Source organism: Stegostoma tigrinum, chromosome 13, assembly GCF_030684315.1.
Source record: "Stegostoma tigrinum isolate sSteTig4 chromosome 13, sSteTig4.hap1, whole genome shotgun sequence".
In the NCBI taxonomy this organism is placed as follows: domain Eukaryota; kingdom Metazoa; phylum Chordata; class Chondrichthyes; order Orectolobiformes; family Stegostomatidae; genus Stegostoma; species Stegostoma tigrinum.
This window is the reverse complement of record NC_081366.1, coordinates 60,370,921-60,515,099: the sequence shown is the minus strand read 5'-3', so window position 1 is coordinate 60,515,099 and position 144,179 is coordinate 60,370,921.

Sequence of the window (144,179 nt, the reverse complement as noted above, 5' to 3'; positions counted from 1 at the left end):
TATAGGACTTTGGTTCGACCACATTTGGAATACTGTGTACAGTTCTGGTCGCCACATTACCAAAAGGATGTGGATGCTTTGGAGACGGTGCAGAGGAGGTTCACCAGGATGTTGCCTGGTATGGAGGGTGCTAGCTATGAAATGAGGTTGAGTAGATTTGGATTATTTACATTAGAAAGATGGAGGTTGAGGGGGACCTGATAGAGTTCTATAAAATCATGAGAAAAGAGAGACAGGGTGGATAGCAAGAAGCTTTTTCCCAGAGTGGGGGACTCAATTACTAGGGGTCATCATTTCAAGGTGAGAGGGGAAAAGTTTAAAGGAGATATGCATGGAAATTTCTTTACGCAGAGGGTGGTAGGTGCCTGGAATGCATTGCCAGCGGAGGTGGTAGAGGCGGGCACAATAGTGTCATTTAAGATGTATCTAGACAGATACATGAATGGGCAGGGAGAAGAGGGTTACAGGTAAATAGGTGACAGGTTTAGATTGATGATCTGGATCAGCGCAGGCCTAGAGGGCCAAAGTGCTTGTTCCTGTGTTACAATTGCCTTTGTTCTTTGTTCTTAATGCAAAGCAGTCATTACAGGGTTTGTATTACTTCTGTAGTGGTCAGAATAAAATTTGTTTCATGTACTGTTTTGGACATTTGTCTGTAGCAAAGGATGTAGCACAATGTTATTGTGAAGGATGAAGTAATGTATATGGTTGCCACTTGTTGCAAGAGCAAAACTATATAGGAAGTAAAACAGGAGCAAGGAGTTGTGACACTTTGAACATTATGAATAAAGCTTCATTTCACCCTTTAATGGCCTTGTTAATTAATTGTTGAACAATAGGAAAGGCGTCAGTGACTGAGTGATAAAGTTGATATTACTATTGAACAAAACTAGATTTTAGGTTGGGGATAACACACTGTGGAGCTGGAGGAGCACAGGCAGGCCAGCCAGCATCAGAGGAGCAGGCTGGAATCAAACCCGGGTCCCTGGCGCTGTGAGGCTGCAGTGCTAACCACTGAGCCACTGTGCCGCCGGTATAAGGATAGGCAAATTATGCCGCAGTTTTACAGAACTTTAGTTAGGCCACACTTGGAATATTGTGCACCGTCCTGGTCACCACACTGCCAGAAGGATGTAGATGCTTTGGAGAGTATACAGAAAATGTTTAACAGGATGTTGCCTGGTATGAGGGATTTTAGCTATGAAGAAAGGTTGGACACACTTTTTTTTTCACTGAATGTAGGAGGTTGAGGGGTGACCAAATATTTTATGCTTATAAATGTAAAAAAAGGTAGTCAGTTACAAGGTGTTTCTAGTTGAACACGCTTAATTTCAATGTTTATTTCACTCCTACCAAGGCTCAGTAGTGGCAATTTGCCAATTTATCAAACACTTCCTGTAAGTCCATGTACACCAATATCATTACATCAATCAAAAAAAATCAAATTAATTGAACATAATTTCCCTTTAATGAATTTATGCTGCATCCCTAAACAACGCACTTTTGTTCAAGTGACTTTCAACTTTGTTATTTCTAAAACCTAGCTGCTGGGTTTATCTATCATTTTGGACAGGGGAGCAACATTTGCAATTTCCAAACCTCTAGCATCATCCTCTCTTTTGAAAATGGGTTGGAAGATCAAGGTCAGTAGTCTCCACAATTTCTAACCTTCATTACAACCATTCCTTGGAAACATCCCATCTTGTAATGGTGATAATCAACAAAATTACAATTAACTTCTCTAAAAGCTACTATTTTTTTTTAGTCCATCTTAAATACCAATCTTCAAGGGTTCACTGTCTAAGGCTGTATGTTCTTCCTTGGTAAGGATGGATACAGGGTATAATTCAGCACACTGCAATATAGCTTACTTTTTAGTCCTTAGCTCACACCTACTCCTCCTTTTACCCACTTTATACTATGTATATACCTTTAGAAAACATTCAATTCACTTTTATGTTGGCTGGTGGTCTCTTCTCGCATTTCTTCTTTGTTTCTCTTCCTTTCCACTTCTGAATTTTCTATATTCAATTTAGTTCTCAATTGCACTAGCTTGCTGATACCTTTCATACGCTCTTTTCATCCTCCAACCTTTTCTGTATCTCTTCTATCATCCAGAAAACACTGGCTTTGGGTTGACCTTTATTCCGCTGGTGATGGATTAGTGTTGGTTAGCTTCGTTGACTGAATAACTAATTTGTGATGCAATGTCATTATCAGTAACATGAGCTCAATTTCTGCACTGGCATGAAGGAGTCTCCTTCTCAACCGCTCTTATTCCTTGTTTAAAACACAGCCGGCCATCTTTCTCTAATGAGAGAGCAGCCCTATAGTCTGGTAGTACAATTATGATTTTACCTTTTAATTGGTTGCAAACTATGATCTCTTTAAAGGTTCCTTTACTATTTGACTGCCAATCTTGGATTTCAGATTACATGAGATAGATCCATTGTCCCCGCAATGAAACTGTCCTTCCTCCATTTTGCTGGGTTCTTTCCCCTAAATGGACTCCAAACGTTATAATACTGTGTTCACCATTCTTTCCTGTATCTACCAGTTCCCATTATATTCTGTGCCAGTTATAATTTTGTTGAACTTTTAGAATTATTTCTTTATGTGTTTCCCATGTTTATTTACTTCCATATCTTTTGGTCCATTCATCCAATGAGCTTTAGCCAGCTTTCCCGTCAAATCTATGTAATTGGCTTTCTTTAAGTTTAAGATTTCTTCTTTGTGATTGGAGTACATTATTTTCAAAGTTAATGTGGAATTCACTTGTTTGTCCCAATCATTATGAACTTCCAGCATACTTTGAAAAAGAATCAATAGACAGAATATTAAAGCATGTCCACTGCAAATCACGTGAGCTTTGGCATTTTTCAACTTCAGAGAATCCCAAGACTTGAGCAAACAATAACATGTAGTGTGGAAACAGGCCCTTCGGCCCAACATGTCCACACCTCCCCTTAGAGCATCCCACCCAGACCCATCCCCCTATAACCCACACACCCCTGAACACTACGGGCAATTTAGCATGGCCGATCCACCTAGCCTGCACATCCTTCGACTGTGGGAGGAAGGAGAAGATTCTTTTTCATGATAAATTTATTTTGCCTTTTGTTACTAGAGCTTCCCCTTCCAATTTTGCATTTGCATATCTTTTTGAAATATTGAATATTATTTCCAAATCTTGATTACCTTGCAGTAATGCCTCTCTAGTAATGATTTGATCAAAATGATTTATCTTTCTTTGTGTCCTGAGTTCATTCATCGTACGGCAGGTGCTTTCTCTATTCAAATAATGTGAATTCATGTTTTTACAACTCCAGCTTGCATGGACCTTGTGTTATTACTTTTAATATTATGATTGTCTACCTCTTCTGACCCCAATATAATGCATCAATATAATACTATTGCCTCAACTTAAATCTTTGGATCTCTTAATCTCGCTTCACCTGTTCACTCCTTCTCTGTTAGCTTAAAGCCATTTTTCTACTTTGACCATTTCTTTGATATATTCTTATATCTGTAACTTCCTGTCATCATTACCTGCATTGCTATGCAGCCCTATTGCTTTCTCCTTTCTCTTTAAATTTCCAAATCTTTCCTCATATGAACCAATTAGCATGTAGTTCTTTTTACAACGATGGTTATACAACTCACCAGGTCCTGGCATGTTCAGCTGAAGACTGTCCCATTGATTAAGCTCGCATACATCTTCAGTACTGGTGCTAGTGCCCGTGAATTAAAATCTAATCTTTTGAACCACTCAATTGTTAGCACTGCATTAATTAGCAATTTTTGACAGATTGCAACTACTAGCTTATGATTTATCTCAATGCTGAATAGGTATGCATGAAACAGCATGATGATGAAGACCATGACTAACGTTTCAAGCTCCATATCAGAATAGTTGGTTTACGTAGTTGATGATAGTTTTCAAACTAAAAGCAAAGTGTTTTATCTTGCAGAAGTCATGTGCATAGGCTTTTTTGTGATACATCGACTTTGGAAATCATGTCTTTCCTGGGTTTGTCATATTGCTGCAGGAGAATGTTGTTGAGAAAATCATCTTGCCATATGAAAGGGACATTCTTTTTCAGTAGGTCCCTGAGCAGGATTGATTTATCTGTGGATTTTGGAGTGTATGGTGAGAAGAACCTGAAAATTTGAAGCAAAATTTGATCTGACAGATCTTCTTTATTTTATGGAGTTGACATATGTTTAATGTTTTTGATCCTATCTGCATCAGGACAGACTTCATGGGTAGAGAAAATAGACCCACAGAATTTATCTGGCTGATATTGACCTGGCACGTTGTGCTGTTAAATAATAATTATTGTTATCGCAACACTGTCATCAGTCAGTGAAGATTGTGGTCATGCTCTGTCTTTGTCTCAATGACCACGATATCAAGAGCAGTGCAGATGCAACCAGCTACATTCTTCATCATCCTATTCATATGCAACTGGACTAGGTCTTGGGTTTTTGAGAGCCAAAATGATGGCCGATGGAAATAGTACCATCCAAATTGTGTCCTAAATGTTGCGAACTCTTGGGATTCTTCTGCTAAATGAACAAACCAGTAACCGTACTTTGCATCTAGCTTGGAGAATAAGCATGACCTAGACAATTTAGGATTTAGTTCTTGCAGCATTAATTTGTGTCAACAACTATTAAGTAAAGTTTTGAGTCAAATTATATCATTTCACTCTATCTTAACATCAAAGGCAGTATAGCACAGGAACAGGCCCTTCGGCTGTCCAAGCTGCGCTGACACGTTTTGATCTTTCGTACTAAAACTAACTTCATTACAGGATCTATATCCCTCTAATCCCTACATGTATTTTTCCAGGTTCTTCTTGAATGTATTGTTGTGCCGGCTTCCACCACCACCTTTGACAGTGCGTTCCAGGCTTTCACACTGCCCTTCATGTGAAAAATTTGCCTCGCACATTTTTTTAAACTCCTCCTGCACCCTACCCCCCCTGCCCAGTTCTTATTCAATTCTCCTGAATATGCACACTGAATTTCCTTGGACAATCATTGGAAAGGTTGCACAATCCTTATGATGATATCTTGCATCACTATTGACATTTCAGATTGCGTCAAATCGATCTGAGTACAGATGTTTGAGATTGTTGATGGATTTAACTGCGTCATGTGTTGACTAGTTTTCCTTAGTGAGTGTGGTTTGTGTCTCATGCATTGTGGCTTTGACAGCTATGCCTACTGGTAATCCTACTACCAGTCTTGCAGACTGCTGGTATCTGCTAGGTAGAAGATTTTGGGAAGCCAATATGAGTTTATATATAATTCTGTAACATGACTTGGAGATGCACAGAATTGGGTTCCATTACATGCTGTGAGACTGTCTGTTCTAGATATTTTCTAAACAACCTGTTACAGAGATGCTGTCATGCATTAATAATTGTCCCAAGGAGAACCATTTGCTGAGGTACATATTAGTGGTAACAAATTGTTACTAGCTCCCTTGTTGATTTTAGCTTTTCGTGTATGTTGTCCTAACTTTTCAAGAGCTACAATAGTATTGGTTGGTTTTGGGGGAGGTCATTGGTGATTGATTCTGCCTCAGTTGCTCTGAATGCTGGAAGTGAGACTCTCTTCATTGGCCTGTATTTGTTCAACACAGTAAAGTTAAATATAATTTCTGCGAGTCAGCAGTTCATATAAAATCAAGTACAGATTAAAAAGTTATCAACCCCAATATGCAGCTAACTTGATTTGTGAGTAAATCACAATACATTCTTAAATAAGAATCGTAATGAATGGATAAGGAAGATGAGTTTGAAAATGACAAACGACTTCACACACGAAGCACCAAGTGGAGACTAAGGCACACTATATATAATAAGACTCAATTGCAAGCAATCCTCAGACTTTTGAACAGCAACAAATTTTGACAGCCAAATAAATTAAAAGATAGATTGATGTGTAGAGCTATAACTATTATAAATTTTTATGTTTGTTTTGCATTTCATAAATGTACACATTTTAAAAGAACATTGTATCTGACAGATATACTTAACCTTGAGTTCTTAGCGTTTAAAACCTCTGAAAACACATTTTTTCTCTCAATTATCATCTTTGTGAATACTTCTACAAATTGTTCTAAACATCAAAATATTAAATTGTAGAGAGGTAAGGAGCATTAAATGTGCTGTAGCTCTCTTCTTCATATCTTGCATCGGGTTTGTTTCTATCTCTTGTCTGCACCTACATGGTACAGCACAGCCAGTATAGCTCTCCAAATGTTCTCTGTTTCCATGTCTGTATAAGTATATATAATGTGATGCATGCTGCCATACTTTTCCACACTGTCTTTTTAACTTACATGAGCCTTGGACATTGTTGGCAAGGTTGTCATTTGTTGGCCATTGCTAATTAGAGTCATAGTGTCATACAGCATGGAAACAGACCAACTAGTCCATACCGACCATATTCCCAAACTAAACTAGTCCCATCTATCTGTGTTTATCCCATGTCCATCCAAACCTTTTCTATTCATGTACCTATGCAAACATCTTTTAAACATAACTATATGTGATCCACCACTTGCACTGGCAGTTCATTCCACACACTAACCATTCTCTGTAAAAAAAGTTGCCCGTCATGACTTTTTAAGATCTTTCTCCATAAAAATATGCCCCCTAGTTTTGAATTCCCCCAATACAGGAAAAAGACCTTTGCTATTCACCTTATGTCTTATAGGGTTCTGGTTTGCAAATGCAATGAAACACAATTATACAGAGGACAATATTTAAATATTATACAGACGTTAAAATGCTATTAGGAGAAGGCAGTTTTAATCACTAAGAAACTTTCATCAGTCTTCCTACCCTTGGGGGCCGCTACTCTGTCACCCACCCACCCTCCCCTCCCTGCTAGCTAGTTTGGATGATTGGGTGTATCAGGAGTTTAAGCTCACCACTGGGTGAGTACACAAGTACAGCTGACTGTTACTGTTTGCTGTATTTGGTGCTTCAATGAATACTTTGGATGGTGTAGGCCTTCAGTCTGGATTGACACTGCTGATGCAGAAGGATGTGTTTTGGATTTATCAGATGAGTGCTCAGTTTTTCTCAATTTGTGGTGGCTTTTGTGAGCCACTTTTCATGTCAGGATGCACCTGACATATTGTGGTGTCAGTTGGGTCAGTGGCTTTTGGAGGAAGTTGGTTGTCAGGTCTGCAGGCCTTGGTCAAAGCCAAAAGAATTGTGGATGCTGTAATTCAGAAACAAAAACAGAATTTGCTGTAAAAGCTCAGCAGGTCTGACGGCATCTGTGAAGAGAAATCAGCATTAATGTTTTGGTCCAGTGACCCTTTCACAGAGCCCTGAGGAAATGTTAATGCTGATTTCTCTTCACAGATGCCGTCAGACCTGCTGAGCTTTTACAGCAAATTCTGTTTTTGTTTCTGCAGATTGTGGTTGGTTGCCATTGGTTCTCTTGACTCAGACAGGCCTGTAACTACATCTCCCAGTCGCGAACCATTTCAACTCCCCCTCCCATTCCTTAGACGACATGTCCATCCTGGGCCTCCTGCAGTGCCATAATGATGCCACCCATAGGTTGCAGAAACAGCAACTCATATTCCGCTTGGGAATCCTGCAGCCCAATGGTATCAATGTGGATTTCACCAGCTTCAAAATCTCCCCTCCCCCCACTGCATCCCAAAACCAGCCCAGCTCATCCCTGCCTGCCTAACCTGTTCTTCCTCTCACCCATCCCCTCCTCCCACCTCAAGCCGCACCTCCATTTCCTACCTACTAACCTCATCCCGCCCCCTTGACCTGTCCGTCCTCCCCGGACTGACCTATCCCCTCCCTACCTCCCCAGCCATACTCTCCTCTCCACCTATCTTCTCCTCTATCCATCTTCAGTCCGCCTCCCCCTCTCTCCCTATTTATTTCAGAATCCTCTCCCCATCCCCCTTTTCGGATGAAGGATCTAGGCCTGAAACGTCAGCTTTTGTGCTCCTAAGATGCTGCTTGGCCTGCTGTGTTCATCCAGCCCTACACTTTGTTATCTTCTATTGGTACAGGCTTGCTTTTGGGATCCCCCTTCCGGAGATAGCTCGGGGAAATAGCTGCTGGAATCAGCTGTTGGAAACCTTCTTCTGAAGATTGCTGCTTGGACTCCCTCTCCTGGGGATAGCAGTGGGTATAACTCCTGGGGTGATAGGGTCACTGGACCTGAAATTTTAACTCTGTTTTTCCTTCACAGATGCTGCCAGACATGCTGAGCTTTTCCAGCAACTTTGCTTTTGTTCCTGATTCACAGCATCCACAGTTTTTTTGGCTTTTTGATAGTTCCTTGAGGTGAGATCGGGCCCTGTAATTGTGGTAATAGTGGGCCTGCTGTGTTCTTGCTAAATCTGCACTTGCCATTTGTGTTACTGGTGTTTCCTTTGAGATCAATGAGCTTCCTGACAGTGAAGTGTGAATGTATTTTGATGGAAGTTGAATGCCACATAACTGTGTGAATGAGTACTGATTTAAGTTAAATGTCTGGTATCTGTAGAAATCCCACTCAGTTGATGTTGGATGGTGTGGGTCTGGTTGATTGTTCTCTTAGAGTGATGTGTAACTTCAAATTTCAGGGTCGAGAAATGGTCCGAAGCTGTACAGACTAGGTGTCCAGGAATGTTTGGGTTGGACGTGGGAAATACATGTGTAGGGGAATGAATTAGGGTGGGATGCAAGGGACTGTGTTGGGCTGAATGGTCTGTTTCCACACTGACGGATTCTATGACTACTGAGGGCCCCAATTGTGTAAGTCCTGCCCTTGCTTGTTTTACCAAATGCAGGACCTCACATTTATCCAGATTAAACACCATCTACTACTCCTCAGCCCATTGACCCAATTGATCAAGATCTCTTTTTAATCATAGAACATAGAAAAGTATAGCGTAGTACAGGCCCTTCGGCCCACGATGTTGTGCCATGGAATAATCCGAATCCAAAACTAAAATAACCTAGCCTACGTTCCCCTCAATTCACTGCTGTCCATGTGCATGTCCAGCAGTCGCTTAAATGTCACTAATGACTCTGCTTCCACGACTACCACTGGTAAACTATTCCATGCGCTCACAACTCTCTGGGTGAAGAACCTCCCTCTGACGTCTCCTCTATACCTTCCTCCTAACACCTTAGTGGTAGTCAATTCTGCCCTGGGGAAAAGACTCTGGCTATCGATTCTATCCATGCCTCTCATTACCTTGTACACCTCGATCAGGTCATCTCTTTTCCTCCTTCTCTCCAGAGAGAAATGTCCGAGCTCAGTCAACCTCTCCTCGTAAGACAAGCCCTCCAGTCCAGGCAGCACCCTGGTAAACCTCCTTTGCACCTTCTCCAAAGCCCGCCACATCTTTCCTATAATAGGGCGACCAGAACTGGACACAATATTCCAAGTGTGGTCTCACCAGGGTTTTTAGAGCTGCAGCATAACCTAGCGGCACTTAAACTCGATCCCCCTGTTAATGAAAGCCAAAATGCCATATGCTTTCTTAACAACCTTATCGATTTGGGGGGCAACTTTGAGGGAGCTATGCACTTGAACACCAAGAGCCCGCTATTCCTCCACATTGCCAAGAATCCTGCCTTTAATCCTATATTCAGCATTTAAGTTTGACCTTCCAAAATGCATCACTTCGCATTTGTCCAGGTTGAACTCCATCTGCCGTTTCTCAGCCCAGCTCTGCATTCTGTCAATGTCTTGCTGAAGCCTGCAATAGCCCTCGATACTATCAACGGCACCTCCAACCTTTGTGTCATCAGCAAACATACTAACCCACCCCTCAACCTCCGCATCCAAGTCATTCATTAAAAATTCCAAAGAGCAGAGGCCCAAGAACAGAGCCCTGCGGGACACCACTCAGCACTGACCTCCAGGCAGAATACTGACCATCTACAACCACTCTCTGCCTCCTGTCAGCCAACCAATTCTGAATCCAGACAGCCAAATCACCCTGTATCCTATACCTCCTGACTTTATGAATGAGCCTGCCGTGGGGAACCTTATCAAATGCCTTGCTAAGTCCATGTACACCACATCCACTGCTCGACCCTCGTCAACCCGTCTCGTGACTTGCTCAAAGAACTCAATAAGATTTGTGAGGCATGACCTGCCCCTCATAAAGCCATACTGACTCCCTTTAATCACGCTATGCTTTTCCAAATAGTCATAAATCCTATCTCTTAGAATTCTTTCCAAAACCTTGCTGACCACAGAAGTAAGACTGACTGGTCTGTAATTTCCAGGGATTTCCCTATTCCCTTTCTTGAAAAGAGCAACAACATTTGCCTCCCTCCAATCTTCCGTTACAACTCCCGTGGAGAGTGAGGAAGCAAAGATCTTCGCCAGCGGCTTAGCAACCTCCTTTCTCGCTTCCTGGAGTAACCTAGGATAAATCTGGTCTAGCCCTGGGGACTTAACAATCTTAATGTTTGCCAAAATTTCCAGCACATCAACTTCCTCAATCTTGATCTGTTCAAGCCTGTTTTCCTGCTCCTCAAAATTCTCATTCACAACAAGGTCCCTTTCCTTAGTGAAAACCGAAGCCAAAAACTCATTTAGGGTTTCCCCTATCTGCTCAGACTCCACGCACAAGTTCCCTACGCTATGCCTGATCGGCCCTACTTTCTCCCTAATCGTTCTCTTATTCCTCACGTGTGAGTAAAATGCCTTCGGGTTCTCCCTAATCCTTCCTGCCAAGCCTTTCTCGTGCCCCCTCCTCAGTCCACTTTTGAGCACCTTCCGAGCAAGCCTGTAATCCTTGAAAGCTGTGCTAGACCCTTGCTTCCTCCACCTTACGTACACTTCCTTTTTCTTTTTGACAAGAAGCACCTCTGTACCCATCATCCAAGGCTCCTTAATCTTACCCCTTCTTACCTGTCTCAGTGGAACAAATTTATACATCACTCGCAACAACTGCTCCTTAAACAGCCTCCACATGTCTGCTGTGCCCTTTCTGTGGAACAACTGCTCCCAATCTGTACTTCCCAACTCCTGTCTGATAACGTCAGTTTCCTTTACCCCCAATTAAATATCTTCCCCTGGTAACTGCTCCTTTTCCTTTCCATGGCTGTGGTAAATGTGAGGCTGTTGTGGTCACTGTCGCCAAAGTGTTCTCCCACCACGAGATCTGACACCTGTCCTGGCTCATTGCCGAGCACCAAATCCAAAATGGCCTCCCCCCTCATCGGCCTGTCCACATACTGTGTAAGGAAACCCTCCTGAACACACCTGACCAAAACGGCTCTATCCAAACCATCTGCACTAAGGAGGTTCCAATCTATATTGGGAAAGTTGAAGTAACCCATAACAACAACCCTGCTACGTTTGTACTTCTCAACAGTCTGCCAGCCAATGAGGTCTTCAATCTCCCTACTGCTATTTGGGGGTCTGTAGAAAACTTCCAGTGAGGTGACTGTTCCCTTGCTGTTCCTAACTCCCATCCATACTGACTCAGTCAACAAACCTTCCTCGGCAACCTCAGCCCATACCACCGCTGTAGACGACTCCTCATCAAAGGTTCTTTCAGCTGCCGTTATACTGTCCTTGACCAACAAAGCCACACCTCCCCGTCTTTTACCACCTTCCCTGACCTTAATGAAAGATCTAAACCCTGGAACCTGTAACATCCATTCCTGACCCTGCTCTATCCATGTCTCTGAAATGGCTACAACATCGAAGTCCCAGGTACCTATCCAAGCTGCAAGCTCACCTACCTTATTCCGGATACTCCTGGCATTAAAGTAGACAACACTTCAATCCAGCTTGCTGTCTGCCAGCACACTCCTGTGACAGTGAGGTCCTGACCATGTCCTCCCTACGCTCATCGTCCTGTGTACTAGGACTGCACCTCAGTTTCCCATCCCCCTTCTGAGCTAGTTTAAATCCACCTGAATAGCACTTGCGAATTTCCTACCCAGGATATTAGTGCCCCTCTGGTTCAAGTGGAGACCGTCCTGTTTGTAGAGGTCTCACCCTCCCCAGAATGAGCCCCGATTGTCCATGTACCTGAAGCCCTCCCACCTGCACCATCCCTGTAGCCACGTGTTAGCTGAAATCTCTCCCTGTTCTTTGCCTCGCTATCACGTGGCATGGGTAACAAACCAGAGATGACCACTCTGTTTGTTCTAGCTCTCAACTTCCACGCTAGCTCCCTGAAATCCTGCCTGACATCCCTATCCCTCTTTCTACCTATATTGTTGGTGCCTATGTGGACCTATGTAGATTACTTTCTTCACAATCCACTATACCACTGATTTTGGTGTCATCTATAAACTTACTAACCATATATCCTGTATACTCATTCAAATCTTTTATATAAATGAAAAACAAAAATAGACTCAGTACCAAGCCCTGTGGAACACTGTTGGTCACAGGCCTCCAGTCTGAAAAGCAACCCTCTGTCTCCTACTGTAAAGCCAGTTTTGTATCCAATTTGCATGCTCCATATGTATCTCATGTAATCTAACTTTATCAATTAGCCTCCCATGCAGAGCCTTATAAGAACATAAGGACCAGGAACAGGAGTCGGCAATCTGGCCCTTTGAACCCGCTGCACCATTCCACAGGATCGTGGCTAAGCTTTTCATAACTTCAGCTCCACTTACCCTCCCTCTCACCATGACCCTTAATTCCTTTAATAGAACATAGAACATTACAGCACAGTACAGACCCTTCAGCCCTCGATGTTGTGCCGACCTGTCATACCGATCTGAAGCCCATCTAACCTACACTATTCCATGTACGTCCATATGCTTATCCAATGCCGACTTAAATGTACCCAAAGTTGGCGAATCTACTACCGTTGCAGGCAAAGCATTCCATTCCCTTACTACTCTCTGAGGAAAGAAACTACTTCTGACATCTGTCCTATTATCTTCCACCCCTCAATTTAAAGCTATGCCCCCTCGTGCTCGCCGTCACCATCCTAGGAAAAAGGATCTCCCTATCCACCCTATCTAACCCTCTGCTTATTTTATACGTTTCAATTAAGTCACCTCTCAACCTTCTTCTCTCTAATGAAAACAGCCTCAAGTCCCTCAGCCTTCCCTTGTAAGACCTTACTCCATACCAGGCAACATCCTAGTAAATCTCCTCTGCACCCTTTCCAAAGCATCCACATCCTTCTTATAATGTGGTGAGCAGAACTGTACATAATACTCCAAGTGCGGCCACACCAGAGTTTTGTGCAGCTGCAGCATAACCTCTTGGTTCCGGAACTTGATCCCTCTATTAATAAAAGCTAAAACACTGTATGCCTTCTTAACAGCCCTGTCAACCTGGGTGGCAACTTTCAAGGATCTGTGTACATGGACACCGAGATCTCTCTGCTCATTTACACTAATAAGAATCTTACCATTAGCCCTGTACTTTGCCTTCCGGTTACTCCTACCAAAGTGCATCACCTCACATTTGTCTGTATTAAACTTCATTTGCCACCTCTCAGCCCAGCTCTGCAGCTTATCTATGTCTCTCTACAACCTATAGCATCCTTCGTCACTATCCACAACTTCACCGACCTTAGTGTCGTCTGCAAATTTACTAACTCATCCTTCTACGCCCTCATCCAGATCATTTATAAAAATGACAAACAGCAGTGGACCCAACACCGACCCTTGCGGTACACCACTAGTAACTGGCCTCCAGGATTAACATTTCCTATCAACTACCACCCTCTGTCATCTTTCAGCAAGCCAATTTCCGATCCAAACTGCTATATCTCCCACAATTCCATTCCTCCGCATTTTGTACAATAGCCGATTGTGGGGAACCTTATCGAACGCCTTGCTGAAATCCATATACACCACATCAACCAGTTTACTCTCATCTACCTGTTTGGTCACCTTCTCAAAGAACTCAATGAGGTTTGTGAGGCACGACCTTCCCTTCACAAAACCGTGCTGACTATCCCTAATCAATTTATTCTTTTCTAGATGATTATAAATCCTATCCCTTATAACCTTTTCCAACACTTTACCAACAACTGAGGTAAGGCTCACTGGTGTATAATAATTACCAGGGTTGTCCCTACTCCCCTTCTTGAACAGTGGAACCACATTTGCTATCCTCCAGTCATCTGGCACTATTCCTGTAGACAATGACGAGTTAAAGATCAATGCCAAAGGCTCGGCAATCTCCTCCCTGGCTTCCCAGAGGATCCGAGGATAAATCCCATCCGGCCCAGGGGACTTATCTATCTTCACCCTCTGAAGGATTTCTAATACCTCTTCCTTGTGAACCTCAATCCCACCTAGTCTAGTAGCCTGTATCTCAGTATTCTCCTCGACAACATTGTTGTTTTCTAAAGTGAATACTGTTGAAAAATATTCATTTAGCGCTTCCCCTATCTCATCTGACTCCACACACAACTTACCACTACTATCCTTGATTGGGCCTAATCTTAATTTTGTCATTCTTTTATTCCTTAAATACCAATTGAAAGCCTTAGGGTTTACCCTGATCCTATCCGCCAACAACTTCTCATGTCTCCTCCTGGCTCTTCTGAGCTCTCTCTTTAGGTCTTTCCTGGCTACCTCGTGGCCCTCAAGTGCCCTAACTGAGCCTTCACATCTCATCCTAACATAAGCCTTCTTCTTCCTGTTGACCAGAGATTCCACCTCCTTTATAAACCACGGCTCCCGCACTCTACAGCTTCCTCCCTGCCTGACAGGTACATACTTATCTAGGACACACAGGAGCTTTTCTTTGAATAAGCTCCACATTATTCTCCTATTCAAAAACTTATCTGTCTTAGCTTTAAGCACATTCGATGAGGAAGCCTCAACTACTTAACTAGGCAGGGAATTCCACAGAATCACATCCCTTTGGGTGAACAAGTTCTTCCTCAATTCAGTGCTAAATCTGCTCTCCCTAATTTTGAGGCGATGCCCTCTTGTTCTAATTTCACCTGCCAGTGGAAACATGCTCCCTGCTTCTAACTTATCTATTCCCTTCATAATTTCATATGTTTCTTAAAGATGCCCCCTCATTCTCCTAAATTCCAATGAATATAATCCCAGTATACTCAGCCTCTCCTTATAAGCCAACCCTCTCAACACTGGAATCAATCTCGTGAATCTCCTCTGCACCCCCTCCAGTGCCAGTACATCCTTTCTCAAGTAAGGACGCCCAAACTACATGCAGTACTCCTAGTGTGGTCACCAGCACCTTATACAGTTGTAATATAATCTCAGAGACAGTAGGAACTGCCAATGCTGGAGAATCTGAGATAATAAGGTGTAGAGCTGGATGAACACAGCAGGCCAAAGAGTATGAGAGGAACAGGAAAGCTGATGTCTCAGGTCTGGACCCTTCTTCAGAATTTTCTTTTTCTGAAGAAGGGTCCAGACCTGAAACATCAGCTTTTCTGCTCCCCTGATGCTGCTTGGCCTGCTGTGTTCATCCAACTCTATACCTTGTTATCTATATAACATAACCTCCCTGCTTTTAAATCGAAACCCTCTAACGATGAAGGACAAAATCCCATTTGTCTTCTTAATTACTTGTTGCACCTGCAAACCAACCTTCTGTGATTCATGCACAAGGACAGCCAGATCCCTCTGCAAAGCAGCATGCTGCAATTTTTTACTGTTCAAATAATAGTCCCTTTTATTGTTATTCCTACCAAAATGGAGGACTTCACATACTTCTGCTGAGCACTTTGAAAAATTGCTTTGAAAGTCCTCCACTGTTCCTCAACTGCCCTACCAAAATTTTGCTTCCAGTCTACTATAGCCAACTCTTCCATCATCCTATTCTAATCTCCTTTGTTTAAGCACACTATCCTGTATTGGGTTTTATCTTCTCACTTTCCATCTGTATTCTAAATATAACCATACTGTGATTGCTCCTTCCAAGAGGAGCCCTGACTATGAGATCATTAATTATTCCTGTTTCATTGCACAAGACCAGATCTAGAATAGCATGCTCCCTGGTCAGTTCCATTACATACTGTTCAAGGAATCTATCACGGATACATTAAATAAACTTTCCTCAAGACTGCTTTGACCAACCTGGTTTGACCAATCGACATGTAGATTAAAATCCTCCATGATAATTTTTACAGGCATTAGTTATTTTATTTTTGTCTGCCCCAATGCAGTGGTATGATTTGGTGGCCTACAAACTATGCCCATCAGTGACTTTCTCTAATTAGAATTTCTAATTTCCACCCAAATGGATTCAATCATATTTTCCATAGAGTTCATATCATCGCTCTCTACTGCTCTGATGTCATCCTTAAATCACAGAGCTACACCACTCCTCTTATCTTCCTGTCTGTCTTTCTGAACAGTTTGATACCCCTGGATATTTAATTCCCAGTTGTGACAATCCTGCAACCATCTCCATAGTGTCTACTAAATCATAACCATTCATCAGAGCTCTCTGATGAAGGGTCTAGGCCCGAAACGTCAGCTTTTGTGCTCCTGAGATGCTGCTTGGCCTGCTGTGTTCATCCAGCTCCACACTTTGTTATCTTGGATTCTCCAGCATCTGCAGTTCCCATTGTCACTGATACAATTTTAACCACTCTATTTATCCTTTTTGCCAAAATACTGACTCCAGATTGGTTCAGGTGGAGACTATCCCAACGGTACAGATCCCACCATCCTTTTGAAAACTGATGCCAATGCCCCATGAAATGGAACCCCTCTTTTCCATACCACTCCTTTAACGATGTGTTTACTTCCCTAATTATCTTACCCCAAGCCAATTTGCACAATGCTTGGTTAGTAATCTGGAGGTTATAACCCTTGAAGACCTGTTCCTTAATTTTGTTCCTAGTGCTTGATAGTCCCCAAACAGGTCCTCCTTCCTAGCCTTGCCTATGTTGTTTGTCCCAATGTGGACCACAACAACTAGATCCTTGCCCTCATGTTCCAAAACCCTTTCAAGCTGGTCAGAGATGAGGTTGTAGACTTGCTCACCGAGCTGGTTGCAAACGTTTTGTCACCTGTCAGTGTGCCTCCGGTGAAGCATTTATATTCTGTCCCACTTGTTATTTATATGCTTTGGTTTGTTGGAGTGGTTGATATTACTTCCGGATCTATTTTTCAGTGGTTTATATTTGTTCAATGTGTTTGTTGATAGAGTTCTGGTTAGAATCCAGGCCTCCAGGAATTCCCTAGCCTGTCTCTGTTTGGCTCATGCTATTATGGATGTGTTTCCCCAGTCGAATTTGTGTCCTACTTTGTCCATATGTATTGAGACCAGTGAAAATTGGTCGGGTCTCTTGGTGGCTGGTTGGTGTTCATGTATCTTTATTGTCAGTTTCCTTCCAGTTTGGCCTATGTAGTGTTTTTCACTGTCCTTGCATAGTATTTTGCATATTATGTTACTTTTATTAGTTGTGGGTAAGGAATCCTTTATGTTCGTCAGTAGCTGTTGCAAAGTGGTTGTCGGTTTGTGGTCTACCCTGAACTGTCCTAATCAGAGATGTCCCTCACCCTGGCATGAGGCAGGCAAAACACCATGCTGGACTTTCAATCCTGCTTACAAAGAATGCTCTCAAGCCCCCTTATTATACAGTCCTCTACAACTACCACTTGCCTTTTGCTCCCCCTCTTGAACAGCCTCATGTATCACAGTGCAGTGGTCAGCTAGCTCATCCTCCCTATAGCCATTTTCCTCTTCCTCAGAAGAAGCAAGTACCTCATACTTGTTGAACAAGGTCAAGAGCTAAAGCTGCTCCGTTCCTGAATTCAGGATCCCCTTACCTGCCTCACTTGCAATCACACACTGCTGTCCCTGATCACTCACTGAATTTGAAGTACTTAACCTATCAGGTGTGGCTGCCACCTTAAAGAAAGTGTCCAGGTATTTGTCCCCGTCCCGGATATGCAGCAGTGTTTGAAGCTCAAATTCCAGCTCATCAACTCTGAACCGAAGATCTTTGAGCAGATGCTGTCACTGCAACTCGCAATGGGGACTGCCAGCTCCCACACTGTACATTTACAGCACATCACCTGCCCATCCATCTCTACTTAGTTCATTACATAATTAATTCATATAAATTTCTGACTGCTCCCTGAAAACTAGCAAAGGCTTCACCAAAGTCCAAGTAAACAATGATTACCACCCTACCCTCATCAATCTTTTTAGTCACTTCTTTAAAAACTTAAGTTTGTGAAACTTGGTTTCCCTTGCACAAAATCATTTTGACTATCCCTAATCATTGTCTTTCAGCTGAGCGGTCCACTGACTGCACCAGAAACCAGGTAAGGTTGGTTTTTTATCTCTGTCTCCAGTTTAATAAATTATGTCATGCAGCAAAGGCCCTCTTGTTTTTCAGCAGCAGCAGCACGAGCCAGACTGTCGACGGGAAGGTAAGGTTTTTTTTCCTCTCTCTCCAGTATATATATTTGGGCGGTTGCTTTACCTGAAACACTGTTTAGTTAGAGTCTCCCACCCATCCTTGTCCTCTACCCAAAAGAAAAGGTTCTGAGCGCCGATTTGGTAAGGTTACTAGTTTTTTCTTTCAATAATCTGTTTGGGAATTCAGAACAGTGGGAATGGATGTTCGGGCAGTTGCATGCTCCTCCTGTAGAATGTGGGGGGGTAAGGGTCACCACTAGTGTCCCCACTGACTTCATCTGCAGGAAGTGTACGCAACTCCAGCTCCTCGGAAACTGCGTGAGGGAACTGGAGCTGGAGCTGTATGAACTTCGGATCATTCGGGAGGCTAAGGAGGTGATAGAGAGGAGTTATAAGGAGGTGGTCACACGTAAGGCACAGGAGAAATGTATCTGGGTGACTGTCAGGAAGGGGAAAGGGAATAGGCAGATAGTGCAGGGATTCCTTGTGGCTGTTCTCCTCAATAACAGTTTACTGTTTTGGATGCTGTTGGGGGGGGGGGGGGGAGAACTTACCAGGGGTAAGCCATGGGGTACAGGTCTCTGGCACAGAGTCTGTCCCTGTTGCTCAGAAGGGAAGGAGGGAGAGGAGGAGAGCATTCGTCATTGGGAACTGCAAAATTAGGGGGACAGATAGGAGATTCTGTGGGAACGAAAGAGACTCACTGTTGGTGTGTTGCCTCCCGGGTGCCAGGGTCCGTAATGTCTCGGATCATGTTTTCGGGATCCTTAACGGGGAGCAGCCCCAAGTCGTGGTCTACATAGGCACCACGACATAGGTAAAAGGGATGGGGATGTAAGGCAGAAATTCAAGGAGCTAGGGTGGAAGCTTAGAGCTAGAACAAACAGAGTTGTTATCTCTGGTTTGGGTGGAAGCTTAGAGCTAGAACAAACAGAGTTGTTATCTCTGGTTTGTTACCCATGCCACGTGCTAGCAAGGCCAGGAATAGGGAGAGACAGCAGTTGTACACGTATCTACAGGGATGGTGCAGGAGGGAGTTGATTCAGATACCTGGATAATTGGTGCTCATTCTGGGGTAGGTGGGACCTCTGCAAATGGGATGGCCTACACCTGAACCAGAGGGGTACCAATATCCTGGGGGGAAATTTGCTAGTGCTGTTTGGGAAGGTTTAAACTAATTTAGCAGAGGGGTGGGAACCTGAATTGTAGCTCCAGTGTACAGGAGGTTTAGAATAGTGAGGTCATGAATAATGTTTCAAGGTCGCAGGAGTGTACTGACAGGCAGGAATGTGGTTTGAAGTGTGCCTACTTCAATGCTAGGAGCATCTGGAATAAGGTGGGTGAACTTGCAGCATGGGTTGGTACCTGGGACTTCGATGTTGTGGCTATTTCTGAGACATGGATAGAGCAGGGACAGGAATGGTTGTTGCAGGTTCTGGAGTTTAGATGTTTCAGTAAGATCAGGGAAGGTGGGAAATGAGGGGGAGGTGTGGCATTGTTAGTCAAGAACAGTATTACGGTGGCAGAAAGGATGTTTGATGAGGACTCGTCTACTGAGGTAGTATGGGCTGAGGTTAGAAACAGGAAAAGAGAGGTCACCCCCTGTTGGGAGTTTTCTATAAGCCTCTGAAAAGTTCCAGAGATGATGAAGAGAAAATGATTACAAGGCTGATTCTGGATAGCAGAGAAAGTAACAGGTAGTTGTTAATGGAGGACTTCAACTTTCCAAATATTGACTGGAAACACTATTGTGGGAGGAAGTGGTCGAGCGAGGGAACCGTGGTTTACTAAAAAAGTTGAATCTCTTGTCAAGAGGAAGAAGGAGGTTTATGTAAAGGTGAGACGTGAAAAAAAAGACTCAGTTAGGGCGCTTGAGAGTTACAAGTTACCCAGGTACAACCTAAGAAGCGAGCTAAGAAGAGCCAGGAAGGGACAAGACAAGTCTTTGGCAGGTAGAATCAAGGAAAACCTAAAGCTTTCTGTAGGTATGTCAAGAATAGAAGAATGACTAGAGTAAGATTAGGGCCAGTCAAGGACAGTAGTGGGAAGTTGAGTGTGGAGTGAGAAGAGATTTTGTTGTGGCATCTGTCAGTCTTGAGAGACCATGGATCTGCGCCTGCAGAGTTTTGATTTAGCTGCTGATGATAGCGCAGCGTCTGTTGTGTCTGCGCAGGCCCACACGGGAGTAACAGTCTTGGTTGCAGCCACTGCATTTGAAGACACTCTCCTCCAGTGTTGCCATGTTGCTGTCTTTCCGTCGAGCACGCTTTTCCTCAGCAGCAAGCCTCAGTTTCTCCTGTCCTCGCTCCAGTCCTCTGCGTAGTTTCCGTCTCCAATGTGAGCGATCGTTTGTGACGTCACCCCATCTCTCGACGTCCAGATCCATTGACTTCATGTCCTTTTTGCAGACAGCTTTGAAACGAAGATGAGGTCGTCCTCGTGCTCTCTTGCCAATGGCCAATTCCCCATACAGCACATCTTTCGGGATCCTCCTGTCTGGCATATGATGTACGTGACCCAACCAGCGGAGGCGGCGTTGTTGGAGTAGGGTGAAGAGGCTGGGTACCTGGGTGCAGGTGAGGACTTCAGTGTTGGTGACTCAGTCGGTCCACTTGATGTCCAGAATGCGTCTCAGGCTGCAAAGGTGGAAAGCGTTGAGACACCGCTCTTGTCTGGAGTAGAATCTCCAGGTCTCGTTGCCGTAAAGCAGTGTGCTGAAGACGCACACCCTGTAGACTGCAGTCTTGGTGCTCGTAGTCAACTTTTTGTTCTCCCAGACTCTCTTGGTCAGCCTGGCCAATGTGGAGGCTGCTCGTCCGATGCACCTGTTGATCTCAGAGTCCAGGGAGAGGCTGTCTGTGATGGTGGAGCCGAGGTATGTGAATTCGTGGACTACCTCCAGCTCGTAGTTGTTGATGGTAGTGACAGGGGTTGCTCAATGCCTTGACTCAGCACATTGGTCTTCTTCAGGCTAATGGTCAGGCTGAATTCCTGGCAGGCTCTTGAGAGGTTGCCCTTAAGGCGCTGCAGTTGCTCTTCAGAGTGTGCTGCCAACGCTGCGTCGTCTGAAGACAAGATGTCTCTAATGAGTACTTCATGTACCTTAGACTTTTGCCCTCAGCTGGGACAGACTAACAGCCTTCAGTCCAATCTGGTGTGGAGGTAGACACCATTAGTTGATGTTCCAAACGTGTGTTTCAGCTGGACTGCGAAGAAGATGCCGAACAGGGTGGGGGCAAGCACACAGCTCTGCTTCACACTGCCACGGATGTTGAAAGTCTCTGACGAAGAGCCGTCAAATTGAACGATGCCTTTCATATCCGCGTGAAACAATTGGACTATTCTGAGGAGTCTCGGAGGACAACCAATCCTGGCGAGGATTTTGAACAAGCCGTCTCTGCTCACAAGGTCGAATGCCTTCGTGAGGGCAATGAAAGCGACACAGAGTGGTTGTCTTTGCTCTTGGCAGTTCTCTTGTAGCTGTCGAAGGAGAAGACCATGTCGATTGTGGAACGTTCTGACCTGAAACCGCATTTGGGGTATACCCTTTTGGCGATTTTCTGTAGTCTGTTCAGGACCATGCGGACGAAGACCTTCCCAACGATGCTCAGCAGCGAGATTCCTCTGTAGTTGTTACAGTCGCTTCTGTCCGCTTTGTTTTTATAGAGGGTGGCAATGTTGCAGTCTCTCATGTCTTGCAGCACCGTTCCTTCCTCCCAGCACTGGCACAGTAGTTCTAGCAGGTGGCTAAGCAGAACTCACTTTGCACACTTGATGACCTCTGGTGGGATGCCATCCAACCCCGGTGCCTTCCCAGTGGGTAAGTTGTCGATGGCTCTGCTCAGCTCGTCAGCAGTCAGCAATTTGTCCAGCTCCTCCATGACCAGTAGGCATTCCACGGTGTCTAATGTGTTGTCTGAGATGCTGTTTTCACTGCAGTCGAGTTCGGAGTAAAGCTCCACCCATCTCTCCATCTGCTTGCTTTTGTCTTTGATGATCCCGCCTGTCCTGGATTTTAGTGGAGCTGTCTTGCTCTAGGTTGGACCAATAGCTTTCTTGATCCCCTCATACATTCCACATATGTTGCCTGTGTCAAATGATAACAGGATGCTTTCTCATAGTTGTAACTAGTAGCCATTTGCACAGCGTCTGGCTGACTTTTATGCGGTTTCTTGCTGTCCTCAGCACTTGCAGTGTTACCTGGGTAGGTTGGAGTTTGTGTTTCAACAGTGCAGCATGCTTTGCCTCAATGGCCGCATTGTGCTCATTTACGTTTGCTTCGAACCAGTCCTGTGTCTTGCTCCGCTTCTTCCCGAAGGTCTTCAATGCAGTGCTGTGGATAGTGTCCCTTAGAGAGTCCCATCCCTGCTGAGCAGCTCCTTCTGGTGGGTCTGCAAGGAGGGCATCCTCCAGTGAGTTGATGAATACTGCCACTTTGTCTGACTGTTGGGTCGTAGTAGCATTGATATGCTGCTTGCCTGCAGGCTTGGCATAGTGCATCTTCTTTGGTTGGAGTCTGAGTTTGCAGCAAACCAAGGAGTGATCCATGTCACAGTTGGCACTCTGAAAGGACCGAGCCATGAGCACGTTCTTCAGGTGGCTGCGCCTTGTGAGGATCAGGTCTAGCTGGTGCCAGTGTTTGGAGCAGGGATGTTTCCATGAAACTTTCTGTAGAGCTTTGGCCTGGAAGTAGGTGTTGGTGACACATAGTTTGTGGAGCATGCAAAGCTCGAGCAGTCGTTGTCCATTGTCATTCATGTTGTCGATTCCATACCGTCCCAGATAGCCTGGCCAGGAGTCGTGGTTGGCACCCACGCTGGTGTTGAAGTCGCCAAGTAGCAGCAACTGTTTTCGGGATCGCCTGTACTTTCCTTGAAAGCTGGTCGTAAAACTCGTCCTTTGCATCTTGTATGGAATAGAGGGTTGGGGCATAAGCGCTGACAAGATTGACAGGCCCATCGAGGGTGTGCAGTCAAAGTGAGAAGATCCACTCTGATCCATCCTTGCTGGGTTCCACTATTTTCAGCAGTGAGTTCTTCACGGCAAAGCTGACACCATACTCTCTGGTCTCGTCAATGCCTTTCCCCTGCCAGAAGAAGGTATAGTCTCTCTCACGTAAGGTCCCCGATTCTGGGAGCCTTGCCTCTTGAAGCACTGCAATGTCCACTTGGAGTCGTAGCAGTTCGTTGTTAATCACTGCTGTCTTGCAGATGTCACTGATCTCTTGAAGGTCGTCTGATAGACCAATTGTCATGGTCCATACATTCCAGCATCCAAGTCTGAATGCTGGCTTCTTTCCTTGTTGTATTGCTTGGTGCAGTGTTTACAGTCTGCAATTCAGGATACTTGTATCCCTAAGCCCCATGCACCCAGTGGAGTGGGTGGACTGTGGCGGGACAGCACCTAATTGGCTGGGGGCTGCCTAGCTTGAGGCGGGCGGTAGCTGTCCAGTGAGGCATGATGGCCTCTCCCTCCGTCGAAAGCAACCCCTGGCACCTTGCTGTTCGCCAGTCGAGCATGGCTTATATCCGGTAGACTGCTGCTTTCCGTGTTTTGCTGCCACGGTGAGGCGATGCTGGAGTGTCCTCTCCAGAGCACAGGCCTGGGCAGGGTTTTATGAGAGATCGGCAGTTGCCCGTGCAGCATGTCTCCCCTCTCCATGCCACCAGTGTTGTTCAAGGGCAGGGCAGGGGCCGATACAACTTGGCACCGGCGTCGTCACAGGAGTTGCCAGAACGAGGTTGGATATAACATCGGACTGCCTTAGGGACTCGAGCTCCGGATTTATCCTCATGGTTTATTCCCAAAGCCTTTCCCATGATTGGGTATGGCCACAAAGCAGCGGAAGTTTAAAATCAGAGTTTTCCTTCTCTTAGATGGACTGCCCTCCCAGGCTTACGAGTTCCATCTACCCGTAAGTCCGAAGAGATAGGAGAGGCACTAAATGAATATTTTTCGTCAGTATTCTCATATGAAAAAGACAGACGGGATTGAGGTTCATAAGGAGGAGGTGTTAGCAATTCTGGAAAGTGTAAAAGTAGATAAGATCGCTGGGCCAGATGGGATATATTTCTAGGATTCTCTGGGAAGTGAGAGAGCCTTTGGTTTTGATCTTTATGTCGTCATTGTCTACAGGAATAGTGCCAGAAGACTGGAGGATGGCAAATGTTGTCCCTTGTTCAAGAAGGGGAAATAGAGCCAACCCTGGTAATTATAGACCAGTGAGCCTTACTTCGATTGTGGGTAACGTGTTGGAAAGGATAATAAGAGATAGGATTTATAATCATCTAGAAAAGAATAATTTGATTAGGGATAGTAAACATGATTTTGTGAAGGGTGGGTCGTGCCTCACAAAACTTATTGAGTTCTTTGAGAAGGTGATCAAGCAGGTGGATGAGGATAAAGTGATTGATGTGGTGTATATGGATTTCAGTAAAGCATGTGATAAGATTTCCCACAGTAGGTTATTGTAGAAAATAGATGCATGGGATTGAGGGTGATTTAGTGGTTTGGATCAGAAATTGGCTAGCTGTAAGAAGACAGACCGTGGTGGTTGATGGGAAATGTTCATTCTGGAGTTCAGTTACCACAAGGATCTGTTTTGGGGCCACTGCTGTTTGTCATTTTTATAAATGACCTGGATGAGGGCACAGAAGGATGGGTTAGTAAATTTGCAGATGACATTAAAGTCAGTGGAGTTGTGGATAGTGCGGAAGGATGTTGCAGGTTACAGAGGGACATAGATAAGCTGCAGAGCTGGGCTGAGAGGTGGCAAATGAAGCTTAATGCGGAGAAGTGTGAGGTGATTCACTTTGGAAGGAGTAACAGGAATACGGAGTACTGGGCTAATGGTAAGAATCTTGGTAGTGTGGATGAGCAGAGAGAGCTCGGTGTTCATGTGCATAGATCCCTGAAAGGTGCCACCCAGGTTGGTAGAGTTGTTAAGAAGACATACGGTGTGTTAGGTTTTATTGGTAGAGGGATTGAGTTTCGGAGCCATGATGTTGCAGCTGTACAAAACTCTGGTGCAGCCACACTTTGAGTATGGCGTACGTTTCTGGTCACCGCAATATAGGAAGGATGTGGCAGCTTTGGAAAGGGTGCAGAGGAGATTTGCCAGGATATTGCCCAGTATGGAGGGAAGATCTTATGAGGAAAGGCTGAGGGACTTTGAGGCTGTTTTCATGAGAAAGAAGGCTAAGAGGGGACTTGATAGAGACATAGAAGATGATTAGAGGATTTGACAGGGTGGACACTGAGAGCCTTTTTCCTCAGATGGTGATGGCTAGCATGAGGGGACATAACTTTAAATTTAGGGATGATAGATATAGGACAGAAGTCAGAGGTAGCTTCTTTACTCAGAACATTACAGCACGGTACAGGCCCTTCGGCCCTCGATGTTGCGCCGACCTGTGAAACCAATCCAAAGCACACCTAACCTTACTATTCCGTTATCATCCATATGTTTATCCAGTGACCATTTAAATGCCCTCATAGTTGGCGAGTTTACTACTGTTGCAGGCAAGGCATTCCACGCCCTTACTACTCTCTATGTTCTATGTAAAAATTTGCAATTCCAGATTTTGAATTGAATTTATTTAATTTCCTGTGGCTACTGTGGTGTGATGTGAACTTCTGTGCATGGAACATTAAGTTGGGTTTCTATATTACGAGTTCATTGACATTACCACGATACACCATTTCCTCCAAAAAATATCCATTGTTTATCTGTTGCATGATTGATACAGTCACCTGTAAACATGGGGTTCACAGTTCATTACCATTTGCTGACTTTGGAGAATTGGTGCTGATTCCAGAGCTGTCCCAGTCCTAAAGTAAAAACAGAAATACAACATCTTGATCAGGTTGTATTTGCAGAATGAAAGAGTTTTGATGTTTCGAATTTGTGACTTGACTTCAACCTGAAATTCCCACATACTTGTGACAGTTTTTGTCTTGATTTCAAATTTCCAACATCTGCAGTATTTTGCTTTTGTTGCTTAGAATGTAGAATAGTACGGCATAGTACAGGCCCTTCAGCCCATGATCTTGTGCTGAACTTTTACTCTAAACCTAAGGTCTATCTAATCTCCACCCCTACCAAATACTATCATCTATATGCCCATCTTATAGCCACTTCAATGCCCCTAATGAGGCTGACTCCAGTACCCTCTCCAGCAATGCATTCCACGCCCCTATCACTCTCTGAATAAAGACCCTACCTCTGACGTCTTTCCAATATCTACTTCCACTCACTTTAAGACTTATGCCCCCTCATAATAGCTAATTCCACCCTAGGAAAAAGTCTCTGGCTGTCTACTCTATCTATACGTCATTTTGTGCACCTCTATCAAGGCTCCGCTCATCCTTTGTCAAACTAAAAAGAAAAGCCCTAGCTCTCTCAACCTTTCCTCCTAAGAACTTCCCTCCATTCCAGGCAACATCCTGGTAAATCTCCTCTGCACGTTTTCCAACGCTTCCACGTTTCCTGTAATGAGGCGACTAGAACTGGACACAATACTCCAGATGTGGCTGAACCAGGTTTTTGAACAGCTGGAATATAACTTCATGGCTCTTGAACTCAACTCCTCTATTAATGAAAGCAAACACACTGTACACCTTCTTCACAAATCTGTCCACCTGGGTGGCAACTTTCAGAGAACTGTGGACATGAACTCCATTTTCCGTCTACTCCTCCACACTGCCACGAATCTTTCCATTAACTCCGTATTCTGCTTTCAAGTTCGTCCTAACAGAATGAATCACCTCACACTTTTCAGGGTTAAACTCCATCTGCCACTTCTCAGCCCAGCTCTGCTTCCGACTAATGTCCAACCGAGAACAGCCCTCCACACTATCCACAACTTGACTGATCTTCGTATCGCCTTCAAGCTTACTAATCCACCCTTCCAATCCTTCGTCCAAATCAGTTACAGTCATCACAAATAATAGAGGACCCAGAACAGATCCTGGTGGTACACTATTCGTAACTTAGCACCTTGTTGGATATTTTCGGTCTTCTGCCACACTTTACAAAGGGTCAACCAGTTCTGAATCCAATATGCCACATTTCTCCCTATCCCATGCCTCCTTATCTTGTGCATGAGCCTACGATGGGAACCTTATCAAACGCCTTACTTAAATCCATGTATACTATATCCACTGCTCTAATTTCATCCACGTGTTTGGCCACCTCATCAAGGAATTCAGTAATGTTTGTGTGGCATGATCCACCCCGCACAAATCCACGCTGACTATCACAAATCAAACTGTGCCTTTCCAAGTGATCAGAAATCCTGTCTCTCAGAGCCCTTTCCAATAATTTGCCCGCCACTGACATAAGACTTCCTGGCCTATAATTTATGGGGTTACCCCATTCTCTTTTTTGAACAAGAAAATGACATTTACCTCTCTCCAATCTTCTGGCACTATACCCGTGGACCGTGAGGATGAAAAGATCATTGCCAAAGGCCCTGCGATCTCTTCCCTCGCTTCCCATAGAATCCTTGGATAAAATTCATCTGGCCTGGGGGACTTATCTATCTTCCAGTTCCTCCAAATTCCGAGTAAATCTTCCTTACTAACATGGACCTCCTCTAGCCTACCAATCTGTTTCACACTGTCCTCTTCTACAACTAGGTCCCTCTCAGTTGTGAATACCGAAGAAAAGTATTCATTAAGGACCTCTCCTATCTCTTCAGGCACCATGCACAAATTCCCATTACAATCCTTGATCGGCCCTCCCCTTTATCTGGTCATTCTCTTTTTCCCCACATATGTATAAAAAGCTTTGGAGTCTTCCTTGATCTTATCTGCCAAGGTTTTCTCATGCCCCTTTATAGCTCTCCTCAGCCCTTTCTTCAGCTTCTTCCTGGATAACCTGTATCCCCCTAAGGCCTTTTCTGTTCCTTGTTTCTGCAATCTTATATAAGCATCCTTCTTCCTCTTAACCATTCATTCAACCTCTCTTGAAAACCAAGGCTCCCTTACTCAACCGCATCTTCTCTGTCTGCAAGGGACAAACATATTGAGCACATGCAGTATGCATTCCTTAAACAATCTCAATAGTGTTCTTTCCTGGCAGCATCAGTTCCCATTTTATGTTACCTAGTTCTTGCCGAACAGGACTGTAATTACCCCCCCCCCCCATTATAAAACTTACCCTGTTGTATGTACCTATCCTTTTCCATGACTATTGTAAAAGTAACAGAGTTATGATCGCTCCCACCAAAATACTCTCCTACCAACAGGTCTAACACTTGGCCCGGTTCATTGCCAAATACCAAGTCCAAATTGGCCTCTCCTCATGTTGGTCTATCTATGTACTGTGTCAGGAATCCTTCCTGAATGCACTGGACAAAATCTGCTCCATCTAAACTATTACAACTAAAAAGTTTCCAATCAATATTTGGAAAGTTGAAGTCACCCATGACTACAACCCTGTTACATCTGCACCTTTCCAGTATCTGCCTCCCAATCTGCTCCTCCACTTCTGTGCAACTATTAGGGTGTCTGTAAAAAAAAACTAACAAAGTGACTGTTCCGTTCTTGTTCCTGACCTCAACCAAAACTGACTCTGTAGACACATGATATTCAAACTGCCTTTCAGTAGCTGCTGTTCTAGTCCTGACTAGCAATGCCACTCCTCTGCCTTTTTATCAAGCCTCCCTGTTTCTTTTAAAGCATCTAAATCCTGGAACTTCCGACAACTATTCTTGTCCCTGAGTTACCCAAATTTCTGTAATGACTACAACATTGTAGTTCCAAGTACTGACCCATGCTCTAAGTTCACCTTATTTGTGATACTTCTAGCATTGAAGTAAACAGACCTCAAACCATCCCTGGGTCCACAATTACGCTCCATCAACCACACTTGTTTATTAACAACCTCACTATCTGTTGTGTCTGTTGGAAGGCTGAATACCTCACCCTCTGATATACAAATCCGGTTCCCCACCCCCTGCCAATCTCGTTTAAACCATCCTGTATAGCTCAAGCAAACCTCCCTCCCAGGATGTTTGTGCCCTTCCAGTTTAGTTACAACCCATCCTTACTGCACAGGATCCACCTTCCCCAGAATGTACTCCAATTATTCACATAATGGAAGCCCTCCCTCCTTCACCAGCCCTGTAGCCACGTGTTTCGATGCATTCTCTCCCTATTTCTAACCTCGTTTTCACATGGCACTGGTAGTAATCCAGAGATAATTATCATAGAACATAGAACATTACAGAACAGTACAGGCCCTTCCGCCCTCAATGTTGTGCCCACCTGTCATACCGATCTCAAGCCTATCTAACCTACACTATTCCATGTACGTCCATATGCTTGTCCAATGACGACTTAAATGTACCTAAAGATGGCAAATCTACTACCGTTGCAGGCAAGTGTTCCATTCCCTTACTACTCTCTGACTAAAGAAACTACCTCTGACATCTGTCCTATATCTTTCACCCCTCAATTTAAAGCTATCCCCCCTCATGCTTGCCGTCACCATCCTAGGAAAAAGGCTCTCCCTAGCCACCCTATCTAGCCCTCTGATTATCTTATGTCTCAATTAAGTCACCTCTCAACCTTTTTCTCTCTAGCGAAAACAGCCTCAAGTCCCTCAGCCTTTCCTCGTAAGACCTTCCCTCCATACCAGGCAACATCATAGTAAATCTCCTCTGCACCCTTTCCAAAGCTTCCACATCCTTCTTATAATGCGGTGACCAGAACTGTACACAATACTCCAAGTGCGGCTGCACCAGAGTTTTGTACAGCTTCATCATAACCTCTTGGTTCCGGAACTCGATCCCTCTATTAATAAAAGCTAAAACACTGTATGCCTTCTTAACATACAGCATGCATATCCTGGACGTCAACTTCCAACCTAATTTCCTATACTTGTTTTTCACACTCTGTCCTTTTTCTACCCATGTCATTGGTAGTGATGTGTACCATGACTGCTGGTTGCTCACCCTCCCCTTCAGGATCCTGAACACACAGTCCAAGACATCATGGACCTGGGCCCCCAGGGGCAACATGCTATCTGTTCATCTCATTCACCTCCACAGAACCACCTGTCTGTGCCTCTTACTATTCAATCGCCCACAAAAGCTGCTTCCCCATTTCTCCCCACTTCCCTTCTGTGCCACACAGCCAGGCTCAGTGCCAGAGACCTGTCCGCTATAGCCTTCCCTGGCAGGTTGTACCCCCCCAACAGTATCCAAAATGGTATACTTATTATTGAGGGGAACGGCCATAGGGGATCCCTGCACTGTCTGCCTATCCCCTTTCCTCGTCCTGACAGTCACCCAGCTACCTTCTTCCTGTACCTTGGGTGTGACCATCTCCTTATAACTCCTCTCTATCACCCCTCAGCCTCCTGAATGATCTGGAGTTCATCCAGCTCCAGCTCCAGTTCCCTAATGTGGTTTGTGAGGAGCTGGAGTTGGGTGCATTTCTTACAGGTGAAGTCAGAGTGGACACCAGCCTTATTGCCCATATCCTGCAAGAAGAGCATGCAAGTGCCCTAGCTTCCACTCCCTCTGCTCTAGGTATCCAGAAGATTTTTTTTAAAAGCCTCATCTTACTGACCCTCCACACAGTCTTTTTTTTGGGTCAGAGGAGAAGGATGGGTGGGAGACTCTAGACGTGTAGTGTTTCGGGTTTAGCCAAAGCCTGAATATATTAGTTCCTTCCTAGCTCGCATCATCTCTGAGCTCCTGCTGCTCCAAACAAGAAGTCCGCTGCTGCAAGAGGTAAGTTTTTATACAGGAAAAAAAAACCTTACCTTCCCGTCCAGACCCTGGCTTGCACCTCTGCTACTCCAAACAAGACGTCCCCTGCTGCACGAGGTAAATTTTTGCATGGGGGAAAAAAATCTTCCCATCAACACCCTGGCTTGCGCTGCCGCTGCTCTAAACAAGAAGGCCGCTGCTGCACGAGGAACGTTTCTATACGGAAAAAAACCTTATCTTCGCATCGGGACGCTGGCTCGTGCTACAGCTGCTCCAAACAAGAGGGCTCCTGTTGCACGTAGTAAGTTTTTTTTGGAAAAGAAGCCTTACCTTCGCATTGGCACCCTTTTTCACATTCCTGCTGTTCCAAATAAGAAGGCCACTGCTGCAAGAGGAAACTTTCTATATGGAAAAAAAAGTCATTACTTTGCCGCCAGCACCCCGGCTCGCGCTCCTGTTGCTCCAAACAAGAAAGCCACTGCTGCATGAAGAACATTTTTATATGGAAAAGAAGCCTTACCTTCCCCTCTGTACCCTGGGTTGCACTCCCGCTGCTCCAAACCTGAAAGCCTGTGTTGCGAGGAGAACGTTTTTATATGGAACCAGAAAACTTTACCTTCGCATTCGTACCCTGGCTATGTCTCCCGCTGCTACAAACAAGAAGGCTGCTGCTGCACACAATAATTTTTAATACAGAAAAAATTACCTTATCTTCCTGTCGGCACCCTGGCTCAAGCTCCTGCTCCTCCAAACAAAAAGCGTGCACAGGTCATTTTATGTCCGGAAGGAGAAACCTTACATTTCAGCCACATAAAAGCTTGGTTGGGCCATGTCTGGAGTGTTGTGTCCAGTTCTGATCACTTCATTTCAGGAAAGATGTAGTAGCGTTAGAAAAGATGCAGAGGAGATTTACCGAGGTGCTGCCTGGGATGGAGGGGAAATCTTACGAGGAAAGGGTGAGAGAGCTAGGGCTTTTCTCTTGAGAGTGACGAAGGATGAGAGGTGAGTTGATAGAGGTGTACAAAATGGTCAGAAGTATAGACAGAGACTTTTTCCTAGGGAGGAGGTAGCTTTTAGGAGGGGACATAGTTTTAAAGTGAAAGGAGGTAGCTATCGGAGAGACGTCATAGGTAGGTTCTTTACGCAGTGCGTGGTAGGGGTGTGGAATGCATTGCCAGAGAGGGTAGTGGAGTCGGCCTGGTTAGGCGCATTTAAGCGGCTATTAGATAGGCATACGTAAGGTAGTACAAGGTAGCATTGGCAGTTGGATAGACCTTAGATTTAGGGTAAAAGTTTGGCACTGTTCTGTGTATGTTCTATGTTTTCCATGGGCTGCTCCAAACAAAAAGGCCGCCGCGCACAAGGTAAGTTTTTATACAGGAAAAAAAAATCACCTTGCCGTCAGCACCCTCGCTATGCACTCGTGCTGCTCCAAACAAGAATGTCACTGCTGCATGAGGTACGTTTTTGTCCGGAAAAATAAATATTTACCTTGCTGTTGGCACCCTGGCTCGCCCTCCCGCTGCTCCAAAGAAGAATCCACTGCTGCACGACGTAAGCTTTTGTGCGGAAAAAAGAACCTTACCCTTCCTTCGGGACCCTGGCTCCCGCTGTCACTGTTCCAAACAAGAAGGCCACTGCAGCACGAGAAATGTTTTTATATGGAAAAAGAAGCTTTGCCTTTGTGTCGGGAGTCTGCCTTGTGGTGCCACTGCTCCAAACAAGAAGGCTGCTGCTGCTCATGTTGAGTTTTTGTACAGGAAAGAAAATCTTCCAGTCGGCACCCTGGATCGTGCCCCCGCTGCTGCTCCAAACAAAAAGGCTGCTGTACAAGGAACGCGCTTCTCTGGGACAAAAGCTAAAAAATCACCTTGCCGTCAGCACCCTCGCTATGCGCTCGCGCTGCTCCAAACAAGAACGTCACTGCTGCATGAGGTACGTTTTTGTCCGGAAAAATATTTACCTTGCTGTCGGCACCCTGGCTCATACTCCGGCTGCTCCAAAGAACCATCCGCTGCCGCATGGGATAAGTTTTAATATAGGAAACAAAACTTACCTTCTCATCGGTACCCTGGCTCACACTCCTGATGCTCCAAACAAGAAGGCCACTGCCGCACTATGAACGTTCTTATACAGAAAAAGGAACCTTACTTTCCTGTCGACTACCTGGCTTGTGATCTCACTGCTCCAAACAAAAATACCACTGCTGCACGAGGAACACTCTTCTCCAGAAAAACAGTTTGTCACTTTCCCTTCAGCACCCTGGCTCGTGTCCCTGCTGCTTTAAACAAGACCACTGCTGCACGAATAAAGTTTTTATACGGAAACTCAGACCTTATCTTCCCATCGGCACCCTTGCTTGCGTTCCCGCTGCTCCAAACAAGAAGGCTGCTGCTGCATGAGGTAAGGTTTTATATGGAAAAAAAACCTTACCTTTCCATCAGTACCCATGCTTGTGATCCAGCTGCTTCAAACAAGAAGGCCACTGCTACATGGGGTATGTTTTTGTACCGAAAAAGAAACCTTACCTTCCCGTAGGCACCCTGGTTCGCGATTCCACCGCTCCACACGAGAATGTCGCTGATGCACGAGAAACACTTTTCTCTGGGAAAATAGTTTGTTACTTTACCTTCAGCACCCTACCTCACACTTCCGCTGTTCCAAACAAGAAGGCTGCTGCTGCACGTGGTAAGCTTTTGTGCAGAAAAAGAACCTTACCTTCCCGTCGGCATGCTGGCTCACACTCCAGTTTCTCCAAACAAGAAGGCCGCTGCTGCACGGCAAATGTTTTTATTAAAAAAAAACTTAGCTTCGCATCGCGAACCTGGCTTGCGATCCCACCGCTACAAACAAGAAGGCCGCTGCTGCATGAGGAACACTTTTCTCTGGGATAAAAGTTTGTTACTTTCCCTTCAGCACTCTAGCTCACGGTTCCGCTGTTCCAAACAAGAAGACCGATGCAACACGAGCTAAGTTTTTATACGGAAAACATACCTTCCCTTCAGCATTCTGGCTCGTACTCCTGCTGCTCCAAACACGAAGGCCACTGCTGCACGAGGTAAGATGTTGTCCGGAAGAATAAACACCTTACCATCCCATCGCCATTCCTGGCTCATGCTCCCGCTGCTCCAAACAAGAAGGCCACTGCAGCATGAGCTAAGTTTTTGTACAGAAAAAAATAATCCTTAGCTTGCCGTCAGCACCCTGGCTCGTGCTCCCACTGCTCCAAGGCCGCTGGGAAAAAATGTCCGTTACTTTACCTTCAGCACCCTAGCTCGCGCTCCCGCTGTTCCAAACCAGAAGGCTGCTGCTGTGCGTGTTAAGCTTTCGTGCAGAAAAAAAGAACCCTACGTTCCCATCAGTACCCTGGCTCGCACTCCCACTGCTACAAACAAGAAGGCCGCTGCTGCACGAGGTAACTTTTTGTATGGAAAAAAGAACCTTAACTTGCCAGCAGCACCCTGCCTCATGCTCCTGCTGCTCCAAACAAGAAGGCCGCTGCTGCACATGGTAAGTTTTTATATGGAAAAGAAACCTTACCTTCCCACTGGCACCGTGGCTGACGTTCCCGCTGCTCCAAACAAGAAGGCCACTGCTGCACGAGGTAAGTTTTTGCCCGGAACAAAAACCCTTACCTTTCAGGTATACAAAAGCTTGGTTCGGCCATGTTTGGAGTGTTGTGTCAAGTTCTGGTCCGTTCATTACAGGAAGGATGTGGAAGCATTAGAAGAGGTGCATTGGAGATTTACCAGGATGTTGCGTGGGATGGAGGGAATGTTTTATGAGGTAAGTTTGAGAGAGCTAGGGCTTTTCTCTTGAGAGTGATGAAGAGGTGACTTGATAGAGGTGTACAAAATATTCAGAGGTATAGATAGAGTAGACAGCCAGATACTTTTTTTTCTAGGGTGGAGGTATCTTTTATGAGTGGACGTAGTTGTAAGGTGAAAGGAGGTAGATATCGGGGAGACGTCAGAGGTAGGTTCTTTACTCAGAGAGTGATAGGCGTGTGGAATGCATTGCCGGAGAGGGTATTGGAGTCCGCCTGGTTAGACACATTTAAGCGGCTATTAGATAACGTAAGGTAGTGGTGGAGGTTGGATAGACCTTAGGTTTAGGGTAAAAGTTCGGCACAACATTGTGGGCCGAAGGGCCTGTATTGTGCTGTACAGTTCTAGATTCTCCGTTCTTGGTTTTCCATCGGCACGCGTTCCACTGCTCCGAACAAGAAGGCCGCCACGCACAAGGTAAGTTTTTATACAGAAAAAAAAATCACCTTGCCATCAGCACCCTCGATATGCCCTCCGGCTGCTCTAACAAGAAGGCTGCTGCTGCACGGCAAACGTTTTTATTCAAAAAACTTACCTTTGCGTCGGGACCCTGGCTCGCGCTCCCGCTACTCGAAACAAGAAGGCTGCTGCTGCACGAGGAACATTTTTATACGGAAGAAAAAACCTTACCTTTGCATCGGGACTTTGGCTTGCGAACCTGCTGCTGCAAATAAAAGGTCACTGCTACACAAGGTAAGTTTTTATACAGAAGAGAAAACTTACCTTTCCATCCGTGCTTGTGCTCCCAATGCTCCAAACAAGAAGGCCGCTGCTGCATGAGGTATGTTTTTGTACGGGAAATAAAATCCTTACCTTCCTGTCGGCACCCTGTCTCGCAGTCCCACCGCTCCAAACAAAAAGGTGACTGCTGCACTAGGAACGCTTTTATACGGAAAAAAACCCCTTAACTTTCCGTCGGCATCCCAGCTCACGCTCTTGCTGTTCCAAACAACAAAGGGTGCTGCTGCACAAGGTAAGATTTTGTCTGAAAAAAAACACCATCCCATTGACATCCCTGGCTCGTGCTGCCGCTGCTCCAATCATGAAGGCCACTGCAGTACAAGCGTAAGTTTTTGGAATAGAATGAAAAATGCTTACTGGCCGTCAGCACGCTGTCTCGCTCTCCCGCTGCTCCAAACAAGAAGGCTGCTGCTGCACGGGGCAACTTTTTATGGAGAAAAAACAATTCCTTACTTTCCCGTTGGCACCCTAGTTCACGTTCCCGCTGTTCCAAAGAAGAACAGCACTGCTAAACGAGGTAAGTTTTCATCCGGAAAAAAAAATTCTTACCTTCCCTTCGGCACCCTTGTTCGCACTCCCACTGTTCCAAACAAGGCGGCGACTGCTGCACGCGGTAAGCTTTTATACTGAAAAAAAAACATACATTCCTGTTGTCACTCCGGCTTGCGCTCTCGCTGCACCAAACAAGAAGGCTGCTTCTTCGCGAGGTAAGTTTTTATACGGAAAAAAGAACCTTACCTTGCCATCAGCACCGCGGCTGCCACTCCTGCTGCTCCAAACAAGAAGACCCCTGCTGCCCGCGGGAAGTTTTTATACGGGAAAAAACACTGATCTTGCGGTCGGCACCCTGGCTTGCGCTTCCACTGCTCCAAACAGGAAGGCCACTGCTGCACTAGGTAAGTTTTCAAACGGATAAAAAATCCTTGCCTTCCCTTCGGCACCCTGGCGCGTGCTCCCGCTGCTCCAAACAAGAAGGCCGCTGCTGCACGATGTAAGTTTTTGTATGGAGAAAAAATAACACCTTCCTATTGGCACATTGGCTCGCGCTCCCGCTGCACCAAACAAGAAGGCCACTACTTAACGCAGTAAGTTTTTATACTTAGAATTAAAAAGACCTTACCTTGCCGTCAGCACCCTGGCTTGCGCTCCTGCTGCTCCAAACAAGAAGGTTACTGCTGCAAGCGCTAAGTTTTAATACGGAAAAGAATACCCTTATCTTCCCGTTGGCATCCTGGCTCACACTCCCACTGTTCCAAACAAGAAGGCTGCTGCTGCGCGAGGAACGTTTTTATGTGGAAAGAAAAAACCTTACCTTTGCGTTGGGACTCTGCCTCATGCTCCTGCTGCTCCAAACAAGAAGGCCGCTGCTGCACGTGTTAAGTTTTTATAAGGAAAAGACACCTTACCTTTCCGTCAGCATCCTCGTTTGTGCTCCTGCTACTCCAAACAAGAAGGCCGCTGCTGCACGTGCTAAGTTTTTGTCAGAGAAAAGGCTTAGCTTCATGTCCAGACCCTGGTTCACACTCCTGCTGCTCCAAACAAGAAGGCTGCTTCGAAAAAGACATAGGAGTGGAAGCAAGGCCATTTGGCCCATCGAGTCCACTCCGCCATTTAATCATGGCTGATGGTCATTTCAATTCCACTTACGCACATTCTACCGGTAGCCCTTAATTCCTTGTGAGATCGAGAATTTATCAATCTCTGCCTTGAACTCACTGCGCTCCGTGGCAATGAATTCCACAGGCCCACCACACTCTAGCTGAAGAGATGTCTCCTCATTCTGTTCTAAGTTGACCCCCTCTAATTCTAAGGCTGTGCCCACGGGTCCAAGTCTCCCTGTCTAACGGAAACAACTTCCCAGCATCCAGCCTTTCTAAGCCATGCATTATCTTGTAAGTTTCTATTAGATCTCCCCTCAACGTTCTAAACTCTAATGAATTCAATCCAGGATCCTCAGCCATACATCATATGTTAGGCCTACCATTCCAGGGATCATCTGTGTGAATCTCCGCTGGACACGCTCCAGTGCCAGTATGCCCTTCCTGAGGTATGTGGCCCAAAATTGGTCACAGTGTTCTAAATGGGGCCTAACTTGAGCTTTATAAAGTCTCAGAAGCACATCACTGATTTTATATCTCATCGTTGCGACAGATGATTCTCCTCATGCACACTCTGTTGCTTAAATTTGCTTCCAACATTTAGCTGAGTGTTGAATTCTTAGATATAACCTTTGTCAGTTTCCACTTCCTCTAAACATCATTTGGTGTATAATTCACACAAAATCTACCACTGTCATGCCTTCCTGCTCTGAATTCACTTACATCAGTCGAATTATTGAAACACTCACTCTTAAATTCTTAGAAGTCCACTCTCTCCGAAATCCCATCTTGTCTATTCTCCACTTTAACATTATTAATTTTTCCTTGCACTGCCATTACATTAGCAGTCAACAATAGACTTTCAGTTGTTCCTCTTCCACACACATGGCTTCTGCCATTACATTATAAAGTAAAACCCAAAGGCCTGTTCATGCACCAGCTTACTCTTCATGTATATTGTGTCCACCTTGTAAAGGAATGGCAAGAAAATCATTTTTTCAATGTTGATTCAGCCTTCATTTTGAGAGCTTCAAAGCTTTGCACTGCATATTTGTTTCTTTGAAATCTCTCAATCAGTGTCATCCAAAGAGATTACCTAACCATTTGTCTCCTTGCATTTTGTGATATCTTGCTACTGTATTCTGCATAGACGGCACTAAAGATGCATATTCTTGGTTGTGAAGCTCTTTGTGATGGCTATTCTAAGGTTTTAAAAAGCACAGTATTACAGAATCATTGAAACCCCTACAGTGTGGAAACAGGCCATTCAGCCAAACAAGTCCACAGTGCCCCTCTGAAGAACATCCACTCAGACACATTTCCCATGTCTGACCCACCTAACCTAAACATCCCTGGACACTATGGGCAATTTAGCATGACCATTACACCCACCACACACATCTTTGGTCTGTGGAAGGAAACTGGAGCAAACCCACACAGACAGTCATCCGAGGTTGGAATTAAACCCGGTCCCTGGCATTGTGAAGCAGCTGTGCTAACCACTGAGCCATCGTGCCGTCCCTAAACAGAACACGCCGAGGAAACCGAAATAGACACAGGGAGAATATACAAACTCAACATAATCACCCAAGGCTCGGATTGAATCTGGGTCCCTGGTGCTATGATGTAACAGTGCTAACCACTGAGTTACTGTGCTGCCCTGAATGAAAGGTGCATCCCAAATATTAGTCAACCAAACCTTTTCTGAACATCTTCCAATGTATTTATATCTGTAAAGACATGGCTTTTTAATTTTTCTGAAGTTTTAATTGTGGACTGAAATGGGATTGTTAAAAAATAATGATTACTTGTTTTCTAAAAGCAAGTAAACTGATGCTCATTGTAAGCACCATTTATATAGCTGCTACAAGTAACTGGTGTAGTTTGCAGATAAACTAAAATGGATAAATGCAGCTCATTTTTTTACAAAACACCTCCTCCACAGTGTTTTGATGTATGAATTAGGCTTTAAGTAGCTTGCAAACCAATTTGAGGATCCACAGTTACCCAAAGAACGTGCCAGTAATATACGCAATACTCCAAGTGTGGCCACACCAGAGTTTTGTACAGTTGCAACATGACCTCATGGCTCTGAAACTCAGTCGCTTGACCAATAAAACCTAACACACTGTATGACTTCCTAACAACCCAAACAACCTGGGTGGCAGCCCGTCATGGCTTTTTTATGCCCCTTTCTAGCTCTCCTAAGTCTATTTTTAAGTTCCTTCCTGGCTAATGTGTAGCCTTCCAGAACCCTGTCTGATCCTTGCTTCCTCAACCTTAAGTAAACTTCCTTCTTCCTCTAGCTTAGCTGTTCCATATGTCTTATCATCCAAGGTGCCCTTCCTTGCCTCAGTGGGACAAACCTATCTAGTACTTGTAGCAACTGCTCCCAAAACAACTTCCACATTTCTGTCATAAATTTCCATGAGAAAATCTGTTCCCAATTTATGCTCCGCAGTTCCAGCCTGATAGCATTGTAATTTCCCCTCCCCGAATTAAATACTTTCCCATATCATCTGCTCCTATTCCTCTTCATGACTATAGTAAAGGTCAGGGAGTTGTGACTACTATGACCGAAATGCTGTCCCACCAACAGATCTGTCACCTGGCCTAGTTCATTGCCCAGCACCAAATCCAAAATGGCCTCCCTGCTCGTCAGCCTATCGAAATGTTGAGTCAAAAATCCTTCCTGGACACACCTGACCAAATCTGCCCCTTCCAAACTATTTGCACTTAGGACGTTCCAGTCCATATTAGGAAAGTTGAATTTACCCATGATGGAAAAGGTAGTCAACGAGGCATATTTGGTGCTTGCCTTCAACACTTGGGGCATTGAGTTTAAAAATTGGCAGGTAATATGGCAGATTTATAGAATCTTAGTGAAGCCGCATTTGGAATATTATGTTCAATTCTGGTTGCCACACTACCAGAAGGATGTGGTAGCTTTCAAGAGAGTACAGAAAAAGATTTACCAGGCTGTTGCCTGGTATGGAGGGCATGAGCTATGAGGAGTGGTTGGAGAAAATTGGTTTGGTCTCACTGGAATGACAGAGTTTGAGGGGAGATCTGATGATGAAGGGCACGGAAAGACTGGACAGTCAGAAGCTTTTTCCCAGGGGTGGAAGAGTCAGTTACCAGGGGCCATGGGTTTAAGGTGCGAGGGGCAACATTTAAAAGTGTTGTACGAGGAAATTTCTTTAACACAGACAGACAGTGGTGGGTGCCTGGAACTTGCTGCTAGGGGAGATAGTGGAAGCAGATACTATAGTCACTTTTAAAGGGTGTCTTGTAAAATATATGAATAGGATGGGAATAGAGGGATGTGGTCCCTGGAAGGGTCAGGGGTTTCAGTTGTGATGGGCAGCATGTCGGTGCAGGCTTGGAAGACCAAAGTACCTGTTCCTGTACTGTTCCTGTAATTTTCTTTGTCCTTTGTTCTAACCCTATTACTTCTGCACCTTTCCAAAATCTGCCTCCCAATCTGTCCCCCAGTGTCTCTGTTGCTATTGGGAGGTCGATAGAAAACTCCCAATAATGTGACTGCACCTTTCCTGTTTCTGACTTCCACCCATACTGACTGAGTTGACAAACCCTCCTCGATGACCTCCCTTTGCAGCCGGGATACCATCCCTGATTAGCAATGCCACTCCCCCACCTCTTTTACCCCCCTCCCTATTTCTCTTGAAACATCTAAACCCTGGAACATCCAACCACCATGCCTGCCCCTGTGATATCTAAATGTCCGTAATGGCCACGACGTCATAACTCCAAGTATTGATCCATGCTGTAAGTTTGTCACTTTATTCCTGACACTTCTTGTGTTAAAATAGACACACTTCAACCCATTGCACTGACTGCAACTTGGCTCTATCAACTGTTTATCCTTCCTCACAAACTCTCTGCATGCTGTACTTGCCTGTATGCAAGCTACTCCATCCTCTGATCTGTAGCTCTGGTTTCTAGTGCCCTGCCAAACTCATTTAACCTCTCCCGAATAGCTCCAGCTCAGGATATTGGTGCCCTCCAGTTCGGGTGCAACCCATCCTTCCTGTACAGGTCCCACCTACCCCACAAGGCATCTCAATGACCCACATATCTGAAGCCCTCCCTCCTACACCAAATCTATTGCCACATGCCTAGCTGCACTCGCTTTCTATTCCTGACCTCATTTGCCCGTGGCATCTGTAGTAATCTTGAGATTACCACTGCTCATCCTGGCTTTTAGCTTTCATCTGAACTCCCTATATTCACTTTTCCGGTTCTCATCCCATTTCCTCGCTATATCATTGGTACCGATGTGTACCACAACTTATGGCTGCTCTCCCTCCCTTTGAAGAATCCTGTAGACTCAATCTCAGACATCACTGACCCTGGCACCCAGGAGGCAACAAACCACAGTCTTGCTTGGTACCACAGAATCTCCTGTTTGTTCCCCTAACCATTGAATCTCCTATCACTATCACTCTCCTATTCTGCCCCATTCCCTACTGAGCCACAGAGCCAGGCTCAGTGCCAGAGACTTGGTTGCTTTGGCTCTTCCCTGGTAAGTCATCCCCCACAACAGTATCCAATGTGGTATACTTTATTGTTGAGGGGAACAGCCACAGGGGATCCCTGTGCTGTCTGGCTATTCCCTTTCCTCCTTTTGATGGACACCCAACTACCTTTATCCTGTAAGACAGACATGTTAAAGTCCCAAATTCTGTTTAACTATCCTCCTAATTAACTAGCCTCCAATTGACTCCTCACCAAATATCATCACAATTTTAAAATTTGTGTGTTCAACTCATGCCAGAACCTTCGCACTACAATCATCCAAGATCTTGGCACTCCTCTAATTTCAGCCAATTTACCATCACTGGTTTTAATCTCTTTATCTTTACAGTCTATGTCTTCAGGTGACTAGACACTCAGCACAAATCCTCTCCCTCCTCCAACTCCCTCGATCTTTCTGCATTAAAACACTCTTCTTCAACCAGATTTTTCACAATCAACCTTATATCACCTGCCTGTCTTTAGGTCAGACTTTGCTTCAGAACATTCCAGTCAAATAGCATAGCTTGTTTTGTTCCATTAAAGGTGCTAAATAATGGCAAGGTGTCATTGCTACTTACATGAACATCCACAGAATTCACAGGATCCCTACAGTGTGAAGCAGGCCATTCAATCTATCAAGCCAACACCAACCCTCCAAAGAACATTCCACGCAGAATCACCACCCTACTTTATCTCTAATCCTACATTTTTCTCACGGCGAACCCACCTAGCCTGCATATCCCTTGACACTATGGGTAATTTAACATGACCAATCCACGTGTCTTAAAAGCAGTTTTGTGAATTAATTAGTTTTTATTTTGGATTAATTTTTCCACAGGGATCTTCCCTTTTCTCGAAAACTTTCCTGAAAGCCTAAACCGTTCAGAATTAGAACGTACTTCCTCACATGAAAGTGTTCTAGCAGTTGCCATGTACTCAGGGAACATGAGATAGAGACATAAATGTGGCTGTCTGTCATCTCAGGTATGTAGCTTGTCTCTGTTAGTGCTGTAACTTTCTGGAAGTGAGTTTGCTTGCTGAGCTAGAAGGTTAGTTTTCAGACGTTTTGTCACTTTTTTTATTTGAAAAAATATACTTTATTCATAAGATGTACAAAAAATAAAACATATTTATACACCTACCCAGTCATGCAAACTGTGCTGGGTTACCCAGGGTTACACCAACTAAAGGGAAAAAAACAAAACAAAGAAGAAAAAAAAAGCAAAGAAAATACCCCAGCAGTCGTCTCCCCGCACAGTCCCCGTTGGCCCCCTGACCATTTGGGGAAGGCGCCAGCTGGGCCCAGTTACCAGATAAGGCCCTTGTTTCTGTTCTGGACGAGGGGTTTCATACGGTGGTCTTTGCCCACCGTGCCTTGGCAGTGGCTGCCCCAAGCTTAAGCGCGTCCCTCAGCACGTAGTACTGGACCTTGGAGTGCACCAGTCTGCAACACTCAGTCGGGGTCAGTTCTTTCAGTTGGCACACCAGCAAGTTGCAGGCAGACCAAAGAGTGTCTTTCACCACATTGACGGTTCTCCAGGTGCAGTTGATGTTGGTCTCGGTGTGCATCCCGGGAAACAGCCCGTAGAGCACGGAGTCCCGGGTCATGGAGCGACTCGGGACGAACCTCGACAAATACCACTGCATCCCCCTCCAGACCTCCTGCGCATAGGCACACTCCAGAAGGAGGTGATCGACAGTCTCGTCCCCCCGCAGCCACCTCGGGTGCAGCGTGCGGTGGCACAGAGATTCCGGGCATGCATAAAGGATCTCACTGGCAGTGCCCCTCTCACCGCCAGCCAAGCAATGTCCTTGTGCTTGTTTGAAAGTTTTGGCAATGAGGCATTCTGCCAAACGACTTTGGCAGTCTGCGTGGGGAACCACACGAGGGGATCCATCCTCTCCTTTTCCCGAAGGGTCTCAAGGATACTATGTGCTGAACCTATAAGAATGCCTTAAATGTGAAAAAGCTAATTCATCAATCAAACTTGGCCTTTCCCATGATTTTGTAGGAAATGGAAAGCCAAGAATCTTCCATTTCCTCTCCTCATGCCTCTCTAATCCAACCTTCTGGCAAAAATAGTAAATGCTGAGATGTAAGTAGTTTCATCGACGTACATTGCTGCATTAATAACTCCCAAACACTTTGACAAGTCAGCTTCAATAAATTATATAGGAGAAGACTTTATTGTGCTGTGCCCAGAGACAGATGATATCCAAATGACAGAGCAGACTAAAGCCTAACAAATAATTTAACTCTGTTTCACAAGTTAGAGTGAAAAATATCAGAGATAGAGATTTAATATTGTTGTGATTTTCAGTTCTGAGTAAACTACACCAATAATAGAATCATAATTGCTCTTCTTGATCTTAGAAAATGTCTTAGAAACAACTTTGAAGATCATTGGATTTAACATCATGAGTGGATTGAACAAAGTATATATGGGAGAACCCAAACAATAGAATCCATTGATACAAGATTGTTAATAACTTCTGTCAGGAAAGAATCCAGAAAAAGAGAAAAATGGGAATAATAAGATTGGCGAAAGACTGAAATGAACAGCTAGCATGAGAGGAGTTTGGGCAAATGGCAAACACCAATTCAATATAGATTGTCTGAATAACCTATTCCTATGCTTTTGTTCTATGTATTGTAAATAAAATGCCACAATATATGCTCCTTAAAAACTCAATCATAAAGAGCATGTTTGAGCATAACAAAATCCATCATGATGAACATAAATAGTCTCAGCAGTGGCAGGTGTGATGTAATGCCAGCAGGCCTACTAACTTGGAATGATGCAAAATGACATGGATCAGCAACTGTGGGAGTTCACAGCAGGCACTGGAGGGTAAATTTTGTGGGGCAAATGAATAGTAAATTACTCAGAAGGATGACAACTGTTAGACCTTTAACTATTGCTTCTTCTTACTGTTAAGAAGTTTTGACTGAATCCTATGTGGGGGGTGGGGGCATGGTGGCTCAGTGGTTAGCACTGCTGCCTCACAGTGTCAGGGATCCAGGTTCAATTCCACTCTCGGGCAACTGTCTGTGTGGAGTTTGCACATTCTACCTGTGTCTGTGTGGGTTTCCTCTAGGTGCTCCAGTTTCCTCCCACAGTGCAAAGATGCACTGGATTGGCACATTGCCCATGCAATAGTGCCCAGGGATGCTTAGATTAGGTGAGTTAGATTTAGGGGAATCTGTGTGGGTTGCTCTTCAGAGGGATGGTGTAAGGCTTGTTGGGCCAAATGGCCTGTTTCCACACTGTAGGGATTCTGTTTTGAAAAGTTCAGCCTGTGGTGACACTTTTTTAAATCATTGATAGTCTCATACTATTTTCTATCCATCATTGCAAGTTACAAAACAGAAAGTCATCTCACTGAATCCTCATTGAGATAACAGTTTTAAAAATAATCTAAATAGCTGGACAGGCATCTGTTGACTTAATTTCTCAGACCAGTTCCCAATAAATGTCACGAATAGTTTTTGATTTAGATTTCAGAGCAGTTATTCCTCATGCCATTTGTCATGAGAATATTCACATTATGAAAAGTTAATTCAAGACAATGAGATTTTCATGTGTTCATCATTGAACAATCTGGAATGGACATATGTGGTATGGATGTAGGTGTGGTCTGTTCTTGAACTGATTTTCAATTGCACAACGTTAAGTATATCCTTACGAGTAGCAACTTGTATTTGTCAACTTAACCACACAGCAGATTTTTGGGAGAAAAAAAATCTTCTATTGTTTCTTTACATGGACGGTTTTTAAGCAATTTGAATGAAGAGATAAGATTTATGTCAAAGGGCGACACTAAAGACAAAATGGGATAAAAGCAACAGTACTTGTTGAACAACATGATGCTGGACAAATATTGATTATAGGATGACAGTTGCATGAGCTTTAGAAGTGTAAGTATCCAGTTAGTATTTTTTTGGATTAACTTCTGAAGTCGTGACTATCTTCATCAGTCAAGGTAAGAGGAACAACTGTCTTTGAATGTACATCAGAATGAGGAGCAGCTTGAGAAAGTGAAGTCAGACATTAATTTTTTAAAAATTAATGTCTGAAAGTGATTTATTTTGCCCATTTAACTTTATATTTGCAGAAAGATTCGGCAAAAGTATGGAACCTCTATGGATCAATGTTCCCTGCATGATATAAAACGTGTTTGGGATAAAAGAACCTGACTTAAAGATAAAGAATTTACCCGCTGGTCATTATGTGTCATCCAACAAATCAGGCAGTGACATGATCATGATTCAGACCATGAAGATAAACAAAGCCAAGTTTATAGTCTAACTGTACAAACTAGAAGTAAAAAGAAGGAAAAAGCAACTGATGAAGAGGGGAAGGTCAGATATGAATAAACCCAAAGGGTAGAATACAAAATTGGCAGAAATGTGGTCTAAGGAGCTCCCTCAATGCAAAAAGGAAAATGTAAAAATGTGGAGCGAATTGAAAAACTGAAAAAAGTATATAGCTCCATCCCATGGATGGAGTACAAGTGTTGTCTGTTATAGTAGGAGGTAATACTGGCCAGAAATTATCTAGGAAGGTGCCTGAAGAATTGGGGGAAATAATGCATAGAATCTGAATAGTGGATGGAAAGCAATGCAAAATTGGTTGAAAGACTTAGGGCCATCAAAAACTGATTGGAGTAAAATATCGGCCTGTCAGCAGAGAGATAATGAGGAATTGAGGGACAGTCCTTGGAAAATAGGTGATAGGTTTAGATAGAGGATCTGGATCGGCGCAGGCTTGGAGGGTCGAAGGGCCTGTTCCTGTGCTGTAACTTTCTTTGTTCTTTGGCTACACAGAGCGCTTTGCAGCAGTGTGGTTTGGACATTCAGGACTGGCTGGAAACATTGACAATGCAGACAAATTAGACTAAAATATTTTAGCACTGCTCAAATCCACCTTTGTTGCAGGATTGAAGCCAGAATTAGCTAAAACACTCATGATTACACATCCAGATTGGGAAACAAATTATGAGTCATTCGGAGAGATAATACAGGAGGCCAATCACCTTGAGCGAAGTATGGAGTTCAAAGTAAGAGCAGTGCAAGTGGTAATGGCTGTATCTGGCAGTCAACATGATAGATGCACTGGAAGATGCCACAACTGTGGCTAAGAGGGGCATTGGGCAAAAATGTGCTGTTTTAAAAAGAAGGCAACTTCCAGCAAACCAGCTCCTAGACAAACCTTAAACCCTTTGAACAGTCTGCTGTTTGAGCAGATGTTACTGGAGTGCATTAAAAATCTATCTCCTATACAGTTAGAGGCCCTTCTAAATCTGGCAGCAAACTTAAATTGCCCAACCCCCACCTTTTAGCCCCTTTCTTAGCTGCTATACATAAATGACTTGATTGCTGTCATGTTTTAATTTGGGGGTGGATGATTATTTTATTAGATGTTTATTGGATGCTGGAGCTGAGTTGATATTTACCTTTAATTGAGGGTCAGAATCTACTGATGCACAGGGAACGTGGGATTGCAATGGGAATTGAGGGAAAAGGATTGTGTCTTAGGAGGACACAGCCATTACCCATATGCCTAGGGCAACAAAAGATTCTAGTATTGTATGGGTAGGGCTAATACAACAAGCTGTATTAGTCATTCAAGAACTGCAGATGCTGGAGTCAGAGTTCCAAAGTGTGGAACTGGAGAAACAGAGCAGGCCAGGCAGCGTCAGAGGAACAAGAAAACTGATGTTTCAGATCGGGACGTTTCTTCAGAAATGGGGAGGGGGAGGGGAGCTCGGAAATAAATAGATAGCGGAGGAGTGGGTAAGGTAGATGGTTAGGCATGGATGTTTCTACTCAAATTCATCCCTACACTTTGAGGATGGTTGCATCACTTGGTCAATACAACACATCAAGAAACAGAAATTGCAGAAACATCTGTGGTCTGCCAAAAATGGCTCCAGTCAACATCACTGGAACCACCCCATCATGTGCTAAACAATACCCCATTAGTCCTGCCTCCATTGCTGGTATCCCGCTGGAACAACATGGTACACTGGTCAAGGTACACCACATGTCCAACAGTTCTGTCTGGCTAGTTAAGAAACTGGATGGTTCCTGGCATTTGACCATCGACTATTGGAAACCCAATCAGTGCATTGACGAAACAATGCCTCTTGGAGCCAATCCGTCTACCATTTTTAATTCCCTCACCCCAGAACATAGATATGTTCCCATCATAGACATAGCTAATGGATTCTGGTCTGTCCCTCTGGCCCCAGAAGTGCAACTTTGGTGTGCTTTAATAGTTTATCAGCAACAGTACGCCTGGATGCACTTGCCACAGGGTTTTTGCAGCAGCTCTACAGTGCTCAATTTGGCCCTGCAGAATCATTTCCAGAATCATTCCTACCATTGAAGCCCTGGTCAGTACTCTTCTTGGACTCACTCTGTATCCTATCTAAGTAATTTGGGACTTAGTAAACATTTTGTGAGAGGGACAGCGCTGATGCAGGCTCCCTGCATCTTTAAGGATTATATCGGATATTAGAGGTTGCAGGAGTGACAGGCCACCCTTTGGGGACTGTGAAGTTGACAGCCATTTTGAACTTCTATGCAACTAACTCCCACCCTCCAAGAGAGGGAGAATGCCAGATAGTCAGTACTCTGCGCAGTAAAAAATGCCAGATAGTCAACTCTTTTTTGGATGCATAGTGGCTTTTCAAAGTTGGTGTGGGTACAAAGAATGCCAGTTTTTCAGCAGATGTCAGGAAGTGGTGAGTCATATAGGGAATGGCCTACAGTGAGATAGAGCCTAAATTGGACATGGTAGATGTCATGGGGCAGAGTAGGTAGTTAATGAGATGAGTTAGGTAAAATACAATAAGAAAACTCGCTTAGCCTCAGGGCCCAAAATTCTCCTAAAAACCTGAAACAATTTGCACTTATCCAAAAATAAATAGATTCAGCCCATGATTTAGAATGAGCAGAGTTGAGGGGCTGAATGACCTACTCTTGCTCCTTTGTTCCTACGCTTCCAAACCTTCTGACAAAAAGTATTCCAAGTATTTACAACCCTCTGAGAGAGAAAATATTTCTCCCACCTTTGTCTTAACCAGCAATCCTATTCCAACAACTTCTGCTTTTGTTTCTAGCTTTACTGAACCTTAGGTTTGCAGCTACCAAAGATTCATTGCAAATCAAAATGGTTGGCTAAGGCCTCCGTTTTTTCTCAATTCAGAAGCTAGGAAAAGTGAAATACAAAATGTTGCAGTGGTCATCCATCAATCAGAGATTTGGTCTTTGATCATGCTGTTACAGATAAGAAAATTAGCATGTAAGTTGTTCATTTATTTGAACATAGATTACTTTTACCTACCTGTACTAATCAATCAAGATACACTGCTTCTGAAAACCCAGCTGTTGCATTCAACAAGGATCAGTTATTTCTTGAAAATTCACTAAATGTTGTCTACATATTGTACAGAATGTGCCCAGGCAATGCAGCAGCAACAACTTCAGTCATGGTTTGATGGAAAAGTTCCTGCCAGAGTTGTTAGCCAAATTACTGTTGAGATGCTAGAAAGTAACATTTGTATGAAAAACTTCAGAATTTTTTTACAGACAGTATGAAAAATTACAGAATGAGAAAGAGATCTTTAATTTGCAATGAAGTAAGTCAAGGCCAGTGAAGCCTCAATCAGGGTGAATGGAACCATGCTCGCACAGCAAGAAGACAGTTGTATGCAAACAATATTTTAACTAAGCACAGAGAACATGCGAATAGATGTGAGATTTGACATGAACGGGGTAAAAAAAACCCCTCAATCCTCAGGAAAGACTCAGCAAGGCTCAAATTGCTAATAAGAACTTAGAATGTAGAACATAGAACGTAGAACAGTACATCACAGTATAGGCCCTTCAGCCCACAATGTAGTGCTGAACTTTTACTAAACCTAAGGTATATCTAACCTCCACCATGACCTTATACTATCATCCACATGCCTATTTAATACCCCCTTAAATGAACCTAATGAGACTGATTACACTACCCTCTCAGGCAATGCATTCCACGCCTGACCACTCTCTGAGTAAAGAACCTACCTCTGATGTTTCCCTGATATCTACCACCTTTCACTTTAAAACTATGTCCCCTTGTAAAACCTACCTCCACACTAGGAAGAAGTCTCTGGCTCTCTACCCTATCTCCCTCTGACCATTTTATACACTTCTATCAAGTCACACAATGTCCTTTGTGGTTCTAAAGAGAAAAGCCCTAGCTCTCTCAACCTTTCCTCGTAAGACTTTCCCTCCATTCCAGGCAACATCCTGGTAAATCTCCTCTGCGCCTTTCCTAATGCTTCCACATCTTTCCTGTTGTGAGATGACCAGAACTGGACACAGTACTACAAATGTGGCCAAACCAGGTTTTTGTAAAGCTGGAGCATAACTTCACGGTTCTTGAACTCAATTCCTCTATTAATGAAAGCTAACACACCATACGCCTTCTTAACAACTCTATCTCTCTGGGTGGTAGCTCTCAGGGACCTGTGAACATGAACCCCAAGATGCCTCTGCTCCTCCGCCAAGAATCTTTCCATTAACCCTGTATTCTGCTTTTTAGTTTATCCTTCCAAAATGAATCACCTCATACTTTTCAGGGTTAAACTCCATCTGCCACTTCTCAGCCCAGCTCTGCATTATATCAAAGCCCCTTTGTAATGGGCTGTTCACAATTTGACCCAACTTCGTATCGTCCGCGAACTTGCTAATCTACACTTCCACTCCTTCGTCCAAATCATTTGCAAAAATCACAAATAAAAGCAGACCCAGAACAGATCCTCGTGGTATACCACTCGTAACTGAGCGCAATGTTGAATATTTTCCGTCTACTAACATCCTTTGTCTCCTAAGGGTCAGCCAATTCTGAATCCAATCTGCCACATTTCCCATGCCTCTTTACGTTCTGCATGAGCCTACCATGGGAACCTTATCAAATGCCTTACTTAAATCCATGTATACCACATCCATTGCTCCACCTTCATCCATGTGTTTGGTCACCTTTTCAAAGAATTCAATAAGGTTTGTGAGGCATGAACTACCCCTCACAAATCCATGCTGACTATCATGAATCAAACTGTGCCTTTCCAGGTGATCATAAATCCTGTCTGTCAGAGCCCTTTCCAATAATTTGCCCACCACTGACGTAAGACTAACTGGCCTGTAATTTCTGGGGTTATCCCTATTCCCTTTTTTGAACAAGGGAATGACGTTTGCCTCTTTCCGATTTTCCAGCACTATGGACAGTGAGGACAAAAAGATCCTCGCCAAAGGCCCTACGACCTCTTCCCTCCCTTCCCATAGAATCCTTGGATAAATACCATCAGGTCCGGGGGACTTATCTATCTTCAACTTCCTCAGAATTCCTAGCACATCTTCTTTACTAATATCAACCTCCTCTAGCTTACCTGACTGTTTCACAATGTCCTCCTCAACAACTAGGTCCCTCTCAGTTGTGAATACTGAAGAAAAGTATTCATTAAGGATCTCTCCTATCTCTTTAGGCTCTGTGCACAAATTCCCTTTGCAGTCCTTGATCGGCCCAAACATTTCTCTGGTCATTCTCTTGTTCTGCAAGGACATGTAAAAATCCTTGATCCTACCCGCCAAGGTTTTTTCGTGCCCCCTTATTGCTCTCCTAAGGCCTTTCTTCAGCGCTTTCCTGGCTAACTTGTATCCCTCTGGAGCCGTTTCCATTTCTCTTTTCCTAAACCTAACATAAGCCACCTTCTCCCTCTTAAAAAAACTTATCCAGGGAGAAGGAAATCCGTAAGTTCAAAGTGGATCATGCTAACATTCAATGTCAAAACTGCCTGGATGACAGGTGGACATACGAGGGAGAGCCATTTGCAACCATGGAAGCATTGGAGAATTGTTTTCAGAAAAAAAAATACAAATCAGCTTATTGATCTCATTAAACACAGATTGCTTTCACTAAAATTGAAGTTGAATACAGGAATAAGCTTGAACAATTTGGAAAAAACAACCTAGATTTGATGCAATTCTAATCTTACATCACCGAGAATGCTGAACATAAAGTTCAGCTGATAGTAGTCAAGCAGCACAATCAAGCCTTGCAGAATGGAAAAAGATGCTTGCAGAAGCTTTACAGATATTTCAAAGGCAGTGTACTCATCCAAGTTACACAACACAGAGATATAGTAGGAACTGCAGATGCTGGAGTCTGAGATAACAAGGTGTGGAGCTGAATGAACACAGCAGGCCAGGCAAGCATCGGAGTAGCAGGAAAGCTGACATTTTGGATCTGGACCCTTCTTCAGAAATGGGGGAGCTCTGAAATAAATAGAGAGAGGGGAGGTGGTTATAGAAGGTGGATAGTGGAGCAGATAGGTGGAGAAAAACACTGATAGGTCAAGGAGGCGAGGATGAAGCTAGTAAAGGTGAGTGTAGGTAGGGAGTTTGGATGGGTGTTGGTCAGTGAGGAGGAAGGGGCGGGTAGGTGAGAGAGAAGATGAACAGGTCAAGAAGGCAGGGGTGAGAGGGGAGCTGGTCTTGGGCTGAGGTCGAGGTTGTGGCGATTTTGAGGCTTGTAAAGTCCACATTGGCACCATTGGGTTGTAGGATTCCAACGCAGAATATAAGGCACTGTTCCTCCAATTTTTGGGTGGCATCATTGTGACACTGGAGGAGGCCCAGGTTGGACATGTCGTCAGGGAGTAGAAGGGGAAGTTGAAGTGGTTCATGACCAGGAAGTGTTGTTGTTTGTCACGAACAGAGCATAAGCTTTTCTTTATTCATGTATTCGTTCATAGGATGAGGGTGTCGCTGGCTAGGCAGCATTTATTGCCCATCCCTCATTGCCCAGAGGGCAGTTAAGAGTCAACCAACATTGCTATGTGTCTGGAGTCACATGTAGACCAGACCAGGTAAGGATGGCATTTTCCTTTCCCTGAAGGACATGAGTGAACCAGATGGGTTTTTCTGACAATTGACAATGGATTCATGGTCATCGTTAGATTCTTAATTCCAGATATTTATTGAATTCAAATTCCACCATCAGTCATGGTGGGATTTGAACCAAGGTCCCCAGGACATTATCTGGGTCTCTGGATTAATAGTTCAGCGATAATACCATGAGACCATTGCCTCCTCTTTGTGCTCCAAAGAGTGGTCTCCAAGCCTCTGCTTGGTCTCCCCAATATAGGGGAGGACACATCAGGAACAGCGGACACAGCATGTGTGCAGATGTGCAGGTGAACATCTGTTTAATGTGGATAGTTTTATTGGGGCCTAGGATGGAGGTGAGGGGGGATGTGTAGGAGGAGGTATAGCACCTCCTGCCATTGCAGGGAAAGGTGTCCGGGGTGGTGGGGCTAGTGGGGAGTGTGGAGCGGACAAAGGAGTCGTGGAGAAAGTGGTCCTTCCAGAAAGGGGTAAGGGTGGGGAGGGAAATATATCCTTCGTAATGGAGTCAGATTGCATGTGGTGGAAGTGACGGAGAATGATATGTTGAATCCAACGGTTGATGGGGTGATAAGTGAGGACAAGGGGAATTCTGCCTTTGTTGTTATTGCGGGGAAGGTGTGTGAGGGCTGAGGTACAGGAAACACCGGTGATGTGGTCGAAGGTGCCTTCAACCACTGTGGGGAGGATGTTGTGGTCCTTGAAAACCGAGGACCTCTGGGATGTCCAGGAGTGGAATGCCTCAAATTGGGAGCAATGTGGCAGAGGCAAAGGAATTGGGAATTGGGGATTGCATCCTTGCAGAAAGATGGGTGTGAGGAGGTGTAGTCTAGTTAGCTGTGGGAGTCGGTGGGCTTGAAGTAGATATCAGTTTCCAGGTAGTTACCAGAGGTGGAGACAGGGAGGTCGAGGAAGGAGAGATAGGTATCGGAGATGGTTCAGGTGAACTTAAGGTTGGGTGGAAGGTGTTAGTAAAGTGGATAAACTGTTTGAGCTCCTCGTGAGAGCACGAGGCAGCGTCGATGCAGTCATCGACGTAACGGAGGAAGAGATGGGGGATAGTGCCAGTGTAGCTGCGGAAGAGGGACTGTTCCATGTATCCTACAAATAGGCAGGCATAGCTTGGGCCCATGCGGGTACCCATGGCCATCCCCTTTCATCTGTAGGAAGTGGGAAGAGTTGAAGGAGAAGCTTTTAAGTATAAGTATGAGTTTGGTTAGGCAGATAAGCGTGTTGGTGGAGGGGGCTGGTCGGGCCTGAGAGAGAGGAAGAAGCGAAGGGGTTTTAGGCCATCTGCATGGGAAATGCAAGTGTACATGAGGTATTGAGGGCCAGGGAATCAGACGTTTTGGAGGAGGTGGAGGGTATGGGTGGTGTCCCGGACATGGGTGTGGAACTCCTGTACCGGGGGTAGGAAATGGAGTCAAGATAAGTTGAGACAAGTTCAGTAGGGCAGGAGCAGACAGAAACAATGTGTTGACCAGGGCAGTCGGGTTTATGGATTTTGGGAAGAAGATAGAAATGGGTGTTGCAGGGTTGGGGAACAATAAGGTTGGAGGCTGTGGGTAGGAGGCCACCTGAGGTGATGAGGTTATGGATGGTCTGGGAGATGATGTTTTGGTGGTCAGGATGGGGTTATGATCAAGGAGGCGATAGGAGGGGATGTCAGAGAGTTGGCGCCTGGTGTCGGCGATGTAGAGGTAAGTGTGCCACACCACAATTGCGCCTCCCTTAATTTCTCACGAGGTTAGGGTTGGAGTGGAAGGAGAGGAGGGCTGCACATTCTGTGGGGGAGAGGTTGGAGTGGGTGAGAGGAGTGGAGAGATTGAGGCAATTGATGTCGCGAGGACAGTTAGAGATGAAGAGGTCAAGGGAGGGTAGGAGGCCTTGTGATGGTGTCCAGGAGGATGGAGTATGTCGGACGCGGCAGAAGGGGTCAGTAGAGGAAGGATATTAGACTTGCAATTAAAGAAGTAAGCGCGGAGGCAGCATAAAAACTGTTCAACATCCAGGCGTGAGCATTATTTGTTGATGCTCAAGTGAAGGGGGATAAAGGCGAGACCTTTGCTGAGGTTAGTCCTCAGTGAGGGGAGGTCTGGGAGGATGGTGAAAACCCTGTAGGTCTGGCAGCTGGTCTTGACTGCAGTTGCTAGCTGTAGGGGTGATGGACTGAGCTGCATCGACAGTGGCAGAGCAGTGTCCTTGGTGTATGGAGAGGCGTCAGTGGAGCAGCGTCAATAGTGGGAGGATCGGCATTAGGCAGAGCTATGTCAACGTTGGGCAGACTATCCTTGATGTGGGTGGCGGCAGCGGTGTCGGCGTCATCAGATGCGTTAATGTTGGCAGCACTACTGGTCTCGGCAACGGACGTGGCGGGATCCGCTGCGTGGAAGACAGTAGCAGTACCAGAAGTGGTTTGCCCAGTGTCGGCGGATGTGACATCATCCGTGGAGTCCACTTGTATCATGGTAGTGACTACATGATCAGTGATGGCAGGCACATTATGGGGAAGGCCCTGGGTAGAGCTGGGGTCTTGGGGGGTGGAAGAGGCCTGTGTTGTGTGGCAAGCACCAGTAAGTTTGGTATACTTATAAATTTTAATGTCTGATAGGGCCTCCTTGATCATAACCCCATCCTGACCACCAAATTTGAGGTTGTGGATCCTGTGAAGAACGGAAAGATACTTGATGGAGGAAAAGATCCCTTTGCTATTGAAATGTTTAAAACTCCAAGATCACAATGAACACTTAGATGGAGAAGACTCTGTTACAGTTAATGAGTGATGATGTGGTGGGGGAAGAAGAAAACTGGAGGGAAACATTACAATCCTTCTGGCCATTAATAATGAAAGAGATTCCTTGCATGAGGAAATGCTTCTTTTAACTAGCTTTGCAAATCAGAATACTATACTAAAGTTTCTCATTGGTTTAATCTGTTGTCTTTAATGAAACAGTTTAATTTGCAATGGGGTTTCTGAGATTCCATTACTTGCCGCTCAGCAGCCTCATGTTGCATCAAATATTGACATGGGACTACTACCTTCAGAGGCAGAAATGTATGACCTAGAAGTAATGGAGAAGTCTTCATCCACATTTATTCAGCACAATCTTCAGAATGTCCAATATTCTTCTCTTCCTTTTTATTCATACTCGTTCAGAGCCTGTGATCATTTGAGTCATTGCACCTTCTTTTGTTAATCAGTTATTCCTTGGTTGGTCTTCACTGCTGCTAATATCAAGTCTTCATGTAAGTCCCAGCCAGAGACCAGCCGTCTTCAGAAGCTGTTATTCCACTCCCCTTGTGGACTAGCCCTGTGAGGAAATGCGAAGGGGGAGGGGTAGTGGAAAGTGGACTAAAAGTTACATGTTACTTGGTTAAATGTTAATGGAGAAAGGAGTACTTTAAAGGAATAGTATCCGAACCAAGGAAGAAGCATACAGATTGGCCAAGAAAAATAATAAACCTGAGGTTAGGGAGCAGTTTAGAATTTAGCTAAGAAGGACCTAGGGATTGATTAAGAAGGGGAAAATAAACTATGAAAGTAGCTTGCTGGAACATAAAGGTTGATGGTAAGAGTTTTGATAGGTATGCGAAGAAGAAGAGATTGGTAAAGACAAAAGTAGGGTCCCTACACACAGAAGTGGGGACAAAGAAATGGCTGAGGAAATAAATACATGCTTTCATGTCTTTACAAAAAGCGACACAAATCAAATACCAGAATTGTCAGGGGATGCAATATTTAGTGAGAGGGAAGAACTGAGGGAGATCAATATTAGTAGAGAAATGGTGCTGGGAAAATAGTTTGGATTGAAGGTTGTAATTCCCCAGGACCTGATAATCTATATCCCAGAGTACTTAAGGAAGTAGCTCCACAAATATTAAATGCATTGGTGGTCATCTTCCAGGATTCCATAGACTCTGGAACAGTCCCTGAAGCTCAAAGTGTGGCTAATGTCACTCCAGTATTCAAAAAGGGAGGTAGAGAGAAAATGGAATTAGAGACCTGTGAGCCTATTCTCAAATGCATTGTCATGGATTTTATAGCAGAGCACTTAGAAAGCAGTGGCAGGGTCAGACAGAGTCAGCATGGATTCATGCTTGACAAATCTGTTGGCATTCTGTGAAGATGTAACTAGTAGAGTTGACAATGGTAGCCAGTCAATGTAGTATATTTAGACTTTCAGAAAGCATTTGACAAAGTCCCACATGAGAGATTAATGTGTAGCATTAAAGGGCATGGGATTAGGGGAAGAGTATTGAGATGGATAGGAAACTGGTTGGCAGAGAGGAAACAAAGAGTAGGAATTAATGGGTCCTTTTCAAACTGGCAGGCAGTAACTAGTAGGGTGTCACAGGGATTGGTGCTGTGACTCCAATTATTCACCATAAATATTAATGATTTGGATGAAGAAACAAAATGTAACATCTCCAAGTTTGCAGAAGATACCAATTTGTGTGAGGGACGTGTGTGTGTGTGTGTGTGTGTGTGTGTGTGTGTGTGTGTGTGTGTGTGTGTGTGTGTGTGTGTGTGTGTGTGTTGGGTGGTGTGGTGTGGTGGGGGTGAACTGTGATGAGGACGCAGAGATCCTTTAGCAGGATGCAGCGTAATTTGGATAAATGTGAGGCTATTCACTTTGGAAGCAAAATCAAGAAGGCAGATTGCTACCTAAGTGGCTGTAAATTGGGAGAGGGGAGCGTGCAGTGGGACCTGAGCATCCTTGTGCACCAACCTTTGAAAGTAAGCATGCAGGTGCAGCAGGTGGTAAAGAAGGCAAATGGTATGTTGGCCTTCATTGCAAGAGGCTTCGAGTACAGGAGCAGGGATGTGTTGCTGCAGTTGTACAGGGCCTTGGTGGGACTACACCTGGAATATTGCGTGCAATTTTGAATGTTTTTCTGAGGAAGGATTCTCTTGTTCTCAAGGGAGTGCAGCAAAGGTTTGCCAGGCTGTTTCTGGGGATGGTGGGTCTGATGTATGAGGAAAGGTCTGAAGAAGGGTGTAGGCCCAAAACATCAGCTTTCCTGCTCCTCTGATGCTGCTTAGCCTGCTGTGTTCATCCAACTCTACACCTTGTTATCTCAGATCCTCCAGCATTTGCAGTTCCTACTATCTCTGAAACATATAAACAAAGAAACCTACAGCACAGGAACAGGCCCTTTGGCCCTCCAAGCCTGCGCCGATCAAGATCCTCTGTCTAACCTGTCATCTATTTTCTAATGGTCTGTGTCCATTTGTTCCCTGCCCATCCATGTACCTGTCCAAATATATCTTAAAAGACGCTAACGTGTCTGCGTCTACCACCTCCGCTGGCAACGCGTTCCAGGCACCCACCATCTTCTGTGTAGAGAACTTTCCATGCATATCTCGCTTAAACTTTCCTCCTCTCACTTTGAACTCATGACCCCTAGTAATTGAGTCCCCCGCCATGGGAAAAAGCTTTTTGCTATCCACCCTGTCTATACCCCTCATGATTTTGTAGACTTTATAGATTTTATAGTGAGGCACTTGTCTGTTGCATTGGTATATTGACATTGAAATGCAGCTATTGCAATTCTGCATGGAAAGCACAAATTTCTTACCTGGTGCATGTGAATGAATCAGCAATAGCAGATGTCTGGATCTCAATATTGTGACTATCGGCATCACCAGGATATCAACTGCATTTAAAGAGACCAAGAATACTTGATTTGAGTCAGTTCAGAACTTGCAATAATTATGCAAAGAACAAAAAAAATTACAGCACAGGAACAGGCCCTTCAGCCCTCCAAGCCTGTGCCGATTGAGATCCTCTGTCCAAACCTGTCATCTATTTTCTAAGGGTCTGTATCCCTTTGCTTCCTGCCCATCCATGTACCTGCCCAGACACATCTTAAAAGACATTATCATGTCTGAGTCTACCACCCCCGCTGGCAACATGCTCCAAGCACCAACAACCCTCGGCGAAAAGCACTTTCCCTACATATCTCCCCTAAAAACTTTCCTCCTCTCACTAGACAGATTCAACACTATAGAAAACTTCAGAGGTGATGCTGTTTTACTTCTCCGAGAAAATGTAATTCCAAAAATAGTCTCCCTTAGAAAGTGCAGTATTCAAATACAAGAGAAACTTTAGTGGGACCTGAACAATATGAAATGTAACAGTATTATGAGTGGTGTAAATCAGCAGACACTTACATTTCTATTATGTGTGAGTGAAAGAAATTTGGAGCAATCAGAGTATGTTTGGATACAAGTCACAAACCTTTCTCTAAGGAGATGCAAACATAAAATTCCAAAATTAGAAGAATTGAATTCCACGTTCACCTTTGGCTGGATGCCAAACATAGATATTTGTAAGAGAAAGTAAGAACTGTTGATGATGGAGTCAGAGATAACCCAGCAGGCCAGGACACATCAGAGGAATAGGAAAGTTGATATTTCAGGCCAGGACCCAGCTTTAGAAATGGGGGAGGGGGAAGGGATTTCAGAACTAAATAGACTGAGGAGGGGTGGGGCTGGGGAAGGTAGGTGGGATGGTGATAGGTGAATGCAGATAGACAGTGGTGGGGAATGGTCATTGAGGCGGGAGGACCAGACAGGTGGGAGAGAAAATGGACAGATTGTGTCAGGTCAAGGAGGCAAGGATGAGAGAGAGGGTTGGTCATAGGATTAGCCAGGGGTGGGGAGATTTTGAAACTGGTAAGGTCCACATTTAGGCCATGGGGCTGAAGGCTCCCAAGATGGAATATGTGGTGCTGCTCCTCCTGTTTCCAGATTCCACACAGCGAATCCACACATAGATATTTGTCAGTTTGTTTAGCAGGGGAGTCACAGGAAATTGCGACTTTCCAAACAACTTTATATATTGCTTCCAGAGAATACCTTTCGATCTATCTGAGAGTCATGGTCTTTCCTGCAGCATAAAGAGAGGAATGCAGAGAATATTTCTGGGTATGAGCACGTGATATTGTAGTGAAGAGCAAAACCCAGAACAGCATAACTAAAATACACTCACTGGTTGTGGCAGGTCTTTGTGAAGAACTTTCTTTCAGAAATGCTCGGTGAACGTAGATAAGATCAATATTTTTGTCTGTATCTATCCACGTTATTGAATCCATTCTAATTGAGGCAAACTCAAAGATGAAAGGCACTCCAAGACAAGGCAGAACTCCAGAAATGTCTCAGATTTTTAATGTATCATTGTTAAGAGAGCTTTTAAGGAATGATGTGCCAAATGTATGGCAGGAGGATCAATAACATGTGATTGACATACTAAAGGAAGTGTTGTCAGCAAAAACCTGTATCCTACAGTACTATATTTAAAGGAGAGTCAGAAATCCTAGGAGTCAGAAATGGCTAGGAAAATGTATTGTGCAAGATAGCAAATTAGTTGCATTTGGATCCAAAGGCCTCATCCAACTATTCCAACAAAAACCATGAAAGACTTGATGGTGCCATGTCGATAACATGATTAAATGATATAATTTAAGTAAAGGGATATGATTTTGATGATTTCTTTGAACTGGAATCAAAATATCTCTACCTCTGGAGATGAGCTTACCATTACTGGAAGAGTTTATGTTTGGATGGCCAGTTTGGACTACGCTGCCAAACCATCAACTGCCCAAATTCTCTGACTTACATGAAAAGCTTCTCAAAATACAAATATAGTGTATGGGCAATTGTGTGAAAGCTGTGAAACTGCCCCAATAGCATTTAGGATAAAAGGTCAAAGTTATACATCCCCTATACAGGGAACATTGTCACCTGCAGAGGTATTCAAAGAGCACATGAGCCTAGATCCTATAAAGTCACAACATTGAATGAGCAATTCCTGCTCCTCTGATGCTGCTTGGCCTGCTGTGTTCATCCAGCTTCACACTGTGTTATCTCAGATTCTCCAGCATCGGCATTTCCTACTATCACTGAATGAGCAATGTTGAGGAGTAACAAAAAATATCAATTCAGGGAACTGCATAATACAATTGTGTACAAAACACACACAAAGATAAGCTTGGACAGGAAAGATATAGAAGACCATCAGGACAACAATCAATAAGCCAACAGCTAAGACTGCAACACACCTATCAGCTGAGTTTGTAGTCTAAATCTTTGGAAGGTTATACCATCACAAGGTGTGCTAAGTTTGCCAAACTACTCATATGCTATATAGACTCCTAGACTCTTATGTTCTTAAATGCTTCAATTCATGTTCCTGTATAAATAGTTTTGCATATTATTGCCCTAATGCATATGTATTTTCATTCTTAGTGTATGTAATTTTATCTTGCGTGATGAAAATACTGGCTGTTATTATTAGTCATAGAGATGTACAGCATGGAAATAGATTCGTGGGTCCACTCATCCATGACAACTAGACATTCTAGAGTAATCTAGTCATGTTTGCCAGCATCTGGCCCATATCTTTCTAAACACTTCCTATTCATATACCCCTCCAGGTGCCTTTTAAATGTTATAATTGTACGTGCCTCCTCTGGCAGCTCACTCAATACAGGCACACCTCCTGCATGAAAAAGTTACCCCTAAGGTCACTTTTAAATCTTTCCCCTCTCACCATAAACCTATGCCCTCTAGTTTTGGACTCCCCTACCCTGAGGAAAAGACCTTGACCATTCACCCTATCTATGCCCCTCATGATTTTATAAACTTCTACTAAGTGACCCCTCAGCATCCAACTCTCCAGGGAAAATCGCCCCAGTCTATTCAGTCTCTCCCTATAGCTCAAACCCTCCAACACTGGCAACTTTCTTATATACCTTTTCTGGACACATTCAGTTTTCACAACATCCTCCCTATACCAAGGACACCAGACTTGAACTTACTTTAAGAGTTGGATATGCTAATAAGATAATACTAGAATGCAAATCACAAGACCAAGGGCCATGTGCAGTCCGGCAGAAACAATGGTCGAAAGATGTTGCATACATAGTTACATGTTACTGCAAGTTGTTAATAGACCTGTTTGAACTTTTCAAGTAAACTGAATCCACGTTTTATTGGTCAGTGCATTGAGTAGAGGAGTTGGGAGGTCATGTTGCAAATGTAGAAGACATTGGTTCGACCAATTTTGGAGTATAGCGTGCAATTCTATTCTCCCTCCTATAGGAAGGATGTTGTGAAACTTGAAAGGGTTCATTAAAGATTCATGACTATTTGGCCAAAGTTAGAGAGTTTGTGTTATATGGAATGGCTGTATAGGCTGGTACTGTTTTTCCTTGGAGCGTTGGAGGTTGAGAGGTGACCTTGAAAAGATTTGTAAAACCATGAGGGACGTAGATATAGTGAATAGGTAAGATCTTTTCCACCAGGTGAAGGAGTCTAAAAATAGACCACATAGGTTTAAGATGAGAGGGGAGAGATATAAAAGGGCCTAAGTGCAACGTCTTCACTCAGAGTGTGTTGCATGGACAGAATGAGCTGCCAGAAGGTGAGTAAGATTTCAACATTTAAAAGGCACCTGGATGGGTATATGAATAGGAAGGGTTTAGCGGGGTATAGGCCAAATGCTGGCAAGTGGGAGCAGATTTATATAGGCTATATGGTCAGCATGGATGATTTGGACCAAAGGGTCTGTGTCTGTTTTGTATATCTCTAGGACTCTATGCTATGCCATATGTATTACTTACTGATTACACAAGGAAATAGCAACTACCCGAACAATGCCCAGTGATTGCTGGCTGTGTGACAATGAGGATAACATCAATAGTACACAAGTACTTAGATGATAAATTATTCCTCGAAAAAATGAGCAGCCTCCCACAGTTCTATGCTATTGCTGGGAGGGAAAAAAGATGAAAGGAGGTTGAGGATAAAGAAGTGATAAGTTGGAGAACTTTTCTTGTCATCCTGCTGACTTAATTTTGAAGGTGATAAAACATTTATGGAAAGCGTCACTCATCTTATGATTCCATTGATTAAATTGGCAAAGTTCATGAGGAAGAGTTTGTGCCTCATCTTTTGAAGGAGGCAGCTTCAAGGATCACTTGGTGTTTTGCTGACCCTTGTGTTCATGTACTTACATGCAGATTTTTTCTGAAAGAAAAATGTATGTTACTATCTTTCCATTCATATTTCTCAGACCCTGAGACAGAGAAATGCTCAAAAATTGGCTTTTCAAGAAAATTTCAAGGTACATATTCACTGTGTGTTAATGGCAATTATTGCCCACAATGTGGCATTGACTTTCATTATGATAATGAGGGTTATGGTGTGTCTTTCACAATCATCCTAAAGTGTCTTCCGTAGGCTGAATTAATTTGAAATGCAGCGACTCCTGTTATGTAACGAAATGATGAGCCATTTGGCAAACGTAATTATGGATAGGGGAGAGATTGTAGGCTGTCCCTCACGTACTCACCTCTCAACTGACTGAAGAGTGATGTGGTTTAACTCCTTCAGTGCTGTACTTGTCATGGACAGATAATAAGTTTTCATGTAAACTTCACTAAAGACAAATGTTTATTATGCAACATCCAATGATGCTTGCAACTGCACTCATGCATACATTCAATTAGACAAACACACAATCAAGAAGCGATTATGGTTATAAGAGGTAACTTGCACTTACGTCTTAAAATTCCAGAGGTCTCTGTCACGTTTTTTTCCAAGCTCAAGTCTTGATATATTGTAAAAACTGAAAGAACAGTGGATGCTGTGAATCAGGAACAAAACCAAAAGTTGCTGGAACAGCTCAGCAGGTCTGACAGCATCTGTGAAGAAGAAAACAGGGTTCTGGGGAAGATCACTGGACCAAAAATGTTAACCCTGTCTTCTCCTTCACAGATGCTGCCAGACCTGCTGAGCTTTTCTGGCAACTTTATTTTTGTTCTTGCTATGTTGTAGTCCTTTTGTTCCATTTTTGACCCACTCAAAATGGAGATTGGAAGTTTCTAAAGCCTGATTAATTGTGGTTCATTACTTGAGTCCTTGGTTTCTCTTACTTTACTCCAGCTGAATTCTGTAGTGGAATCCTGATTTAGTTGGTGAGGATCAACTTGAATTCTGCTGATGAACATTAGGCAATGACCTGTTCCATCTCTGGACTGGATAATTCTCCCCATGTCTGGTCAGAAAATGTGCCTTAAGGACCATCTTTTTTTTATATCTGTGGAGACAACTGCTGGCTGGTAGCTTGTGGTCAAGACAGAATGCTGCCACCAACTTTCTTTCTATAACTGAGACTAAGATTCAGTTAGTTAAAATCATAGAGGACAAAGAACTCGAGATTCTTAGCAAGAAGACTTATCTGTATATACGACAAGATTTAGTTTATTATAAGTTGGCAATATGTACAACCTGCACAGGCTGGTTAGACATAATTGTAAATATTATCAGAACTCAGAGATCATAGTCATCAGGATCTAGAAAAGGAACCTGGGGCTCCACCCAGGACAATGGGACATTGTCAGACTGCATGGAACTAGATGCAATCTCTGATTTTAACCCTTTTAGAACAATTATGTTATGTGATACATTTCTGCAAAAATAATTTATAGGACGTGACCAGAATATTTCTGTGTTGCTCTCACAAATGTTTTATGATGATAAGGCCATTATCAAATAGTGAGGTCCAAGTTTCACCCATTCACTTATCATCGTGATGGAAGAGGGTATTACCACGTCCATCTTTTTGAATTCCGCTTAGAAGCACAAATATTTGAAAGCAGTATTATGAGCCAAATTCTTTCATTATTTGGATCAGTATTGTCATTAACCACAGTAAAGATCTGGTCCATTTTAATGACTTCTCAATGCCATGTAGCTCCATGCTTGTGAACAGGAAAGAAGAAATCACCCGATCTCTCAACACCATTTTATTTTAAACTAGTCATCCTCCATTGTTCTAAGGTAAAGAGTTCATTTCAAATATATTTTTCATAAATCCGTGAGTCTAAATTGCATGAGTGTGAGAACAGCAAAACCGCAAAAACAGTAATAGAAATGCAAAACTTACTTTCTCAAAATGTATCTCATATTCCTGAGAAGTCCCAAAACACTTAGCTAATGAGTCACTTTGGAAGTGCAGTCATTGTTGCCTTGTGTAGTGATTGGAACAACGGCCAGGTAAATCTCATTGACAATGTAATCCTTGATTGGGGTTGTGAACCAGGGCCAATTGAGGACCCCTAGTTGATAGATATAAATTTATGAGAGACTCAGAGGCCCCTCACTCTTGGGACAGGTAGTGAGTCAGTTGAGCAGGGTATTGTGCACATGCAAATAAAATGTGACTGGGTGATGGGATACTGGCCCTTGTGTAGTTCTTTTTCACTGGTGATGAGAGGAAAAAGGTACACTCCTGAAGAAAATTTACTTGAAACAGTTGTCTTTGATTTGGGGTAAGCATTTCTAGCATCATGCCTTTATTTGCAAAGCCTGACCTGTTTTATCCTACTGTCAAAGAGTGGACCCAGAATATGGAAGGAATTTTTTTTAAACTAAGCAAGTGACAAAAGCAATAAATATTCTGACTGCTTACAAACCTGTAGTATTTTTGGTTATTAGGAGCATAACTTTCCCTAAGGTACCAGATATTAAAACTTTTCAAGATTTGTTGGATTTTGTTGTGAAATATTATGATCTAAAGCCCCTTTTAGTTCTGAGATGTTTTTATCTGTCATTTGATTTTGGTTTAACCCTGAATGATGTGCAAAAAAAAAAATCATTTAGTATGTGGGATTTAATGACTTAACCATTTCAAGAGTGCCTACTAGCTGAAGCCCAACTGGACTTCAAACAAGCACTACAACTGGCTTTGACATTAGAATGTGGAGCAAGTGACCTCAGGGTACCTGAAAATAAGTAGACACCCACACCTGTCTGACAGCACTTGGGGCACCACTTGAATGTAGCAATTGTAGAGCCTCGGACAGGGCATATCCTGAGCAGAAGAACCCTAGATCAGCCCACAGCAAAACCCCAAAACAAAGCTCAGCCTTGGCAAAATGGCTAAATTTTTTTCTTCAGGATCTGGGTCATCAAGCTATTATAGTTTGCTACTGATATGCAGCCTTGAAACGGCAAAGGACTCCTGCATGGCCTGACCTGAGTGAGAACTCCTAGGCTGGTATCCAGGAGACTGCACACCCTGACAAGTCTACCAATATGTGGTTTGGAACAGTTAAATTGCTTAGCAATATCCAAATTGGAACCAATCAAAATAAATATCTAGTTAAATGATCACCCAGTTCTCTTGGAGGTTGAAACTGATGCAGTTGTATCTGTGATTGCAGAACCAGATTTTAACAAGATTTGTCCTGGACACTCAACCTTACGTTTGTGCAAGACTGTAAAATGCCTGCTAGGGAACTGTTCTAGATTAAGGGTGCAGCTTCAGTTCCAGTCTCCTGAGAAGCGGTTACCTCTGGTAGTAAGAGGCTCAAGTTTTAGCCTATTGGGGTGAAATTGGTTGAGAAAGATTCACCTTGATTGGCTTAACCTATTTCAATTTCAATTAGAAAATGGCTACCTGAGTGAAGTCTGAATAAAAGACCCAGGCCTTTTTTGGGAAGGTCAAGAGACTATCAAATGAGCCAAGGTCACCTTACATGTTGGTCAGGAAACAATTCTGCAAGGCCTGACCAGTGCCCCTTGCTTTGCAAGCTAAAGTAGAGGCAGAAACAAAGGAATCATCAAACCAGTCCAGTTTGCATAATGGGCAACACCGATCGTATTGATTGAGAAGTTTCCCACTCCTCAGTCTCTGCTTTAACTCCCTGCTGTGTTTAGTTCTCCCCATATCTGATGCCAAAAGGCAACCAAATCCACTGCCCATGCGGTGTAGCAACACATCACAATGCCTCTGCACATACACCATAGCATATCCAGATTGCAATTGCAGATATTATCCTAAACTAGCTCATCTGCAAGTTGTTGTATAGTTCTTTAAGTGTTGTAAGGCCTCTGGTGCACCAAGAGTGCCCTTCCTAACATTAGGGAGCTATACAATGAATTCCTGTTTAATGATCTCTTTTGTAACTCTGTCTCCAGTGACACAGCACATTTGAGTTTCACAACATGTGAAACATTATTACAAAATGAATTTTGAAATAAATGAAACAGATTGGTGACTCAATGGGGTGGTTCAGTGGTTAGAACTGCTGCTTCACAGGACCAGGATCCTGGGTTTGATTCTACTCTTGGGTGGCAGTCTGTGTAGAGTTTGCACAGTATCTCTGCATCTGTATGGGCATGCTTCTGTTTTCTCCCACAGTCCAAAGCTATGCAGGCTCGGTGGATGAGCCATGCTAAATTGCCCATAGTGTTCAGGGATGAGTAAATTAGGTGTGTTACAGGGGGATGGGTCTTGGTGGGATGCTCTGAGGGTTGGTGTGGACTTGTTGGGCTGACAGGCCTGTTTCCATACCATTGGGATTGTATGGGTAATTTTGATAGAATGTACATCAGGATCCCGTTATCCTCTTTTTTTTGCTGAACATGCTGTCTACAAGGTGAAGGATGCAAGTGTGGGGAATGTTATTCAGTTCCATCAAAAGTTCTAGGCATAAATACCAAAACAATGTTCCCACACTCGGTTTTAAAACCATAGCTGAATCTCAAACTTGAAATGACATCTTTACTGCATTATTGTCAATGTCTTAATTTTCCTCTCCAATTACTGTAAGCCCTAAATGGTGCGAAGATATTCTGCAGCAGACCTTTACTATTTTCATTCAATGACTGTTGTAGCCATCAGGGAAAACTTTCATCCTCTCTAATCTACACTGGATTTTAATGACTTTTGTATAGCTGAAAAGGGTGCCATTTAGCTTCCCCATCATTGCTTTCTTGGATGCATTTTTCATGTGATTACTAGACTAAATGAGTGAGGCTGCTCATTCTGAACTTAGCTACTCCATTGTTCATCGATGAAGGCCTGCTATGTATACCTAACACCAACAGTTTTATTAAAAGAGCATTTAGTTTATATTGAGCTGTATTTCAGATCTGTACAGATATGTCAAATCTGGAAATTATAAATAAAAAATTGCAATAATAATAGTTGTATTTGGTGGTTCATATTAGTTAAATAATACTTGCTTAACGATCCACTTTGATTCTAACTCTCTTCGATTTTGATTGATGTTGCAGCAATCAGTACCTGCTGCATTTCTGATTGGTATTCAAATTGGAATTGTACTCTTGCAAGAATATGTTTACTCCTTGACTGATATTGACATTTGGGAATATTTTCATAATTCCCCATTTTGTGTGTGTTCACTCCATGCATATTGTAATTTGTATGCTTGTGGACTGAATTATTTATTTTTAGTAAGTTTACCATACACATGAATGTCTATTTTTAACTGTTGAAACAAGTGTTGGGATTAAATTCCTTGAGGAATTTGGATCCCAAATAAAGAATTTTCAAGACCTCAGTCAATTTTAGCAGGAATGAAATGAGTTGTTGCATGAAATGTTGTGGACCAGACCAAACCCCCTTCAAATTTATCAAGTAGACAGTCTAGAACCTAACATTTATTAGAAAGCAAGAGTAAGGTGTGGTGTTCCAGATGTAATTCGTTTGGTTATTCGACTCGACTTTAAACACAAACACACTTTATGCTTAACCTACAGTTAAAATATAAACAAAAGAAAGAAGAATTGGTATAGCTTTAACTCTATTGGAAAATTTAACAGAATAATAGATTATTTAACAACTAAACAGCAACTGTTACAAAACAGTAACATCTCATAAACACACCCTTGGCAAAGGCAAATTCAGAAAAAGATTGTCTCACATACATTTCTCCAGTGCAGGAGGAAAGAACATAAAAAGAAAATTCTGGCAGAGAGAGAAGTCGAGCATTTTGCTGTAACAGCTTCCATAGACTAAACTAAAACCCTGATTCTATGGGAGTCTGACTCTACCTGTTCATGCTGCTTCTATTGTTCCAACTTCAAAAGGAAACAAGGCCCTACAAGCTGTTTACTTTATTGACTTGGAAGGAATGCTTGGCACCTCTGTCTCAACATCGTTTCAGAAAATAAAAACCAGAAAAAAGTACACCTCTTAAAGCCATAGTATCATCACAATGCTATCTCACAAGTTAATATGAAGTATTAGTAAAGCCCTGTGGAACCTTTTTAATAGCTTGTGTGAAAATTACAAATTAGACCAAGAAAATTAAGACAAATATTTAAATATCATCTGAATAGTTCACTTGTATGGAAATAAAAACAAATCTAGCGCAATGGGTTCATTTTGATAATCCAGCTAATGCGGCTAGATTTTATATAGTTCAGTGATTAACATTGTCAATTATTGTGTCTGGCTCCCAATATTCACCTTCCTGGACCTCTCAGTCTCCATCTCAGGCAACCAGCTTGTAACTGATGTCCATTTCAAGCCCACCGACTCCCACAGCTACCTAGAATACACCTCCTCCCACCCACCCTCCTGCAAAAATTCCATCCCCTATTCCCAATTCCTCCGCCTCCGCCGCATCTGCTCCCACGATAAGACATTCCACTCCCGCACATCCCAGATGTCCAAGTTCTTTAAGGACCGCAACTTCCCCCCCACGGTGATTGAGAACGCCCTTGACCGCGTCTCCCGCATTTCCCGCGACACATCCCTCACACCCCGCCCCCGCCACAACCGCCCCAAGAGGATCCCCCTCGTTCTCACACACCACCCTACCAACCTCCGGATACAACGCATTATCCTCCGACACTTCCGCCATTTACAATCCGACCCCACCACCCAAGACATTTTTCCATCCCCACCCCTGTCTGCTTTCCAGAGAGACCACTCTCTCCGTGACTCCCTTGTTCGCTCCACACTGCCCTCCAACCCCACCACACCCGGCACCTTCCCCTGCAACCGCAGGAAATGCTACACTTGTCCCCACACCTCCTCCCTCACCCCCATCCCAGGCCCCAAGATGACATTCCACATTAAGCAGAGGTTCACCTGCACATCTGCCAATGTGGTATACTGCATCCACTGTACCCGGTGCGGCTTTCTCTACATTGGGGAAACCAAGCGGAGGCTTGGGGACCGCTTTGCAGAACACCTCCGCTCAGTTCGCAACAAACAACTGCACCTCCCAGTCGCAAACCATTTCCACTCCCCCTCCCATTCTCTTGATGACATGTCCATCATGGGCCTCCTGCACTGCCACAATGATGCCACCCGAAGGTTGCAGGAACAGCAACTCATATTCCGCCTGGGAACCCTGCAGCCATATGGTATCAATGTGGACTTCACCAGTTTCAAAATCTCCCCTTCCCCCACTGCATCCCTAAACCAGCCCAGTTCATCCCCTCCCCCCACTGCACCACACAACCAGCCCAGCTCTTCCCCCCCACCCACTGCATCCCAAAACCAGTCCAACCTGTCTCTGCCTCCCTAACCGGTTCTTCCTCTCACCCATCCCTTCCTCCCACCCCAAGCCGCACCCCCAGCTACCTACTAACCTCATCCCACCTCCTTGACCTGTCCGTCTTCCCTGGACTGACCTATCCCCTCCCTACCTCCCCACCTACACCCTCTCCACCTATCTTCTTTACTCTCCATCTTCGGTCCGCCTCCCCCTCTCTCCCTATTTATTCCAGTTCCCTCCCCCCATCCCCCTCTCTGATGAAGGGTCTAGGCCCGAAACGTCAGCTTTTGTGCTCCTGAGATGCTGCTTGGCCTGCTGTGTTCATCCAGCCTCACATTTTATTATCTTGGAATCTCCAGCATCTGCAGTTCCCATTATCCCAATATTCAGTTTGGGTTGACCCAAGCTGATCCTGTAACCTATCTGAAATTACACCTTCCACCTATTCATTGATAAATGATGAATTATTGTTTTGATTGCCCAATACCTGATGCACTACAACTGTTATCTTCCTTTAAATGTCCCATGAAAGCTCACAGATCACAGAATGCCTACAGTGTGGAAACAGGCTGTCTGGCCCAACAGGCTCACGCCAACCCACAGAGCATCCTACCTAGACCCATTCCCCTATAACCCACCTAATCCACACATGCCTGAACACTACAGGCAATTTAGCACAGCCAATCCACCTAGCCTGCACATCTTTGGACTGTGGGAGGAAACCCACACACACAGGGAGAATGTGCAAACACCACACAGACAGTTGCCTGAGGGTGGAAACAAACCCGGATCCCTGGTGCTGTGAGACAGCAATGCTAACCACTGAGCCACTGTACGTAAAGCTGATGTAATTTTATTCCCAATAGAGTACTCCGAGTAATAATTAATTTACCTAGTGTGCCTAACTAATAACGTAAAACTATTATCTCTTCCTGCTTGCTTGCTTCAGCATTTAAAAAAAAGTTAATTGCGGTTGGCATTTACTTTGTTTTTTGAAGCACCCAGGCTGTTTGCAGCATTCCACTGAATAATGGAAATGCCCATAAAATTCATAATTTAAAGCACTACTGGTATCAGTGTTGAGTCTTGTGCACACAATATGGTTTACTGTAGATGTGAAGCAGCAACTGCTACAGTCAGAACAAGAGCCTTTTAAAAATTACAATACTTGGATATTCCCAACCATGACTTCCTCTTAAATCACATTTCATGTGAACTGCAATTTTAAATTATTGCCACCTTCATTTTCTGAATCTTTTCCCAATGTACAACCAAAGCAAATAAGTTTTGGGAGCAACAGTTGTAGGATTCAGATTCCTGAAGCTGCTGCAAACGTAGCACAGTCATAACACAGAACAGCTTATTAGGACTGAAGTGCAGTAAATATATACATATCAGCCACTAGTTTGATTATTGAGAAAGTGTCATTAAAGTTAGAAGGAATGAACATTGTACAGAAACAATTCCAAAAAAACGGGTAATTAGGCCAAAATACAATGGTTCCAAAGTAGCATGTAGACACAGTTGTTCAACCACTTTTTTGTACCTTACTGCTCAGATATCTTCGTGGATAAGTGGAACACCAGTATGATTCAGTGCAAATAGGACAAGACAGTGTCACCTCTGCTGTCTGTACTTAACTAGCTATTTTGATAATGGGAGGGGTGGGAGAAGGTGAGTTTAATTTGCTTACTGCCCTTGATCTTGAGTGAAAAATAATGGAAGAGTGTTGGTCCTCATTAGCAGTACCCTCAAACACAAGAAAAATGTTTGACGGTAGAGAACAGAGATAAAGCAAGAAACAAAGTCAAAGCTTTTTGTCTTGCACTCATGGGAACTAGTTTGCATGAAATAGACTTGAATAAAAGAACAGCAATTTATGTAGCATGAGAAGAGGGCACTGACTGATTCAGTCAAGATAGGCATGGAGATGCACCAGGAACAGTTAATTGTTAATCTTCATACCAGTCAGACAGTCTGATTGACAATCTTCATGATTTATTTTGCCTCCAATTAAAAGGATACAAAGTAAGTATGAATTCTTTTTGTTATGTCAAGAGTCATGTGTTTTAGTGTATGCAACATCTGAAATGTACGAATGCAACATACTGCAAGCTTAACTGATCACTTTATATTTGTTTTTAGTGTAATTCTCAGCATGCTCAGGATTATTTAACAAATGTTAACTAGTGGCAGAACCACATCAAATATTGGACCTGGTTGTGTTCAACCAGCCCATACTTGAAAGCCCAATCAGTATGTTGCATATTGTGATGGTTATCAAAGCATGTAGTTTGATACAGTCTACCAAGTGTTGTGATATATGATCTACATCTATAACCTATCTACTTATGTGTAACATATGTATAATCTACATGTCATTCTGGCACTGAAACTCATATATTGCATTAGTTATGTGTATGGTATGCAAAGCATGTTTTTAGTTTGATAGGAACATTCTGTTAATGGTAGAAATCACATATGAGTTTAATGCAAAGTAGAAGTGTGAGACATCTAGCTTGACCTATTCAATTTTTAAAGCACCTTCCTCTTTCATGATTATCTAAAGTAGACTGAGTACTGCTGAGAGACAAAAGTAGTGGACATGGGTCTCTCATGAATTTGTGTGATATCTAATAAGTTATTTGATCAGTGTACCCATTATTACACAGAGTTGCTTTGATATGCTCTACCTCAGCATCGAGCTTTCACAGCGAGTAAATGTCTAGGGCCCTTTTCATAAGGTTATCAGAAAGATTGACCTTATAGCGAACAGGACTGTAATACTCCCAATGTGGATATTTACCAGTAAACATGAGCTATTGATACATAGTGGCAACCCATTGGCATATTTCTCAACTAATATGCTGAATAAAGGGTTGCTGAATTTCAAGGGCAAATTTATAAAGCATGACATGATAAACTATGCAAGGGCTTTGATGGTTTGGGGTGGATTTCAACTTCTCAAATACTACTCACGCATAATTTGACTCTCTATATTTTAGCTAAGCAAAAATCTTACACAAAATCTTACATGAGAAAATTTGATAGACCTAGAGTATGACAACTATCAAGAGAACCCAAAATGATATTACAGAATTTACTACATTCAGCATCCTTTCAGCTGAATGAACCACCTATTCAATTTAGTCCAAATCAAGATTTTAATTGGTGCAGCCAGCATTCCCAATGAAACTTATCATTAAAGTCACTTTTATAATAGAACTTTACCCTATTTACTTCATTTATTAGGAGCCAGTTTTATTCCTGGAATCTGTTATATTAAGATAATATTCTGAAATCTGACGGGTTTCTTGTAAAGAGGTGCTGCAATTATTTTTCACCAACAACAATATATTTCATTTGATTTTTACATAATACTTTCTATAACATTGAGAGGCTCATTGGATTGTTCCCTTTGACAAAAATCTTTATTGCCTCCTAATAAAATTCAAGCAACAAAGGAATTCAGACTATAGGAAAATGCATTGTTTCTGAACACCTCAGACTTCTTTACAATAGCTTTTTTAATATTGTCATGCTGTGCTTTGTAGCTTTCTTAAAAATAAGTTTCAACATTTGTTATGCAGTTGTCGTCCAATTATTCATAGACCTTGAGATGCACTGTACGTGAATGCAGCAACTTTTGAAGAAGAATTAGTTACTGGACTTTGTCAGTTACTTGAAGTGATTTTGACTGGAGTTGTTGAAAGTATTTCAGCCCCAGCACTGTTCTGTTTTACCTGGCTGATGTTGAAGATTGTCTCAACAGTGCAGAAATGCTGACAGTTACTGGTAATTCAAGCCCTGCCCCCAAACTTGCCTCTATCATTTTCTTGGGGCAGGCCCGATGTAGGTCATACATGGTTCTTGGCAGCTGGCCATTTAAATGATCAGCTGCCTCTACTGAAACAGGATTCTGGAATCTCTGGAATGTGGATGCTGGAGTGTGGGGTTAGAAAGATAAGGACAGATCTGTTCTCTGTACATTTCTTTGGGATAGCAAGAGTCAAGTGCTCTTTACAAAAATTAACAGAGAAGTAGACTGTCCCATTGTGATTACCTATCAACAGGTGTCAACCTGCCAACTCTTGAAGCTCCCTTGTTAAGAACATTTTGGGTGTACCTATACCTCAAGAACTGCACAAGTTCAAGAAGGCTGTCAAGAAATGATGGAAAATCTCTAAATGTGAGGTTTACCATTGACCAGAAACTGAACTAGACATGCTACATGACTACAAGAAGACACCAGACATTTGGAATTCTGCAGTGGATAACACTCTTTTCCTAACTTCCTAAAACCTGTCTATCAGGATTGTGATGGAATACTCCCTACTTGCCTAGATGAGTGCAGCCCAAAAACACTCAAGAACCTTGATACCATTCAGGAAAAAGTGCTGGTTGATTGGCACCTCACCTAACATCCCCAGTATTTACTCACTCCACCACATTGGTAGATGTGTGTCCACCTACAAGATGCCCTCAATAACTCACCAATGATCCTTATGTGGCATTTTCCAAACCTGCAACCTCCATCACCTAATGAACAAGAGCAACAGAGGCATGGAAATAGTACCATCTGCAGGTTCCCTTACAAGGCCTACAATTATTGCCCATCCTAATTACTCCAAGTCAATAATTGTCAGCCTTTTTGAGCTGCTACAGTTCTTGAGGCATAGGTACACCCACAATGTTCTTAACAAGGGATTTTCAGGACAGTGATGAAATGGTGATGTAGTTCCAAATCAGGATGCTGTTACTTGGAGAGGAACTTGTAGGTGCCAGTATTCCCTAATGTCAGATCTCTTTGTCCTTTCATATAGTAGAAGTTTTTGAATTGGAAGGTTGTCAGTAATTATTGTGAGTTGGTGTAGAATTTGTAGATGGTGTGCATTGTTGCTATTGTGTATCAGAGGTACAGGGGTGGTGAAGATGGATTGGCAATTGTGTCAGCTGTTTTGCTTTGGAGGGTTTTGAGCTTTTTGAGCATTGTTGGAATGGCAGTTATCCAGGACATTCAGTGAGTTGGCATGGTTGCAGATGGGAGAACAGGTGGTGGATGTAAGAGGGCATTACGTTGGCATGGGATGTTAGGGATCATAGTGATGGGCAGACATTATTGAGTTGCATTGTGTGTGGATAGAGAATGTATGGCAATGGTAATGCGCCAGAGGCGAGTGATTCAGCAATGTTTTAAGTGCCTCCGTTTTGGAGAAGTAAGGTATCCCTTTGGGTCTGGAATTGGCAAGGCGTCCTCTGAGATAGTGAAAACACACATTTGTGTGTAAAAACACATAACTCACTGGAATTTACTGAGTTGTTGAGAAACAATCCAAAGAATCTAGTTAAAAAACACTCCAAGCTATTTAGAGTGCCTGGCTATATAAAACTAATTTATGTTACATGACTGATTTTTCCTGATACCATTTCCAGTACCTATTATTGAATGTCCACCTACGTATTGAATGAAAATGTTTATCTTCATCAGGGACTCATTCTTGAAATTTCACTATTGGATGTGTACTTTATACCAATGACAGTGTCCTTTTCTTTCAACAGTGACAGACCAAATGGACTAGCACGTTTATTTTCTGCTGTGGTGTCTCTTTAATAATATCCTTGCTTAAGAATTGGCAAGGAATGGGAAGGGCAAATGGTGATGGTTGAGAGGTAAGCTGGTGCAGAATTGGCATTGGAGCTTTAAAAGGATGTGACAATATAGCAAAAATGGCCAATTACAGCACCAATAAGCTTTGCAGTACATGTTTAACAGAAATTATAACGTGTGAGAAATACTTGTTTAATGTGCTCTGAGCACAAAGCACAATAGCAAGCTGTTCATTAGTAAGGCTGAATGTGCAACATTCTTTGCTACCTTAAAAATAAGAACATTTCGTACCAATTAGTTATTTCTTAAGTATTTTTCTAATTAATCAATTGTAATTTTACAAGTAGGTTTTATTAAGATTCTTTAACATAATAATAGATATAGCTTCTGAGGTGTCATAGAAAGAGATAAGAATTAATCTCTAAAATAATAGAAAGAAAGGTTTAAAGCTGACTAAAAGGGGTCTTCCTTATCCTAGTTGAGGCATAAAAAGTTACGAGCGACAATGGAAAGTAAGTTTCCCACATAACAAAAGGGACCATTCAGATCATAGCAACAAGATTACTAATTGATTGTAGTGGAAACCCAATCATCGTTGAGCAATCCAGCATTAATTAACCAATAGTATGCATGTGCCACAACTTTTGTTACAAGAAAAATGTGCAAAAGATATTTTACTTGAAATTGAACTTGGAGTGTCATTGACTTTTCTTTTAATCTGTGCTGCAGATTAAGAGGATGATTGAGCACTCATGTCGAGGCCAGAATTGAAGGAAGTGTTAGGCCTCTCCTTGTATTGTACCAGTAGAATGCATGAACAACTTACTACGTGCCTTGAGTTCTGCTGTTTCCTGAAAAGTTATTATTCGCTGTAAAAGACTTACTGCCATAGGAATGATCAGGGCTGTATGGGACATATGAACTCATGAATAACGGGGTATATGTTAGCATAGCGGGTCTGCTAAGCCATCGGGTTGGATAAAGGTACAATAGGAGTCATGATGGTGTGAAGGGCCATAGGGGTGAGCGACACCTCAGAGGGATGAGGAACAATGGCAGTAGTACAGCAGCAAAAGATAACATGGGGTGCAGAGAATGAAGAGAGTGAGAGCAGAAAGGCATTTCTCTTCTAATGTCCAATTACAAGTTTTGAATACAGGTCCACAGGAGACTTTCTCCTCAGGAGCTGGACAACCTCTTAGGCTCTTCCTGCATCACCTGGCTTGACTCCCAGTCCAGTTTCTCATGCAAGCAGACAGAAAATCTGAAGCGTGGGCATCTATTTTAAAAGTCAGAATCTCACAACCCAGATTTGTCCTGAATACATGGTCCTGGCCTGCAAAGACAGAACTTGCAAGTGAATTAGAATAAGTAACTTAATCAACTTATTTAAGACTGTGGGCATTTGAATTAGTTCAGTAAGGCAAAATATATCACCAGCCAGGAGGCTGAATTATTTTCTACTCCATTTTTAATTTGTCAACAGCATGAAGCAATCATAAAATCTAAATAAAACCTGAAAGAATAGTAGATGCTGTAAATCAGAAATGGAAACAGAAGTTGCTAGGAAAGTTCAACAGGTCTGGCAGCATATGTGAAGAGAAATCATAGTTAATGTTTTTGGTCCAGTGACCCTTCCTCAGAATTAAGCATCTGTGAAGAGAAATCAGATTTACCATTTCAGGTCTGGTGACCCTTCCTTAGAAAGTGTGAACTCTGATTTCTGTTCACAGATGCTGCCAGACTTGTTGGGCTTTTCCAGCAACTTCTGTTTTTGTAATCATAAAATTTGTTGCATTATTTCTGTCAATGTTTGAAGAAATGACTTTACAGCACTTTGGTGTCAAGCTTATGATATCTTTCAGTTAAGTTGAGAACTAAATGGTAGCCCTTGCTCGTGCTGTACTATGCTTGCTATGACTGTGGGCTGTAACTATTTCTGTTGACTGAATAAATTTGTAGTGGATCAACCTTGGGGCTATAATCACACAGCTCCATACAACCCTCTGCATAAATCCACCATAATTTTTGCAACATCTCCCTCCAACTCTTTCTGTCTTCACTCTTAACTATACAATTATCTATCTCATTTGCAGTAGCCATGCTTTTGTTCCCAAAGTATCAAACAATACAGGCTAAAATACTGATAGAATGTTAAATTGCATGCATGCCTAGTGTAGAGGTTTATTAAAAGTAGTTTTCTTGCTTTTTATTTGATTTTATTCACACCTATGATTATAACCAAGGCTTTGATGTATAGAACTAAGTCTATTTGCATATGAGAAAACAAGGTGTAGAGCAGGATGAACACAGCAAGCCAAGCAGCATCAGTGCTTTCCTGCAAGTCTGATGCTGTTTGGCCTGCTGTGTTCATCCAGCCCTACACCTTGTTTTCTCAGATTCTCCAGCATTTGCCGTTCCTACTATCTCTGAAATATTTGCATTAGAGTTAGCTATATGTAGATCTTAATAGTGGTGCATTTTCTTCAAACTCAATTGTGTTTCATTTTCACAGCGATCAACTTATCCATATTGCCCTTTTGTCACTATTATATAATGTAGCAACATGCATTTTTTCTAAAGTTAGAATTTGTACTGCAATATTTATGAACCAAACTACAAAGCAAATGGTATTATGCAGGATTGTAACTCAACAGCTGTCTCCAGTATTCTCCCTCACTTTGAAATTATACCATCAGGCAATTAAAAATAACTATGGAACTGCTTTTTTTTGTATCTTGTATGAACTGAGTCTTATCATATTTTAGCATTGTTTCATTTCCTTCAGTTTCACAGAGGGTTCTTGATAACAAGGCCTAATAAGTTTTCTTGTGCTGTAATCCCAAAGTTGCCTCATTAAACAATGTACCACAATGCTATGGTGCCCACCCCATCTGAGGCTAGTCTGATTCTCCCACCCACAATGGCAGAAATACTCATCACAGCCATAATATTCTGAGATCCCTGGTACTGGTGACACCTTAAAAGGCCAAATCATCACGAACAAAGAGTTGCTCTGCATGGTTTCTGATGTTTGCCCCAGTACTGACAACAGGAAATTAGTGCCTTGCTGTTAAAACAGGAATCTAGATGACCAAGTGGATGGGGTGGTACACTAGCAGATGTTCTCTTCACTCAAGACCAGTAGATGAAACCATAACATCAGACCATTCCAGTTGGTCCAAGGTTGCCATCTGTGTCAGTGTAGTCTCAACCATCTTGAGGAACATCCAGCTTATGTAGGAAGAAGGTCAATGAGGTTCTCTGCTTCAGGGAGGATAAGGGCTACACTTTGCTCCCTGCTAATTCTCACTTGCTCAATCTCTGCTACTGTACACACTTCCTGCTACAGACTCAATGTCTACCAATAAAAAAGAGAATAAAGAACATTACAGCACAGGAACAGGCCTTTTGGCCCTCCCAAGCCTGCGCTGACACATTTTGCCCTTCCATAGCAAAACGGGATCTGTATTCCTCCATTCCTACTTATGTATTCATCCAGGTGCTTCTGTTGAATGCTGCTAGCATGTCTTCTGCCACCACCTTCTCTGGTAGCACATTCCAGGTACCCACCACCATTTGTGGCAAATGTGCTTTGTGCATCTGTCTTAAACTTATGCCCCACTGCACCTTGAACTTGTGTCCCCTAGTAATTGACCCTTTTAACCTTGGAAAAAAGCCTCATACTTCCAACTTTATCTGTGCCATTCACCATCTTTTAAGCTTCTATCAGGTCACCTTTCAACCTCCTGTGTTCCAAACAAACCCAGTGTATTCAACCTTTCTTCATAGCTAAAATGCCCCATACCAATCAACTTCCTGGAAAATCTTTTCTGTACTTCTCCAAAGCACTTCTCCAAATCTTTCTGGTAGTGTGGTGACCAGAACTGTATGTAACATTCCAAGTGTGGCATAACTAAAGTTCTCTAAAGCTGTGGCATAACTATTCTTGGACTCAGTGCCCGCTCCAATGAAGGCAAGCATGTCATAAGCCTTTTCACTACCTTATCTGTCTGCACTGCCACCTTCAGTGTTCTATGGATCTGCACACCCAGACCCATCAGTATATCAATGCTCCTAAGTGTTCAGACGTTCAGTGTATAATTTCTGACTGTATTTGACCTTCCAAAATACATCATTCTCACTATTGAATGTAACATCCACCTTCACTCGTCCTTGTTTACCCAATTCTCTCTCACCTCTAACCCTGCATTCATTCTACACTGTCTACTCACTCAATCAGGACACCTCATTACTTTTCCCCCACCTGCATAAGCACTAACAGCTTTGTCTCCCTCCTTCATCTTCCCTTTCTTTCATTACGAGGGAAAAGAGCACGTAATAGGGCAGAAAGAGTCAAGATAGTTGGTGGGGTACCCTAAATTCGGCTTGTCATCTGCTCTGAGGAGTGGGTCCTGGACTTGACTACACTGAGTAGCCAAATGGCCATGCCTAAGCCCCTGGACTGATGTTGAATGTTGTATTTGACTTACAGTGCCATGACCTCTGACTGAAAGTTTTTTCCCTAACTTGACTGTGGACCACTCTGCTTACGCTTTGAGATAAAGCCATTTTCTTGAAGAAAATGTGACATGTTTGCCAAATATGCCACTGGCGTATGCTATAGATGTGACATTGATGTAGCACAGTGCCATACAGCAATATGACTTGACTGATCACTGCTGACAGTCATAAGAAGCTACATGGCTTTGTGCCTGTTAAAAGGCAAGTCAAGTTGGAAGAACCGTATGTCTGTTAGCACTGGCTGAGGCAGCAAAGTGCAAAAAAGCAAGTATTCAGGGATACCACGAGCATCTCAGTAGCCACTAAATGAATGATCGCTCTGAAAGCAAGCAAGCAAGCTGTCATGAGATGCAGCCTGGTCTAATCCATAAACTTGGTGCCTGTGTCCCGTGCATAAGGAGACCTTGAAACAGCAGTCCAATGAAGATGCTAGTGTGCTCCAAAATATTTTTATTTGGTCATTGGATGTGAGTGTCACTGGGTTACCAGTAAGCCAACATTTATTGCCCATTCCTAATTGTCCAGATGGCAGTTAAGTGTCAACCACATAGCTCCTGGTCTAGAGTCACCTGTAGATGGTAGGTTTCCTTCCCTAGGACATTAGTGAAGTAGATGGGTTTTAACAATAATGGCAACTATTCCAGAATTTCGCCGAACTCAAGTTTTACCATCTGCCACAGTGTGATTTTAACCCAAGTCCCTGGAACAATAACCTAACTAATATTACTAGCTCGTGATATTACCATAAATCACCACTTTTCCACAATGGAAAGTGCAGCATTAAACTGCAGAAGTAAACAATAAGTAGAAAGGGGATCTGCCATGTAGTTCCAGAGGATAGGTATACGCCAAATGTGAATTATCCAAGATGGAGGTCTGGAGGAGCAAACGGCGAGCTGGTGTCATCAGGTACCCACTCTAATTTTCATGTTGGGAATTCTCAGTGTTTAACTTCTCTCTGATTGGTAGTGGAATAGTAGAGTGCCTATGAATGAAGTGAGATTAAGCAATAATAAGCATGATAATAAGCAACAATTCCTTTAAATATATCTCTCACCACTTCCTAATGAGAATCGTGTCTTGACATCAAGAATCTTGTTGTAAATGCAACTTGTTGCCCTCAAAATCAAAATTGATTTCTCACACGCCGATGTTTTTAGGCAAGTTCTACCCTATATGTTTAGACGAAGGAAATAGGGAATTGAACAGTGAGCAGAATTTAATGAAGTCCATGAATGAGAAGCAAAGTTGTGGCAGGATTATTGAACTGCTGATGCTGAATGTCATTGGAGTCCTGATGCTGGAAATTAGACGTTGATTAGTGAGCAGTGGAAAGATCATGAGGTAACAAAGCTAACCACATTTGACAGGAAGACCATTAAAACAATTGTGAATTTTGTTAAGATAATGTGTACTCCACTCACCTGAGTTAAATGCAGCATTATGACTTTAATGTAATGCATCATGGATTTCTTTGAGCCTTATTAAACTTTATTGTTGAAAAGCTAGTTGTTCTGTGAAAGTTTATCTGATTTCCATGAAAGTGATATTCAGGCAATGGGAGCAATATGAGCAAATATCTGTTGAAATGGAAGAAGCCTGCCTGAAGTGTTGAGGACCCAGAACGAGGTTCACCCCTCAGTACAAGGAGAATTTTAGAAGATTTAATATCATTCACTCAGCCACAGAATCCCTACAGTGTGAAAACAGGCCATTTGACCCAACAAGTCCACACCGTCCCTCGAAAGAGTATCTCACCCTGATTCAGTCCCCTACCCCCACATTTCCCGTGTCCAACTTTAACTTAAACATCCCTGGACAATATGGACAATTTAGCATGCCACAAGCCACACACCTTGCACATTTTTGTACTGTGGGAGGAAACTGGAGCACCCAGAGGAAACCCATGCAGACACAGGAGAATGTGCAAGCTCCACACAGACATTTGCCCGAGAGTGGCATTGTGAGGCAGCAGCACTAATCACCTTGCCATTGGTGCCACCTGATACCATAATAAAAGTACAGCCCTGTGAAGGCTGGGAACTGAACCTAGGTCAACTGTTTGGAAAGCATCCGTGGTCACCAGCATACCACCATGGCTCTGCCGTTGCACCTTCAAATATTGGAGAAGATGTGCAAAAAAGCTCAACGTGAAGCCACATGGATTTGTGGTGAACTGGTAAAATAGATCCAGAACTGGCTAAGAAATAGAAGACAGAAAATAGCGGTGGAGGGTGTTTTTCTGACTGGAGATCTTAAATCAGTGGTGTTCCACAGCAGCCATTGAAGGGACATCTGTTACTTGCAAAGTATATGAAAATTTGGAGGAGAATGTTGGTGGCCTGATTAGTAAGTTTGCAGACGACACAAAGATTGGAGGATCTGTGGATGGTGAGGAGGATTGCCAAATGATACAGCAGGTTAAAGATAGGTTGGGGACTTGGGCAGAGAAATGACAGATGGAGTGTAATCCAGCCAAATGCAAGATGATGTATTTTGAAAGATCTAATGCAGGAGGGAAGTATACAGCAAATGTCAAAACCCTTAATAGCAACAACGTACAGAACGATCAAGGCATAAAGGTCCAGTTTACTGAAATTAGCAACATGTGGTAACGGTGGTCAAGAAAACGTATAGCATGCTTACCTTCATTTGTCAGGGCGTATAAAAATTGGCAAATCTTGTTGTAGTTGTAGAGAACTTTAGATAGGCCACACTACCAGAGGATGTGGAGGCTTTTGAGATGGTATAGAAATGCTTTATCAAGATGCTGAAGAAAATTTTCTGAAGAAGGGCCTAGGCCTGAAAGCAAGAGCTTTCCTGCTCCTCTGATGCTGCTTGGCCTGCTGTGTTCATCAAGCTCTACACCTTGTTGTCTCAGATTCTCCAGCGTCTACAGTTCCTACTATCTCTGAAGCAATATATAAAAGGCATCTTTACAGATATATGAATAATCAGGGCATAGAAGAACACAGCAGGTGCAAAATTGTTTTAAGCTTAGAAAGAAACTATGCGTCAACACAGTCTTGGTGGGCCAAAGGGCCTGTTCTTGTGCTGTGCTGTGCTGTACTGTTCTTTTCTTTGTTTGTAATAAGGAATTACATCATTAATCTTTCAGATTCCACACCACAGTTGAAACCAAGATTTTTTGATTTCCACTTTATTTCAGCAGTTCAGAGATTTTTCAGTCAAGTAAGGAGGCAAATGCAGGCCATTCTTTACGGTAATAGATTAGACTCCCTACAGTGTGGAAACAGGCCCTTCGTCCCAACAAGTCCCCCTTGAAGTGTCCCACCCAGACCCATTCCCCTATTAGCCACACACCATGGGCAATTTAGCATGGCTAATCCACCTAGCCTGCACATCTTTGGACTGTGGGAGGAAACTGGAGCACCCAGAGGAAACCCACGCAGACATGTGGAGAATGTGCAAACTCTACACAAGCAGTCGCCCGAGGTTGGAATCGAACCCGTGTCCCTGGTGCCGTGAAGCTGCAGTTAGATAGGGTGGGTAGGGAGATCCTTTTTCCTAGGATGCTGACGGTGAGCACGCGGGGGCATAGCTTTAAATTGAGGGATGAAAGATATAGGACAGATGTCAGAGGTAGTTTCTTTACTCAGAGAGTAGTAAGGGAATGGAACGCTTTGCCTGCAACGGTAGTAGATTCGCCAACTTTAGGTACATTTAAGTCGTCATTGGACAAGCATATGGACGTACATGGAATAGTGTAGGTTAGATGGGCTTGAGATCGATATGACAGGTGGGCACAACTTCGAGAGCCGAAGGGCCTGTACTGTGCTGTAATGTTCTATGTTCTATGTTCTATGCTAACCACTGAGCCACCATGCCACCCAATGAATGGGAGATGATCAGTATTTTATATGTAATTCCTTTTCAGTGCCTTTTATTAAACAAAACGTTTGTGCGGCTTTATTTAGCTGTTGCAGCAGTATATCATGAGTTAATCTCCATGACAGGAACTCTACTCTAACCATCAGATGGAGATAGTTCAGAAGAATTTATTTTCGATGACAGCAAGAATTAGTGTCACTGAGGAGAAGGTGACACCAATATTAAATGTGACCAGCCACAAAATAACATTGTATGGCATTGTTCTCACTAAACAAAGTGACAAAAAATGAAACTGTCGCAAATGCCAATGATTTCTTCAAAGAGGCAAAAATTGTAGTTGTAAATCACAGAATCCCTACACAGTGTGGAAACAGACCCCACATGTTCACACTGACCCTCGGAGCATCCCACCCAGACCCATTCCCCAACATCCCACCTGTTCTATGCATCCCTGAGCACTGGGCAATTTAACATGTGCAGTCCACCTAGCCTGCACATCTTTGGACTGTGGGAGGAAACCCACACAGACATGGGGAGAACATGCAAACTCCACAGAGACAGTTGCCAAAGGATGAAATTGAACCTGGGTTCCTGGTGCTGAGAGGCAGTTGTAATAGCCACTGAGCCTGAGAATATGAATGCTTCACTGGAAGAGATTCTGATAGGAATGTGTGGGAGTAAAGAGTTATATGCCAATCATTATATTTTAATGATTAAAGCATTAATGGTTGCATTGAAAGAAGTTGCAGGGAAGGTGGAGGGGCATGTAGGGTAAAGGAATAATTATCCCTTTCTATTGTTTCTATTGTGCGCATCAACCAACATTTTACTCCAACAGTAGACACAGAACCGAATACGAAAGAAGCTATTTCATGACAATGGTGGAACCAGTATGAAGCTGATACCAGGACCTGAATGTGTATAACCTCAGACAGTCTCTCTGAGTATACAGTGTTATGTTTAATAAAACGTTAATATTCATTACCTGAGTACAGACCTGATCTTACTCGAAAGTCAGGTCTGACCTACCTGTGCCATGGGCAACACGTGGAGGCAGGACTTAAATTCACCCCAGCTGGAGCAGAGATTGAGCCCTGTGCTGTTGGTGCCAATCTGAACTATATTGGCCAGCCAGCTAACTGGATCGTCAAGCCATCCATGTTGCAGTTTTATTACATGCTGTAGCCTGAGCTATTGGTAGTGATGGTCAAGGCTCCAATTTAGATAGAAAACATAGAACAGTACAGCACAGAACAGGCCCTTCAGCCCACAATGTTGTGCCGACCATTGATCCTCATGTATGCACCCTCAAATTTCTGTGACCATATACATGTCCAGCAGTCTCTTAAATGACCCCAATGACCTTGCTTCCACAACTGCTGCTGGCAACGCATTCCATGCTCTCACAACTCTCTGCGTAAAGAACCTGCCTCTGACATCCCCTCTATACTTTCCACCAACCAGCTTAAAACTATGACCCCTCGTGCTAGCCATTTCTGCCCTGGGAAATAGTCTCTGGCTATCAACTCTATCTACGCCTCTCATTATCTTGTATACCTCAATTAGGTCCCCTCTCCTCCTCCTTTTCTCCAATGAAAAGAGACTGAGCTCAGTCAACCTCTCTTCATAAGATAAGCCCTCCAGTCCAGGCAGCATCCTGGTAAACCTCCTCTGAACCCCGCTCCAAAGCATCCACATCTTTCCTATAATAGGGCGCCCAGAACTGGACGCAGTATTCCAAGTGCGGTCGAACCAAAGTTTTATAGAGCTGCAACAAGATCTCACGACTCTTAAACTCAATCCCCCTGTTAATGAAAGCCAAAACACCATATGCTTTCTTAACAACCCTGTCCACTTGGGTGGCCATTTTAAGGGATCTATGTATCTGCACACCAAGATCCCTCTGTTCCTCCACGCTGCCAAGAATCCTATCCTTAATCCTGTACTCAGCTTTCAAATTCGACCTTCCAAAATGCATCACCTCGCATTTATCCAGGTTGAACTCCATCTGCCACCTCTCAGCCCATCTCTGCATCCTGTCAATGTCCCGCTGCAGCCTACAACAGCCCTCTACACTGTCAACGACACCTCCGACCTTTGTGTCGTCTGCAAACTTGCTGACCCATCCTTCAATCCCCTCATCCAAGTCATTAATAAAAATTACAAACAGTAGAGGCCCAAGGACAGAGCCCTGTGGAACCCCACTCACCACTGACTTCCAGGCAGAATATTTTCCTTCTACTACCACTTGCTGTCTTCTGTTGGCCAGCCAATTCTGTATCCAAGCAGCTAAGTTCCCCTGTATCCCATTCCTCCTGACCTTCTGAATGAGCCGACCATGGGGAACCTTATCAAATGCCTTACTGAAGTCCATATACACCACATCCACAGCTCGACCCTCATCAACTTTTCTAGTCACATCCTCAAAAAACTCGATAAGGTTTGTAAGGCATGACCTACCCCTCACAAAGCCGTGTTGACTGTATTTGATCAAGCCATGCTCTTCCAGATGGTCATAAATCTTATCCCTCAGAATCCTTTCTAACACCTTGCAGACGACAGACGTGAGACTTACCGGTCTATAATTGCCGGGGATTTCCCTATTTCCTTTCTTGAAGAGAGGAATTACACTTGCCTCTCTCCAGTCCTCAGGTACGACTCCAGTGGAGAGCGAGGATGCAAAGATCTTTGCAAGTGGCGAAGCAATTGCATTTCTCGCTTCCCAAAGCAGCCGAGGACAAATCTGATCTGGGCCTGGCGACTTGTCAATCTTAATGTTTGACAAAATTTTCAGCACATCAGCTTCGTCTATCTCTATCCATTCCAGCATGCACACCTGCTCTTCAAAGGTTTCATTCACTACAAAGTTCGTTTCTTTCGTAAAGACAGAAGCAAAAAACTCATTTAGGGCTTCCCCTACCTCCTTAGGCTCCACACACAAGTTCCCTATGCTATCCCTGATCGGCCCTACTCTTTCTTTGATCATTCTCTTATTCCTCACGTAAGTGTAAAATGCCTTTGTGTTTTCCCGGATTCCTTCTGCCAAGCCTTTCTCGTGCCCCCTCCTGGCTCTCCTCAGACCATTTTTGAGCTCCTTCCTTGCCTGCATGTAATCCTCTCTAGCTGAACTTGACCCTAGCTTCCTCCACCTTATGTAAGCTACCTTCTTCCTTTTCACAAGAAGCTCCACCGCTCTCGTCATCCAAGGTTCCTTTATCTTACCCCTTCTTGCCTGTCTCAGAGGGACATATTTACTCATCACTCCCAACAACTGTTCCTTAAACAGTCTCCACATGTCTATAGTTCCCTTACCATGGAACAACTGCTCCCAGTCCATGCTTCCTAACTCATGTCTAATCGCATCATAGTTTCCTCTTCCCCAATTAAATATCCTCCCATTTTGCCTAATCCTCTCCTTCTCCATAGCTATGTAGAATGTGAGGCAGTTCTGGTCACTATCACCAAAATGCTCTCCCACCACAAGATCTGATACCTGCCCCGGCTCGTTTCCGAGCACCAAGTCTAGAATGGCCTCTCCCCTCGTCGGCCTGTCAACGTACTGCGTTAGGAAACCCTCCTGAACACACCTTACAAAAACAGCTCCATTCAAATCTTCTGCTCGAAGGAGGTTCCAATCAATATTGGGAAAGTTAAAGTCACCCATTACAACAACCCTACTGCGTGCACACTTTTCCAAAATCTGTCGACCTATGCTTTCTTCAATCTCCCTGCTGCTATTGGGGGGCCTGTAGTAAACCCCTAACAAGGTGACTACTCCCTTGCTGTTCCTAATTTCCACCCATACTGACTCAGTAGGCAGATCTTCCTCGACAATGGAAGCTTCTGTAGCTGTGATACCCTCTCTGATTAGTAGTGCTACACCCCCTCCTCTTTTTCCCCCCTCCCTATTCTTTTTAAATGTTCTAAACCCTGGAAGATCCAGCAACCATTCCTGCCCATGAGAAACCCATGTCTCTGTTATGGCCACAACATCATAGCACCAGGTACTGATCCATGCTCTAAGTTCATCACTTTTATTCCTGATACTCCTTGCATTAAAGCAAACACACTTTAACCGATCCCTTGGTTCCTTCCCAGGAAAATCCTTCCCACTAGCTGGTCTACCTCTTGCTACTGCCTCACCTGCATCAACGCTCACCTCTGGTATACAGCTCAGGTTCCCACCCCCCTGCCATACTAGTTTAAACCCTCTCGAACTACTCGAGCAAACCTTCCACCCAGGACATTGGCCCCCTTCCAGTTCAGATGCAACCCGTCCTTCTTGTACAGGTCCCACCTTCCCCAGAAGGCATCCCAATTATCTACATATCTGAAGCCCTCCCTCCTACACCAGCTGCGTAGCCACGTGTTCAGCTGCGCCCGCTCCCTGTTCCTCACCTCGCTATCTCGTGGCACCGGTAGTAAACCAGAGAACACTACTCTGTTCGTCCTGCTCTGCAGCTTCCATCCTAACTCCCTGAAATCACTTTTTATATCAATCCTATTTCTGGCTATATCATTTGTGCCAATATGTAACACGATTTCTGGCTGTTCGCCCTCCCTTTTTAGAACCTTATACACCCGATCGGAGACGTCCCGGACCCTGGCACCAGGGAGGCAACATACCTTCCGGGAATCCCGATCTTGACCACAAAATCTTCTGTCGATTCCCCTAACTATCGAGTCCCCTACCACGAGTACTTTTCTATTCTGCCCCCTTCCCTTCTTTGCCACAGTGTCAGGCTCAGTGCCAAAGAACTGACTACTATGGCTTTCCTCTGGTAGGTCATCCCCCCCAGCAGTATCCAAAACAGTATACTTATTGCTGAGGGGAATGCCCACAGGGGATCTCTGCACTGCCTGTCTGTCCCCTTTCCTCCCCCTAACTGTAACCCAGCTATCCTCGTCCTGAGCCTTAGGAGTGACCAACTCCCGATAACTCCTCTCAATTACCCCCTCTGCCTCCCGAATGATCCGTAGTTCGTCCAGCTCCAGCTCCATTTCCCTAACACGGTTTTCAAGGAGCTGTAGTTGGGTGCACTTCCCGCAGATGTAGCCAGCGGAGACGTGTGCCACATCTCCCAACTGCCACATTCTGCAGGAGGAGCAAGCAACTGCCCTAGCATCCATACCCCACTTATCTGAACACCCACTCAATACTAAAGTAGAAAGCTTACGTCAAGTAATAATAACAAATTAATAACAAACTTATATTCAATAGAGAAAGTTTAGACTCTACAGTTGTAGAGTCTCGGGTTTAGCCGCCTTGCTGATATATATGGTCACTGCTTTCCTTCCCGGATGCCCCTCTGGTCCTCGTCACTTCCTCTGCTGCTCCCGCTCCTTCTCTGAAAGAGGAAAAACACCGCTACCCGCTACCGGTAAGTAATTTTAAAAATAAACTGCTTTACCTTAGCTGCAGTCTTCCGGGTCCGTCTTACCTCCTCTGCTGCTCGCACTCAAAATGGCCGTTGGCGTCGAAGGGTGAGTATTTCTTACAACCTTAAGGTCAAATCGCTCCACTAGAAAGCTTTCTTCATTAATTTACCTCAGTATTATTTTAAAAATGGTCTTTTCTTCGGCACAAAACAACGTTGCCCAAGAACTTTGGTTTCTACATTTTCACTTCATGGCTGACCTACATCTCATCCAGTGAATTGGAGAAAACATTGTGTTTTGGATTAAATAAAAAACTTTCGTTCGGTTTAAAAGTTTGAGGGGGATTGTGTGGGAGAACCTAATGAAGTTCTGATAAAACCTGACCTTCATGACAACTAGATTGTTGATAAAGAGAAATTTCTCTGTTGTAATAGGCTGCATCATTACTGCCTCTCAATGCAGATTGCATGTTCATGAGCATGATACAACAAATCTAGAATGAAAGTGTTTTATAAAATGTGTTTTTGTTTTGAGATTTTATATGATCATGGAAAACATCCTATAAAATACTCTTGTGACTTCTTTACATCATTAACTGTAGATTACTTGATGTATAATCCCTCAAAATCATGCTCAACTAACTTCTTTTGCATACTGATGTAACTTTGGCTATACTCCTGCTCTCATGTTTGTCCATTAATATTAATTAAGGGCCTAACAATTTTAACCTGTAAAGCATCTTTGTTTTGTTATGGTTACACTTCCATGCAATTCAGGATGCATTGTAATCGACATTGGTTTGGCTTCTTTCAGTCTCTTGATAACACTTTATATGACCTACTGACCTTTATGTGCAACAAGTTTATTGGATCAGTAATTCCTCACTATACTTGTTCATGAAGACTTTTGCAAAAGATTGAATTAACACATCTGCCTTTTGCTGATCTATTATGTTTCCATCTGATTTATGACCTAAAGGAAAATTTTGTCCTTAATATTCTGCCTTAATATTCTACTATATTGTGACTGTATTATTTCTGCAATCCAGAGAATTACAGAAAGCACAACAGGGTTAGTAAAAACTGCTGATGCTGGAGTCAGACACAACAAGGTGTAGAGCCGGATAAACACAGCAGGCCAGGCAACGTCAGAGGAGTAGGAAAGTTGACGTTTCGGGCCTGGACTCTTCTTCAGAAAAAGGGTCCTGAAGAAGGGCCCAGATCTGAAACGTCAGCTTTCCTGCTCTTCTGATGTTGCCTGGCCTACAGAAAGCACAAAATGTTTTAGAAGACAAAGACCTTTCATTACATTTGAAAGGTCACTAGGAAATGTGTGGGAGAATCTAATGAGCTCTGACAAGCAAATTAAATCTTCATGGGAAATAGATTATTTGTAATGAGAAATTGCTATATTATAATAGGCTTCCTTATTACTGCTTTTCAGTGAAGATTATACATTTGAGTGTGATGAAGGCAACTAAAGACTGGAATATAAAATCTTTACAAAATGCATTTTGTTTTTGAGAATGCTACAATCCTGAATATAATTTTCTAAGGCTTGTTTAATTAAGGCTGTATTTCTCTTGGCCAGAATTTACCAGTCCATGGAGAATGGATTAGAGGTGAGAACACTGGTAAAATCACTATGCAGGCATCAAGAGGGGAGTCTGAAGTCTCCTCACCATCACGGCCTATTTCCAGTGGTGGGAATTCCAGCAACTTGTGCAAATCAGGCCCTCGATCAAGATCACCTCCCACTCCGATGATATTTGGAAGAGCCTTTGCCCCATGGGATGAAGTTAAATCCTGACAAGTCCCCGTGGGGTTCTTGGGATAGGACCCTCCTTTATGGCTACTCCTTTTATGGGATGACAGATCTCCATAGCTCTAGTAGTAAGGATGGCCTCCACCACTACAGTACCACTGGAAATTGCTTCTCTACACAGTTGCTGGGGCCTGCCTGTCTAACTCCAGTCACTTGAAACAGATTTACTTTATCTTCAAGGGTGTATTGCTGTTAAATGTCCCTTCCTTCATCCTGAGGCCTCAGCCAATGCCACTTCGAATGATAACTCATGCAGCATTGCCAGCCCTCTCATTGACTGATAGCTCCAGACAGTGGCCATCTCCTCCATTGGACAGTGGTCACAACATTGGCCAATTAAGAGATCACTCCTGGTAAAATATCACCACAGAGATCTACAGTTGTTATCTTGTGAAAACATTAAGCCCAAAATTTCTATATAGTTTCAACATTGAGAATTAACTTTGTTCTGGTTATTTTGTTAAATTATATAATTTTTTGCAGTTGAAATAAAATTCCAGTTTTCTTTTACTTGTCAGTATCAGCATGTAACAATGTTGATTAAGTTGACTTGGCAATAAAATATGGTTCATCCAAGTAAATCCATGATGTTGAGTTATCTAAACTCTCACACTATGGATATTATCCCAACATTGCGCTTTTTGCAAGATTACAAATAATTTCCACTTAATTATTTTACTCATTCTGTTTCACAGTGTCTTTATTTAATATCTCTTTAACACTGGAATTGCAACTGTTTGTAAAACTCCTGAAAGGAAGATTGTGGATATATTTTGAAGTTGTGTAATTTTCGCCTCATTGTCTCATTTTCACCTCAGCATCCCAGTTTGACACTCCCTCAAAATCATGATGTGACAATGAACACATCAAACAAATTTAGCAAAACCCAAAAGAACTGCTGATATTGTAAATCAGGAACAAAAAAGAAGTTGCTGATAAAGCTAATCTGTGAAGCAAAAAATCAGAGTTAATGTGTCAGGTCTGGTGACTCTTCTTCACTGACATCCAGTGACCAGTGGTGTTCTGCAGAAGACCTACAGAAATGGACTGTCGGAAGCCCACAGGAAGAAGTGGGGACTGCTGCATCAGGTATAGGCGAATGTGAGAACACATACAAATGGTAGCACATGTGGAAGGCTATCTGAATTCTAAATATAAGGGATATCCACAGCACTCAGGACCAATGGTGTGGAGCAACTCCTCTGCACGGGTGGTAATTGCTGAGGGAGCTGAAGTTTTACTCCTTTGAACCCAGAAGAAACCTGCTAGCTTCTGATTGTCTGTCACTGGGAAAATACCATCTGAAACTTGCCCACTAGAGATGACTTACTTGGCCTAATTCGATACTTATCATTCCCATAGCCTCTGCCTGAGGTAGGTTTAGAGTGACAAAGGTACGTTAAGATAGGAATATATTACAGAACTGACCTAATTCACAACTATCAAAATGTTAACTCCCACCTCTACAGCAGCGAAGGTGTTAAGATATGATAAGAACCTGTCCATAATATTTGTGTCTAAATTCAAGTCAGATGTTTCAAAATTATTTTCTCATTTACTATTTTCTTCACCACCTTTTTTATTGACCTGCCGGCTAAATCACCGTGCTTCCTCCCGCAATTCTGCGTATCAATCCCAAGTGACCACAGTTTATGTGCTAGGATTGATGTAAGTGGGCAGGATATTCCTCAGCAAGGAACTGTGAATCCAAATTGCCCATCTTCTGACATTCACACACATGCACTTTCAGGAAGAATTGTTGTTTGGTTGGTTTGTTTTCTTATCTTCCCTTAAGATGTGTCAGCTGTGGTTCAGAACTTCACAAATGAGTTTTCCCCTCAAAGATAATAGGAGCTGCAGATGCTGGAGAATCCGAGATAACAAGGTATGGAGCTGGATGAACACAGCAGGCCAAGCAGCATCTTATGAGCAGGAAATCTGATGTTTTGGGCCTAGACCCTTCATCAGAGGGTCTAGGACTGAAATGTCAGCTTTTCTGCTCTAGGATGCTGCGTGGCCTGCTGTGTTCATCCAGCTCCACACCTTGTTATCAGAGAGTTTTCCCCTGTCTGCTAACTAATCTTTGTCCTTCATCCAATTATCTAAGAATTTATAGATCTAAAAAATCAGTTCCAAGGAACATTTGTTGTGCAGTGGACTGAGAGACCTCTTGTTCTGAACAACATTGGCAACATTCTTTCCACATCTAGCCTGCCCAGTGCAATCAGGATTTAATGTGACCACCTCTCATTCTCCAAAATTCACACAACACAAATCTTTCCTCTTTTGTCAGTCCTGCCACCCCAAGAATCAGTATGGTGAACCTTTGCTGGACTCCCTCAATAGCAAGAATGTCTTTCCTCAGTCTAGGAGGCCAAAACTGCACAGAAAACTCAGTGTGACCTCACCAAGGTCCTGTGTAACTGCAGCAAGACGTCCTTATTCCGATATTCAAATCCTCTCTCTGTGAAGGAGAGCATGCCACTAATTTTTCTCACTGCCTGCTGCACTTGCATGCCAACATTCAGCAATTGTTCCAGCATGACACCCAGATCTCGTTGCCCCTCACCTTTTCCTAAACTGTCACCATTCAGATCATAATCTGCCTTCCTGTTTTTGTAATCAACGTGGATAATATTGTGTTTATCCATGCTACATTGCATTTGCCAAATATTTGCCAACTCAGCCAGTCTGCCCAAGTCACCCTGCAGCCTCTTAGCATCTTCCTTGCAGCATGTGATGATACGAATGTGGGTCATGCAGTGGATAGCGTGGAGGGCTGTTTTAGGTGACAAGGGATATTGATAGGATGCAGAGCTGGACTGAGAAGTGGCAGGTGGAATTTAACTCTGAAAAGTGTGAGGTGATTAATTTTGGAAGGACAAATTTGAAACAGAAAACGGAGTTAACAGAAAGATTCTTGACAGTGTGAAGGAGCAGAGAGATCTTGGGGTTCATGCCGACAGTTCCCTGAAAGCTGCCACCCGGGTGAATTGAATTGTTAAGAAGGCGTATGATGTGTTAGCTTCCATTAATAGAGGGATTGAGTTCAAGAGCCGTGAAGTTATGCTCCAACTGTACAAAACCCTGGTTCGGTCACATTTGGAGCATTGTGCCCAGTTCCGGTCACCCCATTACAGGAAAGATGTGGAAGCATTGGCAAAGGTGCAGTGGCGATTTAACAGGATGTTACCTGGAATGGAGGGAAGGTCTTATGAGGAAAGGTTGAGGGAGCTTGGGCTTTTCTCTTTAGAATGATGAAGGATGAGAGGTGATTTGATAGAGGTGCACAACATGATCCGAGGTATAGATCGAGTGGATAGTCAGAGACTTCTTCCTCAGGTGGAGGTAACTGTTATGAGGGGGCAAAGTTTTAAAGTGAGTGGATGTAGATATAGGGGAGACATCAGAGGTAGGTTCTTTACTCAGAGAGTGGTAGGGGCATGGAATGCATTGTCGGAGAGGGTAGTGGATTCGGCCTCATTAGGGGCATTTAAGCAGCTATTAGATAGGCATATGGATGATAGTATAAGGTCAGGGTTGAGGTTAGATTGACCATGGGTTTGGGTAAAAGTTCGGCGCAAGACCGTGGGCCAAAGGGCCTGTACTGTGCTGTACTGTTCAACTTTATATGTGCTAACACACTGCTACCCAACTTAGTGTCATTAGCAACTGTATAGATATGGCATTCAATTCTTTCATTCAAATTGTTAATATATAGTGAACTGCTGGGGTCCCAGCACTGAGTGTTGAAGCATCCCACTCATCACTGCCTGCCATCTAAAAAGGACCCATCTATTCGAACGATCCATAGCTACACTGGCCCTAAACCCCACCTCTTCCTCTGTTATATTGATGACTGTATCAGCGCCGCCTCGCATTCCCACAAAGAGCTCAAATGGTTCATCCACTTCACAACACCTTCCACCCCAATCTTAAGTTCACCTGGATCATCTCAAAGACCTCTCTCTCCTTCCTAGGCCTCTGTCTCCATCTGTGGCAACCACCGAGAAACTAATATCCATTTCAAGCCCACCAACTCCCAAAGCTACCTAGAATGCACCTCCTCCCACCCACCTTCCTGCAAAAATGCCATGCCTATTCCCAATTCCTTTGCCTCCGCTGCATCTGCTCTCTGGATGAGGCATTCCACTCCCATACATCTCAGATGTCCTCGTTTTTCAAGGACCGCAACTTCCCCCTGTCAGTGGTCAAGAACACCCACGACCATGTCTCCCGCATTTCCTGCAACTCATCCCTCACACCCCATCCCTGCAATAAAAACCAAAACAGAATACCCCTCATCCTCACGTACCACCCCACCAATCTTCGGATCCAATGCATCATCCTTCGACACTTCTGCCATCTGCAATCCGACATGTCCACCAAAGACATTTTCCCTCCCCACCCTTGTCTGCTTTCCGGAGGGAACACCATCTCTGTGACTCCCTTGTCCGTTCCACACTACCCTCCAGCCCCACCACACCTGGAATTTTTCCCTGCGACCGCAGCAAGTGCTACTTTTGCCCCTACACCTCCACCCTCATCCCTATCCCAGGCCCCAAGAAGACCTTCTACATCAAATAGATGTTCACCTGCACATCTGCTAATGTTGTATACTGCAGTCGCTGTTTCCATTGTGGCCTCCTGTACATCGGGGAAACCAAGTGGAGGCTTGGGGACCACTTTGTAGAACACCTACACTGGGTTCACATTAAACAACTGCACCTCCCAGTTGACGAACTTTTCAACTCGCCCTCCCATTTCTCAGCTGACATGTCCATCCTGGGCCTCCTGCAGTGCCACAACGATGCTACCCGAGGATCACAGGAACAGCAACTCATATTCTGTTGGGATCCCTGCAGCCCAAGTGTTATCAATGTGGACTTCACAAGCTTCAAAATCTCCCCTCCCCCTACCGCATCCCAAAACCAGCCTAGCTTGTCCCTGCCTCCCTAACCTGTCCTCCTCCCACCTATCCCCTCTTCCTACCTCAAGCCCCACCCCCATCTCCTCCCTACTAACCTCATCCTGCCCCCTTCACCTGTCCGCCCTCCCTGGACTGATCTATCTCCTCCCTAGCTCCCCACCTACATTTACCTTTACTGGATCCATCCCTGCCACTTTGACCTGTCTGTCTCCTCTCCACCTATCCTCTCCTCTGTCCATCTTCTATCCACCTCCCCCTCGCTCCCTATTTATTTCAGAACCCCCTTCCCTCCCCCATTTCTGAATAAGGGTCTAGGAACAAAACGCCAGCCTTCCGGCTCCTCTGATGTTGCTTGGTCTGCTGTGTTCATCCAGCTCTACACCTTGTTATCCCTTATCATCTATTCGAACTCTATGTTTTCTGTCTGTCAACCAGTTCTTTATCCATGTCAATACATTGTCTTCATACTTGACACTGTTTCTGTTAGCATTTCTTGAAGATGATTTGTGTCCTTCTTAGTGAAGACAGATCCAAAGTATTTGTTCAACCGATCTGCCATCCCTTTGTTGTCTGTTATGAATTCACCTGATTCTAACTGCAAGGGACTACATTTGTCTTCAGCAGACCTTTTGTCTTCGCATATCTGTGGAAGCTTTGGCAGTCAGTTTTTGTTCTCTGTAAGCTTACTTTTTTTTTCCTTTTCCATATTAAACCCTTTGTTGTTCTCTGCTGAATTTTACATTTCTCCCAGTCCTTGGGTTTTCTGCTGTTTCTGGCTAATTTATAAGCCTCCTCTTTGGCTTTAATACTGTTCCTGATTTCCCTTGTCAGCCATGGTTGAGCCATCTTCCATGTTTTACTCTTATGTCAGACAGGAATGTACAATTGTTGGAGTTCATCTATGTGTTCTTTAAATGTCTGCCATTGCCTATCCATTGTCAACCCCTAAGTATCCTTGGCCAGTTTATCCTGGACAATGCATGTCTCAAACAATCAAAGTTAGCTTTCTTTAACTTCAGGACCCCTGTTTCAGATTTAATTGTGTCACACTCCATCTCAATGCAGAATTCTCCCACATTATGGTCAATCTTTCCCAAATGTTCTCTCACTACAATGTTGCTAATTAATCCTCTCTCATTACACAATACCCAGTCTAAGATGCCTTGCTCTCCAGTTGATTCCTCGATGTAGCAGTTGAGGATCCATCTCTCATACATTCCAGGGAGTTCTCCTCCTTCACATTGTTACCAGTTTGGTCAATCCAATCAATTTGCAGATTGAAATTATCCATAAAACCTGTTGTGCCCTTACTGCACACATCTCTAATTTCCTGTTTGAAACAGTCTCAACATCGCAACTACTGTTTAGTGTTCTGTACACAACTCCAAATAACATATAAGAACCAAAAGAACTGCAGATGCTGTAAATCAGGAACAAAAACAAATTTTGCTGGCAAAGCTCAACAGGTCTGTCAGCATCTGTGGAGGAGAAAAAAGAGTTAATGTTTCGAGTCCGGTGATCCTTCCTCAGAACTGATGATGGCTGGGAAAACATCAGTTTATATGCAGAAAATAGGGAGGCGGGTGGGGTAGGGAGTAAACGATAGGATAGAGCCCAAAGAGAGACAAAGACAGTTGTGAGCTCATAGAATAGTTTACCAGTGGTAGTCGTGGAAGCGGAGTCATTAGTGACATTTAAGCGACTGCTGGACATGCACATAGCAGTGAATTGAAGGGAATGTAGGTTAGGTTATTTTTGGATAAGGATTATTCAACAGCACAACATCGTGGGCCGAAGGGCCTGTACTGTGCTATATTTTTCTATGTGCTATGTTCTATGGACGGACAAAGGAATTGCTAACGATCAGGCTGGGAGGGTGAATAGTTGTTAATGGGGACTGTTAGTGACTAACAACAGCAGACTATGTGGTAATAAGTCCTGGGGTGTGGGGTTGGGGCCTGGGACATGGAGGAGTTTAGGCCCTAAAATTATTGAACTCAATATTGAGTCCAGAGGGCTGTAGGGTCCCCAAGTGGAAAATGAGGTGTTTTTCCTCCAGCTTGCGCTGGGCTTCACTGGAACGCTAGCAAGCCAGAGACAGAGACATTGGCCAGGGAGCACGGTGGTGCATTGAAATGGCAGGCAATAGGTAGTTCAGGGTCTTTTTTGCGAGCAGAACGTTGAGGTTCTGGGAAGCGGTCACCAAGTCTGTGCTTCTTTTCCCCAATGTGGAGGACACCACATTGTGAATAGCGAATGCATTAGAATAGATTCTTGCAAGTGCAGGTGAAGCGTTGCTTCATCTGGAAAGTATGTTTGGGCCCTTGGATATTGGGGAGGGAGGAAGTAAATGGGCAGGTGTTGCATCTTCACCGGGTACAGGGGAAGGTGCCGTAGGACTGTAGGGAGGTGTTGGGGGTGAAGGAGGTATGGACCAAGGTGTCCCGGAGGGAATGGTCCCTGCAGAAGGTGGACAAGGGAGGGGAGGGGAATATGTGTCTGGTGGTAGCATCCTGCTGGAGGTGGCGGAAATGGCGTCTGACGATCTTCTGGATGTGGATGCTGGTGGGATGGTAGGTGAGGATAAGGGGGACTCTATCGCTTTGCGGGAGGGAAGAGAAGGGATGAGGGCAGAAGTGCAGGAGATAGGTCTGAACCAATTGAGGGCCCTCTCAACAACAGGGCTAGGGAATCCTCGGCTGAGAAAGAATGTGGACATTTCGGAGGCTCCCTTGTCAAAGTTGGCCTCATCTGAACATATGTGACGGAGAGCAGGGGAACTGAGAGATGGGATGGAGTCTTTACATGAAGTGGGGTGTGAGGATGTATGGTCCAGGTAGCTGTGGGAGTTGGTGGATTTGGACCAGTCTATCCCCAGAAATGGAAACAGAAATGTCGAGGAAGGGAAGGGAGGAGTCAGATAGACAAGGTGAAAGTGAGGGCAGGGTGGAAATTGGAGGTGAAATTGATGAACTTTTCCAATTCTTGATGAGAGAGGGAAGCAGCACCGATGATATCATCGATGTATGGGAGAAAGAGTTGTGGGTGGGGGCCGGAATAGGACTGGAACAAGGAATGTCCCACGTACCCCACAAAGAGACAGGCATAACTAGGCCCCTTGCGGGTACCCATGCAACCCCTCTTACCTGAAGAAAATGAGAGGAGTTGAAAGAGAAGTTGTTGAGACAAGTTCAGCCAAGTGCAGGAGAGTGGTGTTGGGTGAGGATGGTTCAGGTCTTTACTCTAGGAAGAAGCAGAGAGCCCTAAGACCCTCCTGATGGGGAATGGATGTGTAAAGGGATTGCACATCCATAGTAAAGAGGAGGTGGCTGGAGCCAGTAAACTGGAAGTTTTGAAACCGGCATAATGTCTCAAATGAATCATGGATGTATGTGGGTAGGGATTGGACTGGGGAGAGAAGACTGAGTCAAGGTAGGAAGAGATGAGTTCTGTGGGGCATGAGCAGGCTGAAACAATAGGTCTACCTGGACAGTCCTGTTTGTGGATTTTTGGCAGGAGGTGGAAATGAGCTGTGCAGGGTTGGGGGACTATTAGCTTGAAAGCGGATGGAGGGAGATCACCAGATGAAATGAGATCCATAACCATAGTGGATACATTGGTTCGATGTACCATGGTGGGGTCATGGTCCAAGGGAAGGTAGGAGGAGGTATCTGAGAGCTGGCACTCAGCCTCTGCAAGGTAGAGGTCAGTACGCCAGACAACAACAGCACCACCCTTATCGGCAGGCTTGATGACAAAGTTAGAGTTAGATCTGAGTGCACGGAGTGCAGTCAGTTCAGAGGGAGATAGTTTGGATTGGTTGAGAGGGGCAGTGAAATTGAGGCGACAGTTTTCAATGAAAAGATCAAGTGCAGGTAAAAGGCCAGAGGGAGGGGTCCAGGTGGAGGGAGAGTGTTGGAGTTGGGCAAAGGGGTCTGTGGAGCAGGGAGAGGAATCTTGTCCAAAGAGATGAGCACGAAGGCAAAGACAGCAGAAGATCGAGGGCCGAAGGGCCTGTACTGTGCTGTAATGTTCTATGTTCTATGTTAAGAACAGTTCGGCATCATGTTGTGCCCGGAATTCGTTAAGTGGGAACGCAGAGGGTTAAAGCTGACGCCTTTGCTGAGTACAGAGCATTCAACATCGGAGAGCGGAAGGTTAGGGGGGATGGTGAACACCCAACAGGAGGTGGGAGTGTTGGGGGAGGGGATACAGCCAGAGGGAAGGGAAGGAGAGGTAGGTTCCAGAGAGCCATGAGTATTTTTGAGTTGGTGCATCTTGTGGCCTTGATGACTGAAAGAAAAAGAAAAAGTTTTTGTTAGCATGACGAATGAGCTGCAGGATGAAGTGGAACTGCGGAGTGGTGCAGCCCCCGCCAGTGTGTTACGATGTTGTTGGAGAGAAAGGTTGAGAGTATGCATGTGCCGTTGCATGGCTCTGAGGGTGGATCTCAGGATGTGGCGAGAGCAGCTGTCCATTGAACGTTGAACATCATGGTGGTATCTATGATCCTGGGAGGATTCAAAACATGAGGGATGGAACTTGTGTTGGAATCCATGTGGGGTGAGTCTGAGCTGGAGGCTGTCACTGAGGAATGTGATATGGCTGTGGAAATGAGTTTTAGCAAATACCTGGCCAAACACCAAGGGTGACAGTGAAACTAAAGTCGGTGGGCAAGAAGAGAAATTGGAACGGAAATCCTGTCGGAGAGAGGAGCTGAACTTCTTCAAGGTGGGCATGCCTGGAAGAGATGTGGCAGTGAATTAAATACTAAATAAGAACTAAAAGAACTGTGGATGCTGTAAATCAGGAGCAAAAACAAAGTTACTGGAAAAGCTCAGCAGGTCTGGCAGCATCTGTGGAGGAGCAAAAAAAGAGTTAACGTTTCGGGTCTGGTGACCCTTCCTCAGAACTGATGGTGGCTGGGAAAACGTCAGTTTGTATGCAGAAAATAGGGATGTGGGTGGGGTAGGGAGTAAACAATAGGATAGAGCCCAAAGAGAGACAAAGACAGTTGGACAGGCAAAGGAATTGCTAACGATCAGGCTGGGAGGGTGAATAACATATAACAAATAACATATTTTTCCCTTTGCTGTTCTGCAACTCCACCCGTGCTGATTCCACATTGTCCAGGCTAATATCCTCCCTTACTATAGTGTTAATCTCCTCCTTAACCAGCAATTTTACCCCCCTCCCTTTCCTTTCTGTCTGCCATTCCTGAAAATTGAATAATCCGTGACATTGAGTTCTTATCCTTGTTCACCCTGAAGCACGTTTCCATGATCCTGTTACATCCTATCCATTAATCATTTTTTGCACAGTTAATTCATCCATCTTGTTATATATGCTCTTTGAATTGAGACACAGAGCCTTCAGGTTAATATTTTTTGGCATTTGTTACCCTTTTAGAATCATTGTGAAATGTGACCCTTTTTGATTTTTGTTTTTGGTTTCTCTGCCTTCCACTTTCACTTTTCCCACACTGTTCTTTGTTTCTGTCCCCACTTTACTTTCCTCCAACTTCCTATATTGTTTCCCAAATCCCTGCCATATTAGTTTAAACAGGCCCCAACAGCACAAGCAAACACTCGCCCTAGGACATTAGTTTTATTCCTGCCCATGTACAGACGATCCGATTTGTACTGGTCTTACCTCCCCCAGAATCAATTCCAATGTCCCAGGAATTTGAATCCCTCCCTCTAAGCCATGTATTTGTCTTAGCTATCTTGACACTCTTACTTGGGCTAGTATGTAGTACTGGAAGCAATCCCTAGATTATTACTTTTGAGGTCGTATTTTTTAATCTATCTCCTAACTTCCTAAATTCAGCTTGTAGGACATCATCCTATTTTTTATCTGCATCATTTCAGCCTACATGCACCACAACAGGCAGTTGTTCACCACACCCTACTACCAACCCTCACACACACCTGCACACCACCCCCCACCCCGATGAATGTCCTGCAGCCACTCTGAGATATCCTTGCCCATTGCACCAAGGAGGCAACATACAATATCATTTTCCTATTTTTTTAACCATCAATATCTCTTGTATGTCAGAACCGAAAATGCATATACATTGGGAAGCACGGTGGTTCAGTGGTTAGCACTACTACCTCACAGTGCCAGGGACACAGGTTTGATTCCACCAGCAGGCGACTGTGTGGAGTTTGCACTTTCTCCCTAATTTCCTCCCACAGTCCAAAGTATGTAGGCTAGGTGGATTGGCCATGCTAAATTGCCTGTTGTGTTCAGGGAAGTGTAGAGTAGGTGGGTTACGGGGAGCTGGGTCTGAGTGGGATGCTTTGAGGGTCAGTGTGGGCTTGTTGGGTCAAAGGGCTTGTTTCCACATTGAAGAGATTCTATGACTTCTATTGGGTAACGGCAGTATTGGTTAAATAAAGAAAGGGATTAAAAATTTTAAGATCCCCTAGGATGGGGGATTTCAAAACTAGAGGGCACATTTTTAAGGTGAGAGGAGAGAGATTTAACAAAGAAACATGGGCACTTTTTTGATATATAGAATGTGGCTCATATGTGGAATGAATTTCTGGAGGAAATGTTGGATGTGGGTACAATTACAATGTCAAAAAGACATTTGGACAGGTACACAAATAAGAAAGGTTTGGAAGGATATGGACCAGGAACAGGCAGGTGGAGTTGTTTATTGGGGACTATGTTTAGTGTGGATTGGTTGGATCAAAGAATCTGTTTCTGTGCTGTATGACTCTGACAGAATTTAAGAGTTTTTACTTCATTTCAGCAGCTTGACAACTCTTTGGATTTTGTAATGGTATAAGCTGCTGGAAAAGTGGATCTCACCCTTGGTTATTCTTGGTCTGTGAAGTCTGTTGTTGTTTTGGTGGTCCATTACCCTGTTATCATCTGGGTACGTTTTTCCGAATTTGCACAATTGGCACTTGTACACCACCCTTAGCTGGCATCTGTACCTCTTCAGTGTTGCTCCATGACTTCCTGGATTCACTGTGAACTTTGAAAATCTTTGGGGTTAGGTATGTGACATGTGTAAATCTGGCTTTTTGACCTTCATGTAGTTGAGATAGTTGTACATATGCAGACTGGTCAAGCACCATTTCTCATCCTCTGATAACGAAGTGTGAATCTGGATGAACACAGCAGGCCAAGCAGCATCTCAGGAGCACAAAAACTGACGTTTCGGGCCTAGACCCTTCATCTCAGAGATGAAGGGTCTAGGCTCGTAACGTCAGCTTTTGTGCTCCTGAGATGCTGCTTGGCCTGCTGTGTTCATCCAGCCCCACACTTTGTTATCTTGGATTCTCCAGCATCTGCAGTTCCCATTATCTCTGATACAATTTCTCATCCTCTGTTGCTTTTGGGAAGTGCGCCCTGCACATCAATATGGATAGGTTGTGCTTGGCAATTTCATTTTCATTTGCTTGCTGAGCATGATCTCTGTTTGTGATGATAAACCCATTTCCGTCTGCAATGTGCTGATCTGAGATTTAAGACACTTTCTCAACATCAGCTTAGGTATTGTGTACAGTTCTGGATGTCACATTAGAGAAAGGATAAAAATACATTGGAAAGATCGCCGACGCAATTTATGAGAACGGTTACAGGAATGAGAAATTTCAGTTCTGAAGATAGGTACTGTCTTCTTAGAGAGAAGGCTAATTGAAGGTGTGATAGTATTTTCAAATTAATGAGGTTGCTGGGAGAGTAGTGAGAGTAGATAAAGTATAGTTGTTCCTGCTTGCAAAAGGAACAATAGTGAGGAAATAAATTTAAAACAATTTCAAAGAAAGCAAGTGTGATGTCAGAGAACAACTTTTGGTCTGGAATGCACTGCCTGGAAATGGAATGGAGTCAGGTTCAATGAGACATTCATGAGGTCCTTGGATAATTATTTTGATAGAAATAATATGCAACGATGAGGGGAAAAGTAGCAGATTGACATTTGGCAATGTTGGTCATTTAATGAGCTGGTCCATACACTATGAGCCGATTGGTTGCTTTTTCTGTCAAAAGACTTCAGTGGTTTGGTGGTGATATGACAAAACAAAATTATTTGATGAAAACCATTCACAGGTGCACCACCTAGACTGTGATTATTGGAAAAATTCCCGGAATACAATTTTGATGTCTGCTACAGACATGATACTAGAATGGTCACCAGAGGTATGCTGACAGATTGTCAAATCCTAACAAGAATGTGGATATTCCAAAAATTGAGCTAGAAGCTGCACTGCAAATTGATCTAATTCATTTTAAACAACATAGATGTGATGACATTCAATTGAAAACAGCTAATGACCCACAACTAAGCAACTGTGGAAATTTGTCATTGAAGGTTGGCCATACATCATAGAAGAGGTGCGTGACACAACCAGCCTTTCAGAAGTGAGGTTAATGTCTCAAAAGGTGTTAGCTAAAATGGAAAACACTTATTTGTGCTCAGGCAATGTCAGGACATGTTATCACAGCTGCAACAAGGACATTTTAGCACAGACCAAACATGATACCTACCAGGTGATATGGCCAAATGGCCAAGAATTATAGTGATATGGTAAATTTAGTGAGGATGTTTGAGGCATACCAGAGCTGACCAGCTATAACAACACAAAGAGCTTCTTTACTCTCAAAACATTGGTCCAAAATCACCACAGATCTAGTTACTACAAATGTATATAACTTCACTCTCTTCACTGATTATTTCAAATTTCCAATTGTCAGAGAGATAAACAACCCTCCAGCAGTGCATGTCAGATGCACTGAGTATCAAGTACGGCCTTCTCAGTGCAGTTAAAGAAGTCTTTTCTGAAACTGGGCAACAGTTTATGGTCAGTCCTTTCAGGAATGTGTGTGTTTGGAGGTATAATTGGTAAGTTTTATAGGTGACACCAAAATAGACTGTGCAGTTAACAATGAAGAAAATTATCTCAAGGTATGCAGTATACAGTAAATGGCAGAACACTTGAGTGTAATGATAGGCAGAGGGATCTCGGTGTACAGGTACACAGGTCACTGAAATGAGCAATGCAGGTGGAAAGGGTAGTCAACAAGGCTTATGCCACACTTGCCTTCATTGGCTGGGGCGCTGAGTTTAAAAATTGACAGGTAATGTTGCAGCTTTATAGAACCTTAGTTAAGCCGCATTTGGAATATTGTGTTCAATTCTGGTTGCCACACTACCAGAAGGATGTGGTGACTTTGGAGAGGATGCAGAAAAGATTTACCAGGATGTTGCCTGGTATGGAGGACATTAGCTATGATGAGAAGCTGAAGAAACTTGGGTGCTGCTCACTGGAAGAACGGAGCTTGACGGGGGCACCTGATAGAGGTCTACACCATTATGAAGGGCATGGACAGACTGGACAGTCAAAAGCGTTTTCTAAGGGTGGAAGAGTCAGTTACCAGAGACCATGGGTTTAAGGTGCGAGGGGCAAGATTTAAAGGTGATGCACGAGGCAAATTTTTTTAAGCAGAGGATGATGGCTGCCTGGAACTCATTGCCGGGGGAGGTAGTCGAAGCAGATACTATAATGACTTTTAAAGAGCGTCTTGACAAATATAAGAATAGGATGGAAATAGAGGGATACGGTCCCCGGAAAGGTAGGAGGCTTTAGTTGTGACGGGCAGCATGTTGGTGCAGGCTTGGAGGGTCGAAGGGCCGGTTCCTGTATTGTAATTTTCTTTGTTCTGTTCTAGCTGTGGTCTAACCAACACTGTACAACTCCAACATTACCTCCTTACTCTTATACTGTATTCCACAATTGATGAAAGTAAGTGCCCCATATGCCTTCTTAACTAACCTATTCACATGCTCTGCTGACGCCAGGGATCTGTGAATAATTTCCCTGAGATCCTTCAGTTTCTCTCAGCTATTCAATGTTGTGCTATTCATTAAAAACTCCCTCAGTTTGTTACAACGTGCATCACCTCACACATATCAGTGTTAAATACCATTTGCCAATGGGGTGCTATCGGACCAGCTCAACTGTATTCTTGTAACCTATAACCACCTTCTTTACTATTAAACACTCCACCAAAACAGTCTGGTGTCATCTGCAAATTTTCTAAACAATTCCCCCACATTTTCTTCTATATCATTTATGTATATAAGAAACAATAAGGGTCCCAGTACTGATTCCACTGGTCACTGGCCTCCAGTCACTCAACAGCGTTTTATGCGTGTCCAGTTACTAGTCAGTTTCTGATCCATCTCGCCAAGTTTCCCTCAATTCCATATGCTTTAGCCTTCTCAATTAGTCTTCCATCTGGGATCTTGTCAAAAGCTTTGCTAAAATCCATATAAATTTCTCTCATCCACACACTTGATGACATTTTTCAAAAATTCTAACAAATTTGTTAGACATGACCTCCTTCTGACAAAGCCATGCTGACTATCCCTAATTAGACCATACATTTCCCAGCGGATATTAATTTTCTCCTTCAATCGTTTCCCAATCGCTGACATGGGACTCACCTGTCTGTAATTTCCTTGTTCATCTCTACCACTTTTCTTGAAAACTGGAACCAAATTAGCCACCTTCCAGTCCTCTGGCACTTCCTCTGCGGCCACAAAAGACTTAAAAATTTGAATTAGAGCCCTTTCAATTTCCTGCCTTGCCTTCCACAGTAGCCCAGGGTGTAATTCATCTGGGCTAGGGGATTTGTCAGTTTTTCAGCTTGACAGAGCCTCCAATACCTTTCTATTTCCTGCATCTCTGCTCTGTCTTCTCTGCCTCTAAGTAACCGCAGTCTAACTAATCTCTCCTTATAACTGAAACTCTCAGGCCAGGCAATACCCTGGGTAAATCTACTGTGTATCCTCTTCAGTGATATCACATCTCTACCACAATGTAGATTCCAGAACTGCATAGAATACTCTAGCTGCAGCCTTATTAACATTTTGCTCATTTCCAGCATAACCTTTCTGCTATTAAACTAGCTGCTTTGGCTAATCTAGGCAAATATTTCCAATGTTGTCTTAACAATTTAAGTTATCTGTCTCACATCCTTAACAGATCAACGTACATGCTCACCAAGGTCCCTCTGGCCTTTTAATGCTTCCAGTAGTTTAAGCCAGGCTATCCTCCTCACTACTTACCACCCTACAAATATTCAAATCATCTGCAAACTAACTGATCAACCCTCATACATTCAAGTCTAAATCTGTTATATATATCACAAGCAGCAAAGATACCAACACACATCCCTGCAGAACCCTACTGAATGCAGGCTTCCTATCACAGAAACAGCCTTTGACTGAAGAGTCTAGATCCAAAACGTCAGTTTTCCTGCTCCTCTGATGCTGCTTGTCCTGCTGTGCTCATCCAGCTCTACACCTTGTTATCATTGACTATTGTCCTCTGCTTTCTGCCATTCAGCCATTTCTGGCTTCAATTTGCCAATTTTTTTTGGTTCTCATGGGCTCTTATTTTTGCTATCAGTATCTCATATGGGACCTTATCAAAAGTATAATCAAACAGCTAATTGAAAGAATAACAAATGTTCATCAGTGAAGTTAGATTCAAATAACCCAGCCTATAACCTTTACTTTCTGACACTTCAACAACCTTGCTTTGTTACATTCATCACAAGACTTAAGTTTAGTGAACTGAATGGAGCAGGATGCTGAAAAGTGTGTATCACAAACATGCACATATAGATCGCAACCCAAGGACAAACACAAGTGCTTATGCTGTCGCAGGCATTTAGTATGAACTAAAACAATGGGTAATTATCAGTGCCGTAATTTAAGATTCTGTTAGCAACAGACCCATACACTGCTAATTTGTAACAAAAAAGCATTGCAAATATTGATTTGCAATTATTCCTGCTTTTCTTTAAAATGTAATAAAAAGGCAGGTTAGTAGGCAAGAGCTGTTCAGGCATCAATAAATTCTACATTTGCTGAATAGTTTAAGTCAATTAAAAGAAAGATGGGCAATAAGGAAGACACCTCCAATAACAATAACATTTTTTTTCTTCTCTCTGGAAAGTTAATGTTCTTAAAGGGATTTTTTTTAACTATGTTAAGGGAACCGTAAATTATCCTTTTCGCTAGAACACTGGTTCCAGATCGGTTCAGGTGGAGGCCATCCCAATGGTACAGATCGGCCCCCCCCGATCCAAAACTGATGCCAATGCCCCATGAAATGGAATCCCTCTTTCCCACACCAATCCCTTAGCCACATGTTTACTTCCCTAACATTCCTTTCCCTATGCCAATTGGCACGTGGCTCAGGCAGTAATCCGGAGATTATGACCCTTGAGGACCTGTACTTCAATTTCCTTCCTCGTGCTTGATAATCCCTGAGCATGTCCTCTACCCTAGCTTTGCCTATGTTGTTAGTCCCAACGTGGACCACAACAACTGGATCCTCCCCCTCCCGCTCCAATATCCTTCCAAGCCGGTCGGAGATGTCCCGCACCCTGGCACCAGGCAGGCAACACACCACGCGGGACTCCCGATCCAGCTTGCATAGGATACTAAATGTCCCCCTAATGATAGAATCCCCTATAAAAACTACCTGTCTTTTTGCTCCCCCGCCTTGAATGGCCTTCTGCACTACGGTACCATGGTCAGCTGGCTCATCCTGCCCACAGTCCTTTCCCTCATCCGTACAGGGAGCAAGAATCTCATACCTGTTGGACAAGGCCAAGGGCTGAGGCTCCTGCACTCCTGAACTCAGAATCCCCCTACCTGCCTCACTTACAGTCACACCCTGTTGTCCCTGAACACTTTTTGAATTTGAATTACTTAATCTACCAGGTGTGACTGCCTCCTGAAACAAAGTGTCCAGGTAACTCTCCCCCTCCCAGATGTGCCACAGAGATTGAAGCTCAGATTCCAGATCATTTACTCTGATCCAGAGTTCTTCCAGCAACCAGCACTTGCTGCAGATGTGGTTGCTGCAATTCACAATGGGATCAGCCAGCTCCCACATCATACAGCTACAGCACATCATCTGTCCAGCCATTACTACTTATTTAGTTAACATTTACAATTTATGTGTTAAATAATTTCTCGTACTTCTCTGCTACGCTCTTTTTCAATTAAACAATTAAACTTTAATCAATTACACAATACACAAGAAATACAAATTGAAAAGCCTTACCTTACAACACAAGAGAGTCCTTCGTGGTTAGAGCTCCTGCTGTTCCTGCTGCTGGAACAGGAATGGAGGGCTCTGCCGGTTGAGGTAGGTATTTTCTAATCCTTAAAGCAGCGACTCACCCACCTGTAGGCCTCTGATCAACGCTCCCGCTCTTCCTGCTGCGAGTCTGTGGACTTTTAACTAGGTTAGAGGAGGAGGGAGGGAGGGAGACCCTACTGTGTAGGACCTGGGACTTCGAGGTAAGTGCTTAAATAGCAATCACTTACCTTCCCAACTGCCTCTCTGCTCCGACTTCACTTCTGCCCAGATCCCACTGCTCTCTGCTGAAAAAATTGATAGGATAGAGCCCAAAGAGAGAGAAGGACTGTTGGACAGACAAAGGAGTTGCTAATGATCAGGCTGGGAGGATGAATAGTTGTTAATGGGGACTGTTAGTGACAAACAACAGGGTGATACACCTGCATTCCTCAGGCAGATGGCCTCAAGGCCCTCTGCTTCTTCCTGTCCCGCAGGCCCGACCAATCCTCCTCCACCGACACCCTCATCCGTCTAGCTGAACTCGTCCTCACCCTCAACAACTTCTCTTTCGATTCCTCCCACTTCCTACAGACAAAGGGGGTGGCCATGGGTACGCGCATGGGCCCAAGCTATGCTTGCCTCTTTGTGGGTTACGTGGAACAGTCCCTCTTCCGCACCTACACAGGCCCCAAACCCCACCTCTTCCTCCGTTACATTGATGACTGTAATGGCGCCGCCTGTTACTCCCCAGAGGAGCACGAACAGTTCATCCACTTTACCAACACCTTCCACACCATCTGCCCAACTCTGCAGTCTATCTATATTCTGCTGTAATCTCTGACAGTCCCCTCCACTATCTGCTACTCCACCAATCTTAGTGTCATCAGTAAACTTGCAGATCAGACCACCTACACCTTCCTCCAGATCATTTACATATATCACAAGCAACAGTGGTCCCAGCACAGATCCCTGTGGAACACCACAAGTCACAGGTCTCCAATTTGAGAAACTCCCTTCTACTACTCCCCTCTGTCTCCTGTTGCCTAGCCAGTTTTTCATTCATCTAGCTAGCACACCCTGGACCCCATGTGACTTTCTCCATCAGCCTGCCATGGTGAACCTTATCAAACGCCTTACTGAAGTCCATGTATATGACATCTACAGCCTTTCCCTTATCAGTCTGTCCAAGTTACCCTGCAGCCTCTTAGCTTCCTCCCTACAGCACACACTGCCACGCAGCTTCGCGTCATCTGCAAATTTGGAAATAGGGCTTCCATTCTTTCATCCAAATTGTTAATGTATTTGTGAACAGCTGGGATTCCAGCATTGAACCCTATGGTACCACACTGATCACAGCCTGCCACTCTGAAAATGCCCCTTTTAACTCTCTGCTTCCTATCTGCCAACCAGTTCTCTATCCATGTCAATTTACTACCAATATCATGAGCTTTAATTTTGCTTGTGTGGATCCTTGTCAAAAGCCTTTTGAAAATCCAGATACACAACATCTACTGATTCACACTTGCCCACTCTACAGGAGTGGACCTCCTTGAAAAATTCCATAAGATTTGTCAAGCATGATTTCCCTTTCATGAATTTGTGCTAACTTGAACTGATCTATCATTGCTTTCCAAAACTCAGTTACTACATCCAAAATAATTGCATCCGGCATTTGCCCCCAGCCTATGTCAGGCTAACCAGCCTGTTTTGTCTCCTTTTTTAAAGAGTGCTGTTACATTAGCTACCCTGCAGACATTTGGAACTCTTTCAGAGTCTACAGAATGCTGGAACATGATCACCAATGCATCCATTATTTCCAGGGTCACTTTCCTTAAGTACCCTGGGGTGCAAAATATCAGGCCCTGGGGATTTATTTGGATTTAATCTGAACAATTTCCCCAATATCATTTCCTGGCTAATAAGCATTTCCTGCAGTTTCTCGTTCATGCTTGACCCTCTTTTCCCTAGAATTTCCAAAAGGTTATTTGTGTCCCCCTTCATAAAGGCAGACCCAAAGTGTTTGTTCAATTAATCTTCCATCTATTTGTTGACCATTATGAATACACCTGATCCTAACTGTAAGGGACTTACATTTGTCTTTTTCTCTTCACATATCAACAAAAGGATTCAGTCAGTTTTAATATTTTCTGCAATTTTACTCTTATATTTAATTTTCTCCTTCTGAATTAAACTGTCCAATAGTACCCCACCTAGACTCAGCCATGCCCCAACCCCACCTCAACCCTGAATCCAACATGACTAATCCACCTCACCTCTGCACATCCCTGGACAGTACAAGGCAATTTAGCAGAGCTAATCCACCAAAACTGCTCATCATTGTGCAGTAGGAGGAAACCAAGCAACCAACTGAAACCCAAGCGGCACAAGGAGAAAATGCAAACTCCACACACAGTTACCTGACACTGGAATTGAACAGGGGTCTGTGGCACTATGGGGCAACAGTGCAATCATCTTCTCACACATTCAGTAAATCACCATTGCTTTATATTTGAATAAAGCCCATTTTCTTCATAGCTTCCTACTTTGAGCCTATGAAAATGTTAAATGCGGGTGACAATTCATCCTAATTTTTCTGGTTATATATTTTGTTTCACTCATTAACAGGCATCACTAACTGGGCCAGCAGCTACTTACCCATATTTGGGGCCGCACGGTGGCTCAGTGGTTAGCACTGCAGCCTCACAGTGCCAGGGACCCTGGTTCGATTCCTGTCTCGGGCGACTGTCTGTGTGGAGTTTGCACATTCTCCCCATGTCTGTGTGGGTTTCCTCTGGGTGCTCTGGTTTCCTCCCACAGTCCAAAGATGTGCAGGTTAGGTGGATTGGCTATGCTAAATTGCCCATAGTGTTCAGGGGTGTGTGGGTTATAGTGGGATGGGTCTGGGTGGGATGCTTCAAGGGGCGATGTGGACTTGTTGGGCTGCTGTTGGACTGTTTCCACACTGTAGGGAATCTAAACTAATATAATTTCCCTTGAGAAGGTGGTGGTGAACTGCCCTCTTGAACTGTGGAAGTCCGTTTGGTGTAGGTAGATACACATGTAGGTAGGGAGTTCCAGGATATTGAAACAGCAGCAATAAAAAATGGTGATATATTTCCAAGTCAGGATGGTGAGTACCTTGAAACAAACTTGCAGGTGGTGGTGTTCCCGTGTATCTGCTGGCCTTGTCTTTCTCAAAGAACAAAGAAAAGGAAAGAACAAAGAAAATTACAGCACAGGAACAAACCCTTTGGCCCTCCAAGCCTGCGCCAATCCAGATCCTCTGTCTAAACCTGTCATTTATTTATTAGGGGTCTGTATCACTTTGCACATCTATGTACCTGTTCAGATACATCTTAAAAGACACTATTGTGTCTGTGCCTACCACCTCTTCTGGCAACGTGTTCCAGGCACCCACCACCCTCTGTGTAAAGAGCTTTCCATGCATATCTCCCTTAAACTTTCCTCCTCTCATTTTGAACTCATGACCCCTAGTAATTGAGTCCCCTACTCTGGGAAAAAGCTTCTTGCTATCCACCCTGTCTGTACCCCTCATGATTTTGTAGACCTCAATCCGGTCCTCCCTCAATCTCCATCTTTCTAATGTAAATAATCCTAATCTACTCAACCTCTCTTCATAGCTAGTATCCACCATACCAGGCAACATCATGGTGAACCTCCTCTGCAACCTTTCCAAAGCATCCAAACCCGTTTGGTAATGCGGCAATCAGAACTGTACTCAGTACTCTAAATGTTGCCAAACCAAATTCTTATACAACTGTAACATGATCTTGAATTCAATACCACGTCCCATGAAGGAAAGCATGCTGTATGCCTTCTTGACCACTCTATTGACCTGCATTGCCACCTTCAGGGAACAATGGGCCTGAACACCCAGATCGCTCTGCACATCAATTTTCCCCAGGACCTTTCCATTTACTGTCGAGCTCGCCCTTGAATTAGATCTTCCAAAATGCATCACATCGCATTTTCCCGGATTGAACTCCATCTGCCATTTATCTGCCCAACCTCCCATATATTTTATATTCTGCTGTAATCTCTGACAGTCCCCTTCACTATCTGCTACTCCACCAATCTTTGTGTCATCTGCAAACTTGCTAATCAGACCGCCTATATGTTCCTCCAAATCATTTATGTATATCACAAACAACAGTGGTCCCAGCACAGATCCCTGTGGAACACCACTGGTCACAGGTCTCCAATTTTGAGAAACCCCTTTCCACTACTACTCTGTCTCCTGTTGCCTATCCAGTTTTTCATCCGTCTAGTTAGCACACCCTGGACCCCACTCAACTTCACTTTCTCCATCAGCCTGCCATGGGGAACCTTATCAAATGCCTTACTGGGACTTTTTGCTTGGAACGCGTGGCTGGCAGAGGTGGTAGATGTAGACACGTTAGCGTCTTTTAAGATATATCTGGACAGGTACATGGATGGGCGGGGAACAAATGGACACAGACCCTTAGAAAATAGATGACAGGTTAGACAGAGGATCTGGATCGGCACAGGCTTGGATGGCCGAAGGGCCTGTTCTTGTGCTGTAATTTTCTTTTTCTTTGTTCTTTACCTGCCTTGATTCCATAAGCTTTAATTTTCGTGGCTGCCAAATACCTATTGATCATCAGTCTCCTATCATCTACGATAAGACCAAACTAACCTTTTGTTCTTTCCTCCCCTGCTGCTTTTCCTGCCTTAACATCTAATTATGCTCTAATTTCATCCAGTATCATTGAAAGTGAGAGTGCAAATGACATCCATGGATGGGAGGTTGGCTTCCATGATGGTCTGGGTTGTGCACACAACTCTCTGTAGTTCCTTTCAGTCCTGGGCAAAGAAGTTGCCATCACAGGCCATTGTGCCCCCAGATAGAATGCTTTCAATGGTGCATCTGTAGAAGTTGGTGAGGGTTGTTATGGACAGGCTGAATTTCCTAAGCCACTTGAAGGAGAGTCATTGTTGTGCCTTCTTGATCGTCATGTCAATGTGGGATGCGCAGGATACATTGTTGTTCATTGTCATTCCGGGAGCTTCACACTCCCAAAGCTCTCCACCTCAGTTCCATTGATGTAGATGAGCAGCATGTTCGCCTTCTTTCTTCAGGAAATCAATCATCAGTTCTTTTATTTTGCTGACATTGAGAGAGAGAGGTTGCTGTCATTGCACCAGGACACCAGGCACTCTATCTCCTTCCTGTGTCCTGACTCATCATTGTTTGACATCCATCTGACCGCAGTGGTGTCGTCAGTAAACTTGTGGATGATGCTCATTTGGAATTTAGCTCCACAGTCGTGGGTATACAGGGAGTGCAGTAAGGGGCTGAGAACTCATCCTTGCAGGGTGCCAGTGTTGAGGATTATCATGGAAGAAGTGCTGTTGTCTATCTTCACTGATTGTAAGGTTTTGCAAGGTGATGATCCAGTTGCAAAGTGTGGAGCTGATACCTAGGTCTTGGAGTTTTGAGATTCTTCTGGAAAGGATTATGGTGTTGAAGGCAGAGCTGTGGTCAATGATTAGGAGTCTGACATAGGTGTCCTCATTATCCAAATGTTCCCAGGGATGAGAGTAAGATCAGAGAAACCACGTATTGTTTTACAGTGATCAAATTGCAGGGGATCGAGGCAAGCCGGGAAGCTAGAGTTGATGTGGGCCATGACTAGCCTCTCGAAGCACTTCTAGAATTAGATTAATTTGAGGGTTGTTTAATACCGAGTTAATGAAAGTCTTCATTGCTAAGTAATAAATGATGATAAATATACAGGAGTTTGTGGCTGCAGGAGTATCCATCTTTCTGCACTTTGTGCTTAGCTGATGAGTTCTTCGTGCTTGGTGAAATGCCTAATTAAATTTATGGTTTTCAAGGATTAAAATCTTTGCTATTTTTCTGCTGCACTTTCATGAACCATGCTTAATGCAATTGAAATAAAGAAAATGCTGCTGCCCCCCAACCGCAATCTGTATTAAAAGTCTAATTGTATTTAATCCTTAATAAATTTTAAACCCAGTTTTGTGGCATAAGAGAATATACTATAATTGAGTGAAATTATTTGGTATTCTGCGTAATGTATTTGAAAATGTTTTAAAAATTTCATGCTCCAATTAGAAGATCAAAAGAATAGTTGCAGCTTGATTGTAACAATATTCCTAAGACACCCTCAAATATCAATCAAATAATTCTCTTATTGGCCTGTTCAATTCTTAAGTTTTACATTCTCTGAGTATCTATGCCTTGTGGTATTCTGCAACTGGCTGTATTTTAATATTTATTCCACAAAGATTCAATCTAACATAGGCCATGATATCTTTTTAAATAAATAGCTTAATTTGCTGTTCTGAATATTAATTCTTGATTTTCATTGAATTTTAGTAGCAAGAATGAATTTGCTTCAAATAACAAATGAAAAAGTACAGCACAGGAACAGGTCATTCAGCCTTCCAAGCCCCTGCCGACTATCATGCCCTAATTAACCTAAAAACAAACCTGCCATTTTTCGATCCATCTCCCTCTATTCTCTACTCTATAGGTGGCACGGTGGCTCAGTAGTTGGGACTGCAGCCTCACAGCGCCAGGGACCTGGGTTCGATTCCAGCCTGGGGCGACTGTCTGTGTGGAGTTTGCACATTCTCCCCGTGTCTGTGTGGATTTACTCCGGGTGCTCCGGTTTCCTCCCACAGTCCAAAGATGTTCATGCTAGGTGGATTGGCCATTCTAAATTACCCATAGTGTTTGGGGGTGTGTGGGTTATAGGGGAATAGTTCTGGGCAGGATGCTTCAAGGGGTGGTGTGGACTTGTTGGGCCCAAGGGCCTGTTTCCACACTGTAGAGAACCTAGTCTAATCTAATCTAATCTATTCCCTCCCTGTTAATGTGCCCATCTAGATTCTTCTTAAATGTCTTAAATGTGCCCACTTCCACCACCTCTTCTGGTAGTGCATTCCAGGCTGCTACCACTTTGTGTGAAAAACTTCCCTCACACACCTCCCTTAAACTTTCCCCTTCTGACCTTGAACCTGTGCCCCCTTGAAATTGAAACTTCAACTGTGGGAAAAAGGCCTCTGACTATCCACACTATCTATGTCTCTCATAATTTTGTAGACCTCTGTCAGGTCTCGTCTCACCACCATCTTTCCAGTAAAAACAATCATAGTCTTTCTTACCTTTCCTCATAGTCATGGAGTTTAGCTTCCAGTGTGCACATTTACTGCCAAGTGACAAATAGGCAAAATTGGTCTTAACGAAATGAAGGATTATTCACTACATGCATGGAAAACTCACTGGGAACTGGTTGTAATAATTCACTTAATTGTTTAACTGATTCAAGCTGAGCGGAATACTGACCAGTCAATGGTAAACTTGGGCGCTGACAGTTATCTCTTTTGTGATTTTTAAGTAGTTCATATCTGAATGCACATAATGAGCCAGGAGGAATTTATTACATGGCAGCTATTTATGTTATACAAGATTAATGCCTCTTTGACAAGGAAGGAAGGCGTGTGCATAAGCTAAATGAATGGAGGAATAGAAAGATCAGTAGATGTGTGAGTGAATGGGGCCTGGCTTCATGGACAAGGGTCCAGGTGGGTAAGGAGCTAAGGTTCCAGGAGGGTGAAACTGTAAGGTGCCAGGTGAGTGAGGGTATAAAGTGTCAAGTAACTTGGTGATGGGATAGAGTGAAGAGTTAATGGGTGAGGTAGGGTCAGGCGGCAGGTGGGTGAGGTAACTGAGTGAAACACAAATGCAGATAGATAAGAGGGGGCAAGGAGCAGATAAGTGGTTTAGGTATTAGGGTGCTGGATGATTGGGGGTCTTGGTCAGTAGTTGGCAGGGGACATCGGGTGTTGGTTTTGGGGGTTCAGATTGGCATGGGAAAAGTTCTATAATGTGCCATCGGGTTTCATCAGGTGAGAGAAATTGTGGAGGTGTTCAGGGTTGGGACTAAGATGTATGGATTGAGTTGGACATTTGATCGAATTAGTAAGTGTGAATGATTGAGGGCATTGGTGTCTGTGACTGCTGGGATTCGTTTTTAAAGTTACCAAGCGAAAGTTTCAATTTCTCTAATTTTTCTTAGTGAACTATCCACAACTCCACCGATCTTTGTGTTTTCTGTAAACCTATTAACCCACCCGCTTACATTTCATCCAAGTCATTTATATTTATTACAAACAGCAGAGATCTCAGTACAGATCCTTGTGGAACAACTCTAGTCACAGAACTCAAACCAGAAAAATTACCCTTTCATCACTACCCTCTTCCTTCAATGGGAAACCCAATTCTGAATCTAAGCAACTAAGTCACCATGGATCCCATGCAACTTAATTTTCTAGATGAGCCAACCATGAGGGCCCTGTCAAAAACCTTACTGAAATCCACAGAGACAAAATCCACTGTTCTACCCTCATCATTCACCTTTGATACCTTGTTGAAAACTTCAATCAAGTCAGTAAGACATGACCTGCTGCTCACAAAACCATGTTGACTGCCACTTATTAGTCCATGAACAAGCAAAACAAAGAACAAAGAAAATTACAGCACAGGAACAGGCCCATCAGCCTTCTAAGCCTGAGTTGATCTAGATCCTTTATCGAAACCTGTTGCCTATTTTCCAAGGATCTGTATCACTCTGGTCCCTGCCCATTCATGTATCTATCTAGATACATCTTAAATGACGCTATTATGCCCGCCTCTACCACCTCGGCTGGCAATGCATTCCAGGCACCCACCACCCTCTGCATAAAGAACTTACCACACATATCTCCCTTAAACTTTTCCCGTCTCACCTTGAAACCATGAGCCCTGGCAACTGAGCCCCCGACTCTGGGAAAAAGTTTCTCGCTATCCATTCTGTCTATATCTCTCATGCTTTTGTAGACCTCAATAAGGTCCCTCCTCAATCTCCATCTTTTTAATGTAAATAATCCTAATCTACTCAACCTCTATTCATAACAAGCACCCTCCATACCAGGCAACATCCTGGTGAATCTCCTCTGCACCCTCTCCAAAGCATCCATATCCTTTTGGTAATGTGGCGACCAGAACTGTATTCAGTATTCCAAATCTGGTTGAACCAAAGTCCTATACAACTGTAACATGACCTGCCAATACCCCGTTCAATGAATGAAAGCATGCCGAATGCCTTTTTGACCACTCTATCCACCTGTGTTGCCACTTTCAGGGTATAATGGACCTGAACACCCAGATCTCCCTGAGCATCAGTTTTTCCCACCGCTTTTCAATTTACCACATAGTTCGCTCTTGAATTGGATCCTCCAAAATGCATCACCTGGCTTTTGCCTGGATTGAATTCCACTTGCCATTTCCCTACACAACTCTCCAATCTATCTATATTCTGCCACATTCTCTGATAGTCCCCTTCACTATCTGCTACTCACCAATATTAGGGTCATCTGCAAACTTGCTAATCAAACCATTTATACCTTCCTCCAGATCATTTATGTATATCACAAAAAACAATGGTTCCGACACAGATCCCTGTGGAACACCACAGGTCACAGTTCTCCATTTTGAGAAACTCCCTTCCACTACAACTCTCTGTCTCCTGTTGCCCAGCCAATTCTCTACCCATCTAGCTAGTACACCCTGGACCCCATGCAACTTCACTCTCTCCATCAGCCTACCATGGGGAATCTTATCAAACACCTTACTGAAGTCCATGTATATGACATCTATAGCCCTTCCCTCATCTACCAACTTTGGTACTTCCTCAAAGAATTCTATCAAGTTGGTAAGACATGACCTTCCCTGCACAAAGCCATGCTGCTTATCACTAATAAGCCTATTTTCTTCCAAATGTGAATAGATCCTATCCCTCAGTATCTTCTCCAGCAGCTTCTTCACCACTCTTGTCAGGCTCAACAGTCTATGATTACCTGGATTATCCATGCTACCCTTCTTAAACAAGGGGACAACATTAGCAATTCTTCAGTCCTCTGAGACCTCACCCATGCTCAAGGATGCTGCAAAGATATCTATCAAGGCCCCAGCTATTTCCTCTCTCACTTCTCCTAACCTGGGATAGGTCCCATCCGGACCTGTGGACTTGTCCACCCTAATGCTTCTTAGAATACCCGACACTCCCCCCCACCTTTATGCTGACTTGACCTAGAGTAATCAAACATCTGTCCCTAACCCCAACATCTGTCATGCTTCACCAAATGCGTGTAAACTCTGTCCCTAAGAATTCTCTCCAAAAACTTCCTAACCACCAATGTGAGACTCGCAGACCTATCATTTCCTGGATTATCACTACTTCACTTCTTGGAAAGAAGAACAACAGTGGCTACTCTTCAGTCTTCTGGAACATCTCCAGTGGCTAGCAAAGACACAGAAAAACATGATCAAGGTCCCAGCAATCTCCTCTCTTACATCACTCAATAGAGTAGTTACATTAGGACCAGTGGACTTCCCTATCTTAATGCTGTTCAAGAAACGCGACATCACTTATTTCTTGACTTCAAAATGTCCTAGCATATGAGCATGCTCCATAATAATCTCACTATCCTATATATCCTTCCCCTGCGTGAACACTGATGCAAAGTATTTATTTAGGGTCTTGCCCACATCCTCTGCCTCCAAACACAAATTCCTTTCTTTACCCTTGAGTGATCCTAGCTTCTCCCTAGTTATCCTTTTATTTTTAATGTACATATAGAATGCCTTAAGCTGTTCTTTAGCCCAATTTTCTAAGGTCATTTCATGGCCCCTCCTTGCCCTCTTAATTTGCGGCTTGAGTTCATTCTTGCATTCTTTACATTCCTCACGGATCCCGTCCAACTTTAGCTTCCTAAACCTTACATATGTGTTCAGTTCTGGTCACCTTATTACAAGAAGGATGTGGAAACTTTTGAGAGGGTGCAGAGGAGATTTACCAGGATGCTTCCTGAACTGGAGGGCAGGTCTTATGAGGAAAGGTTGAGAGAGCTAGGGCTTTTTCCATTGGAGTGAAGAAGGATGAGAGGTGACTTGATAGAGGTATACAAGATGCTGAAAGGCATAGATGGAGTGGATAGTCAGAGACTTTTTTCCGAGGACAGAAATGATTATTACAAGGGGGCATAATTTTAAGGTGATTGGAGGAAGGTATAGGTGAGGTGTTAGAGGTAGGCTCTTTACACATAGAGTAGTGAGCGTGTGGAATATGCTGCCGGCAATGGTAGTGGAGTCAGATACTATAGAGACTTTTCAGTGACTCTTGGGATGGGCATATGGAGGATAGTAAAATGTAGGGTATGCAGGGCAGTTTGATCTTAGTGGATAATAGGTCGGCACAACATCGTGAGCCAAAAGGCCTGTACTGTGCTGTACTGTTCTATGTTCTATGTGCTTCTTCTTTCCTTTCGAATGAATTCACAACCTCCCTTGTAATCCAAATGTTTCTTACTTTATCTTCCCTGTCCTTTCTCCTTACTGGAACATTCTGGTCCTGAACGCTGATCAGTGGGACTTTAAACAACTCCCTCATGTTAAACATGGACTCACTTGATAACAGCTTCTTTCAATGAACTCTGCCTCACTCCTGCCTAACACTAGCGCAATCTGCCCTCCCCCAGTTTAGTATCTTCCCACAAGGTCCTGAATTATCCTTATTCATGGCTATGTTAAAACATAAGGTCCAGGATGGCCCCTCATCTTGTTGGGCTCTTCACATACTGTTTCAAGAAACCATCTTGAATGCACCTAACAAATTTTGCTTTGCATAAGGAAGTCCCAGTCAATACTGGGGGAGTTAAAGTAACCTACCATGAAACCCTGAAAGGTAGTAGGAACTGCTGATGCTGGAGTCTGAGATAACAAGGTGTAGAGCTGGATGAACACAGCAGGCCAAGCAGCATCAGAGGAGCAGGAAAGCTGGCATTTCAGGTCTGGATTCTTCTTCAGAAATGGGGCTCAAGTAATGAGAGAGAGGGGGAGATGATAATGGAAGGTGGATAGAGGAGAAAATAGGTGGAGAGGAGATGGACAGGTCAAGGATGCAGGGATGAAGCCAGTAAAGGTGAGTGTAGGTGGAGAGTTGGGATGCGGGTTGGTCAATTGGGAGGAAGGGGCAGTTAGGTGGGAGGGAAGATGGACAGCTCAAGGAGGCGGGTATGTGTCGAGTAGGTAGGAAGTGGTGGTGGAGTTTGGTCAGTAAAATGGGAGGAACGAATAGGTGGAAGAAAAGACAGACAGGTCGAGGAGGAAGGAAAAGGTGGGCTGGTCTTGGGATGATGTCAGCAGGTGGGAAGATTTTGAAGCTTGTGAAATCCACATTGACACCATTGGGATGCAAGGTTGCCAAGCGGAATGTGAGGTGCTGTTCCTCCAGCCTTCGGGTAGCATTGTTATGGGACTGGAGAAAGCCCAGAGTGGACATGCCATCCAAGGAGTGGGAGAGGGAATTGAAGTGGTTCACGGCTACAAGGTGTAGCCATTTGTCACAAACCAAGTGGTCCACAAAGTGTTCTTCAAGCCTCCTCCAACTCCTCCAGCTCTTTTACCTTTCCCTCTATCTCATCTAAAACAACAATATCCTGGAATGTTGAGCAGCCTGACCTGCCCTTGTCTCAACCAATTTTCTGTAATGGGCCATACGTCATAGCCCCATGTACTGATCCAGGCTCTAAGCTCATCCTATAATATTCCTTGCTTTGAAATAAAAACACTGCAGCAAATCAGTCCCATCGTGCTCATTTACCAGTCTCTGCCTGTCCTTCTTTTCAGACTTGCTCATCCTAGCATCTATATTCCTCTCAATTCCTCCATATGCTGACCTGCCGATTTGGATCTCAGGCCCCTGCTACTCTAGTTTAAACTCTCCTGAGTACCAATGGTGAGCATCCCTGCAAAATATTCGTTCCCCTGCAGTTTAGGTGCAATCTGACCCTCTTTTACAGGTCACCCTGCGCTAGAAGAGGTCGCAATGATCCAAGAACCTGAAACCCTGTCCCCTGCAGCAGCTCCTTAGTCACACATTCATCTGCCCTGCCTTTCTATTCCTTTCCTCACAAGCACTGATAGTCATCAAGAGATTACTACTTCCAGGTCCTGCTTTTCAGCTTCTATCCTAACTCCCTTGTCTTTATTTCACAGGGCCTCATCCATCTTTCTCTCTGTGGCATTGGTACCAATGTGCACAATGATCTCGGCTGCTTGCTCTTTCCCCTTAAAAATGTCATGCAGCTGCTCAGATGTCACTGACCCTGGCACCAGGGAGGCAACACACCATCTTGGAGTCTCAAACGCAGCCACCAAAATGCCTAGCTGTGCTTTTAACTAGTGAGTCTTCTACCACAATCACTCATTTGGAATTAGGCCGACCTTGCTCTACATCAGAGCAAGACCCAGTTGAGTTGCCACAGACATGGCTGATGCTGTTATGCTCCCTCGTAGAAGCTATCCCGCACACCCCCATCCCCCCACGTCACCCAAACAGCATCCAAAACAGTATGCCTGTTAGGGAGAGGAGCACCTGCACACCTCTCCTGGCAATCACCCATCTACGTGGCTGAACCTGCATTGTGAGTACCTCCCTGTAACTAGTGTCTATCACACTGTATGTCCCTTATGCTCCTCGGTGTATCCAACTGCCACTCCAACTGAACCACACAATCTGTGAGAAGCTACAACCGCTTTCACTTCCTGCAGACATAATCATCAGGACCACTAGACTGTTCCTTGATCGTCTACAACTGCCAGTAGGAGCGCACCTCTGTCCTAACTGCTGTCTCTACACCTTTACACTAAGAAAGATAAAAGAATCTTACCTTGTCTTTATGTTGTTCATCTTTCTCACTGCCTGGTATTCACGTAAGCCCACACATGCACAAACCAGCAGCTCTTCCACCTCACAGCAGCCCATCTCAAAATATTTTGTGGTAATTCCTAATTAACTGGTTACTAAAATTACAAAGCAATTTTTTCCATATAGACCAAGTATTTTCAAGGCTACAACAAATTTTTCAACAACATCTCTCAATTTCTCTCTCCATTGATTGGCTAGAGGATGAGGGAAGATGGAAATGTGTAATGTAATATTTGGGGCTCATCATTCCTTGACAGCAGTTTTCTTCTGCAATCTGCGTTCAGTTGCAGTGACTGAGCTGACTTTTCCCAGAATGCCCCTTATTTGATACTTGTGTGATGCAGAGGATATATGACTGGTGCTATGGTAGGTTACCAGAGATCAGAATTTAGCTCCCCTCTTTTTAAACCCCTTGATTGGTTGCATCAAATATTTTCTTTTAGCAAACATCTGCTATAGTTCAATTAAAACAAAGCCACCAGATCAGAATCAAGGAACCAATTCCAAGGATTTCTTGAATGAACAAAAATGAATCTCCTAATCCACTGACTTAAAAAGTAATAAATCATGACTTCAAATACACACACAAACACAGATATAAAGCTTACAAGCAGGACAATAGCTCACACAGAAACATATTTTAAAAATATGCAGTTCAAATCTTCTTAGATTCCTTATATTGTTATAGTTTAAACTGTTTAGTTGATGCCTTGAATGCTAATGGTAGCAAAACTTGTGGAAACCTTGAGTTCTCAGTAAATGGATGTTACTATCTGTTGTAACTGTCATAGCATTTAAGAAGTAATTGGATGTACACTTGTGATGCCAAGGCAGAGAAGGCTATGGACCAGGTGCTGGAAAATGGGATTAAAACAACTAGAGAATTGTTGGATAACAAGGTGTAGAGCTAGATGAACACAACAGGCCAAGCAGCATCAGAGGAACAGGAAAGCTGACACTTTGGGTCTAGACCCTTCCTCAGAAAATGAAACTCCTTCAGAGAATTGTTTTTTGGCTGACACAGACTCAATACTCTGAAGGGCCTTTTTCTGTGCTGTTGACCTCTACGATTCTATTACCCTTTAAAACTTACTGTTTGATTGGCATCTATATATCACCTTAAATATAATTTCCTTCATCACAGATGTGCAGTGGCTGCAAATTGTGCCACCTACAAGATACACTGCAATAATTGACAAAGCCTCCTTCAACATCATTCCCAAATCTCAACTTTGGTATAGCGGACAGTGAAAAAGATTATCTCAGAGTACAATGGGACCTTGATCAGATGGGCCAATGGGCCGAAGGGAGGCAATGGAGTTTAAGTTAAACAAATGCTTTGCACTGTGGTAAGGCAAGTCAGGGCAGAATTTATACACTTAATCATAGAGTCCTGAGGAATGTTGCTGAACAAAGAGACTTTGGGGTACAGGCTCATAATTTCTAGAAGGTGGAGCCACAGTAGACAAAATAGTGGAGAAGGTCTTTATTGGTCATTGCTTTGAATATAGGAGTTGAGTTGTCATGTTGTACATGAAATTGGTTAGGCCACTTTTGGAATATTGCATTGAATTTTGGTCTCCTGGCTATAGGAAGGATGTTGTGAAACTTGAAAAGGTTCAGAAAAGATTTACAAGAATGTTGCTGGTTCTGGCTTCAGAGAGAAGCTGAATAGGCTGGGACTATTTTCCCTGGAGTGTCAGAGTCTGAGGGGTGACTTAATAGAAATTTATAAAATCGTGAGGAGCATGGCTAGGATGAATAGTCAAGGTCTTTTTCCCAGCACAGGAGAGTCCAAAAATAGAGCACATAGATTTTAGGTGAGAGGGGAATGATTTAAAGGAACCTGAGGGGCAACTTCTTCGCACAGAGGTGATGTGTGTATGGGGTGAAATGCCAGAGGAAGTGGTAGAGGCTGGTACAATTACACCGTTTAAAAGACATCTAGATGAGTACATTAATAGGAAGGGTTTAGAGCAATGTGGCATCTGTTTCTGTGCCGTACAATTCTATGACACAATGACTTGCAGATAAATGGGAACTCCTATACCTGCAGGTACTGCTTCAATCCTGTTTATGTAGGTTAGTGGTCTATGTTGTTCACAGCACATCTCTCGCAACTGCAGAACAGAGAAAATTACATTGTCTGTCAAACTGCCAGCAAAAGCTGTACTGAGACTCAGGATAAATACATAAACAGGAGGCTGGAAGAACACAGCAAGCCAGGCAGCATCTGGAGGCAAGGAGCAGTCAATGTTTCTTCAAATCTGAATGCAAATTTGAAAAATAACACCATATCTTCCACCTGGGCACCCAACAGCCTGGAGGACTCAACACTGAGCTCTCTAATTTCAAATAACTGCCACCCACACCATGCCTCCCTTCCAGCCCTAACTCTTTCCTTTAATTCCACCTTCTGAACTTGCTCCTCAGCCACCAACTGAATTTGTCCCTCCCATCGACCAACCAAGTTATACCTACCATCAGTGTCCACCAATCATCACCATTCCACTTCCATTCCTTCACACCTGTCTCTTTATCTGCAGCTCCCCCAATCCCACATCCAGTCCTGTGGAAGTGTAATACTCAAAATGTTGACTGCTTCTTTCCTCCAGATGCTGATTGGCCGGTGTGTTCTTCCAGCCCCCTGTTTGTCTACCTTGGATTCAAAGAACAAAGAAAATTACAGCACAGGAACAGGCCCTTCGGCCCTCCAAGCCTGCGCCGTTCAAGATCCTAAGTCTAAACCTGTTATCTATTTTCGAAGGGTCTTATATCCCTTTGCTCCATGCCCATCCATGTCCCTGGCCAGGTACATCTTAACAGACACATCTGCGTCTACCACCTCCACTGGCAACACGTTCCAGGCACCCACCACCCTCTGCATAAAGAACTTTCAACACATATCTCCCATAAACTTTCCTCCTCTCACTTTGAACTCAGAACCCCTAGTAATTGAGTCTCCCATTCTGGGAAAAAGCTTCTTGCTTTCTACCTTGTCTATACCCCTCATGATTTTGGAGACCTCAATCAGGTCCCCCCTCAATCTCCATCTTTCTAATATAAATCATCCTAATCTACTCAATCTTTCGTCATAGCTAACACCCTCGAAATCAGGCAACATCATGTTGAACCTCCTCTGCACCCTCTCCAAAGCGTTCACATCCTTTTGGTAATATGATGACCAGAACTGTACGCAGTACTCTAAATACTGCCACTACTCTAAATGTGGCCGAACCAAAGTCTTATAAAACTGTAACATGACCTGCCAACTCTTGAACTCAATACCACATCCCATGAAGGAAAGCATGCCATGTGCCTTCTTGACTACTCTATTGACCTGCTTTGCCACCTTCGGGGAACAATGAACCTGAACACCCAGACTGCTCTGCACATCAATTTTTCCCAGGACTTTTCCATTTACTGTCTAGTTTGCTCTTGAATTAGATCTTCCAAAATGCATCACCTTGCATTTTCCCGGATTGAACTCCATCTGCCATTTATCTGCCCAATTCTCCAATCTATCGATATTCTGTTGTAATCTCTGACAGCCCCTTTCACTGTCTGCTACTCCATCAATCTTTGTGTCATCTGCAAACTTGTTAATCAGATCGCCTATACCGTCCTCCAAATCATTTATGTACATCACAAACAACAGTGGTCCCAGCACAGATCCCTGTGGAACACCACTGGTCACAGGTCTCCAATTTGAGAACCCCCCCCTTCCACTACTACTCTCTGTCTCCTGTTGCCTATCCAGTTTTTTGCCCATCTAGCTAGCAAACCCTGGACCTCATGAAATTTCACTTTCTCCATCAGCCTGCCATGGGGATCCTTCTCAAATGCTTTACTGAAGTCCAGGTATATGACATCTACAGCCTTTCCCTGATCAATCAAGTTTGTCACAGCCTCAAAGAATTCTGTTAAGTTGGTAAGACATGACCTTCCCTGCACAAAATCATGTTGTCTATCACTGATAAGCCCATTTTCTTCCAAATGGGAATAGATCCTATCCCTCAGTATCTTCTCTAGCAGCTTCCCTACCACTGACGTCAGGCTCACCGGTTGATAATTACCTGGATTATCCCTGCTACCCTTCTTAAACAAGAGGACAACATTAGCAATTGTCCAGTCCTCTGGGACATCACCCATGTTTAAGGATGCTGCAAAGATATCTGTTAAGGCCCCAGCTATTTCCTCTCTCTCTCTTCCCTCAACAACCTAGGATAGATCCCATCCAGACCTGGGGACTTGTCCACTTTAATGCCTTTTAGGATACCCAACACTTCCTCCCTCCTTATGCCATCTTGACCTAGAGTAATCAAACATCTATTCCTAACCTCAACATCCGTCATGTCCCCCTCCTTGGTGAATATCGATGCAAAGTACTCGTTAAGAATGTCACCCATTTCCTCTGACTCAATGCATAACTTTCCTTCTTTGTCCTTAAATGGGCCAATCCTTTCTCTAGTTACCCTCTTGCTCTTTATATATGAATAAAAGGCTTTGGGATTTTCCTTAACCATGTTTGCTAAATATATCTCTTGTCCCCTTTTAGCCCTCTTAATTTCTCGTTTTAGATTCACTCTACATTTGCGATATTCTTCCAAAGCTTCGTCTGTCTTCAGTTGCCTAGACCTTATGTATGCGTTCTTTTTTGTCTTAGTTAGTCTCATAATTCCACCTGTCATCCATGCTTCCTTAATCTTGCCATTTCTATCCCTCATTTTCACAGGCACGTCTCTCCCGCACGCTAACCAACCTATCTTTAAAAGTCTCCCACATATCAAATGTGGATTTACCTTCAAACATTTTCTCCTAATCTACATTCCCCAGATCCTGCCAAATTTTGGTAAAGTTGGCCTTCCCCCAGTTTAGAACTCTTCCTTTAGGACCACTCTCATCTTTGCCCATAGATTCCAGAATCTACAGTATTTTTTCTCTAACTCAGGATCGATACATGATGCCTAGATCTTCAATTTGGTCAAAATATCATGATTAAAATCTTTGCTAGCAAAGAAATAAGTAACTAAGTAGTGTTACTTTTGCTGCAATCCTTCTCGTTTTTATGCATTGTTAGCACAGTTGCATCATACATGTTTTGTCGCATAAATCTTTCCTTCCAACGGAGATATAAAATTTCATGGAGATGCTGCAGTAGTGATGCTTTCCACCTTTGATGATTTCAAGTGGAAGACCATCACTCCCTTGGGCTTTATCGATGTTAAGCAACATACAAGTACATCTAGAGACATGTGTGTGCAATGAGAGAAAGATAACACACACGTATCAAAAATAGGGGCCAAGCCTTTGAATTCTAATGTAAAAGTGATTAATTTGTTTCATTCAGCCGTTAACCCTAATCAAAAATCTTCTCCAATTGAAACAATAAATACCAAATTCCTAAACCTAAATCTTAACCTCATCAACCTCAAAATGCATGCTCCTCATTGTCATCAAAATATCCTCATTTGAATGCATAGATAAATCCCAACATACAAAAAACTCAACAACTTATATTTATATGGAGCCCTTATTGTAATAAAATATTGAAAGTTGCTTCACAAGGCTGTGATCCAATTCATTTGATATTGAACAAAGGGAGGAGATAATCAAACAGATGACGAAAAGAAAGTAGATTTTAAGGAGTGGCACAATGCAGACAAAATGGAGAGTTCAACTGGCAGACACATCTGGTGGGAGGATTTCAAGTGTTTCGGGTCTTCGAGCCAATAACACATCCAACGCTTGCCAAATCACTGATTTTAACCTTCTCCCTGCATTTTCTGAGGCTGAGACACACTGTTTGCAACCTTGGTTATATTTGATAAAAGCTTCTGACTACATATCTTCACTATCACCAAGACTGCCTATTTCCATCTCTGTAACAACGCCTGACTCAGTGTATTTGCTTCCAATTCCTCATTCATGCTTCTGTAATGTCTAGGATTAACTAACAGTTCTCACAGCCTCCCATGTTCTGCTCTCCGCAAAATTGAGCCATTCAAAATTCTGCTGCCAGTGTCCTAGTACATTCAAACCTCATTCATAAAGCATCCCTGCACTCGTTGATTTATGTTAGCTCACTATCAGCTTCTCCAGTGTAATTAAGGATGAGTAATAAATGTTAATCTGGCCAGTGGTACCCATGCTCTAACAATGATGAAATAAATAAAAGTCGCCTCACATGCTTGTGTACTTTTAGAAGTGTTCTCCACTTTCTGTTTCTGTGTAATTTTTGCTTCCTTTTCCCTCACACTGTTATACTTTTTTTTATTTCAGTGATCAATTCAATTCTGCTTTAAAATTGATATATTTTCTACATTCACCATGATTTCTGAAAGGGAATTCTATGATCTAACAAGAGATTGTACAAAAAAAACTTTCCTATTTTCTTTTTTCCCTCCCTTGGCGGATCTTAAATTCATGCTATCTAAATACTGCCTCTATACGAATATCAGCTCTGATAAACAGTCATCTAGACTCAAAAGGTTAGCTTGGTCCTTGTCCATGGATGCTCCCTGACTCACTGTGATCTCCAGCACTGTTTGTTTTCAGTGCAGATTCTAGCCTCTGCAGTAATTTGTTCCTGGATATATGTTCCTTTTTTGATATCCATGTCCTTCATAATTTTAGATGCCATTATTACATTTCTTAGCTTTTTTATTTTTAATGACAACATTCTTAAATCCTCTTTGTCTGTGCTTTAAAACAAACTAATTTGGTCTGATTCATATTTTAGTGAATCTCTCCTGCATCGTCACCATTATTTAGACATTATTTCAGAAGAAAACTGCCCATAATTAGACATTATTAATCTGATCAATGTGTTATACAGGTTTGGTACGACATTGCTTTTTGCTTTTTATTATACAGATACTGATAAAACCAACAATTCTTTTTAAGTGCTCTTTGTGCAAGATTGCAGAGTGTAAGGAGTGAATATCTGAGAAAAATGTAACTTTTAAGATATCATTTGGTCCTTGTTTTAGTAACAGTGACTGGGATTTTAAAAAGGCTCTGTGTTCTGCATTGGCAACTGATGTGAAAGCAATTTCATGACACTGGTCTCTCTCTGTCAGTTCTTTATCACACCTCTAACACATTATTAATGGATCAGCTGCCAATCAGGTGTGTGATCAGTTAAGGTCAACTTAATTTAATTGTAGTACCCATTCTATCTATTTTTTGGAGTTAGCAATGTAGACAGCATACACCTGTCTGGATTGTTTTGGTTTTTTTTGGGTGGTGGTGGGTTTGGGCTGAAACATCACATAAAGGAATTCTCCTGCAACTAATATATCATGTCCATGAACATTTATCTGGCAGCATCCATAATGTGACTGAATTCATGTAACATTTGCATTGGAGAGATACAAAACCGTTACTGAAATTCAAAACGTTGATAAAGCCAACTTCAATGGGATGAGAAGGCTGTTGACGGTAAACTAGGCAAAGCTGTTAATGAGTGAAATGATTTAAGATCGATGGGACATGTTCAAAAAACTAATTTAATGGTGAGCAGGATCAGATACTATCTTCAAATGGCAAGAGGTCTACCAAGTACAATTATGCTAAAGTACAGAATGGAAGTAAAATAAAAAGGATAGATTAATGATAAAATGAGGACATATCCTGAAGGGAGGAAAACATGCAGCTAATAGCAAAAGGTGGCAAAACACATGATCATAACTCTAAATAGAGCAGAAGGAAAGAATATTTCAAGGGATATAAGCAACAACATAACTTTTTATGATTATTTTCAAGAAATAGTGTGAATAAGATCAAAGTGCACCTCTTGACAACTGACAATTGTGATTTATGAATGAATAAGAAAATGACAAACATTAAATAATCAACTTATTGATTAATCAGTAATCTGCATTAAATGTGAAACGCTAACACACAAGGCCAACTGAATTTTTTTAGATACTGTGGCTTTCAAATTGGCAAAAGTCAATAGCACCAATGATAGTGCTAATTTTTAAGAAATAATGAACACAGACTTGATAAAAACACATGAATTTGCAAGGAATTTATTTCCAGCACGTAGAATACTTAGAATCCATACAGTGTGAAAACAGGCCATTCAGCCCAATAAGTCCATATTAACTCCCTGAAGAACATCCCACCCAGACCAATCCCCTTACACTTTCCCTGTAACCCTACATTTCCCATGGCTAATATGCCTAACTTACATATCCTGAACACTATGGGAAATTTAGCACAGATAATTCAACTAGCCTGCACATCTTTGGACTTTCACGTTTTCTGTTATTCCTGTCTCCCTTTGCCTACACAAACCCTTATCAACCTCTCAACCTCCCCTAACCCCTGCAGACACCCTATTTTATCCAATATTCCCCAAACCCTTGCTTCACTAGGCACACTCTTGCTTTTGCCAGCATTACTTAGCAAACGGATTACTGACCTCTCTTCCTGATACTCCCCTAATCCGGCAGATTCATGTCACCCCACAACCCACACACCCTAGCCAGCCTTACCCTGTAGAATTGAGCCACCTCTGGCCACTGCTGACACTAACCTTCTCATCATTTCCTATTGTCACAGCTGCTCTCTTCCTGCACTTGTTGCTAATAGGCTCTCTAGTCTATCAGTAGAGTTTAGCTAGTGATTGATGGAGTGGTTCCTTACAAAGTTTAGAATCGTAGAATTTTACCATACAGAACAAGGCTATTTAAACCATCATGTCTGCTCTGGCACTTAAAAGAGTGATCCCCAAATTAGTCTCACTCTCCAACCCTATCTGCGTAGCCCACTAATTTCATCACATTATATATATCCAGCTCTCTCTTGAAACCTCTAATGGAATCTGCCTCCGCCACTCTCCCAGGCAGCACATTCCAAATCCCAATAACCCTCTGAGTAAAGAAGATTTATTTTCGTCTTAGTCTTAGCCTTTTGCTGACAACCTTGAAATTGTGACCCCTAGTTACTAACATACCAACTAGTGAAAACAAGTATCCTTCTTTACACTTCCAAAATTATTCACAATTTTGAACACCTCAATAAGATCATCTCTTAATCCTGTCTGCTCCTAGGAGAATAAATCTAATCTGTCTTTGTATTGAAAGTCCTTTATTTCTGGTATCATTCCAGTTAAACTCCTTTGAACTCTCTTCAGGGCTTTAACATCCTTCCTTAAATAAAGTACCCAAAACCGAACACAATACTCCAAAAGTGGTCTGACCAATTGTTTGTTGAGGTGCAGCATCACTTCCTTGCTTTTATACTCTATACCCCTCTTTATGAATCCAAGGATCCTATAAGTCTTAACAACTGCTTCAACTTGCCTGGTCAAATTCAGAGAATCATGCAAATAAATCCAATGTTCCTGTACTCCTCTTAAAGCTGTACCATTGAGATTGCATTGTCTCTTCATGCTTCTTCTATCAAAATGCATTACTTCACATTTCTTTGCATTGAAATTCATTTGCCAGGTGTCAGCACATTTTACCAACTTGCCAATGTCCCTTTGAAGTCGCTCAGCATGATCCTCACAATTCACTATTCTTCCTAGCTTATCATTTGCAAATTTAGAGATTTTGCCCTCAACACTCATTTCCAAATCATTTATATAAGTCAGAAAAGGCAAGAGCCTTAACACCGATTTCTGGAGGAACCACTTTCAACTCGACTCCAATCTGAGGAGCACCCATCTATGCCTTCCCTGAGAGATAACAAGGTGTAGAGCTGGATGAACACAGCAAGCCAAGCAGCATCAGAGGAGCAGGAAGGCTGATGTTTTGGGCCTAGACACTTCTTCAGAAATTTCTGAAGGAGGGTCTAGGCCTGAAAATTCAGCCTTTCTGCTCCTCTGATGCTGCTTGGCCTGCTGAGTTCATCCAACTCTACACCTTGTTATCTCAGATTCTCCAACATCTGCAGTCCCTGCTACACCTATACTTTCCCTCTGTTTCCTATCTTTTAGCCTGCTTCTAATACAGACTGCCAAGGGTTCATAAGCCCCAAGCATTTCTAATCTTTTAACCAACCTGCAATGTGGCACCTTGTCAACTGCTTCCCGAAAGGAAGAAATATGCAATTACCTTCATCCATGACCTTGTCACCTCATCAATAAGCTCAATTAAAACTTTTTTCCCATTCATTTATTTTTCCTAGGCACCATTTACTGCCCATCACTAATTTCCCAGAGGGCAGGTAAGAGCCAACCACATTACTGTGGACTTGGAATCACATGTAGGCCAGAGCAGGTGAGGATGGTAGATTTCCTCCCCTGAAGGACATAAATGAATTTCTGTCAATGGCTAAATCTCTCTGCAATTTAGGATGCATCCTTTCTGGGCCTGGTAACTACTCTGCTGAGAGTGCTGCCAACTTTTTTAGCAACTCTTCTTTACATCACTGTACTGTTCAGTTGCTTAACGCCCATGTTTTAAACTAGGCCATTGTCACCATCTACTAATTCAGTAAAGACAGAAGCAAAATATTCATTTATTGCCAATTCCATATCATTTGTTTCAGTGAGCAGTTTACTTTATTTGTTCCTTTCTCAGTCTCACGTACAGGTATTGGGGGAGACATTCTTCTGATTAGTAATCCAGTGATTCATTTCTCCCTGTGATCTAACCCACTACTCCATTGTATTTTGCATGTTTGTATATCAGAGTATTTTTAAAATAATGGAAGTCTAGAAGCAGTGATGGTCTAAAGGGTTTGAGATTCCTCAAGTGGCCACACTTCCTGCGCCTGAAGCATGTGCACTTTTTATCGGGAGGGCTACCATCTTTCGGGGTGAGCTCGAGAAGAAGAGGAAAGCCCATTTTTGAACCCATGGGTGCAATACAGGACTAGAGGGCAGTTAGAACGAGTACAATGAACAAGGATGAAATCTCCCAGGCCTTGGCAAGAATTGGCACCTCATTGCATTGCAGGTAAAAATGTAATATGACATGACAAATTGTGCTGAACAAGATTTGTGAAAAATTTTGCACATTAATCTAAATGAAGACTAATCCAACATTAGCTCTTGCAAAATAAAAAGAAAACTACAACAAGGCATGTATTATATTCCCATTCAGTTTTTTCAACACATACAGCAGGTAAAGGACAAAGAACAACAACAGGCTCTTTGGCCCTCCAAGCCTGTGCCAATATGTTTTGCCCTTCCATGCTAAAACTGTCTTCACTTACAGGAACTTTATCCCTCATTTAAATTACTCCCATGGTTGATTGCCTGAAAATGACACACCATTCTTTCAACATTTTTATAATTCAACATCTACAGGAGGGTTAAAATAACAAAGGGCCTTAGAAGTGGGATGAATAACACAAGTTACCACCCAGATACAAATCTGTACTCTGACCCAAATAGCAATATTAATTAATAAACATCAGCAAAATGAGCAACAATGAAATAAAACCTTCTACGAAACAGCTGACTGCAAACAAGTTCAGCAGTTAATAAGAAGCACATAAGACCATAGAGTAAGTGCCAAAACACAGTTTTTGGGAATACATATGCCTTTGCATAATGGAATGTTTACAAAACCACTGGCAAATGAAACCTGATTAAATTAGCGTATTTGGTCAACATGGACGAGTTGGACTGGAGTCATACCAGGCTCACTAGACAAACCATGTCTCTGGCCGTGGACAGAGTGAGTCTTAGTTTACAGATCTGCTCCTGGCAGAGACTGTGCTCTCCTCTCTTTTACTCTTCACAGCAGGCTACCTTATAGGCTGCCTGGATGTTTCTTAGGTTCTCCTCCTACACTTTTACTTATCTCCCCAGACTGCTATTTTCTCTTTCAGTGTCTGTTTGCTTCCCTTAGTTTCAGTGGCCTGACAATCTAGGTAGTCCAGCTGGCTACTGTATTGATCCTCTGTTTGCCACTAGTATTGCCTCTCACTGCAGGTCCGCATACAGCATTTCTCCTGCCCTGCCCTCATGCTAGTGCCTTCCTCTGACCCCTGAACTCTGCCTTCAGTGCACTAACTTTCCTATCTAATACCTGGGCTGCAGCTGAAGGCAGACAAGCCATAGAAACATAGAAGATAGGTACAGGAGGAGGCCATTTGACCTTTTGAGCCTGCCCCACCATTCTTCATGATCATGACCGATCATCCAACTCAATAGCCTAATCCTGCTTTCTCTCCATAATCTTTGCTACCATTCACCCCCAGTGCAATGTTTTGGCATCAACTACTTCCTGAATTAATTCCACAGACACATCATTATTTGAGTGAAGAAATGTCTCCTCATCTCCATCCTAAATCATCTACCCTAGATCCTCATACTATGACCCCTGGTTCTGGACACACCGACCATTGAAATGTCCTCCTTGCATTTACCCTGTCCAGTCCAGAATTTTATAAGTGTAAGTGAGATACCCCTTCATTCATCTGAACTCTAGCAAAAACAATCCCAACCTAGTCAATCTCTCCTCATATTGTCAGGCCCATCATCCCCATAATCAGCCTGGTAAACCTTTGCTGCACTCCCTTGAGAGCAAGTGCATCTTTCCTCAGAAAAGGAGACCAAAATTGCAAAAATAGTATCCCTGCTTCTGTACTTGAAAACTCTTGCAATGAAGGTCAACATACTATTTGCCTTCTTTACTGTCAGCTGCACTTACATGTTTACCTTAAGTGACAGATGTACAAGGATACCAAAGTCCAACTGTACACTCCCCTCTCTCAATTTACAGCCATTCAGGTAGTAATCTGCCTTCTTGTTTTTGCTTCCAAAGCGAATAGCCTCACATATATCCAATTATACTGCATCTGTCATTGATTTGCCCTTTCACCCAACCCATTGGGATCATGCTGAAAGATCTCTCCATCCTCATCACAGTTCATCCCCCACCACCCAACTTAGTATCATGGGCAAACTTGGAGATGTTACATTTTGTTCCCTCATTCAAATCATTAATATATTTTGTGAAAAACTGAGGTCCTAGTACCGATATCTGTGACACCTCACTAATTACTGCCTGCCAATTTGAAAAGGATCTGTTAATTCCTACTCTTTGTTTCCTCTCTGCCAACCAGTTTCCTGTCCATCTCAATACACTTTTCCCAATTACATGCACTTTAATCTTGCACATTAATCTCTATGTGGGACTTTGTCAAACGTTTCCTGAAGGTACAAATAAACTACATCTACTGGCTCCACCTCGTCAATTCTGGTTACACCTTCATGGAATTCCAACAATCAAGCATGATTTCCCCTTCATAAATCCATGCTGTCTCTGTCTGATTCTGCCACTGCTTTCTAAATCCTTATTTGGAAAAGACCATGAACTTGTAAAATGCACATAGAGGCAACATCTCTTCTGTGTCTGTTTAAAAGATTGACTCAGAACTGTTTGCAGGCAGGACCATCCAAGCCACCAGAACTGTCTGTTTAGCTAATCTCTGAACAGCTTTAAGACATGTAGGAGCCAAAATGTGTAAACTGTTTGCTTTAGAGTTCCCCTGAGAACTAACTTAGAAATGAAACTTTGAGAAACTTCTTGCCAACATTTTCATTTTGGAAACCCCTGAATGACTCTGGAGAATTAGCCAGTATCTGGCGGCAACCTTTACTCAGGACAATCCGTCTTGTTCCCTATAGTAATATGCCATCCTTCACGGTGATCTAGCCTCACTGTGTCCAGAAAAGTTGTAGCTGTGATGGCCGTTTAGTTACCCCATCAAGACCAGCTGCTTTAGTTTTGCCAGGATGGGGTCTTTTTGTATCCACCATTGGATGTTGTCAGTGGTGACTGGAAGAGTATCCAGGAAGTTTGAAACTGGAACAGGCTCTTCCAGGAGAGGCACTTATGGTAATGTTTCTGCTTGTGGTAGCATCTGTATTTGCCACATGGCCTCCTGGATCATGTTCCAATTTGTAGTGTACTCACTCAGAGTAAGGGACCACTTTTGAATTCAACCAGAAGCTATAGGCAGCACATCCTTGTCTTCTTTAGATAGCCTCAACGGGGGCTTATGGTCCGTTACAATACAAATTTACATCCGTAAAAGTATTGGTAGAACTTTCTCACACCAAAGGTGACTGTCAAACTTTCCTTCTCTGTTGAGACATATTTACTTTTGGTATCAGCCAAAGTCAGGGAAATGAACACATTCGGGCATTCCACTCCATTGGACCATTGGTGAGCCAAAACAACCCTGATACCGTACAAAGAAACATCACATGTCAACACCATCTCTTGCTTGGAACTGTACTGGGCCAACACCTTAGATGACAATAGCTGCTTTTTCACTTCCCTAAAGCCTACTTCGTGGTTCTGTGACTATTTCCTAGGCTCAGCCTTTTTCAATACAGGTGCAAGAATGCCAAGATGGAGGGCAGGTTACATTTGAATTTTCTGTAATAATTCACCAACTCAGGGAAAGACCTAAGCACCAGCACTGACAGGGTTTGTGGCAATTTTGATCATCCTCACTTTATTTTCCAATGGGTGTAACCCAGTCAACCTATAGTCACTTGGAATGGCTGGAACAATCACTTCTCCCTTCTCAGAAGTACGGCCACTTGGCAGTAATTTTTAAGCATTATGTCCAAGTCCCCCAAGTGCTCTTTATTGGTCTTCCTAATTATTAGTACGTCATACAAAAAATGGCAACCTGAAGTAGACTTTGTAAAATGTTCTCCATTGTCTTCTAGAAAAGGGCACTGGTTGATGATACCCAAAATGGAAGTTTTGTATATTGATATTCACTTCTATGGATATTAATATTGGCCTACTTCTGGGGCCCCTCATCTAATTGCAATTGTAGGAGTGCTTGGCTCACGTCTAGCTTCATGAAGAACAGCACCCTGCCAGTTTTGCGTTCAAGTCTCCTATGAGAGGGATTAGGTATTTATCCAGCTGCAAGAAGTGGTTTAGTGTCAGCTTAAAATCCTTACAAAGGCAAACTGAGCCATTGGGCTTCACCGTTGGTAATGACCAGTGCTGCCCATTCTGCAAACTGTACTCTCTGGCTTTTTGATGTCTGCTTCTAATTTTGCACATAAAGCAGATGGCAATTGATGGGTCTTGCAGAATCACAGAATTGTTTGTGGTCAACATGCGCAATTGCTCCTTTGATAGTCCCTAGACCTTCCTGAAAACTTTCATTGTATTTAATTCAGGAAGCCATTATCTATTTGAAGAATATTGAGCCAATCTTTCTCAACCAATTATGTTCAATCAAGCCTATGCCCAAGCCTTTTACCATGATCAGTGGTAATTGTACCAGCTGCTTTCCAGGGGAGAATGGAATCATAATCTGGGACGGTTCCCAGGGGTATGTTCTCAGTCTGACTGAGGTCTCGTGCACAACTGAGGTTAAAGTCCAGAGTGAATCTCATTAAAAGCTGGTTCTGCAACCATTGGTACAGCTGTGCCATTATCAACCTTGATGAGAACCAGCTGACCATTTAGCCAGACACTTATTTTGATTGGTTCTGATTTGATGTTGCTAAGCAATTTAATTGTTCCAAACCATGTGTAGGTGAACTTTTCAGGGTGTGCACTCACTTGGTTATTGGTCTGCAAGTTTTCTTACTGAAGCCAGGCCTTGTAGGATTCCATTGCTGTCTTGAGTCTGCATACAGAAGCAACTGATGGTTTGTCAGCCTGGATCCTGAAGAACACTTTAGCCTTTCAGCTGAGGCTCAGCTTTGTTTTGGGATTTTTGCTATGGCCTGACCTTGTCTACCTCTGCTTACAATGTGTTCTGCATGAGGCTCTGTATTTGCCTATATGCAAGTGGATCATTTCCTCACGTTTATCCAAATTGAACTATATATGTGCCATTGAGTTGCCCACTCACCCAACCTGTGGAGATCATGACTGATTTCTCTGTGGCGCCCTTGTACTCCTTGTTGTCAGTCTAATGGGATGCTGCTTCCCTGGATGCTCAGTGTACAAGAAATCAGGGATACATTTCTTGGATATATTTACTTTTTTTTGAACACCATAGGAGGAGATGACCTCCTCCATCAGAAACTTTTTGCCTTTAAAACACCCTTGATGCATCACAATCCTTCAGCCAGTGTTCTCCTGTAGTTGCCATTCTGTAGGATTCTAGTTTGTGATCAGTTATATCTGATTTTAAGTGGCTTGATTCACTCCTAGACCCTTACTTCTGGATGCTGGACTTATTTAAGGGATGTGAAATGAAGAGGTAGGAGACAGATGTTTCAGTGTAAAAAGAATTTGTTTATTTAAAATACAAAAGGTAATTATACAGATGGGGGACTCAATTGTAAGAGGAATAGAGAGGTGTTTCTGTAGCATTCAAACAGAAGTCCAGAATGGTATGCTGCTTCCCTGGTGCAAGGGTCAAGGATGTCTTAGAGTGGATGCAGGACATTCTGGAGGGGGAGGGTGAACAACCAGCTATTGTGTTGCATACAGGTATCAACAATGCAGGTAATTAATGCATAAGTTGCTACATGCTGAATTCAGGGAGTCAGGTGTTTGACTGAAAAGTAGGACCTCAAAGGGAGCAATCTCAGAATTGCTACCAGTGTCACATGCTAATCAGAATAGGAATGGCAGGATAACTAAGAGGAATACATGGCTTGATGAATGGTGCAAGAGAGTGGAGCACTGGAACCAGTTCCAGGGGAGGTGGGATCGACAGTTATCGGATAGTCTGCACCTGTGCAGGACTGGAACCAATGTCCTGGGGGAATATTTGCTTGTGCTATTGGGAAGGGTTTAAACTAATATGGCAGGGCAATGGAAACCAATACAAGAACTCAGAGGGAAACAAAGTGGGGACAGAAACCAAAGATTGTCAGGGGAAAAGTGGAAGTGGAAGGCAGAGAAGCCCAAGACAAAAATCAAAATGGGCCACATTACATTGTGATTCTAAAAAGAGAATAAGTGCCAAATACATTAGCATGAAGGTGCTGTGTGTCAATGTGAGGGGCATTTGTAATCAGGAGGGTGATTAACTACACAGTTATTAATGGAAATGATGTAATTAGGATCATGAAGACCTGGCTGCTGGGCGATGAAGGATGTAAATGCGATGTCCTGGGTTATTCAATTTTCATGAAAGATAGATGGAAAGAAAAAGGTGGTGGGGCAGGGCTAATAAATAAGGAGGAGATTAATGCAGTAGTAATGAAGGACATTAGCTTGGCCAATGTGGAATCTGTATGGGTGGAGCTGTGAACACCAAAGGGAAAAAAAATGTTATCAGTGGAAGTTGTGCACCACCAAACAGTATTTATGAGTTTGGAGATTGTATCAAACAGTAAATTAGAGATGCATGAAGAAAGGGTACAACAGTTATTATGGTGACTTCAATCTATATATTGAATGGACTAACTAAACTGGTAACATTGTGATGGAGGAAAATTTCTTGGAATGTAGGGTTTAATGTCCTTTAGAGAAGGAAACTGCCATTCTTACCTGGTCTGGCCTACATGTGACTCCAAACCCACAGCAATGTGGTTGATTCTGAACTGCCCTCTAGGAATTAGGGATGGATAATAAATGCTGCCTACCCAGCAATGCCCTCATCCTGTGAATGAATGCAGAACAAAAAGCATGCAGGATGGTTTCCTTGACCAATATGTCAAGGAACCAACTCAAGAGCAAGCCATCCTAGGATGGTATTGTGTCATGGGAGAGGATTACTTGGAGACAATGTGGTGCGAGATCCTTTGGGGAAGAGTGACCATAATATGGTAGAATTTTTCATTAAGATGAAAAATGACAACTAAATCTGAAACTAGTGTCCTGAAGTTAAAGAAAGCTAACTTTGAATGTATGAGGCATGCATTGACTGCAATAAGCTGGCCAATGATACTCAAGGGTTGATGGCAGATTAGCAATGACATTTAAAGAACACATGGATGAACTTCAGCAATTGTGCATCCTTATATGGTGTAAAAGTAAATCAGGGAAGGTAGCTCAAATATGGCTAACAAGGGATATCAGGGATAGCGTTAAAGCCAAAGAGGAGGCTTATGCATTGGCCAGAAAAAAGCAGCAAACCCGATGACTGGGGGAAACTTACAATTCAGCAGAGGAGGACAAAGAGTTTAATTTGGAAGGGGAAAACAGAATATGAAAGTGAGATTGCAGAAAACATAAAAACTGGCAGCAAAATGCTTCTATAGATATGTGAAGAGAACAAGACTGATGAAGATAAATATGCATTCCATGCGGTTAGAATCAGGTGCATTCATAATGGACAACAAAGAAGTGGCAGACCAGTTGAACAAACACTTTGGATCTGTCTGTACTATGGAGGATATAAATAATTTTCAGGAAATGCTAGGGGATAGAGGATCAAGCAGGAGGAACTGAAGGAAATCCTTGTTTGTCAGGAAATGGTATTGGGGAAACTGACAGGATTAAAACCCAATAAGCCCCCAGGACATGATGCACTGAATTCCATAGTACTTAACAAAGTGGCCCTATTCTGTAGACTCTAGAAGAGCTCCAATGGGCTGTAGTGTAGCTAACATAACCTCAGTCTTTTAAAAAAAAGGAGTGTAAAAATGAGCAATTAAGTGCCAGTTAGCTTGACATTGGTGATGAGGAAAAAGTTGGAGTCAATTATTAAGGATCTAATAATTGAATAATTGGAAAGCAGTGACAGAATCAGTCCTAGTCAGCACAGATTGACGAAAGGGAAATCATGCTTGACAAATCTTCTGGAATTTTTGAGGAGGTGGCTAGTAGAGTGGACATGGGTGAATCAGCTGGTATTGTGTATCTGGATTTTCAGAAGGCTTTTGACAAGTTTCCACACAAGAGATCAGTAAGCAAAATTAAAACTCATGGTACTGGGGATAATTTATTGACATGGATATTGACAAACAATAAGCAGAGAGTTGGAATAAGTGGGCCTTTTTCAGAGTGACTTGCAGTGACAAGTTAGGTGCCATAGACTTCAGTGCTGTGACCCAGCTGTTCACAACATACATTAACAATTTGGATGAAGAGGTTGAATGCCAAATCTCCAAATTTGCAGATGATCAGTATGACAGGTCGGTATAACATTGAGGGCCGAAGGGCCTGTACTGCACTGTAATGTTCTATGTTCTATGACACTAAGCTGTGTGGCAGTGTGTAAGGAGATGCTAAGAGGCTGGAGAGTGAATTGGACAGACTGGCTGAGTGGGTAAATACTTTGCAAATGCAATATAATGTGGTTAACATGAGGTTATCCACTATGGTGGCAAAACAGGAAGGCAGATTATTGCCTGAATGGGTGCATTTCTGGAAAATGTGAGGTCCAATGAAAACTGGATGTCAGGGTGGAGCAGTTGCTGAAAGTTGGCATGCAGGTGCAGCATGTGGTTAAAAAAACTAATAGCATGCTGGCATTCAGAGCTAGAGGATTCGAGTATCAAAGCAAGGATGTCTTGGTGCACTTATACAGGGCCTTGGTGAGGCCACACTTTCAGTATTGTGTGCAGTTTTTGTCTGCTTGTCCGAGGAATGACATTCTTGTCATTGGAGGAGTCCAGTGAAGGTTCACTAGTCTGATTCCTGGGATGGCAGGACTGATACGTGAGGAAAGACTTGTTGGCTGGGCTTGTATTCGCTGGAATTTAGAAGAATGAGGGGGATCCCATAGAAACACGTAAAATCTGAAAGAACTGGACGGGTTCGATGTGGGAAGAATTTTCCTGATGTTGGGGGACTCCGGAATGAGGGTCCACAGTCTAAGGATAAGAGGTAAGCCGTTTAGGACAGTTCTGAGGAAGAATTTCTTCACTCTCACTCTGAGTTGAGAACCTGTGGAATTCTCTCCCATAGGAAGTACTTGGGGCCAGTTCATTACATATATTCAAGAGGGAGCTGCTTGTGACCCTTATGGCCACAGGCATCACGGGGTATAGAGAGAAAGCAGAAATAAGTTACTGAAATTGCACGTTCAGCCACAATCATATTGCATGGTGGTGAAAGAGCCAAATGGCCTTATCCTGCACCTTTTTTTATGTTTCTATCTCTCTAATACTATAATATAAGAAAATAGGCCAATCAAAGAAATTGACACAATTAATTATGCAGCAGAACAGTATACTTTAAACATGCTATTAACTAGGTTAACACCATCAAGACACTATCCAACTGCCACACACAGAAAACAACCATTTAATTTCAGTGATACTGGGAACTGCAGATGCTGGAGAATCCAAGATAACAAAGTGTGGAGCTGGATGAACACAGCAGGCCAAGTAGCATCTCAAGAGCACAAAAGCTGACCTTTTGGGCCTAGACCCTCTCTGATGAAGGGTCTAGGCCCGAAACATCAGCTTTTGTGCTCCTGAGATGCTGCTTGGCCTGCTGTGTTCATTTAATTTCAGACTCTTTCATCAGAATTATTACCCTTGGCATTCAAATGTAACGACACAACCGACCTTCCCCTCCCTCACTTGTTTGGGCCTTTGGGGTCTGAGAGTCCATGCTCATTACTGAGAACTCAGTCCTAAAATTTGCCTGGCTCTTTCAGTTTTCACCTTGGGTTGTGCCTGAGGACTTGTGCCTTTGGTGGAGTCGGCAATCGGTCAGTGTTTGTTGGGGTCAGGTTAAGATGACCGTGGTCGGTTGCTGAGGTTCTTGCTGTCAGTTTGGAACAGGCCTGTGTTTAGAAGCTCTTGTTTAGATTCCTCTGACTTCCTTCTCTGTCTTTTGCTCTGATCAGGTTTGGCTTGGCTGTTCTCGGTTTGGCCTCTATGGCTCTTGGTTCTGAAGCTGCTTGTGGGGGATGCGTGAGGGGAAGCTGTTTGTGTAGAGGGTTGGAAGGAGGATTGTTGGAAATGGTTCTCTCAGGTGAGATGGGGCAGGCAGTTATACTGACTGTGGGCCCCACGATCTACCCCCAATTTTGTTGTTTTCATTGAGCTTTTGATGTTCTATTCTGAAGTTATTTCGCTTTCTAATCGTTGGAGTATGTGTGAAGAGGTTTGATTGAGTTTGAATGTCTAGTACTTCTGTAGGCCCCATACTTATCTACACGATGCAGCCTGAGCTGTAAAATCCATTGCGGGCTAGGATCTATTGGTTTTGGTCAAATGTTCATTTAGAGAGGAGGTGTAATTTGG